The sequence below is a fragment of the Schistocerca piceifrons genome, chromosome 3, assembly GCF_021461385.2.
Source record: "Schistocerca piceifrons isolate TAMUIC-IGC-003096 chromosome 3, iqSchPice1.1, whole genome shotgun sequence".
Taxonomy (NCBI): Eukaryota; Metazoa; Arthropoda; class Insecta; order Orthoptera; family Acrididae; genus Schistocerca; species Schistocerca piceifrons.
Window position 1 is genome coordinate 846,783,085 of NC_060140.1, and position 144,179 is coordinate 846,927,263.

Genomic DNA, 144,179 nt, shown 5'->3' on the forward strand with positions numbered 1-144,179 from the left:
ATGGCTCAAATGGCTCTGAGCACTATGGGACTTAACATCTGATGTCATCAGTCCCTTAGAACTACTTAAACCTAACTAACCTAAGGACATCACACACATCCATGCCCGAGGCAGGACTCGAACCTGCGACCGTGGCAGCAGTGCGGTTCCGGACTGAAGCGCCTAGAGCCGCTCGACCACAGCGGCCGGCTCCTCAAGAAGCCCTTCACAACCTTTCACTGCGGTCCGTGATGGTCACGTATCCTATTAGAAATTATACAAACATGCCGTCATTTGCCCTTCGGACAGATTGCTATGGACGACATAGTAATAAGCATCCTGACGTAGAGAAACAACTGAAAGATTTGAAAGCAAATAAGTCACCAGGTCTGGATGGAATCCTAATTCGGTTTTACGAAGAGTACTCTACGGCACTGGCCTCTTACCTAGCTTACATTTATCGTGAATCTCCCTGCCAGCACAAAGTCCCAAGCGAGTGGAAGAAAGCGCACATGACTCCAGTATATAAGAAGGGTAAAAGAACGGACCCGCAAAATTGCAGGTCTATATCGCTAACTTCGGTTTGCCGCAGAAACCTTGAGCATATTCTCGGTTGGAATATATTAAATTTTCTTTTCCACGAATGAGCATGATTTTAAAATGCATCTCTCATGCGAAACTCAGCTTCCCATTTTCTCACATGATGTACTGCGAACTATGGATGAAGGGCAACAGATAGATTCCATATTTCTAGATTCCCGGAAATCATTTGACAGGGTGCCCGCTGCAGGCTGTTAACGAAGGTAATAGCATACAGAATAGGTTCGCAGATATGTGAGCGGCTCGAAAACTTCTTAAATAATAGAACCCAGTATGTTGTACTCGACTGCGAGTGTTCATAAGAGACAAGGGTTTCGTCAGGAGCGCCTCAGGGTAGTGTGATAGGACCGCTGTTGTTCTCTATGTACGTAAATGATTTGGCGGACAGGTGGGCAGCAATCTGCGGTTGTTTGCTGATGATGCCGTGGTGTACGGTAAAGTGTCGAAGTTGAGTGAATGAATCAAGATACAAGACGACTTAGACAAAATTTCCAGTTGGTCTGATGAACGAAAGTTGGCGCTAAATGTGGAAAAATCTAAAATAATGCCGATGAATAGGGAGAAGAAACCTGTAATTTTCGGTTACAGTATTACTAGTGCCCTGTCTGACACAGTCATGTCATTTAAATATCTGGGCGTAATGTTACAAAGAGATGTGAAATGGAACGAACACGTGAGAACTGTGGTAGGGAAGGTGAATGGTGGACTTCGGTGTATTGGGAGAATATTAGGAAAGAGTGGTTCATCTGTAAAGTAGACTGCATATAGGACGCTGGTGCGACCTGTTCTTGAGTACTGCTCGAGTGTCTGGGATCGGTACCAGGTCGAACTGAGGGAAGACATCAATGCAATTCGGCTGCTCAGGTAACCACACGTAACTGTGACGGAGCTGCTCCAGGAACTCAAATGGGAATCTCTGGACGGAAGGCGACGTTCTTTTCGAGAAACACTGTTGAGAAAATTTAGAGAACCGCCATTTGAAGCTGACTCCGAACGATTCTACTGCTGCCAACATACACTATGTGATCAAAAGTATGCAGACACCCCCAAAAACAAACGTTTTTCGCATAAGGTGCATTGTGCTGCCACCTACTGCCAGGTACTCCATATCAGCGACCTCAGTAGTCATTAGACTTCGTGAGAGAGCAGAATGGGACGCTCCGCAGAACTCACCGACTCCGAACATAGTCAGGTGATTGGATGTCACTTGTTTCATACGTCTGTACGCGAAATTTCCACTCCTAAACATTCCTAGGTCCACTGTTTCCGATGTGATAGTGAAGTGGAAACGTGAAGGAAAACGTACAGCACAAAAGCGTACAGGCCGACTTCTTCTGTTGACTGACAGAGACCGCCGACAGTTGAAGAGGGTCGTAATGTGTAATAAGCAGACATCTATTCAGACCATCAAACAGAAATTCCAGACTGCATGAGGATCCACTGCAAGTTATATGACAGTTAGACGGGAGGTGAGAAACCTTGCATTTCATGGTCGAGCAGCTGCTCATAAGCCACACATCACGCCGGTAAATGCCAAACGACGCCTCGCTTGGTGTAAGGAGCGTAAACATTGGACGATTTAACAATGGAAAAACGAATGACGGTACACAATGTGGCGATTCGATGGCAGGGTTTGGGTATGGCGAATGCCCGGTGGACGTCATCTGCCAGCGTGTGTAGTGCCAACAGTAAAATTCGGAGGCGATGGTGTTATGATGAGGTGTGTTTTTCATGGAGGGGGCTGGCATCCCTTGTTATTTTGCGTGGCACTATCACATCACAGGTCTACATTGATTTTTTAAGCACCTTATTGCTTCTCACTGTTGAAGAGCAATTCGGGGATGGCGATTGCATCTTTCAACACGATCGAGCACCTGTTCGTAATGTACGGCCTGTGGCGGAGTGGTTACACGACAGTAACATCCCTGCAATGGATTGGCCTGCACAGAGTTATGTTCTCAATCCTACACAACACCTTTTGGATCTTTTGGAACGCCGACTTCATGCCAGGCCTCATCGACCGACATCGATACCTCTCCTCAGGGCAGCACTCCGTGAAGAATGGGCTGCCATTCCTCAAGAAATCTTCCAGCACCTGACTGAACGTATGCTTGCGAGAGTGGAAGCTGACATCAAGGCTGAGGGTGGGCCAACACACTATTGAGTTCCAGCTTAACCGATGGAGGGCGCCACGAACTTGTAAGTTATTTTCAGCCGGGTGTCCGGATAGTTTTGATCACACAGTGTATATTGCCCGTAAGGACTGCGGATATAAGATTTGAGAAACTAGAGGCCATACGGAGGGGTATAGACAAACGTTTCTCCCTCGCTCTATTTGCCAATGAAACAGGAAAGGAAATGAGTAGTAGCGGTACAGGATACCCCCCGCCCCGCACCGTACGGTAGCTTGTGGAGTATCTATGTAGATAAACCTTGTCCCACCTTTTCCAATGACCAGAGGACCATGACAAATCGTGGTGAATTCAGCGTAATTATTGTCTTTGAATAAATGTCTCATTCGTGTTCGTTTCATTGCGTATTTCATTCAGTTATCTTCTGTACTATACGGTGGCAATTCTTTCTATTTATGGTCCAACTGCACAGCTACTGCCATTTCGTCGCTGTTATCGATACATTTAAATAAATTTCTCTTGGCTATTACCCAGCAACTTACAATATTTGTATTATAAATACAATCAGTTATATACATCCAGAAATAAATATACTATTATATCCACTACATATTAAATATAGTGTCTGTAATACAAGTAGAGTACAGATTATCAGCAAATATTAAATGGCGAAAAATTCTGGATAGTGCAGAAGGTATTTTATATACATTTTCGATGTTACAAGTTGTCTGCTTGAAATTCACCTCTGTTAGAGACGAAATTTTGAAGGCTACGTATAGTGCCATCACCTGTCGGAACGTCATGAAAGTGCAGGGGCTGAAGCAGGGATATTCCACGAAGCCCCACAAAGAATTCCACATTCTTTTCGACCGAAACTGGCCAAGAAATGGTATTGCATTACTTACTGAACGCCCCTCATATAAGGCTTCTGAGCCGGCCGGACTGGCCGAGCGGTTCTAGGCGCTACAGTCTGGAACCGCGCGACCGCTGCGGTCGCAGGGTCGAATCCTGCCTCGGGCATGGATGTGTGTGATGTCCTTAGGTTAGTTAGGTTTAAGTAGGGGACTGATGACCTCAGTAGTTAAGTCCCATAGTGCTCAGAGCCATTTTTTTTTAGGCTTCTGATCGTAATTATGTGGAGACACTCTGCAGACTGGCCCTGCCGCGTGTTTCCGTCTCTGCAGATAAATGTGTGCCGTGCCTAATGGCGACAAAAGTATTGGTAATTACGCCCAGCAAGAGTACTGGTAATTATAAGTAGATAAGACTTGATCCGTGCGTTGTTTCTATATCAGATGGAAAGCGCGATACAACCGATAGCTGGAGGTTGACCATCGAACAGGAATAGCTAGAAGTTACGTGGGACATGGGCGCTCTAAGCAACCGCTGGAATTGGCTATAACTGTGAGCGAGAGTGTGTGTTGCTTGTGGGTTAATTTCCATTCTTGAGAAACACGTCGCTCGGATTTGGTGGGAGACAGCCTTCGTACTGCGTTTGCTGTTTAGTAACTACAGAAACCACGGGCAAAATGGTATGACTGAGGAGTATGGACTTGTTTGGTGAGCACCTAACATGTAGACTGAACGATATGCTATTCGGAGCTATCCGCTGCGCCATGGAATTCTTCCTTATATGTGTTAAGGCTGAATTAACCTCGGCGTTATTGAAATAGAAGTTTACGGATCCCCTTAACTTCAGTTGGAATTTTATATGTCACTGTTATTCCTTTCTATTGACTTTGAACTCTGATGGTTTTTTATAAGTATTGTGTGAGTTGCTGCTGAAATCTATTGTGTACTCAGCGTAAATGCAGGTTCAGTTTTCCTGTCTTACGTGGAGACATATGAGCGTTATTGTTCGAATTTTTCAAAAAATGGCTATGAGCACTATGGGACTTAACTTCTGAGGTCATCAGTCCCCTAGAACTTAGAACTACTTAAACCTAACTAACCATGCCCGAGGTAGAACCTGCGACCGTTGCAGATTTTTCACTCAAGAACGAAAGAAACTGGTACACCTGCCTAATATCGTGTAGGGCCGCCGCGAGCACGCAGAAGTGCCACAGCGCGACGTGGCATGGACTCGACTAATGTCTGGAGTAGTGCTGGAAGGAACTGACACCATGAATCTTGCAGAGCTGTCCATAAATTCCTAAGAGTACGAGGGGGTGGAGATCTCTTCTGAACAGCAGACTGCAAGACATGCCAGATATGCTCAATAATGTTCATGTCTGGTGAGTTTGGTAGCCAGCAGAAGTGTTTAAACTCAGAAGAGTGTTCCTGGAGCCTCTCTGTAGCAGTTCTGGACGTGTGGGTGTCGCATTGTCCTGATGGAATTGCCAAAGTCCGTCGGAATGCCCAATGGACGTGAATGGGTGCAGGTGATCAGACAGGATGCTTACGTACGTGTCACCTGTCAGAGTCGTGTCTAGACGTATCAGGGGTCCCATATCACACCAACTGTACACGCCTCAGCCATTACGGAGCCTCCACCACCTTGAACAGTCCCCTGCTGACTTGCAGGTTCCATGGATTCATGAGCTTGTCTCCATACCCGTATATGTCCAACCGCTCGATACAATTTGAAACGAGACTCTTCCGACCAGCAACATGTTTCCAGTCAACAGTCCAACGTCGGTGTTGACAGGCCCAGGCGAGGCGCAAACCTTTGTCGTGTGCAGTGATCAAGGGTACACGAGTGGGCCTTCAGTTCCGAAAGCCCATATGGGTGATGTTCCGTTGAATGTTTCTCACGCTGACACTTGTTGATGGCCCAGCATTGAAATCTGGAGCAATTTGTGAACGGGTTGCACTTCTGCCACGTTGAACAATTCTCTTCAGCCGTCGTTGGTCCCGTTGTTGTAGGATGTTTTACCGGCCGCAATGATGGCAGAGATCTGATGTTTTATCGGATTTCTGATATTCACGATATACTCGTGAAATAGTTGTACAGGAAAATCGCCACTTCATCGCTTCCTCGGAGATGCTGGGTCCCATCGCTCGTGCGCCGACTATAACAGCACGTTCAAACTCACTTGAATCTTTATAACCTGCCATCTAGCAGCAGTAACCGATCTAACTGCGCCAGTTTCCGATCACAGCGCCGTATTCTCCCTATATACATATCTCTGTATTTGAATACGTATGCCTACACCAGTTTCTTTGGAGCTTCAGTGTATTTATACACTCTTATGTTATTGGTCTCAGTACTCTCAATTTAAAAACAAGCTATGGAGATTGATTGAGGTTTCTGTCTGTCCATGTTACAAATATTCCTGCCTATTGCGCGCGAGCTCGGTTTGTAACCTATCAGTATCATTTGTGCTAGCTTTGGTACTGAGGGTTAAGATTACTGCTTGCTGTTGAAACCAATTTGACATTGTTTTTATATTTTATTTACACATCTTTTATCGTTGCCCATTTCCTTCGCAATGTTCCTTTATAGTGCACCATTGCCTGTTCTGATAACAAAATGTTATTAATTTCAGATTTACTATTGTGGAACATTCGATAGTTGAAATGTTGTTCTCGCTGTTTTTGTTCACACTGTGCTTTGACTACGGTAATCTATGTAGAAACAAAACTACCGGAGTGGCATGAAAATCAACGGTTTAATGTTTCAAGTTAAACTGTTCAGTTTCTAGTTGTAAAATAGTATTGTTCATATGCTTCCATTGAAATTTCTCAGGCTTGGCGTGTTAAAGAAACACATAATATCTACTTGGTGTGTGTGCTTTTAAAAATAAAGTTGTCCATTCTGGTTTAGAAGTTATGTTTTTGTGATGTGACATACCACTCCAAATTTGTCGCTTGCTACAGTATATCACTTATCTGGTCAAAAAATGACTCACACTTTTGTAATAATATGAAGCACGGAAGGAGTTAATATGTTTAATTTAAAGGGAAGTGTAAATTATCACAGTCAGAGCGTTTGTTGGCGGGAGCAGTGTGACGGAAGAGGCGCTGCAAAAGGCGCCACAGACTGGGCAGAACGCTGTGTGCGTCTACCAAGGCGATGGCGCGGCGCCAGCCCGGCGTAGCCCCAGCAGAAGGCCTTATACAAGAACTAAGTGTGGCCACGCACAGACACTGACTCACTTGACTGCCTTCTCTCAGGCGTCAAGTCAAATTATGAGCTGTTCCAGTACTTGACACCTGGAGCTACAATAATTAGGGGGACATACCTATGTTAGTCTCGGCTATAAAGATGGCTGTCGTTTACTGCACTATATTTGTGAACGAGACCAGCAGAGACTTGAAAAATCTTGTAACTAAATACAAAGACTTTCTGGGAGATGTTCAAAGAATTTTAGGGATGGTTCATTTAAATATCTAGTGATGTTTATCAAATATTCCTCCTTGCAAAAAAAATGTGAATCTCCCAGAAGTCACGGCCAAATGTCAACGTAATTTTTACATTTGCACTGGCTGCTATGTAAATATTTAGAGCTGCAATTCTCTGTGACAGGTAAAATGGGCCCCAGAATGCATTAATGGTGTTCAAGTTTAGTGCAGTTACCACATCTGATAAGGTATGATGTGGTATCACATATTACCACCTCACAGGCGTCATAGCAATGGAATTGCAAGTTTCCGTGAGATGCCAACAGCAGTCGTGTGGGATCCAGTGGACCGATTGGAGTATGCTCACCGAGTTATGTTTCTAGTAGTTCAGTACTGCCAGCACCCCTCGACGCCACAATATACACTACTAGCCATTAAAATTGTTACACCACGAAGATGACGTGCTGCAGTCGCGAAATTTAACCGACAGGAAGAAGATGCTATGATATGCAAATGATTAGCTTTTCAGAGCATTCACACAAGGTTGGCGCCGGTGGCGACACCAACGTGCACACATGAGGAAAATTTCCAACCGATTTCTAATACACAAACAGCAGTTGACCGGCGTTGCCAGGTGAAACGTTGTTATGCCTCGTGTAAGGAGGAGAAATGCGTACCATCACGTTTCCGACTTTGATAAAGGTCGGATTGTAGCCTATCGCGATTGCGGTTTATCGTATCGCGACATTGCTGCTCGCGTTGGTCAAGATCCAATGACTGTTAGCAGAATACGGAATCGGTGGGTTCAGGAGGGTAATACAGAATGCCGTGCTGGATCCAAACGGCCTCGTATCACTAGCAGTCGAGATGACAGGCATCTTATCCGGATGGCTGTAACGGATCGTGCAGCCGCGTCTCGATCCCTGAGTCAACAGATGGTGACGTTTGCAAGACAACCATCTGCACGAACAGTTCGACGACGTTTCCAGCAGCATGGACTATCAGCTCTGAAGCCACGGCTGCGCTTACCCTTGACGCTGCATCACAGACAGGAGCGCCTGCAATGGTGTATTCAATGACGAACCTGGGTGCATGAATAGCAAAACGTCATTTTTTCGGATGAATCCACGTTCTGTTTACAGCATCATGATAGTCGCATCCGTGTTTGGCGACATCGCGGTGAATACACATTGGAAACGTCTATTCGTCATCGCCATACTGGCACATCACCCGGCGTGATGGTACGGAGTGTCATTCGTTACACGTCTCCGTCACCTCTTGTTCGCATTGACGGCACTTTGAACAGTGGACGTTACATTTCAGATGTGTTACGATCCGTGGCTCTACCCTTCATTCGATCCCAGCGAAACCATTTCAGCAGCATAATGCACGACCGCATGTTGCAGGTCCTGTACAGGCCTTTCTGGATACAGAAAATGTTCGACTGCTGCCCTGGCCAGCACATTCTCCAGATCTCTCACCAACTGAAAACGTCTGGTCAATGGTGTTCGAGCAACTGACTCGTCACAATACGCCAGTCAATACTCTTGATGAACTGTGGTATCAAGTTGAAGCTGCATGGGCAGCTATACCTGTCACGCCATCCAAGCTCTGTTTGTATGTCCAGGCGTATCAAAGCCGTTATGGCCAGAAGTGGTTGTTCTGGGTACTGATTTCTCAGGATCTATGAACCCAAATTGCGTGAATATGTAATCACATATCAGTTCCAGTATAATATATTTGTCCAATAAATACCCGTTTATCATCTGCATCTCTTCTTGGTGTAGCAATTTTAATGGCCCGTAGTGTAGGACAGCCGGCGGCAGCTGAGCAGCCCATTCACATTCGGACTCACATCGCTACGTGAAACTACACAGGCGCCACCTAGTCGCGGCTCTGTCACCCTCGTTGTTGCTGTTTTAATAGCTGAACTCTGTTTCTTGCCGCATCACTTATAATAAATCTTCATGTCCTTGGAGAAGTACAAGTAAACGTTAGTTTCGAGAACATACCTTCACCGAAGAGTCAGGCAGTATATTGCTCCCTCCTACGTATATCTCGCGAAGAGACCATGAGGACAAAATCAGAGCCATTAGAGCCCACACAGAAGCCTACCGGCAATCCTTTCCAGGAACAATACGAGACTGGAATAGAAGGGAGAACCGATAGAGGTACTCAGGGTACCCACCGCCACACACCGTCAGGTGGATTGCGGAGTATGGATGTAGATGTAGATTTATTGTCTTAACTTGTTCGCTAATCATTTACGCTCCTGTCCAGCTTTCCTGAGATGACGTTACCACACTACTGTGTAGCCCACCTACCCTTACTGTTGTGTAAGAAGTCGTACACATGTGTAAGGGGTGTGAACAGCGTCATATGTTATGTGGCCATTGCGAAGGATGCAGAGATGCCACGTAGTCGTGGGAGACAGCGTTGCCAGGTCCTAACAGAAAGGGGTCACATTGTGGGTCTCCACTTCACCAGTAGACTGAATTGTGCAATATCTAGATTTCCGGGGCATTTGGATGTGAAAGCAGCCGAGTGTTGCACTGCATGGAAACCTCAGGGCAGGTAAACTCATTGTCAAGATTCCATTCGACCAGATCTGACCACCCCAAGACAGAATTGCCGTATTGTGTACCAGTAGCCCCTGCACATCTGAGCCTGTCACTTGAAAGTAAGTAATGGACTCCATACAAAATTCTGTGTCATCCCACAGCATGTGTCAGGGACTAGCAGCAGCCAGATTAGGGAATTACCGTGGCACAGGTAGGCTGCCGTTATCACCACAGCATGTATGGCTGCGTCTGGAGAGATTCTATGGCAAGGAGCTGTGACTGCTGACCAGTGAATGGCGTCACATTCTATTCAGCGATGAATCGCGGTTCTGCAGTTCCCCTCACAGTCATTGTCGGGCAGTATGTCGGCGACCTGCTCAGAGAGGCCATTCTTCCAGCGTTATGGAAAGGCACAGTGGAGTTACAACTGGCGTCATGGTGTGGGGACGCATAGTGGATGACTTCAGGTCACGGCTGTTAGTGACTGACTGCACTCTGACGTGACAACTGTAAGTCACGGACGCCCTGTGACCTCACGTGTTTCCCCACATATGGTAGCGTCCTGGTCCCACTTCACAACAGGACAATGCTCGTCCACGCCATGTATGTGTCTGTATGAGCTGCTTGCGTGCTGATGTGCTACTCTCATTGCCAGTAAGACATTCAAATGAGTCTTCGACAGCAAATGTGTGGGAACAGCTCAGAGGTCAGTTCCATCCCAGTGCCAGTATCTGGCATATCAAGGATCAGTCGTGTGCAGTGCTCTCATAAAGTGAATGAAGAAGGGTCTGTCACAAGAAGAAATGAGTAATAAAAAATATGTTCGCAAAACAGTTTGTCGCACCAAAATCATGTGTTTAAAACACAAGGGAGGTGTTAACTCGCTGATAAAATTCATATTTACTTCGTTTAGTTTGTAGATGACAAGCTATCAATGCAGAACACCATAGAGACAGTCTTGCTAAACTGAATAATGCAAAATTAACGTAAGAACAGAAACTAAAGAAAACTATCTTTAGGCCCCATTTTGTTAGCTCAGTTACAACCTAAAATATGTTCACATTTTACAGTGTTTCAATACACAAAAATCCACTGCTGATGGCACAAAGGTGCCGAAACATGTTTCGGTTACAAGAAAAAACAGTCCAACTACAAATGCACTAAAAATACAACAGCTGCATATCCAAAAAATGAAATCGTTTAATGTATTTGAGATGATGACTAATTTAAAGTTAAATTAAATAAGAAAAAACACTTAGTATCATTTTTACGAGTGAATCAGCAAATTAGATGAGTTGCAACATCCATTCTGCAACGAGTCTTCTACAATGTTTATCAGTTTTCCAATATATTACCTGAAGGACCTGTAAGTTATTGTCACAGCTGAAGTCACACATGTGATAATTACATACTTCTTCACACACAAGACAGTCTGTGTCTATTAATTAATAAAAGATATAAATTTCCTGTATGAGTCTGATCACAGAGTTTTGTTTCCCACCTGGATGGCAGCACGTGGGTCTGCCCCTGAAGACTCGGGGTAGGCCGATTGTAGGAAGCTAGGAGGAGCAGGTGAGGTAGAACACTTGGTACTGCAAATAAAAGTGGTTTTACTATGTACTTAACTTCGGCTGAGATGAGCACGTAGGTGAGAAGCCGTACACCAAGTTACAAACGCTCGCCCACTATGAAATAGAAACAAATTGCTTGGTCGTCTACTCGGAATCAAATGGGCTGAATCTGGAGCGGAGTTCGTAGAGCTGTACAACGCCGGCTAGAGGGCGCTGTCGTCGGTGTCGTAGTGCCAACCTAGCAGAGCGCACCTACGTTGTGGTATCGTAGCTATCAATATCACACTGAGAATATTTTGTAAATAAAACAGTCTCTATCGTTATTAACATATTCCTTATTTAGTATGCCATTTTGACTACTTCTGTAATCAGATATCACCAATTAAGATTAGAAAAACATAAAGAGTGACACATGCTTGTTACACAAAAGGAGGTACAAAAGATGAAGAGTTAAAAAGTTAAAAAAATTCAAAAATATTTTTAAAAGTGCACTCACTAATAAACTTAGAACTTGCAGAACAAGGTGCAGTATCGATAAACCTATCCACAATCAAGGTGTCATCTAACAGTTGGCTCAAACTTTTGTACAAATATGTAAGTTCTAGCTGCCAGATAGCACTACGAAGGGGGCTGTTGCTTTCAAATTTTATTGTATTACTTATATTTCGCTCTCTCTTCATACTTACAGATAGATAGGTAGGTTTTAAAATATAAACAATCAGAGTCAGATTATAAAATACAATTAAAATAATATCAGGTTTTCAGACGGCATATGCACATCACTTCTACACAAACAAATCGTTGTGAATGGACAGGAGATTTGCGCAGATACGTAATCTGCGCAAACCTTGACGTTGGAATCTGAGTTTTGAGGAAAATGGCTCAAATCTGTGGGCACCAGTCACGTGTGCACACATAAATCGTAGTGTGTGGACAATAGGTCGCAGCAAATGCGGCGCGCAAAATGTTTTGAGTCGACTATTTGTTCAGTCTGTCGTTTCTTTTTTGTGTGTGCACAGTGAATTTTGAAGTGGCAAATGTACTTTAGTGCTCTGGACAGTTCATTGCAGAATTTATTTATAGGACTTAACGCATATCAGTAGAAAACTAGAAGCAGGAAATACGCTTCCAGGTAAGATGGCAGAATGTACTGAGTTTCAAACACGTCTAAAATATAAAAATATTATCTGTAACTTGTCACAACAAATATACATTACGGGATAGAGATATTTTATTTCATCAAGACACGGCAGAATATACTGAGTGTCAAACACGTCTAAAATATATTATCTGTAACTTCTCACAACAGATATATATTGCAGGATAGAGATATTTTACTTACCTTCAAGATTTCCTTCTTCAGGACAGTGTAAATACCTTCCCTTGTGTTACCTATGATTTCGCTGAATTCTTGTTTCGGAATTTCAGCCGAAAATTCCATGTCCTTATGTTTCTTTCTGATGCAAGAAATCGTAATGTCAATTTCAGCTGCTCACGTGGAGAAGTTGCTCTTCTCATACAAGTATTTTTTCCTTAGTCTATGCTCGGTTTACACTAGCAAGTTATTGCAGCAATTTACTTGCACGGAGAAACTTGCAGCGCGATTTGCGAGTGTAAACATATCGCCAAGTCGACTTGCGACTGTAGCAATTTATTGCGGAAGTGACTTGTTGCCACGTTTTCCGCTTCTAGTGTGAACACCACGCAAGAAGTATCTGCAAGTAACTTGCAGCTTTTAGGATTTATTTCTATTTCCTGCAAGTAGGAAGCGCAAGTACGCTGTCTGCATAACATTAAAATTTAACATTTTACTTAATGTGGTGACTTAATTTTATGCAACCATCTTACGTATTATATGCAAACAAATTTCAGAAATGGAGGAGAAACGGGAATGGATGAAGCAGGGTACAGAACATTTTATTGAAGCCGTGGAGAGCTACCCCGAAATACGGAACGTGCATAACCGAGACTTTAAGGATAGAGTGAAGAAGATGAGCGCTTTAAATGAAATCTCGTCGATATTCGACACATCTATAAAAGAAGTACATAGGAAGTAGCATAACTTGAAGACACAACCCCTTTGCCACCAGCATCCACTCGCTTGTTGTTTTAAGAGTCTAGAAAAAGACGATGTTCTATTTACTTAGCTTTTCACTTTTCATTTTATGAGCATTAGAAAAAAAAAACATTTTTATAAGCATATCAGTCTGTAAAATGCAGTTTATTTCAATAAAAATTTAATTCCATTGTTGTGTTTTCACATACCTTCAAATAATTTTCCCTTTTCAAGACGTTAAAAAGGCTCTACATACATCGGGTACGATCAGAGAAATCGTGCAGACGGGAATATGAAACAAGTACATTAGGGACTTGTATGAGTCTCCTACAAAGAAAAGATTTCAAAATTCAAACTTTTTTGGTTGTATGTTTCACATAAATAAATGAAATGCCTATTTTATTCGTAGCTCACCGGTAGCTATAAATCATAGAGTGACTAGCAAACGTTCCTTTGCTAAAATAGCAGTACCGAAGTTTGTGTCTCGTTTTGATATGACGGGCGCTATTAACATCAACAAATACTGAGGATCATTTGAAGACATTCTGCAAAAGTATCCATGCCCTCGATATTAAGTTCTTGCAAAAGGTTATTACAGGCACCATTTTGCGATCTTCTCATTATCTACTCTCTAACCAAAATACTTCTCTTTTTCTTTTTCACGTTTTTCATTACAATTACAAGAGCTGCAGCATATCCACCCGCCTATGTGTCATTTTACACTTCGGCTGACACTCGTAGTGGTACTGAAAGCATATGTAAACAGCATCAGCAAGTTTCTTGCCAAAGAATCTTGCTTAATTCTTGCGCTGCTGTGTAAACACCAACGAGTTAAAACTCGTTGGTAAACACAGCTGCAAGCGGCTAGCAATAACTTGCAGCAATAACTTCTGCAAGCGATTTGCTAGTGTAAACCCAGCTTAAGATGGGCTATATGTCTGTTTGTTGAATTTTGTGTGCTTTTTTTTTCTTTTTTTTTTTTTTGCAACACATTTGCGAAATAAACTTAGAGGTTGTGAGAGCGTAGTCGCTTGTCGCCAAAAATTCTTTCATAGACCGACAGATGGCGGACCAGCGGTAGATGGAAACTTGTGTGGCGTCGGCATACTACATTTTCAGTGATCGCATGCACAGACTTTTCTGCATATATTGTGGCAGACAGTTTAGGACGTTATGCCGTGTACATTTTAGTTCATTGTAGATTCTGAAATACTGTGTTTCTTTCTTTTTGTCGAACAGTAAATGAAATCAGATTTTATTCTACTTCAAATAATTGTTGTGTACCGTCTCATGGATACGGTTTCGCAAATACATCTAGACTAGTAATACCTTTGACTGTGGTATAGAGGTTTATTAATCGCTGACTGCGTATGATCAATGTTACGTGAAAATGGCTACCATACCAAGAACTCATGAAGGTAAAAAAATTAAAGTTTTATTATACCTGTGAAAGTACTTTATTGAAATATTTGCTATACTTTTATTGAATTTTAAAATTTTGTACAACTTAACACTCTCCAAACAATGTGAATTTCGAACAGATGACCTTTGTGTTTACTTTTGTGTAAATATTGCTACAGAATGATCTATTGTGCAACAGTTAATGAGATCCCCATAAATATATGTTGTCGTTTTTGTCACTTTGTCTCCCTGAGTTAGTTTGCGGTGTTTGGTATTTTCATTTCACGGTACAAAATTACCGTAGATGTAAGTTTTGATTAGACTTTGATATGGTCTTCAGTATACAAACAAAACAGTGCACAATTTCTGTTTGACCTAGGAAGTTTCAAAAATGTTTACCATATCTACGACTTATAACCGTCGTTCTTGTTATTTCTTATAGCCTTGACGATACTATGTTTTTAACGTCTTTTGTCGTTTGCAGATATTGAAGCTCAAATTCGCGACATACAAGCCCGAAAGAAGGACTTAAACGAGGAAGTCAATGAAAAGGATCGTGTTGGATTAGGAGAAAGCGGATACTATGATCGTGACATATACGATGGAGGCGGCAGTAAATTTGACGGATACGTCACATCAATTGCTGCAAATGATGAAGTTGAGGTATTTGAAATACAAACCTGGAATATTTATTTCTTACGTTCAGTGATAAATTTTGAGTTGACAACCGCATTGCTTGTAATAACGTTAAACTTTTGTGATGTAGATGTTTATTTTTTGTATCCATGTTTACAGGACGAGGACTATGACGTAGTATCCTTCAGCCAAAATAAAAGAGCAGGCTACACAGCCCCAGCTGCTCTTCTTAATGATGTTGCTCAGGTAAGTTTAGTCTGTGAATAGGACATATTTGAATGACCTTTATTGTGTAGTTTGCTAACAGAAGTGATGGTACAGTATTAAAAAAGAAGAAAATAAATGTGTGCAGTTGTAAGCTTAAGAAGTGACAGTTTAGGAAGCCGCATAAACACCTCAACTGGAAAGATGATTTTCTTACAAGCATGTCCTCCACTGTTCCCAACTTTGTTCCTTGCAAAGATTTCTGGCCATACTTGTGGCAAATCTCATAGAACCGATTCTATAAATGCTGCTCACTGGAGATCAGTTTTGACCTTAGTTCACAAATTTGCTATGTTGTGTAACGCTAATTTAAACAAGTTGCAGAGTAGTTCTAAATGAATGGAAAATGTGTTTGGCAACACTGCTGATTCATCTGTCCGTCAACATTATAATTGTACTTATAGGTTGGAGGTTTTGTGTTTTGAAGATGGTGGAAAATAAATGGAGAAACTTCTCATACTTCTGCAGAGCCAAGAAAAATCTAAATAGTCAAATATCCATAAAGTAAACAAATAGAAACAACGTAGTTCTCGGCACTTAAACTCTTGAGCACAATGCTGTGTGGACGAAAGTTTTGTTAGCTCCATGGTTTTAAAGCTGCTGTTATTCAGTGGCAAAGAATCTGTCAACAGAAAGTGGCAGAGCTATACATTTTCATGTGCACTTAGGGAGAGTTGTCATCAACACAAAGGTTTGTTTGGCCAGTGATGTATTTTTTTGGAGGTGATATACTCTTCTGTTCCTCAGATGTCCATCCTGATATATATGCACCAATAGTTTAACTTGGACTGCAAACCATAATGCAATTCAGCATTTTGCCAATTAATGTTGCCAGAGGAAAAATGTGGCTGGAGGGGGAGGACCATGTGGGATCTAACCCTAGGCATTTGGCACATAACCATTGAGCCACTGGTACACAATTTTATTTCATTAACAACAGATAAACATGACTTTGCTAATAGAGTACATATTGTGATGGCTGTGCTGATTTACCCACATGTCTGTCAGTCACAGTGCGTGCAGTTGTCATTGCTAATTAAGCACATGTAGGAGTTTAGTAGTTCGATTATTACCCTCCTGTAACCAGTGACATGCCTGGAATTTAATATGAATTGTGTAGGTTCTGCTGTTCAATCCTAAGGAGATTTTTTTTGTAAGCAATGTTGGTTGGAATATAATAGTCAGTCACCTCCCCCCCCCCTCGTCCTGTCCCCCACTCCCCCCCTTTCCAAAATCTTCTGAACAGTGATAGGCAGATCTGTTCACAACATGAAACTCGTTCTTCTTTTGTAATGACACTATTCTGGGCTAAGAATAGCGAAGCAGAGTGGAGCAAAGTAGGGGCAATGGTGTCAGTTCACTGGTGCCTTGAGATGCAACAGCTTTGCATTTCCATACTACCTTTTTGTACTCCCTGTTAACATGCAGTATTGAATTTGCATTACACAATCTGTGTTGCTTAAAGAACACACTCCTGTGTAGAAAAGATACTGTTTTCATATTATGTATGTGTCTCAACAAAAGTAACAGGACTTGCATTGTCTTTTACAACAATCAGTGTGAGTCATGTTTAATTGGCTTATTCAACGCAAACAGGGTGCTCAAATGGTCTAAACCCTTCTTGCAAATACAATAACATGAAAGTAATATAAGCATCAACTGCTCTAAGTATTTACTGATCACTTTAACGTGCATGCAGTTTTCCGTACTTGAGCAAAGCGGTATTCCTTAACAGTGGGATGATATTTATTACAGATGTTAGAGATCAGAAAGGTGTTCCGTATAACTGCTTTAAACTAGGCAGCATGGCCTATGATATCATCACCGTTTTCTCGGAAACCTGACTTGAGTCTCTGGCAGTGTCCAGTTATAACTATAATCCTGTCACTTGAGTTTTGTCACGTATATGATGAACTCCACCACCAAAGAAAGCACAAGTATCAAAGTTCATAGCTACAAGCCTGCTATTTGCCCATAAACACAAGTTGCCGTGACTTCTACATAAATAGTGCTCTTCTTGGTCAAATAGATATAACAGCAATGTTGCTGTGTACTTCTGCTTTCATTTGACTGAGCACATATGTTCTCTCATGGGGGGAGGTGGAATAAACAAGAATACAATCATTTTGTTTTCATAGGAGGAGCTTTGTATGTTTTTCATCTGGAGGGTGGACAACAGCATTGAACTTTTTCTCTAATGGAGCACATTTGCAATTGTATATACTACATCATTTAATTTTCGTCTTGCACTCTCCTCAGTATCACAAAACACAGCTTCATTAGAGGTCGTCGGAACCCGACCACTGGTCATTTCACCCTGCCAGTTCTATGTAAGTAGGAAGTGATTCAAGGGCCACAGTACTCAGACTTGTGGAACTATAATGGGAAGGAAGAAAGCCAATGTAGCACTGATGAAATTGCAGTGTCTTGGTTTCTAAGATATGCAGCGCTCAACATTAGACTCATATTCACTCTTTTTCTGATGTCTTCAGACATTTCACTCAAAATATTAAATACAAACCATGTCTACAAACAGCGAAGAAGACAAATTATGACGGAGGGTAAATTCTACTTAGTTCAGAATCACTTCCTTCCTCAACATCTGTGCTCCCTGGAAGAATCACTTGAAATACCCAAGAATATAATTATATTTGCAATACTACCTTCTATATTCGGAAATACGGAAGCGTCCGATCTAGTCCGTCTGCTTTGACCCATGATGTCACAAGTATGGCGGAAACGACCATAAACTAAGATTCCAATATGGCGCATATAAAGTCAGTACGTACACATTATGAGGACGAAAATACATTGAAAAACAAACACACACACTTTCCACAAAAAGCCTAATGACACTAATGGGACAAGCGCGGGAAATGGGGTGTTTTTGGGTGGGGACAAACTAAATATAAACAAATTTTGACACTCACCCCCATGTAAAACCACACAAGACGACGAGAAAAACAGACATCACAAAACTCCCCAAATACCACTAAAAACAATATCATCTGGAATCAGACACTTCCCTTGACCTATATAGCTCAACAGCAGCCCCCGATCCCATAAATTAGGATCAAACACTTCCCTTGGCCTATATAGCTCAAAAACATCTCCAGATACCAATATCAACATACACAGCCACACATTGGGGTCGAACACTTCCCTTGACCTGCGCAGTGTTAATTTTATCCGTCATATCCATTCCTGAATCAAAACAACAACCGATTAATTTTACTAAAATTACCACACAATGTACAGCGAACAACACTAAATTAACCTTAACACAAAATCGTTAACTCACTGAAACAAATTCCACTACAAACACAGCCGACACTCGAACAATTCTGGATAATTAGCAAAAGCAAACTGAGCCCATTACACCACACAAACGAAAACCCTCAACATACCACCAGAGAGCACAGCAAACCACAACACGACTACATCTACAAACATACCACACTCACAAACCAAACTCCGCACCGTCATGACGTCACATACGACAACACCCTTACGTCACGGGTCAAAGCAGACGCGTGGGACCGGACCCTTCTGTCGACCCCTATATTCAGTCCTCTTTTTTTTTTTTTTTTTTTTTTTTTTTTTTTTTTTTTTTTTTTTTTCCCCCCCAGGCTGCTTTAAAAGCTGCTTTTGTGTGGCGTATAGCTTTACTCCACATCTCTGGCTTTGTTTGTGTCAATGGTTCCTCTGAATTTCTGCTACTGTGAGTGGTAGTGGTATGGCGGGTGCCTAAGAATCTTGTGACTATGTACGTTGGACATCTCATTAACAACTTTCTGTTTAACTGTGGCATATTTAGTTTCAAGAGTTCAAGCCTTGCCTTAGACATCAGCTTGCACATAACGGTGTTATGTTTTAAGCATTCAAACAGTTCACTTTTTCTCATTTCCATTGTTGGAGCTTTCTATTTAATACATACATGAGTGGTATGTAGCATTATCCAGTACAGTGACAGCTGATTAGAGTTTTCTAATAGTTGCCCCATGAACCACTTCAGAAAACTATCATTATTCATCTCCTCATGATAGTCACTTGTTTTCCTTGATTTGTAAATCAGAAGAAAAGCAGAGATCAGTGCAGCAAAGCAATCACTCACTGTATTTGGAAACATATTCAAGACAAAAGTATCAACAAGTATATCAATCTCATAAATCAGTCTATACTCTATACTCTGATGTAGGGATAAAGGATAGCATGTCATTCTAAATTATTTCTGTTGTATTTTTTTTTACAGAGTGAAAAGGACTATGACCCATTTGCTGAGCGCCGCCGTCCAACGGTTGCAGAAAAGGAGGATGAGTATCGACAGCGGAGGCGTCACATGATAATTTCCCCTGAGCGGGCTGACCCCTTCGCAGAAGGTTTGTACTGTAGTATACTTTTCAGTTATTGCTACATTTAATTTCCATGCACAATCTGAATTATGTTTATGTTGGAATGTGGTGAGAGGCACTTAAGAAATCAAATGAGAAACATTCTGTAAAGTGGTTGACATGAAAGATTGTTGTTGCTTTGAAGTGTGTTTCATTTATACTTTATGGCATTGCAAGAGTTGGTAGCTTCAATTAAATATTAAATAAGTAGCTTGTGAAATAATTAATACTCTCGTAAGGTGTGGTATTGAACTGTAACGACGTCGTGAGTTTGCAATAGAAATCCGAAAATGCTGTCTTCATTTAGATGGTGCTGTAATATTGTAAAATTCCAAAATTAGTTGTTAACGTTAGAAGGTGGTGTTGAAAGAAGCATTAAAAAAATATGTAAATACCAATGCCCAAATGCATGATGACTCATTTTTAGCATGTGGCTTAGTGCGACCGGGGTCATGTAAGTCCAACATTAAAATATATTGGAGTCATAAAAGGGTGAACCAGACATTCTGCAGAAAGATAAAATGTAAAAACTACAGAATATTAAAGGTTGAATGGGAAGGGATTTTATGCTGGTCTGCAATTAATGTAAGAGAGAGATAATAGAAAGAGTGATTTCAATAAACCCATTCAGGAAGTCTGCAAATGAAGTAAATGTATGCAATAGAGATGAAACCCATAGGTGTGATGACATGGTCCAGTGAGGAAGCTGAAGATTTAAGTGTATAGAACGAAGTAGTGAGGGTTTGCTGAAGGAATCTCATAAAGATTCTAGATGTCTTATCAAGTAAGATGAATCACTATTAAATGAAGTGTTCTTACTAAACTGGGATGACAATGTGATGAAGTAGTGTTTCGAAATGCAGTATGTCTCCACATCAAACAGTGCCTTTTACCCAAGTGGAAAATTTTATCACTGCATATTTGAAGTAAATTTGAAATGTGCCTCTTATTCTGTCTATGAAATCATCTAATCAGTATGGAAATGACATGGCCAGAATTTGAGTCAGAAAGAGTACAGAATTAGAGTGGTTATTTATTTACATTTGTGAAATTTTGTTGTGAAGAGAACATATACTGCATCAGCATTAGTATTTAATGTGTTGTGAAAAGTTGAATAAAGTTATATTGGAAGTACTGATTTAAAAAAGAGAGAGAGAGAGAGCGCGACAGCTTGAAGCTCTAGAGATATGTATAATAGAACAGTTGTAAACATTTCTTGACAGCAGCATGTTATTGAGAAGAGGCACAAGTTAGGTCTCAGTAATGGGAAGTATGAGGATGAGAAGGTTCTGCAGTATATGGTCAAAGAAATGAGCAGGACTAAAATATCTGTGTATAATATAGATAAAGTAATTGGTACTGTTGTAAAATATAGTAGAAAATAAGTATTCAAATAATGGAAAAAGTCAATGAGCATAGCCTTAATTTAAGGCTCTGAATGGCCCAAAATGAGTTGGCAGATAAAGAAATGATCAGTGTTCTATTGGGGGGGGGGGGGGGGGCACAGATAAAAGATAGTTAATAAGTTTGTTATGGGAGTTGATTCCAACATACCTTGGATGTTGATGGGAGAATTGGATATAACATTTTGCATTAGAGTGTTGTTTACTTTTCGGCAGTCTTTTATAGAAAATTGACAGACCATTATGTAAATTTATGTTGGCAGTTTACAAGGGCTAACAAAATTTATTAGAGCTGTTGAGTAAGAAATATAAAAATTCTTGAGTAGCTCATTGATTAAAAAAGAGGAAAAACTTCTGAAATTAGTCATTTCTGTTCCCTCTGAATTACGTCAAATCTGTTGTTTTCATTAAACTAACCATCTTTGAGGCGTCGTTCACTGACATGATCTTCCATGGTGAAATTTAGAGTATATGTAGTTGGTTCAAATCTTAAGGATGACAGGAATTTCCATCACCTCTGCATGACAGACAAGGGGAGATAAGCTGACACTGAGCGGTTACTGGTTTTAAAGCTGTATAAAGTTGCAAAAGTTGCACAGAGTTAATTCTAATGTCTCCTTAGTCCTTTGTGAAATGAGGACAACAGTTGTTGCCAACAGTGATCTGATTGATACACATTGAACTTTGTCACAGGTATGATACACTTAGGTGAGAGTTTTGAGCCCCTGTTTTGTACACCAGCCTGTAGTTTTATGCTGTACTGTATTATCTTGTGGTCTGCATTGAATCTAGAAGGCAGTACACAAAACCGGGTGAAATACAGTATGGCCATGGCAGTTGTGCAGTATTTGGAGCATTTTGTGTCCATGTCGGCTTTTAATGTGACCTCAATTAATTCGTAACAGTCATCTACTGACTGAGTAGAAGTTCAGGTAAATAATTTTTTTTTCATAATTTCATTATGAAGCATTCACTGTTTTTGTTTGTGCAAGGATTAGTGGTCTTCCACGTAAGTATTTTTTCCTCCTGGACATAGCCCTTAGCCATTGTTACACTTCAAATTTTTCTTCTTTTGTACAGTTTGTCATTATCATCATCTACTTTTAATGTTAGGCTTTTCCACCTGTTTTGAACTCGACATTACATCCACTGTGAGTAATATACAAAGACAGGCCAGTACTTACCTTAGCTCAGTGCAGCTGACAGTCACACAAAAACTGACAAACATAAATGGGGAAAATCTAGCTTTCAAGATTTTGCCCCTTCATCAGAGGAGGAGGAGGAGGTGGTGGATGTAGGTCACTCACAATTTAGATTATGGGGTAACAAGGAGAAGGTAAGCAAAGATGGAGTAAATGATGTGAAAGGGAAGTCAAAGATCGTACATCATAAGTACTGTGTCGGCTTCAAAGGAAAGAGGATAGTTTGAGAAGTGAAGAGGTATATGTGAGTTGAATAAGAAAAATAATACTACAGAGAGAAAGATAACAAAGTAAAAATTTAAAAAAAAAACATGAAAAGTGAAAATATTTGAAATGAAAAATAAATGAGTAAAGAAACGAAGAGGAGACAGAAGTGGAGGTTCGCGTAAGTTGAGTCCAGGGTGATGGTGGGATGAAAGAATGTGTTGGAGTGCAGGTTCCCATCTCTGCAGTTCTGAGGATCTGATGTTGGGTGAGAGCAAACCAATGGTTTGTGTGGTGTAGCAGGCAAAGGGGTCTGTTGAGTTAATGCAGGAGGGCATGCTCCACCACAGGGTAGTGGGCATCCCCCACGCACGGTTCATCTGTGCACGTTCGTGCTTTCAGTCAGTTTAGTGCATGTCATACCAATGTAAAAGACTGTGGAGAGAATACGTCAGCTGATAGATTATGTATGTTGTTTCACATGTTGGCCCTGCCCTAAGCAGTATATGTTTTATCCAGTGGTGGTGTTGGAGTATGTGGTTGTGGGGAGTGCATGGAGCATGGTTTTCATCGGTGTCAGTTACAGATGTAAAACCTTAAGCACAGATGATCTGGGAATGTCATAGGGCTGGACAAGTATATAGTGGAGATTAGGACGCTGACGAAAGGCTGCTGTGGATGGCATGAGGATAATATAGTGGAGGGATGATCTCATTTCAGGGCTCGATTTGAGAAAGTCCTAATCCAGGCAGAATAATCTGTTAAGGCATTTAAGGTCAGGATGGGTGGTTGTCAAAGGGGGTGCTCCTTTGCGGCTTAGAGACAGAAAGGTTAGGATGAAGACTATGCAGTACTGTGTAACAACGAACTGCTTTCAATGAGCTGACATCACAACTGGTAGCATTTCGCGGGAAAATATTGCGGTTGGTGGTTTGAGAAGCACTACTTTCAAAGTAAATTTCCTTTTACACGAAATGAATTGTGTTAAGTGTGAGAATGAGTGATGAATTTCTTAAATCACGGAGCATTTGACCCTCATTCAAAACTTAAACTTTGAGAATTAATCACTTGGAAAAATTTCGGGTCCACAAGACCAGCCATTAATACCATTATTTAAAATTTTACCGGCACATTTGTGTTTGATATAGCTTAACGGTAAAGATAACACACGTCGGAAAATAACAAGTGTCAAGGTTAGTTTCTCATATTTATTTCAGTTCTTTTGTAGATTAAAACGTATGCAATAATGATGGTAAGAAGTGTAATTAAAAATTCTTTCAAAAAAAGAGTATGAAGTGAGTTCTTGAGCAGTTTCACACATAATTTGCTTTTTTATGGAAAAGTTGAAGTGCAAGTGTAATCAGCCAGGTAACCCATGAGATATTCAGCACACAGCAGCGAAATTTATAATTTTTCTTTTCAGAAATATTAAGCTGCTGCAATTTAAGCTGTCCTCTTACGATCCGGCCTAACCACACCTTCAGAAAAAAACAATAAAAAATATTCGGCGACCAATATTACATGTGAAAGCTTATCTTTTCTCATACCTGTACTGTATGTATATTAATTTAAGCCATTAATTTTTCCTATCATTGTGTTCCAATAACTAAACAGTGATGTTATTGACTGACTACATAACGTGTCCTATGCTCAGAATATTAGCTGCCGTTGGCTGGTGAGATCACGTGACAAGCTCTGATTGCCCGACAAAAGCGCATCACACAGCGTAATCTTTATTTCAGTGTTTTGGAAGCTACTATGCTGTATTTGATGGAAATTGAATTTATACTTTTGTGATATGAAAATATGCAGTTTACGTGTTGACATGCATCAAATATTTCTCCAAAACACGTTTGTTTTTTACTAGGTTTTGATTCCTAAAGTGCTGGGAAGTTCTATGCTGGTGCATAAAACCTTTACTATTCAAAGGATTGATAAGTTGTACAGCTCCGAGGGTATGTATATTATCACTTAACACGGAAAAAATGTACTCCTACCTTGGATATAGTGCATTTTCATCTGGTAAAAAGTGTGTTTTTAATGGGGAGATCTGGGAAATTTTTTTCTTGTCTTCCTATACATCCTGGTGTAGTTGTTGAAGGATTTGTCATTAGGGCAGAAAAGTTTGCCACAGATACCTAGGCTGCAGGGAATGGAGCATTTGATGTGGAAGCAATGGGAGCTCTGAGAGTGGAAGTACTTTTGTTTGTGGGTTTGTTATGGGAAAAGTTTGGATGTGGGCCTCAGCTGCCAGAAAGGCAACATAGGTTCTGGAGAAGGACCAGGTAAAATTCAGGTTATTAGAGTTGAGACTTTGAAGGAAGTTACAGAGTTTATTTTCACCGCAAGTCCAGACCCCTAAGATATTGTCAGTAAACCTACACAATGCCAGGGCATGTAGCTGGTGGATCTTCAGGGGCACTTCTTTCATGTGGCACTCGGAAAGGTTGCCACCTCCACTGTTCCTTCCCTACCCTGTAACTGACCCCACTACAAAACATTACCTATGCATCCCGCAACTACATACTCCAGCCACGTCCATTAGCAAAACTTGTATAGTTCAAGGTAGGGCACACGCAAAATAGCTTGTCATCTACACCTGACATTTGTTCACTGCACAGTCTTCTACGTTGGTATGACAACCACTAAACTTGCCGAGCTCGTGAATGGGCACAAATAAACTGTCCGCCTGGGGTTGCCCAAAACCCAGTGATGGGGGATACCTTCCAGCATAACTCTGGAACCTAGGCACCTGCTACACCACACAAGCTGTTTGGATCCTCCCACCCAACACCTCTGACTCAGAACTGTGCAGATAGGAACTTGCACTCCAGCACATTCTTTCATCCCGCACCATCACATAGGACTCGAGCTACGTGAACCTCTGTCTTCTCTTTGGTCCTTTACTCATCCTTTCAGTTTTCATCTTCTTTCATTTTTTATTTCATTATTTTCCTCTTTTTCATTATTGTTATTCATCTTTCTCATCTCGCATAGATCTGTTTACGTCTCACTCTCCCCTTTTAGCTTTGAAATTGACACAGTATTTACGATGCACAATCTTTGACACCCTTTACTCCAACCACTTTTAATTCTGTTCCTCCCTCTCCCCTCTCGATGATGGTTTTTTATTTTTTATTTTATTTATTTTCATCATTGTTTTGTGTGACTGTTCCCTGCACTGATGGTGAGTGTAGGTAATTACTGGCCAACTTCTCTGTCTCTTTGTATATTTTTATCATCTGTTTAAGAGTGTTCCCTTTTAATGAATTATAGATTACATCCACTGTTTCTTTGCATCTTGTTTTGGGCCTGCTGACTGTGGAAGCTATCTAGAGAGGTGATGCTGTGGTTAAGACACAAGACTCTCATTCAGGAGGACAGTGCTTCAGATTTACTTCATGCAATCCATCTTTAGGTTCTCCTTGGTTTCCATAAATCACTTACGGCATTATTGTAATGGTGTCTTTATCAGCCTTCCCTATCCAAGTTTGTGCTCTGTCTTTAATGACCTCATTGTCATTCCTGCCTCACTTCTCTCTTTCTCCCACAGAACATAGCTGTGTCACACAGGGCTTCATGGTGAAGTAACGCACAAGTAAGAATGGCACTTACATATTGAAACACTTAACCGATTTATCTATGCTGATCATGCAGTCACTGAAATGCATTTGTTTCTGTCTTGTGAGGGGTGTAGCCATCGTAGCATGTAAAAGATATAATATGGTATTTTGTACCTCATTGATTTCCTGACAATCTCCAAGAATGTAGACTTATTGCGTCTGCAGGTGTCTTTGGATGTAAGTTCACGAAGTGGTACCTACAGTGTTGAACATAACCTAGGTAGTGGTAGTTTAATAAAATGATTGTGATGACTCATGTGTTTAGTGAAGCGAGTGTTAATTCAGAATTTTAAACAAGTAACATCTTTGACTATAAGGAATTTTGATGTGGTACCCAGCAAACTTGTGCTAGTGTGACTGCAAAGCACGAATTAGTCATTGTCTCACAGCATTACTTTTTTTCTTTAGTTCCATTCCCAAGAGAGTGAATTCTCATTCATCAAAAATATTAGCTTAGGATTCTGCTGATTCAGATTATACAGAATTAAGGCTTCCAGGAATAGTTAAGATATGGATGCACTTTTTTCTACGTGCATCGTCTTGTCGCTAAAAAAACGTGATAAAATAATTGGCTGGAGAGGAAAATAGCTCTTTTGTGGAAACATTATCTTTGAAATGATTCAGATTCATCTCCTGATATTTTCTATTGTTTCACCAGGTACACAACATAATAAACTGAGATAAGGCCAACTAATTCACAACTACACCAAGTTTCACCATGTTCATGTGAAGCCTGTTACGACCAAGCCTAAAATGGAGTATCTTATTTTGAATGCAATAGATGGAAGGTTAATCTTCACATGGATAAATGCTTTGTCATGTACCATGGACAAATGACTTGTGTGTGATTATTTCTGCTCCTACAAGTAATTGGAATAACTGTACATTCTCATAATGTATATAAAGTTATGTATGAGAAGCATGAAAATTTACTGGAAAAACACATAAAAGAAAATTTATTTTGGAGTTATGTAATTTTGTTATAATAGCAAAGCTATTTGACATGACGTGAAGTACAAAAGGCGTTCAAAAAGTTTTGCACAGTCATCTCTAATTTTTTTTATTCTTTTCAGAAGAAGAATGAAATTTTTTGTCAACATACTTGAAACATTTAGCTATACATTGAGCCTACTCAATGTAGCCTCCATCTGCTGTGACACGTCTGGCCCAACATTCTTTCCATGATGTAAATGCACTTTGGTAAAATTCTGGGGATTGACTGTTTCACCATTGCTTGACGCAGGAAATAGGACTTTCTCACTATCAAATGTTTTACTGCGCAGGTGGGCCTTCAGGCGACCAAAGAGGTAAAAATGAGACGGAGCCAAATCCGTACTGTAGGGAGGGTGAGGGACAATTTTCCAACCCATTTTCCTGATTTTTCTCCTGCGTCATATAGACTGTATGGGGTTTGGCATTGTCATGGGGCAACTTCCTGTGAATCGATTTAGCAGAGTCATCGCTGGTCTTGAAGAGGAACTCCATCACCTACCATTGTCACAACATGATGTCTACTTCAAGGTCCATTATGGCTCACTTGTAAATAAAAGAAAATAATTTTAGATACCATCTTATAGCTAAATGTTCCAAGTATGTTCACAAAAAATTTCATTGTCCTCCTGCAAAACATAAAAAAAATTAGAGAAGACTGTTCAAAACTTTTTGAATGTCGTTTGTACATAGTGTGGTTCCAGTATTGTGACTTCAGTTTAAAGTTAACTAATGGCTCTAAAGATTGAACTGGTTGTACTAAAGCACTTAAACTTACTTAAAGTACATTTACACAGAAGCAAATGATGACATTGATATTGCCAAGATGAAATTGACTCTACAACAGTACTTGTAACATCCATGGTATTTTGTATCCAAAGATAATTTACAACTACAGAGAATGAAATTTACATTTTATCACCTCTTTTTATGGACGTGTGTATGGACATCTCATATCTGTACTTATGTGCTTATCATTCAAAAAATGAGTTCATCTGTAAAACTTAAAATAATTCAAAGCACATTATAAAAATACATATTTAACATATCCATACAAAAACGCTTTTTAAAAATATTTTTGCTAGGATAATGTGACAGATATTTTATTTTGATTGCTTATCTACAGCACTTCATCACATAACTGGTAGAACCCATGTGAATTAAATTCGTTTTTCTTCATTTAATAAATTCTTTAGGTTTTTCTTCTTTTTTACAAAAATTCCGAATTCTTCCGGAACATTTAACAGTGGGCCTTTATCTGCAGAATGGATAATTTTCATACTATCTTGTATCTCACGAACTGTACATTTATAATACTAAGGGGGGTGGGGGGAGCCATTAAGAAAAATTTATGGTAAAATGCTGGATAAACTATTACCCATTGCTAGACCATCTCCCATGCAATAAATTTTTCCATGAAAGTTAAATTACCTGACATCAAGGCTAACATGCAAAAGGTCTAACAGCTCTACAATCTCACCTACTGCTATAGTTTTATGCTGTAATAAATTATGATTAATTATTTCTAATGTTTCATCAATTGGTATGTTCATAAACATACTAATAACATACCAAGAGGTGAAAATCGCATGTTCTGGATTCCTATTTATTCTTATTTACTGCATTGTTAGCAGACTGGATGCGATTTTTAATGGTGAAAGTTTTGTCAGATTTTTACATACTTTTAAGCTTTGTATCGCATATGTAATTTAGTTCACTATAGGGAGCATAACAGATTGTACTACAAGATGTTGTCCAAGACAGAAAGTGAAAGTAGCATTTCTGATTAGCAGTGCCCTTAGACACGCAGTAAAAAAAATTACACGGAGAGAATGTACAAAAGAATAAATACAGTAAGTCAGGAGAGTACAAAATGAATTGCCAAAATTGTCAGAGCTCATACATTGGCCAAACTGGAAGTGTGTCTAGAACACATTATAAAGAACATTACAGTTTAAATTCAAATCATACAGCATACATACATTACGTGAGATTCAAGATAGTATAAAAATCATACACTCCGCAGATAAAGGCCCTCTGTTCAATGTTTTGAAAGAATTGAAAATGTTTGTAGAAAAGAAGAAAAACTGCAAAATTTACTAAACGAACAAAACAAATTTAATTTGCATGTGCTATACCAGTCATTTGACGAAGAGGTGTTGATAAGCAACCAAAATATAGTACCTGCCATATTATCCTAACAGAAATATTTTTAAAAACAGTAGTTTTGGTTGCATTTTTGTATAGATGTATCAAATATGAATTTTTATAATGTATTTTAAAAGATATTTACATTTTTAACGTACTCGTATTTTTTGAAAGATGAGCAGACATGTACGGATATGAGATGTCTATACACACGCCTTTAAAAAGAGATTATAAAATATAACTGTAACTTATCTTTATGTACACTATACCATGGAAGTTACAACTACAGTTGTACAGTCAATTTCATCTTTGGCACTGTGAGCATTATCATTTATTACTGTACTTTAAATGTAAATTTATATACTACAGCACAGTCAGCTTAATCTTTAGAGCTGTAAAGCCAACTTTAACTGTAAGTCACCATAGAGTATGTAGTTTAGTAACATCAATGTAAATTTTCTATATTATCTCAATTTGTGTCTTTTACAGTGTATATCCTTATGATGATCTTTTTCATTTGAAGGGCAAAACCATTAATAAAAATTACAAAGCATGACTTATGGCTGTTTTCGAAAACTTACAACTAAGCTCATGTTTGTATGAGCAGATCATCAGTGCAGAATGGCATAATGACGTAAGATGATGATGTCAGTTCACTGTGTGTTCCAAACGTTAAGGGATGCTCAAGGAGAAAGTCTAGGACAATTTCATCATATCACAAACTTATACAAACACACGGCAACTTTGTCTCACAGTATTGCACTAGATGTGTCTTACATTAAAGTATGTTGTCTGAATGAACCTTTGTGACAAATTAACTGTGTGCTGGATCAAAGTTTGAACGTCACCTTTTCTATTCATGAATGACTGGTTGTGTACACCTCAAGGATTGATCGAAATCGTCAACAGCAGCAGCAACAACAACACTTACTTTGTTTAAAAAGGTCCAGCGCACAGTTTCCTCACATTGGTTTGCTTGTAAAATATATTATGAAATGTTAATCATTAGTGTAGGATCCCTAACTTATGGAATTTATGGCTCATATTGAAGATATGTTGTGCAGGACAAGAACAGTGTGATCATACTGAAAGAGAGTAGTGTCATCAGAGATAGAAAACTTCTGATTTCTCAGATCAGGTTGAAATGCCAATTACTTCATAAACAAAGTTGTTTACAAAATTTCAGGGACAAGTTTCTTTCATATCAAAAATATTTGGATAGCTCATAATATCGCTCACCAAAAGATTGTTCAGAGAATATTTATTGTAGAGTTTGTTGAAATAGAAATAGTTCTCCTACATTTAACAGGTGAATGAAAAGTGTGGTAATGAGCACAATTGGTAACGTAAGTTATTTCCAGAGTGCAGCTCTTAAGCAGTCGCACTACATTTTCTTCTTTCATGTTACATGTATCTTTACTGTATTGCAGACTTCTCTGGCTACTGAACTACTCACTAATAGTTTTGAAGAAAGTTAATCTGATACATCCTATCTGGGATGTAGTTTTATTCTTTTTACACGAAGTTCGGCATAATACTGTCACAGGGTCATAAAGACCTGACCTCGTTGTCCACTTGGTTCTTGTTTGTGCGCACTTTTCCCATTTTTGTCCCTTGAGTTCACTGTTCTTTGGTTGTTATTTGTCTTTAAATAGTGTTGTTACCTACAGATTTATGCATAGTGCAGACCTTAAGAGCAATATTCACAATTTGTATAATGGGCCTTCTTGAGAGACACTAAGAATTTCTACTGTTATATCCTGTAAACTTGTTCCTTACAACTCAGTCATTGTTGCAGTATTATATTCATTGTTGTCTATACTTTGCAATTACTGTTATTCCTGACAGTTATTTTAAAGGGATATGTTAATTGCATGACATTCATAAATAATGCTAGTAGAAACGTGGCACATACTCATGAATTGTTTGTAACAAAATGCATGCTGTTTTCATCCCTTACTCAGAGCCCAAACTGAAGTCAGGCTGGAATTCAGAAATTGACATTAGTGTAGTAGTTGGAGATTTTGTAGGGAGACATTATGATGCTCTTCTTTCCAATTTTTAAACACTTACTTCCTTTATCTATTTTCTACTCAGTTCTAGTTTTGTGTCTGACATCATGTGTATAATTCTATCTTTTTCAGGAGATGCACGATTCTGTTGCATTTGTTCCTCTTTAATTACAGCGGCATCCCATTTGTTCATATACAAATAATTCTTTAATGTTTGATTTTCTATTATAGCCAACTAATAAAAAAGTCTCACCTCGTAGTTTCACCTCATACTTGTATGGATTTTGTTCAACTTTAGCAAACTTCCTTTCTCTGCTGCACCTGAATCTTTACTAGGAGACACCTAAGATTTAGAAACCAGAAGATTTTATTCTGTTACTCTCTTGTATCATAACTTACTTTTGAAGAAAATTCACACCACATTTGCTTTCTGAAGACCAGTGTAATATCTTACAGCACACCTCATTTGATTTCTGTGCCAAGATTGTAATGAATTAACCCTTTTTTTTTTTTTTTTTTTTTTTTTTCGTAGCACTCTGAACCGTATGATCAGTTGTATGAGCGTATTTGTCACAAAAGGAAAAAAAAAAATGCTCACCACATTCCAGTGTCAAAACTTGCACAAACACGATTTATTACGAGTGAATGGACGTATGTATGTGTGATTTAGGCATTTTGAGGTAGGCAGGCAGTAGTAGTCTTATTGGGTTTACATACATGTAGCATGTATGTGCGTATGTAGTGTGGTTGGTTTCCATTTAGCTTTCTTTATTAAATTGTAATTTAAAAGTTTAAAAGATAAGTAGGCTTTTGTTCTGTCATGGCTGGGGAGGGTTCATTTAGTATGTGGGGTGGGTTGGTTTGCAAGTTAGCCTTTACTAATGATCTTCAATTTTCTTTCCCTTTGAGGAAATCCTTCAGCGCAGTCAAGGAACATCATCGCCAAACTGGAAATTTCGAGGACTGGTCTATATTGTAACAAAACATTCACAAATCTTACATTTCACTATTTCTGACAACACTTTCAAAGATCTAATTAGTGCTTCTGCATGTAAGTGAAATATTTGTTTCCTTAAAAGGCTTTTTCATATTAGATGTGTACGGTACAGAAGATACAGGGATGGCATATTAATTGTGAGTGTATGTATCGATTGTATCACATTCAGTAAAGGAATCTGCTGGCAGTGTTTGGCATTGTCCAAATGCTTATCTAAGCATTCAGTCTTGTTTATTTACCTGTCTGTTACTCATCTATTCACCTGTATAGTAAGTGGCTACTTTCATTGCTTTCATTATTTGAGTTCCACCCAGCATTTTACAGTATCATATTAATGTTGTACTACAATTTTTGTCTTGCAAGTGTATATCATCTCCTTCACCTTAAAAAGCTGAAAATTGTGTAGTTGGATAAGTGTGGCTGCTGATTACAGCAAATCTTTTTGTCCCTTACAACATTTACTTCAGCTTCAATTTTAGTCTCACAATACTGATATTTTTGGTGATTCTGAGCATTTTTTCCATTTCACAGATACGTTATTCTGTGTTCTTCAGTTTGGTCATAAAAAGTTGTAGCTGACCTGTCATACAATAGAACAGATTTAGTACATGCAGCACAAAGATACAGTTTTAGTATTGCTTGTTAAGCTAAATGATTGAGTAAAATACGTAGAGTGAGAGCAGATATCGATTTGCTGTCCATTCAACCTGATATATATAGAGTACCTGAATCAGTGCAGACTACTCATGGCTGGATGCTTCTTTAAATAAACCGCAGCAGCTTCTTTACTTCATCTTTCTCTACACTAGTTAGTGCTCATCTCTTGTGGCCTTGTTGTCAGTGAGACATGAGACTAACTTAATGGCATGTTTTTATTTTGCATTTTAAGATAATATTTTCATGATTTTCAGTCTTGTTATTCAGGTCTTTTATACTTAATTGAAGCAAGGTGTCAATTCCTATTCTAGGCAGAGATATTCTGAATCTTGACCTGAGCTGTTTTCTGTTAATTCTACTTCAAGAACAGGTATCACATAACACTTTGTAAAGTACACTCCAAGACAAAAGAAAAAGACACGCCATGAAAGACTTATCCGAATGGGATTGAAATTGGTGTACGTGATGTTCATGTACAGACAGACAAATTATTACCAGTTCAGAATACTTCTATGATTTATTCAAGGGAAAGAGCTTCACAAATTGAGCAAGTGAATAATGTGTTTCTCTACATCTGGGCCTTGTGCAAGCAGTTAATTGGCTTGACACTGTTTGATAGACTTACGGATATACTCCTTAGGTATGTCATGCCAAATTGTGCCCAGTTGGCATGTTAGATCGTCACAGTCGTGAGATGGTTGGAAGGTTCTGCCCGTAATGCTTCAAACGTTCTTAATTGTGGAGAGAGATGGTGACCTCGCTGGCCAAGGTGGTGTTTGACAACCCTAGAAGACAAGCAGTAGAAACTCTTGTCATGTGCAGGTGAGGCATCGTTTTGCTGAAAAGGGCAGGATGGCTTTCTATGAAGGGCAACAAAATGGGGTGTAGAATATCATCAGCATAACACTGTGCTGTAAGGGTGCTGTGGATGGCAACCAAAGGCCCCTGCTATGAAAAGAATTGGCACCCCAGACCATCATTCTGTGTTGCCTGGTCATATGGCATGTGACTGTCAGTTTGGTATCACACCACTGTCTGGGGCATCTCCAAGCACGTCTGGCCTGTAATCTCATTGACTGGAATAGATTTGTCTTCAGTGATGAGTCCTGCTTCAGGTTGATCCCCAGTGACCAGTGAAGGTGTGTTTGGAAACACCCCAGACAGCAGTGGGATACCACCCTGCCTGTTGCCCACCATATGGCTTGACAACTAGAATTTATGGGCTGGGTGCCGTGGCTTTTCATAGCAGGACCCCTTTCGTTGTCATCTGCAGCACACTTACAGCACAGTGTCATTTCAATCATATTCTACACCCTGTTTTGATACCCTTCATGGCTCGCCATCTCGGGCTCATATTTCCTAAAGATAATGCCCCCCACATATGGCGAGAATTTCTACTGCTTGTCTTCGAGCTTGCCAAACCCTGCCTTGACAAGCAAGGTCATCAGATCTCTCCGCTATTCAGAATGTTTAGAGGATTGTGGGCAGGGCCCTCCAACCAGCTCCAGATTTTGACAATCTTAAGTTGCCAATTGGACAGAATTTGGCTGGATATCTCTCAAGAGGACATGCAACAACTCTGTTAATCAAGAACTGCTTGCATAAGGGCCAGATGTGGATCAACATGTTATTGACCTGCTCAGTTTGTGAAGCTGTTTCTCTTGAATAAATCATACAATTTTTCTGAAATTGTATTTGTTTGTCTGTAGATGTACATCACATTTACCAATTTGTCCCGTTCAGATAATACCTTTGTGGTGTATTGTTTTTTTCTGCCTTGGAATGTATTATCAGTAATGAAGAACAGTAGGAAAGCTATGCATGGGAAAGTAGATGTGTTATGTACAGCTATTTATGTAAATGTGGTCCACAACAATAAAAAACATAAAATTTGAGGTTGATGAAAGGGCACTCAACTGACTCTACTAATTATGTGGTACAACTTGACCATCAGGAAGGTTGCATTGATGGTCACATCCTTGTGGATTACAAACTTGTTTGTTAATGGAAAAAAGTGTGTGTGTGTGTGTGTGTGTGTGGGGGGGGGGGGGGGGTTAAATTGTAGAGGCAGGCCAAGGCTCAAATACATTAAGTAGATTCATATGTAGTTTGTTTCCTCCATAGCATGGCAGTAGCATTACCACCGACCACGCAGGGAGGCCTAGTTTCGATTCCTGGCAGGGGACTGGGTGTTGCGTGATTTTCATCATCACTGGCACTCGAGTCACCGAAGTGGCATCAACTAAGAAGACTTACAATACGGCGACTGAATCCTGAAGGGGATATCTCGGCCAGTAAATGCCATACGATCATTTCATTTCACTATCCAGAGATGAGGAGGCTTTCACAGAACAAACTAGTAAAGGAGGTTGCATCTAACTGGTCTTTGGACGTACTAGAACTACTAAACATAAGAACAAAAGGGTAGATAAAGCCATGAGAGTGACAGTATAATGCCACAGTATAGCTTCTTGATTTTCGTTGGAGACAAATATATGATTGTTTGATGCAGTGTCTTGCTCTCTTAGCAGGAGACTGCAATATAAAATGGGTATTTCTTATATCAGTTGGTAGTTGGATAAAATCTGCTAATTACACCCTACATTTCAGAATTAATATGCCTTCCAGTTATAAATGATTATTGTGCATAAATACGAGGGATATTTTTCTGATAGTGATACACAGTTTCCACTTATAACAATCTTCCTCTGTTGGAATGTTCTCCTTTGCCTAAAATCTGACCTTTTTTTTATAGCGTCTAAATTAGAATTTCATGCTTTACAGAATGTTTAGGGTAACAAAGCATGAATATGTTACAGTAGTGTCATGAGGTTGAGGTCTGGTGAGATTCTCTGATTTTGAGAGTTGTGGTTAGTGTGTCATGTATTGAAAGGACTAGCACAGTCATTGGATTAAGTGGAGGTACATTCCATTATCACATTTTTAAGGAACAAATATTAAAGGAAAGCAGTCCATGTTCTGTCACTTCCAAGAGACATTTTTGTACTGACTGGTTTTTTGTTTTATGCATTAACATTTAAATATTTTCACATTGCAAGTATGTTGTGGAAACAGTAGCAAGGCATAGCCATCCTAATGTAGGATGAGGGACAGATTCAAGTTTTAATGTTACATGTTGCAGCAAGTTTTGTTTCTGTAAACGGTTAGTTGTATTCCCAACAGTTCTTTTCCTGTATGTATCAGAATGATGGTTACAGAGAACTGATTTGGGAAATGGTCAGAAACAAATAGTAGATACATGTAACTCTCACTGATTGAGTTACAAAAGGAGAACATTCCAGACACCTGGTTGACATTATGATAAATTTGTAATATGAAAAAGCCTCAGAAGATAGGGAAAGTAAAAGTCATTCACAAATTGTAAGAAGTATTTTTACTGGACACAAAGGAAGAACCAACACGGATCAACTGCGGAGAAGCTGCAGGAGAAGTTTTCTTGGGTGTGTGATTGTTGTGTGAGAGTTATCAGAAATCTATTAATCACCCCAGCTTTTTTCTAGGTGGCTATTAAAATTCATCCATGGATCAAGATGTTTGCAAACAACCGTTTGCTGAAGTGTAGCAGCAGGATGGGCATGTACGTATCTTGGCAAGTTCAACATATGCCCAAGCTCAAGCAGTCTGAAATTGTTCAGTTTTCATTGTCTAGATATTTTTCTGTAATGGAACATCTTTTTTTTAATGTAGGAAACAAGTCTTTTATGTATGTTTGCTGAGAAGGAATTAATCTCATTTTTACCATTCATTTGTTAGCTAAGTTTCCGAATTCATATGCCATGTAAAACTTTGCAGCGCAATATTCAGTATGTTTTTAGTTTAGATTTTTTGTAACTACAGTGTAAAGATTTTGATTGCTGAACAGCTCCCTAATAACAACTGCAGAGGCTTATTTCTGCTTGTGTGTTCCTTGTTATGTTCTCACGTAATAATGAAGAGCATATCTGTTGCATTTTAGCTTCTGAAAGATCTTGCACTACTACCTCCTACATATTTAGGTACTTGGTAAAAAGTCAGTAATTTTACTTCAGTGTAGGTGTGATTCTCCTCCAGTCAAGATGTACACACAAAGTTAAAAAATACATAAGCTCTTATTGACATATCCAGATCACATGATAAACGCGAATTTGTAGAGAATTAGTGAGTTACAGACAAATAGTGGAATTGGAAACAGGTTGTACTTTTCATTAATGAGCTTATGGAATATTTTATGAATTTATTCTTCTGGGACAAAGGAAATAGGTGTATTGGTTAAGGAAGGGAAGGAGGATAGTAGTAAGATGCACAAGAATGTGTGTTAACATTTTGCTCTCTGATGGGAGGAAGGAAGAAGGAAAGGAAAGGAAAGAAATAAAAGGGAGGGCAAGAAAACATTAATTAAAAGATAATATGGAGATAAGAATAGGGTGAACAGAGCTGTAGGACAATAAGTGAATATAAATTGTACTGTGGAGGGATAAGTTTCCATTGTATTTTGAAAAAGTTGTTATTTTAAAGACTGTAATATTCAAATATTATAATAGTTCTTGCAGAACAGTTGTAAACATATGACACATGTTAAAACTGTCGTCATGACCTGGTTAGAGACTAATTTTATTGAATTAATATCTGTGGCATAGCCGTTTTCTATTGGATTATTGTCGCGTGGTACGTAACATGTATTATTAATTATTTCCAATGGTATTTGTTCTACTGCTCTCTCCTGAATCAGTTGTTGTGCGAAATGAAAGTCTAGTAGAATGGAAAATTCCATGACAATATATTTTCATATTGTAATACTACATGTGAGTAGCAACTCAGATTTTTTTGCCCCTCTTCTTTTTTGTACTATTCTTGTAACAGGCACTTGCAGCAATTATAATTGAAGCACCCTACTCTGGTATTAGAGTATGATACAGATATTTATCAGAGTGGACAGTTTTGTTTCAGTAGCATGTTGGATCTGCTCTTTGGTATGCAGGCTGTTGTGACTGAATTTTCACTGTGTCAGTCAGAAGTGCAGCACCTTTTTTGAAACTGTTTTTTGTTTCTTCTTCTTAAAGCTTTTTAACGGTTGTTGTGCTCACGAATTTTTTTTGCATCAGTCATATTGTTGTATCATAATGTCTTAATCAGAATTTTTCTACAAATTTTATTTTAAGCAAAAGTTTCAAAATATATGCTCTGTATGAGTGTCCATATGGATGCACAATAAGATTCACAAAGGAAAAATCTGTAACATAACATCATAAAAGTTCAAATAGACTTTTTACTGCATTTTGCTTTTTTGTGGTTTCTGAATCTGCAAGTGACATTATAAGGGAAGGGAGCTAAAGAAATTTAGCTTCCAGTTATGTTAAGGAATGTTTTGAACATGAAATGAAACTATTTAAGGATTTCTCTTCAAAATGACATATGTATAATATCTGTGCAGTGTTTGGTTCTTGTGCAATAAATAATTTAAAATGTTTCCGGATTTTATGTACACCCTGTATATAAATTCCATTTGCAGGTTTTCTTATGTCATATGCATTGCTTTCTTCTGCTTCAGCACATATATAGTCGTATTGTCAGGGTAACCTTTAATTTCAATATTGGGTTCTCCTAAGATACTGATTGCGAATTGTCAGAAGTGAGCCACTCGTAAGTGGCAGCAAACAATAGGTACCAGAAATGGTAAAAATGAGGCTTATTTTCTGCTACAAACTGTTCCATTCTGGAAAGGAATTGTACCTCATAAAATTTTCGATTACTCCTGTAAATTTAATTTGAATAGCTGTTCAAGCTGAAAGTCTTGTTAGAAAATATTAAGCATTTGTGGCTGTAATAATGACCAGCTTAAACATTGTGAAGAAAATATGGTATATGTAAATTGATAATTTAGCTGTGTTTAAAGTAATTTTGAACAATTTGAAAATCGAACTGGATATTTCGGACTGGGGAGGGGAGGGGGTTTGCAGAAGAGCAGCGAGTGTATATGTTCTTTTTGTTTCTTTGGATGACAAGATTATACAATGGACTAATACAAACACAGGTTATGGAGAATGTTCTTCTGGGGAAGGGGGTAGAAAGTTTGAAATGAGATAAGAAAGAATAGTAGATGCAATTGGGGCAGAGTTACGTTGGAAAGAGAGTTCAGTCCATGCCATCCACTAATTTTAAGAATGCAGGTTGCAGAATATGTAGGTATTGTCCCATATGCTTAATTGTAATAGCTTAAATAAGCTCTGCCCTTATATGCATTTCTAAGTAACAGAAGATGGCAGTTTTGTTTGATTATCCGTATCCCACATTAACATTGCATTGAAATAAAGATGGAATGCAACTGTGGCTTTTTCATAATTCTGTTGTGGAGCTTTTCATATATTTAGCAAACCACTTATAATTTTCATTGCATGCACTTCTCTCATGTCTCACATGTTGATATTATTCATGAATGATATTGTTGCTGGTTAATTGCATATTAAAATTCGTTTCAGATTCAACGACCATTTGACATGTTGAAATCCTCATTTGTTTTGTAGGTCTGGGATAGAACGCTCAGTCTTCCATTATCATACGTATTTCAGTAACACTCTGAACACAGTTGCTTTCATATTTGGATTTATTGTATCAGCGTCTTTTGAAAATGAACATTTCGCAATACAAATTTAGTTGTAACACTGCTGAAATAATATCAGGCATTGACTTGGCTTGGGCAAATGTTCCAGTGGTGGCTTTCACAAATGATTTTGTTTGTGAGTTAGTTCTAACATTCTTGTTGTGTGTCTATTCCCGTCATGGTGAAATGTTCAGAGTCTTGTAGATATTCTGTTTATATCCATCTATATTTGTTGTGCTAGCTGCCACTGTTTTTCAAAACATATTCAGCAGTTAAGTCACTAAGTAGTTTCATTATAATACATTCAAAGTAATAGCAAATTATAAAAAAATAGATTTAATCTAGTTTAGGTCTAAGGTGGTGTAAGCTGTGCCTGTGCTAATACTGTTCTGTTGTGGTTCCAGGTGGGAAGACACCTGATCTTGGCTCTCGAACATATACGGAGATCATGAAAGAACAGTTACTGCGTGGTGAGGAGACTGAGGTTTGTAAAATCTTACTCATTTCTAATGGCTTGTGGTCTGATAGTCACCCGTTGTCATTTCTCAATGGTTCCATGAAATAACTTCAGAATTGAAATAAGTTTGTCAATGTTAAACCACATTGATGCAGCTTTGATTAAATTTCCTCAGTAAGTCATGGTGGCAACTGTGATTATTATGTGTATCAGGTATTGTTAAATGGTTTTGCTTGAAAGTAAATCCTAGCCAGAAGCTTCACTTTCAGGAAGAATATCCAAAACGTATGCGATACTAATCAAAATACAGATAATCAAAATAGTAAAGATAACCACTGATCATATAGTTGAATGCTGGACAAGCACATAAACAAGACTAAACATATTGCATTCACATCAGCATGCATGGCTCCATTGTCCTGGGAAAGAGTATTGTCACTCTGCGTTAGCCTGTGTAAGATTGTGGTAGTTTTGAGTGCCGTACCACTTATTCATCAGTTAAAAATCATTAAATATTAGGTTGATGCGTAAGTTCATACCATTTTTGTTTTTCATGTTGATATTATGGTTGATATGGGTTAATTTATTGATTGGTGCTATTTGAGTTTACATAATGTGATTTTGTCATTTGGAGATACTGAGTGGAATTGTGAACCCTATAAAATGGATTGCCAATTGGAGAAATTGGAACATTTCCTCTGTTTGAGTTCGATAGAGGAGTGACAGCAGCTGAAGCAGCCAGAAACATTTGCACCATCTATGCAGATAGTGTCTCTGGACAGAGCATGGCAAGAAAATGGTTGTCTCATTTTGAGGAGAATCGTTTTGACATTAGTGATTCTCCATGTTCAGTAAGACCTTTGGGTTTGATGGAGATAATTAACATCCACGCATTAATCCACATCAGTGTGTACTTGAGACCTGGCAGATGTGATGAACTGTTCAACCATCGTGCAACATTTGCATGCAGTGGAGGAGGTACAAAAAGTGAATGTACGGGCACCGCATGCTTTAAGCCAGTACCACAATACCTCTACAGGCTCGTGAACAACACTGATCATTTCTACATTAATGGTAACAGGAAATGGTGTCTTCATACTAACATAAGGAAAAGAAAGGAGTGGTTGAGCCCAGACAAAGCAGAAACTCCCTGCACAAAGACATGCGCGCATCCACAAAAGGTAATGTTATGCACCTGGTGGAACAGCTGTCCTGTCATGTAATCATCACTGCTGACATTTATTGGCAACAACTGAGATGTCTTGTAGACCAAGTCCAAGAAAAATGACCAGGAAGACAGCGTAAAGTGATGCTACTCCATGATAACACCCACCAGCATTCTGCTAGGCTCACAACAAACACTACGGGATTTGGATTAGGAAGTCATTTTGCCCCCACCTTATCTGATTGTGTGCCCTCAGATTTTACCCTTTAAGGGCTCTATCAAATAACTTCAAGGAACTTCCTTTCTGGATGAAAATGCACTCTGCACATGGCTCGATGAGTTTTTCGACCTCAAAACCTCATGATTTCTACAGTCGCAGAATCAAAAAGTTACCCCAGCGTAGGCAGACTTGCAAATAGTGAGGGAGAATATATTATTGATGATGAAAGTCTGTTACGTGTGTCAGTTGTGTTTATTAAATTTATAGAATAATGCTATGAACTTGTGCACCAAATTAATAGCTTCATAATAATACATTCGAAAAAACAGTAAATTATAAACAATAGATTTAATCTGGTGGTTTCCTCAATGGGCATGCTGACATTCGTTAGTATCATGGTATCAGCTGTTCGTTAAATGGTTGTGCTTGAGATTTCATCGTAGCTCAGAAACTTAACTTTTTGGAAGAACTAGTGCTGAGCAACGGTTGGCAACTGGCAGATTCCTGTCCAGATATGGGCTGAAGAAAATTGAAAACTGGACCACCAAAAAAATATTTTCTAACTTTAATTTCTCCTCAGATTTTAATTCAAGAGACAATTCTCTTACTTTGTGCATGCCATCAAATCCCTTCGCACTGTTAAAATCACAACTGAACTGCAAGTGCAAGAACCTTTTATAATGGACTCTTGAATCTGTCCTCTGCTAACATTATGTCTTATGTTCTGCAACATTGCAGACAGTCTGACAGTTAGTCATATTTTGGCTAAGGATTGGTGCAGGGACCCCGACATTAAAATAAGGTAAAAAAACAACCTAACTTAATTCTAGTGTGTGTCTGTGCACACATATTTGAGTGTCTTGATTTGATGCTCTCAGAGACTAGGGTTATGTTTGTTTATGTTTTACTTTATTTTAACATCAGCAGTGCTGAAATTTTACAGAGAAAACTGCTCTGCTCTCCACCAGTTGTTTGCTTATTTTTGTTGTTTATTGCCATGTGGTAATATTGTTTTGTGCATCAATCAGTGTGTGTCTTAAATTGTGTAAAACTGTCAGTGAAAATATAAATTGCACTAACATCAGTTTTTGTGTTATTTTTTGACATTGATGAGGGTGAAGTATTTAAAGATGAATTAATAGTACTATTGCCGTTGAAAGGCAAGACTCGTGGAGAAGATTTTGATGAACTCGTGGCAAAATCAGACAGTAGTTATGATGGAATGGTTTCCCTTTTAACTTGCAGGGCTCTTATGATGATGGGCAAAGAAAAAGGCTCGGTAAAGAGTATCAAGGATAAGACTGCTGGGTTCAGGCAGTTCAAGGAGTTTGTCAGACTGTGTGTGTCAACATATTCTGACTGACTGCAGCACAACAGTGTTAGCTAGCTAAGTGAAGACAAAGTAATAGCACGATCCTGGCAAATAAAACAAGTAATATCATTCTTGGAGAACTTGGGTACACAGGAAGGAAGGGAATACATGGAAATACTAACAGATGCCTGCAGTATACTAGCTGTGGCTTTGTTGAAAGACATTCTGAAAATTTAAACTTACTTGACACTGAATTATAAGAAAATTTGAAGTGAATATGTGGTTCAATGCAAAGAGTGTCTGCTTTCCATCACAGGCTGGATATCTATTGAAAAGATATTTGAAATTAAGAATTTGTTTTTCGACAGTACTTGAATATAAAAAAAGAGTTTGAAAATAGACACTGCAGTGTCTTTCTTTTATGGCAAATCTTGGCAAGGAATTTTCAGAAAGATTCCAAGACTTTACATAAACAGGGAAGTTCACAGTTCTTCAAATTCCTGTATGGAGTTTCTCCAGTGGCAGAATGGACTAATGTGGCTGCAAGTTGCCCGGTCTTCCAAAGTCTTCATTTCAAATGAAGATAATTGAATTCCAAGAATATATTTCCTCGTAAATGTACGAAACTAGATCCACTGAAGTATTTTGGGGTAAAAATCTTTCACGAAATTACTCATATGCAAAAATTGTCTGTTTACATGCCTATTTTGTTAGCTCCGTGTACATGTGTGATTCAACTTTTTTAAACATAAATTGCTTGAGAAATAAAAATTGTGCAAGGTTAACAGACACTCACCTTGAAGACACTCTTCGCATAAGTTGTTCCTTGCAAGAACTGGACTGTAAAAATTGGCTCAAGACCGCAAATGTAATTTCCACTATTAATTTCTAACCTGTCTAGCTCATATTATTTTTAAAAGTAAAAATTAAAAGCTTATTTGTACCTATAATATGATTTTATATAAATAAACTACACCTTTTTGAAAAATGAAAATTTACCTACATTTGAATTTTTATTTTTTCTCTGGACCACGATAAAATTTTACAAAAGCATCCACAACTCACTAAACTTCACTTGTGTTGTTAGAGGTGATGGCTGAGGGCCTGGGAGGGAGTCAGTGGGGGAAAGGCAAGGGTCCAGGCAATAAGGATAGTATGTGGTGACCATTCATTCAGAGGGAGAGCTGAGTGGTCATAACCACATAATCTGCTTCACATCAAAGTCTTATCCTATCACAGCATGTGTGTCCTAAAAATTTTTCTTAGTCACAAGATGATCCACAGATTTGTAGTGAGAATAAATTTTATGTTTTCAGCTGCGTAAGAAGCTTGTCGAGAAGTCAAAAGAGGGCACACTTAAAGCAGTGACAAATGGAGAGGTAGCAAAAGCAGCAGTGAAACGAAGAGGACGCTGGGACCAGACTGGAGGTGAGGAGGCTGTCCCTGTCAAGAAGAAGCCAACAGCTCCGGTCGTCGCCGCTAGTGCGCAGCAGCCGAGCTCAACCTGGGACAAGGAGGATGTAAGCCATTCACATTTTTATACTTGTTCTTGCTGGTAAATTTGTCTCCAGTGATCTTGTCATTAACAAGATGATATATCCTAGTCTTCCTCCCTGCAGCTGAAAATCACTAGTGCTCTTCTCTCACACAGTGTGAATCTTTGTTGAAACATTATACTAGTTGAATATTTTTACCTCCTGCTATCTATTGACATTTCAACTTAAAAATGAGGAGTGAATGTCTTCATACGTTGTTCCATATTGTAATTTATAATTAGTTCATAGTTCGGCACTTAATAATGCCATATATATTACACTGCAGCACAGTCTGCTGATAACATTAACTGTCAAAAGTGGTGTTACAGAAATAAATGCCCATGTTATGCATATGGATCGAGCAGAATCATCCCTCTAATTTATATTTTCCAGCCTTGGGAAAACTGCCCTCTCTATCACTGCCGTATTCCACTCTTCAATTGATAGTTAACAGATATCTTTTCAGAAACAACTTGGTTACTTCAACGTGACTTGCATGCTGTGTATGAAGCAAAATAGCTGAGCTGCTGTATTATCCTGCAGTGGCTATCCCCCTTGTCAAGGGTATCAAGAGCAAGCAAGAAATTCATACCATTCTAGCACAACATATTATTACAATTTTAAATTATTTTGCAAATGTTGCTTTCTTGGGTACTAGAGTGTTTGAAGAGGCTTCAAAATTTTGCACTAATTTTTATATTGTTGAAATCAAACCTCTTGTCTCTGTGAAGTATTCGGAGTTAAAATGTAATCTGAGAGGCTGTTGAAGGTGACCTGAGCTAATGTAACTGTTGTTTAGATTTTATTGGTTAGGTATAAGTGTTGGGGGTGCTTCCACTATCCCAAGAACATTTGAAATAGCAACATGTCAGTGCTTGGTTTCCAGATCTCCATGCCAGTGTTTGGGTTCCAGATCTAATCTGTTTGGTGCAGACTTGTATAGTAAAGACTTTTGATTATAGTTGTCATCCCTTCTAAGACAGAGGAGAGGCATTTCTAGAATGAAAGGGTGGTCATAGCTAAATACTGTAGTTTCTGAAAACAAGTACAGGTTGGAGAAGGAAGAGGAAAAAGGATAGATGTGAATGCTGGTACTAGTATGTCTTGGGAGAGAAAGTTCTTGGGACAATATTTTGATATAAAAACATATACTACACATGCATGATTTTCTTTCCTCCAGAAGAATGATAAAGACACAGTATCACTGAAATATGTAAAAGCTGTCTGTTACAGAAAATCACTTCACCAACTCTTTCTGGCCTGTTTCTTCATGGTGAAACACAGCCACGAACAGCAGTGTTTACTGTCTATGAACAGCTTGACATTCTCTGGGTTGCTCTTCACTCACATCCTTACAGACATAATTCATTCCCATGTCACATAACCCTTATTGGGTTAGCTGAAGGTGGTGGTAGTAGGGCAGGATTTCCGTTACGGCACAGAAGATTTTATCATTCAACTCGAAGAGCTTAGTTGTTGGATTGGCTGTGTCTAGTGCAGTCTAGTCTTGTATATGTGTTAACCAATAAAAGTTTGTCATCTGAATTTGCTTTTGTCTCCAGCATTTTTGATATGTCTTTCAGTATCAGATGAATTGTGGCTGTTGCAGTCATTCTGGAAAATAAAAAAAAATTAAAATTCTTTTACACAGTCATCCTAGAGTTCTAATTGTTGCATACCACCACAAAAAGTTTGTTTTGTTTTCAGTACTCTTAATGTGATCCTTTATAACACTGCATTAAGATTTTTAAACTGTTTTACTTCTTGTAATGTAACATTTTATTGATGTTATATCTTTTCCATAAGTGGGCAAATGAGTCTTGGAGTCCCCCTCAGTGTTCTTTTTTGTCTTCACCTTTTCCTCAAGGAGAACATAAAAAACTGTCTAATTGGAGTAGAGAGTATTCCTTTCTATTGAGGGAAATTACGGTAAGTTAAAGTTGTTCCAGCTGTGCCCCAAGTGATTTGAGCAGTCTCAACTTGCCCTCTGAGCAAGCTCAGGCGCACGTTCACACCTCATTCTGTCACATGCGCACAGCCTTTGTCACTGATATTGCGATACATTTAAGTAACTTAAATATGACATTTCAGGGAAGGGATCTAGTTATTATTGACTTTTGTGACAAAGTTATGTGTAAATGGACAAATTGCATGTATTTGAAAGGCAGACTGTTACAGTATATGTACTTCCTACCTGACCCCCCCCCCCCCCCCCCCCCCCCCCCCCCCCCCCCCCGTCCACCACCACCACCACGGATTATCTTCCAGTTTTGAAATCCTACAAACAGCTTTCTGGGGAGGCCAACCACAGGGTAGAAACACTAAACATTAAAATTATCGTAAAAATTATAAACAATTAAAGAAGTCAAGAATGGTGAGCTGTTTCCAAAATCCTCATAGCTCTATGAAGGTGCTTTGTTAACAACTACTGGTTTCATGGCAGCAGAGACACATCTTCAGGCTTATCTGCCAAGAATACAAACACTGTGTGGAAGTTTTTGAAACAGTAGAAATTCAGACTGTAGATAGTGTTGCATTCAACAAAAAAACAGTAACAGGTACTCACAATGGCTATATGTTCATAATGTAAATGGACAGTTATGGAGTCCCAGCATTCGGGAAGTTATCCACATTAAGAGTCGAACCACATTGGTGGACTGTCATAATAAAATTGAGTACACCAGAAAGATGCTTGTCAAAATGTACAAAGCATAACTGCTGAATGAGAGAGGCAGAGAAGAAAAAGTGAAGAAAAACAAACAGTGAGTGAGACACTAACGTGCACAGGGATAAAACATGTAAGAAGTAACTAACATCTAGGGAAATTACTATAAGTAAACAGAAAGTGTAATCCAAAAAATAGTACTCTAGAATGGGACTGAAATATTGAGAATGGAAATAAACGGGAAATAGCTTACAAGAGAACATACCGTAGGGTATATTACAGGATTTGATAAGACACCAGCTGTATAGAACTGAAGTAAGTAAAACATAAAATCATGTGTGATTCTCGTACTTCCACCGTATTGCTATTAGGCCTATGGGGTGTAAGCAGCTTGTGGAAGCTAACAATACCACAGTGCCAAAGAGGATGTTATGATTTTCTCATTGTAGCTGTTCATGTGTTTATTTTTTCCTCTTTGGAACAGTGGTCTTCCACCTCCCAGGATATTGCGAGCATTAATGGGCTGCTTACACATCAGCCTGTTAGCTGTGCAGCAGAATTACGTACATCACACATGATTTTTTAAGTTTTGGTTACATCTTGTTATGTAGCTGGCATCTACTGAATCCTGTAAAATATTGTACATGATGTTTTCAGGTTTTTTCCATTCACAGTGTTTCAGTTCCCTATTATAGTCTTATTTTTAATGACGTTTCCCATGTATTATAGTAATCTTCCTAGATGCTAGTTTTTATCCCAGTGACATTAGCGTCGCATTCATTATTTGCTTCTCCCCAGTTTTTGCTAGGCTTGGCACATTCAGCAGTCGTGCATTGTACATTTTGGCAAGCATCTTTCTGGTGTACTCAATTTTATTATGACAACCCACCAATGTCATTTGACTCTTTTAACTTGGATAACTTTCTGATTCATGGGACTCCATAATTGCCCATCTCCGTTATTAAAATGTAGCCATTGTGAGTAATTGGTATTGTTTGGACTTGAATGCCAACACTATCTCTTGTTCTGCATTTCTACAGTTTCAAATAACTTTCACAAAGTGATTTTTATTCTTGACAGATAAACCTGTAGAAGCATCTATACAGGCGTGAAACTGGTAGCTGCAAATAAAGTGCCTTTGTACAGCTACGCTGATTTTGGAGACTCCTAGTTACTCTTGACTTCTTTGTTATAACGTTTATGATAATTTGAATGATTGTTGAATGTTGAGTGTTTCTTATTATTATTTACAATCTCCAAAATTACTTTCAGGCACACATTTCATGAGTCATAAACATAACATTGTGAAACTTCTTCGGAGTTTTTGACACATATGTGTAGCCTAGTAAGTAATTTAAAATTGTTTAGTACTCTTGTTTCCTGTTGTGTCAGATATTGTATCTTTGGAAATGCAATTAGAAGTGACTGATTTACAAAATTACTCTCTATGAAGACAAGTATTACAACAGCACAGAATTGTTATAATGGTACGATGATGTACATGTCAGAGTTTTTCAAGCTACCCCACTTTCTGCAGTGCAGCCCAACGAGGCACTCTGCATCTTGTGGAAGTATTTCATCACTCATGATAAAAAATAAATGTCATAGTCTGCAAATTTAATCAGATGTTAATATTTTTACCTGGGTTGAATTTTTCTTGTATAATTGTCCTCTTAACTGCATTTGTTTAATCAATGTTAACTGACTAGCCAGTATTGTGTGCAAAGCATTGACTGCCAATGCACAAGCTGTTTTCAGCCTCTGCTCACAGGCATCCAGTTGCCCATGCATAGGCACTTGAACTGGAACTCAAGGTGTTTTCTGATGCAGATCTATTTTTTAACCTTCAAGCTTAGAAGTAGCACGATTTCTTTTGGCCTCAATGTTGTTAAGTATGATACAAATGTCATGTTCTGTATTTCCATGGAAAGTGTATAGTTTATGCTTCTGTGTGTCTTCATATTGTAAGAGTATCATGTAGACTTATGTTTACAAAGTAGAAATATTATGTACAGTTAACTTTAGTAATGTTTCATTTTTCCTGGAAAGGCCACCCCAGCTTCAACAAGGTGGGACGAGACTCCTGGTCATGCAAAGGGTAGTGAAACCCCAGGAGCAACGCCTGGGCAGAGTACACGGATGTGGGACGCAACACCGGGACATGCGACACCCGGCCGGGAAACGCCACAGCATGACAAGGGAATCTCGAGCTCACGGCGCAACCGGTGGGATGAGACTCCAAAGACAGAAAGAGGTACATCGTACATTTCTTTTTATTCCAAAGTAGTTTTTGTCATGTGTCTTCTCTGCCTTAAATGTTTAAAAGTTCATATAAACATTTACTCATTTGGTAAAGTGGTCATTGAAATATATACAAATTTTCTGTTTTCACACTTCTCGTATTTATGAACTAGCAAAATTCTTTTTGCTGTAGCTAAAACATAACATTGTATAACTATCTATTGCAGAAACACCTGGACATGGTAGTGGGTGGGCAGAAACACCTCGCACTGATCGGACTGCCGGCGACCCCATCCAGGAGACCCCGACACCGTCTGCTAGCAAGAGGCGCAGTCGTTGGGATGAGACACCATCCAGCCAGATGACACCTGGTGCAATGACCCCACAGACTCCCGGCACGCCACACACACCACATGGTACTCCACACGGCACACCAGGGGCCACGCCATCACTGATGACTCCATCCGGTGTTACACCAACTGGTCAGAAGGCCATGGCGATGGCCACCCCTACTCCAGGTTTGTGATGTTCAGATAGAAGTAATCTGTCATTCGAGGAATGATTTCTGTAAGAAACTTACAGGAGGTTTTATAGTTGTTACTGTTTGATGGTACAGTTTAATTAATGATTCTGCCTCACAATGTTGAATATTTGAACTTCTGTCCCAAAACATAGAAGTTGGCTGTTGGTTACAGCTTCTTACACATTCTACTTTATCACAGCACTTCAAGGAGTTATACCAGTTTAGTTCATTCTATAGCTTTGCTCCAGTCTTATTTCATGTTTTCTTCAGTTTTCTGTTCTTCATGTAGTGCTGATCTCTGTGTTCTCCAAAGTTATGTCAGTTTATTTATTGACTCTTCAACATTACTGACTAAAATTTTAATGGGTGGGTTTTTTTTTTTTTTTTTTTTTTTTTTTTTTTTCCCTATTGTATTCAGTGTGATGCATTGATTACCTTTTAATGAACATCTGTTATATTTTGAATTGGATTATTTCTTCTAGATGTTCTTTCATTTTTACAGGGCACTTGGCGACGATGACTCCTGAACAGTTACAGGCATACCGCTGGGAACGTGAGATTGATGAAAGAAACAGACCGCTCTCTGATGATGAATTGGATGCAATGTTCCCACCAGGCTACAAAGTGTTGCAGCCTCCAGCAGGTCAGTGCACAAATATTTACAGTGAAATATTTCTGGGGTTGGGAGTTACACATAATCTTAAGACTATGAAGTACACAGATACATTAAACAATGGAAAATCCAGGGTGGAACATAACAATATTTACAGATAATACACAGATATAGGTGTACCAATAATGTTCTGTTTCCTTCCTTATTCTGGTGCCAAAAATGAGGCTCCTCAATGATCTGTTAGTATTTCAGACTGACTAAACAATAATCATATCTATGTAGCAGGTGAAAATCCAGTATGAACTGTGTGTATCAGGATAGGTGCCCCCTCACTGACAGGCTGGCAGATAACAAAGAGAGATAGCAGTTTGCATGCACATGTAATCACATTTACGCAATTATAAGAGGAGCATTTTTCACAAAATTGTCAGTCGGAAAATATGGGATTGTCTTATATTCACAGATTAAACTAGTGCTGCTGATGTCAGCATTTTACATTGTTAAAAAGATTGATATAGGGGTTGTTTACATTTACAGATGAGGCTTTGACTATTGAGGTCAAGTGCAGATTTAATATGAAGAATTCAGAAGATTAGGTCAGGTAAACGATACTTGCTCTCGAACATGCTCAAGATTTCTCAATACACTCAAGTGCTCAATGCAGAGTCGAGATTGCTCAAACTATTGCATGTCATTTGATTCGTGCAGTGCTAGTGCAATGGATACTAAAGAAGCTATGAACTAGCTACAACTACAATGTATTACATCTATTATTTCGCTTAAAATTTGACAATTTTATGATACACAACCACATAGCACTAAATTCTATCATGCTATAAACTTGTATTTGAATAGGTTTGCAATAAAAGTTCTCATCCGTGTATGGAGACCATAACAAACATTTATGGTGCGTTTAAGTGAAGGTAATACTGAAAGGTGAAAATGTTCTTCAGTAAACATTACTTGATTCTGAACACACGCCAATATTTTATTTGGTTATGAAAGACTGTAATTATTTACCAAATGGGTTGCAAATGAGAAATTCGGTCGTTGTTCATGTATTAGAATACCAGGTAAAAACATTACCACTTTTAATCAGCTTCAGGACAAGCTGGTGACATTAATACAAAGCAAGAAAGAAAATTAACCCAGAGTTAAATGTCTAAGAAATAAAATAAATCATATTAAGTTGACCTTGATGATTATCACGAGAATGAGTTACAGTGCAAGACCCCATGTGGGTAGTACTAACAATGTCACTAGATCCGGGATGAATGAAAGCTTGAGAATCGGACTGAATCATGATTGTTGTCTTTTATTCATGTATTAATGGTGTTTTTTACATGTGACATCACACTGCGGAATATTTAATTCTGTGTTTCACAGTTGCTCAAGCATAGCACTACAGAAGGGCTGGATGGGGGACAGTGATAGCAGCCATGAGGGGCTGGAGTGATGAGTGGGTGGCAGCAAATTTTGTCGTGCTGCCAACCAAGAGAATCTACACCATGTTCTTTGGATTTTTATGAGTGTTCCCATGTTTTAACTACAGTTTGATTGAATCCATTTGAACTGACTTTAAAACCAGTCAAATACAGTTCTGCAGGAGACAGTAAGAGTCTAGACAGGGGCCAGTTGCATACGTAATGTGTTTCCGTGAGCAGTGTATTTGATTCTCCTCATTAGATATGACTGGAATGAAAGAGGGTGTGTTGACTGATGTTTCTCTGCAGCCAGTGAGAGAGCGGCAGGCAGGCAATATGTTTGAAGCAAGAAATATTGTAACATTCTCATGTCAGTATGAAAGTGAAATCCAATATGTATTCGGCAAAAAACAGCTGTGTTCTCAGGTGCTACTGTAACCTCCTCAGAAATTGCCACATATTGGAGGGAACAGCCAAATATTGCTGACAACAAAGATATAAGTTTAACAGTTGTGCTATTAGGATGACTGTGATGATTAAAAATGGTGATACCCCAGACATCAGGCTTGTAGTTAGTAAGCAAAAAAAGGTAGTGAAGATAGAAATTAATGTAAATCATTTCTTTGTGATTATTTCCCCTTGTATTATCAAAGTGTAGGCAGTTAATAAATGGCCCAAGTTTAGAACAGGTATAATGCTAATGTTTTGTGCAGATATTTTATGTCAATAAAACAATTTGTAATTTTAATAAGTCAGAATTGAGTTACAATTTTTTTCAAGGATCCTCTTAAAAATTGGGGTTGTCTTACATTCAGGATTGTATTATTCTCGGATAAATTTGATGATTGTTTTTATTGCATCCTGAACTTTCCATTGTCTGAGATGTTCTGTTTGGTGGTCAATCCTCATATACATACTCCCGTTAGTAAACATTAAATTGCAGGTCAAAGTAGTTCAGAGTTCCCACAGTTAATGAAGGCACCATTGATGTGTTTTAGCTGGTTTGTTCATTTAGAAAGTCCTTGGATGAAATACTGGCATATCAGACATTGTGTATGTTCTTTGTAGAATGTAGAAATTGATCCAACACTCATAACAGTAATTAAAATGGTAATTAATGCTGGTTTAGGTTGATGGGCAGCCTTAATTTTATTTTCAACATTTTTTACTTTATATTTTGATATTGTAAGTATGTTAAATTAATTTCCTTTATATTTTAAACCAGTCTCACATGTCAGTTTCAGATAATACTGTCTCTTTGTATCGCAGGGTATATTCCAATACGCACCCCGGCCCGTAAGTTGACAGCAACACCAACACCTATAGCTGGCACACCGGCTGGTTTCTTTATCCAGACAGAGGATAAGACTGCAAAATATATGGACAACCAGCCTAAAGGAAATCTGCCCTTCATGAAACCAGAAGATGCACAATATTTTGACAAGCTGCTGGTAATTTGGAATTTCTTAAAAATATATTGCAAATATTGGTTTCATTTGTTACATGTCTTGATTCCTCTAGCAAATTAGTCTATTCTTTGGTTTTAAAACCTTCCATTCATGCGATTTCTTCCATTTGGCTACTAATTGAGAAGTAGATAATTTTACTTTATTTAATTGTAGTTTTATGTGACTGGCAATTTTCTTATAGATCTAACGTAGTACCCTTGTTAAGAATGTGAAAAGTTTTAAAAATAATTTATAATTTGAATTCAGCTACCATTAACTAATGTTATCAAATGAAAAGCAATTAATACTAATGATCATTCCAAAATAAAATACTTCCTCTAGAGAAATAGGTGCTAGTGTGTTAGTAATAGCCATTTTCAGTAATCTAGGTAACAGTATTCCTCCTTGCTAGTGGTCCAACTAGTAAAACAACTGAACTTTCACTTATTGCATTTTACATTCATTAGGTCTGGAATTTATTACATTCAAGCATAGTTTGTCTTTTTCATGATTGACAACCCCTTTCTCACCTCACAAATAACTGATAGTTAACCCTCCAGCCATGGGTGATGCAGATGTGTATTAAAAGGCCGTGATTATCACAGCAGACTTAATTTCCACTATGTTAGCACATTGGAAGTCACAGTTTTCCCTTCAAATATTTTTCTGCTGCTCTGGAACATTGAATGTTTGTAGTTTTCTGTCTGAAACTGCAGTAAGTTTATCTTGCTTCATAGCATTGAATGCAGTTTTTCGCATTTCCTTCATTATTTACATTGTCTTTTACAATTCAAGTCTAAAGTAAATTTTTGGTTTTCTTGTTACATTACAATATTTCTGTCCTTACAACCATTTAAATTAACAAATAAAAATGCACCATGGTTTTGTACAGAAAAATCAGAAAATTGCCTACAGTTAAAGGGTTAATTTGTGGTAAAGCAGTGTGCTTTCATCATGTCTTTTCAAACATTGATTTGGGGCTTTCCACCTTGTATGCTTATAATTTGTAGTCATTTTACTGTCTTTGACACTCCCTCGTATTTGTAACAATTACATTGTCTTCAGAATTAAATTGATCACAAAAGATATTTGCAATAGACCTTATTTCCTCCTTCAGTTGCTCATCTAATTTATTATGGTGTCCCATCTCCTCCCATAGCATATGAAGAGTGGGCCTGCTTCTACGTCCTGGTTCTAGTCATATTTGTTTGTTCACAATGTAACGTCTCAGACTGACTGCTGTCTGGCCAGAGCTGGAGTCGACCACGTCTCTACATATAACATACATATTACACGCGTTAGAAAAGACTGAACCAGGGTGTATATGACCCGAGAGATCCGGGAAAAACTCGGGAATTTTTTCGGCAAGTAGAAAACCGGGAAAAACTCGGGAATTTTTTAGAATTCCGGGAATTTTTCATTGTTTTAGTTACCAGTTAAATTTTTGTGATTTTTGACTGGTGAGACCCAAAACTCTCACAAAGGATATTACTGTATCCCGCTTGTGCAGAATAATACTGCAGCACCAAAACATGAACGAGAGAAAAATAAAACTCCAGTCGCAAAGGAAATGCACGATATACAACAACAAAACACAGTGCTCTTACAAGCGTCTGCCAACCAAAGTGTGTCAAAGGCTTTAGGAAGAATATACAGTGCGTACTAACAACAAATTGCCTCCGATGAGCGTGACGTGACAACTGTTTACATTAGATTCGTTTGAGCAGTTGCGGGAGGGCTCATGCGCATGCGCAGTTGAGTCGCGTATGAGTAGTACCTTCTCCCGCTTCTGGCTACAGATGTGTGGCTGGGCGCCACTATCTAACATTGCCCCGGTTCGGAAATATAGTAAATCCGAGGCTGATGCATACAGCATACAGCAGTCGATGTGACCTGTGTGTACGTTCAGTGATTTTATTGTTTCCTCTTCGTTAATGGCTCTCACGTTAAATGAAAACGGATTTTTGTGACCGGGAGCTATCAAATGAATTAAAATAGCTTCGCATAATTACGGAAGGCTAAAATATGTTGTTAGTTTCAGGTTTTATTTCCACCTTTCTGACAGTCGAGCGTTAATCGCCTTGCAGAAGAATGAAGTTATTTTTGTCGCTTTGCTAAAGAGATTTGGCTTTTATTAATCTTTTGCATTGAGGCAGTCAATTTATTTGAAACTAATTGTTTGATTTCACACTGTTGGCCAGTTTCAACTGTTCGCTGTATCTGAAGTGCACGTTTCCATCTTCTAGCTCGTATGGCATTATGCCGTAATAAAGAACCAAACATGAGATAATACGGTACTGGTACTCAAGAAAATTTACATCCGAATCTGGACATACTATTGCGCACTTTAAGGCGAATTATGCATTTTAGTATGGTTCATGAGTGTTATGACATAATGCAAGATTTTTTAATGTTTTACACTTACGAACATGCGGGCTTCCTGTGTCATCATAGCTGAACAAGCGCGGTGACGCCTGTTATCTGGCGCTCTCTGGCGACTGCTGAAACGAACCAATTTCTAACAGGTCATGGGAAAATATTGCGAATGGTGGTTTGAAAAGTGTTAACTTTGAAAGCAAATTTCCTTTTACGCAAGATGAACTATGTGCGAGAATGTACAATGAATTTCTTAAATCACAGAGCGTTTGACTCTCATTTAAAAATCAACTCTTTGAGGACGACCATCTTCAAGGATTTCTAGCCTAGATCACACATTTACGTCGTTATTAAAAATTTTACTGGCACATATGTGTGATGTATCTTTAAGTGTAACATTCGTGAAAAGATCAGCATTTTATATGTGGAAGGTTAGCTTCTCTTGCAGCGTATTAATCTTAGAGACCAATATTACTTGTGAAAGCTTTGTTTTTCTTGTAGCAAAACTATGTATATTAATTTAAACCATTAACATCTCTTTTTTGTGTGTTCGCGTTATTTAAGAGTGATCTTGCTATTGGTTGACTACATCACGTGTCCTATGCTGTCATGAGGGGGCGAGATCACGTGACATGAGCTATGACTGGGATACAAAAGCATATCGCAATCTCAATTTCATTGCTTCGGAAAATAACATGCAGTGTTTGGTGGAATTTGAATTTATACCTCCGTAAAAAATGCAGCGTACATGTTGCTGCACATCCTGGGTTTCGTTTTCTAAAGTGCCGGCAGATTCTACGTCTGTGTAGAAAACCATAAACATTCAAGACTGATAAGTTTTACAGTGCCGAGGAAAAGTATACTGTCACTGAACACGGATAAAGTGTATTTTCACCCGGGAGAAAGTGTATTTTCAAACGGGAAATCCGGGAATTTTTTTTCCTTGTCCACGTATACACCCTGTGAACATTCATCTGTTCTGTACTCATTTTCCCCATCTAAATTTTATCATACCAAACTAAACATTAATTACCCAATCTTGAATACTTCATTTTTTCGCGATGTGTTTTAATTGTAACTTGTAAGATTTATTTATAGAGATGTCATCACTATTGGTTAGGAATGTTGGCTTCATACATTTGCTCATATGATTCACAGGTGGAAGTTGATGAGGAGACTCTGAGCCCTGAGGAGCAGAAGGAGAGAAAGATAATGAAGTTACTTCTGAAAATCAAAAATGGGACACCCCCTATGCGTAAAGCGGCTCTTCGCCAGATAACGGACAAAGCAAGAGAATTTGGTGCTGGTCCATTGTTTAACCAAATACTTCCTCTGTTGATGTCGCCTACACTTGAAGACCAGGAAAGACATTTGCTTGTGAAAGTTATTGACAGAATTCTTTACAAGTTAGATGATCTTGTGAGACCGTATGTGCACAAGGTATGTAACACATTTTATTGAGTGCGCAGTTTTACAATTCGTCATCAGATCTGCTAAATGTCTCTCTCTAATACATTATTGCTGAGTGAAATGACCAATAAAAAAAATTGAAATAATACAACAAAGAAAGCTGGTGACTCAGTAGCTCAAGAGTCAGATTACAGATACAAGATTTAGGGATTAAGTCCTCTGTCTGTTCAAGGAATTTGTTTTCTGTCACTTATTTCTTTCACTTTTCTGGAAACAAATAGTTACAAGCAGTAACAGACATATCTGACTAATTTCATGCCTTAAGTGTTTTTTAACAACCTGTAGTTTTTATTGATCTTCCTCACTCACAAAATGGTTTAGTGAAATACAAACAGTGGAAAGTCCAGATTGGAATATCAACAATATTATGAAAAGTATGGGCTGCTACTCACTGTAAAGATGAAATCTTGAGTTGCAGACAGGCACAAGAAAAGACTGTTACACATTACCTTTTGGCCAAAGCCTTTTTTATAATGTTGTTGTTAGTGAATAACAATTAAAGTAAATTGGATCATTGCAAATAATGAAAAGGTGTGCATTTGTCATTTAACAATGTATGAACAAAACAAAAGAAGTCACACTTGATCAGTTGACAAATAAGAGTAATTTCTGTAATTTTTATTCACTGTTACAATAACTAAATAAAAAAAGTAAAAATATAACAGCAGGAGTTAATGAGAATTTATTTTTGTATAATTTTTTGTTGGAATGGAATAGCCTTTCTGTTTTCAGTGACCTTGTTTCATTCTGAATTTATACTTTGCTGTATCAAAGAAAAATTCAGTTAAGAAAAATAAATTTCTGGTCATCGTTTACCTTCAGGAGGTGAAATTTGTAGCACTGCTGATAAGATGCACAAGAGAGAAAAAAGTCACACTACCTACGTTTTGGACTAACAGGTCCTTCATCAGGAAGGAGGTATATGTTAGGCATGGTTAAAAAGGGAGGTCAGTTCCCTCATACCTCCAAGATGAGAGGAACCCACCTGTTTATTTATAATCTTAAAGATAAGCAAACATGCATCACAGGTTACTCACTAAAAATGCACACAGTATCATTGGGTATTGTTTCCATGCACACTGATGTTGCATAACTACAGTTGATCTAAAGCTCAACTAAGCCCTAATGTTCAGTGCAGTATAAATATGCAAAGGTGATTGATTTATTTCCTCCCCAAACCACAGGTAGTAAGAAAGAGGCTCTGTGGAAGGCAGTTGGTTGTTTTCTGCATGGCGTATTGTATCTGTAGGAAGCTGAAAACAGTTGTCTAATTTTTGTATTTATATCTGGAGTGGAAAGAGTGCATTTTGTTGATAAAAAATGTATATGCCATTTTCAGCATATTCACTTATTGTAGAGATGTAAATGATCCTCCATTCTTCTAATCATTTACACAAGTTTGTCAATTATTTTATTGTGTGTTGTTATGTGCTATACATTTAATTCTATGGCCTCTTGACAGATTCTGGTGGTTATTGAACCACTTCTCATTGATGAAGACTACTACGCCCGTGTAGAGGGTCGTGAAATTATTTCAAATCTGGCTAAAGCTGCTGGTCTGGCAACAATGATTTCAACCATGCGTCCCGATATCGACAACATTGATGAATACGTGCGTAACACGACAGCCAGGGCATTTGCAGTGGTTGCATCTGCACTTGGAATTCCATCTCTCTTGCCATTCTTGAAAGCCGTGTGTCGTAGCAAGAAATCGTGGCAAGCTCGTCACACTGGTATCAAGATTGTGCAACAAATTGCCATCCTAATGGGGTGTGCTATCTTGCCTCATTTGAAGAGCCTTGTAGAGATTATTGAACATGGTAAGTGAGCAGCAATAAAACAATTCTTGGGCTGATTTCTCAAAACAAATTAATACTTTGACAAACGTTTTTCCAAAACATTACACTGTTGAAATAAATCTTGCCACTTATTTTGTGTGTCTGCATTTTGATACTTAGAGTTCTCCAGTAGTGGGACTGACTTTCTGAAACCGTGGTTTCTGTGATGTAGGTTAATATCCCAGCTATCGCAACCTGCAGTCATTCACCTTGGTGGGCCCTCATTTGCAAGTTATTGATGGAAAAAAATTGGAAATTTTACACAACCCTCAATACCGTTACTATAGTAGCTTCACATTGACTGTTTGCATCGTGCTATGGATAGGTAAGGCTCTGAAATGGAGCAGGTCATGGGTTCGAATCTCACCAAGTAGTTTTATATTTTTATTTTTTAAATTCGTATTTGATCATTGTTTTTATTCAATTAATTGGTTTGTGTGTGGTTTCATATTTCTATTCCTTGGCCACATCATTTTAATCATAATATCAGCTCCTTCATTTTCCCTCATATTATTATTTCCACTTAAAATCTTCAATCATGTTATTTTAATTAATTTTGTATATTTATTTTAATTTTATTTCTTTTGTTTTATTGTCCTATTTTTCTTCAAAGTTATTGCTGTCATTGTTTCTATTCCTCATTTTTGTTGAACTTAGTGTTACTTACACTCCTTTTCTTTGTTTAAATTTTCATCTCCATTATTTATGAAATAAATAATAGGAATAGGAATTTAGGCTGTGTTTTAAATGTTTGTACGACGATTATCCTCCAAAAGAGAAATGTACGTCTTGTAATGAAAAATACAGTTTTGACACTATTGTACAGCTAATATAAATAGATTTCATCATTTGTTTTTTAACCAATAAATCAGCATTTTCAGATAATTAAATATTAAAATAGATAAATATAATTAAATTCACATTCATAAAAATTCAAAGTGGAAATGGAAAGTTATAATGAGAAGATAAGAACAAATGAAAAAATAAACATACAATGATTAAAATGCAGCAAAGGAATAGAAATAAAAAAATTACATTAAAACAATTAATTGAATAAAAATTGAATAAAAATAGTGATCGTCACCAGAATGAGATTTTCACTCTGCAGCGGAAGGCAAAGGTCCCGAGTTCGAGTCTCAGTCCGGCACACAGTTTTAATCTGCTAGGAAGTTTCATGATCAAAGTCATTTTGATAAAGGTTTAAAAACAAACAAAAATTAAGCCACCTGATGAGATTCAAACCCACAACCTTTAGCATGTGAAGGATGGCCTTACCGTAGCCACTTGACCACACAACTACTCTACAAAAACCTTATCTTTTGGAGCTATTGAGCATCACATAAAAATCCAACTTTTTCCGTCAGTCACTCGAAACGAGGGCCCACCACGGTGAGTGGCTGCAGGATGTGATGCCTGATATCTTATCTACATCACCATATAGATGGTTTCAAAAAATCAGTTCAGTCTCTGGGGAGCTCTGCTTGTTAGTAAATAATGTCTTAGCTCTCAACAAAATGTTAAGCTAAATAATAAAGATAGAATATTTGGTTTGTTCAGAGCGTATTTGTGTATCCAGTGTATTACATGAAATATAATGGTGGTCACTGTTAAAATTCATGAAGCTGATTCAGTACTGGGATATTTGCACAATAAAATCAGACTTATATTTGCAAATCCCTTCTGTTTTCCAGAATCAGATGGGTTTTGATATTTGTAGGCTACTTCAAAACACCTATGGTTATTTGCAAAATTGCAGCACTATTAAAATGATCACTATTATTTCAAAGGTCTCGTGGATGAGCAGCAGAAAGTACGCACCATTACTGCCCTTGCCATTGCAGCTCTTGCTGAGGCTGCCACACCATATGGTATTGAGAGTTTTGACTCTGTGCTGAAACCTCTGTGGAAAGGTATCAGGACGCACCGTGGTAAGGTAAGACACTGTTTTCAATTCATCATCTCTAGCTCAACTTGATAAATTCTCTGGTGCAACATTCTATTCAGCCAGGCAATATGTTGCACATATTCATCATTCTGTATTATCTTACCATTACAAAAGGTGACAGATTTCTTTGCGCAGCTGCATTGTTCCTTATTCCCATTTTAGTCTCCTCCTCTTTGCCTTTCTCCATCCCACTGCAGTCCCTCCCATTGATGTTCTCAATCACTTCCTTAATAGTCAGGCTCTGTTTTTCCCTGATATATACACATTCGAATATGGTAAATGATTAGTTAAATAAATGAATGGTAGTCCTCATCATAAGTAAATTATCCGTGATTTTCTTTATCTTACACTAATTTTTCCTCCAACAACGAGGACTCCAGGATGGAACAACAGTAGTATGGGAAGAATAGATTGCTACTCAACACATATAGGTGCCATTGAGTCACAGACAGGCACATTTGCATTGTGCCTGTCTGGGGGCTTAGCACCACCTCTGTGTGATGAGTAGCAATATACCTTTTCCATATTGTTACTAATTTTATCATCCCCTATTCATAATCCTATAAAGGTTTAAACATGATTCCTACAAAAGGGAATGTCCAACTTCATTTCTCATCCTCAAAACATTTGGGGCTTGTACTCTGGCTTAATGACTTCTATGTCGACAGATTGTTAAATCCTAATCTTCCTTCCTTATTACCTTGGTATCCAGATTTAAATAAATAGTTGCCGTATTCATTTGGTGTAGAGAATGTCGGTGCATAGTCATAGGAGTCATGATGAAGGCTATTTTTTATGAATTTGCTGCTCTTATTGTTTAATTTTATTGTTAGTATGCCATCTCATACTTGTACATTATTTGTTGTTGACAGGGTTTGGCAGCCTTCCTGAAAGCCATTGGTTACCTAATACCTTTGATGGATGCTGAATATGCCAACTACTATACCCGTGAAGTGATGTTAATTTTGATTAGAGAGTTTCAGTCTCCTGATGAAGAAATGAAAAAAATTGTGCTGAAAGTAGTGAAACAGTGTTGTGGCACTGATGGTGTGGAATCGCAATACATTAAAGATGAAATTTTGCCACATTTCTTTAAACATTTCTGGAACCATCGAATGGCTCTTGATAGGCGTAATTATAGACAGGTATGTAATCATAAAGCGTGCATTTCCATGATATATACCATAAGTTATGCACATTTTTGTTTAATTAGGTGTTCATCCTCTGCATTTTTAATTACTTTTACATGCTTTAATGTTGTTTCTTATTGCTTCTCACAGATACTTCTTTTGTATTTACAGTCTCATTACTGATATGGAAAAATATTTTCTATATTAAATTCTATGTGAATGAATGGTAGCTTATCTTGTTCATACATAGAGCATAGCTAGAAGGAAACTGTCATTTGAATAATTTTTCATCATATACTCTCGCTATGCTTCTTTTCTTAGCATTTAAAACATGAAGGGTAGGGTGAATGAAACACATTTCTCTGACAGTGTTCAAAGTTACTAGTTGCAGAACAGACATTATTGCCATTTTAGGAGCTATGATACTGTGGACAATGTTCCATAGTTCGTTTATAGGAAGTATGTATGTTGCGTCTGTAATGTAAATTTACTTAGAAATAGTTTCCTTTGCATTACCTAGTAAATTAGTGACTTTGCTGGTGACATGTGAACTTTATCAGGCCCTGTTCTAATTTTCTTGTTAGCAAGTTTCATGATGAGAGATGACTAAAAATTACTTGTATTTGAAAGGGTAATTAACTGTAATTTTCAGTAGTATTTGCTGTTCAGGTGTTATTTGCTTGCTTTTCTTTTTCATTATGATAATTATCTGTTTCAGTTGGTGGACACCACAGTGGAAATAGCAAACAAAGTAGGTGCCTCTGAAATTGTGAATCGGGTTGTGGATGATTTGAAGGATGAGAACGAACAGTATCGTAAGATGGTGATGGAGACAATAGAGAAGATAATGGGTAATCTAGGTGCTGCAGACATTGACAGCAGATTAGAGGAGCAACTTATTGATGGTATACTATATGCATTCCAGGAGCAGACCACAGAGGTATGAGACATGATTGCATTTTTAATTAGCTTCTTATTTACCTGGCTCCTTTGCTTTGTTTTCTGCAGTAACTTTTAAAATAATAAAATTTCAATTTGTGTTGTCATGTAGGCTCCTCATAAATCTCTACATCTGTGCATTAGTTAATCAGTATCTGTTAAAGTTTTTCATAATCAGCTTTGTAGTTAAGATGCCACTATAAAAATTTGCCTGTTGATTTTCTACACCTGTTTTAAACTTTAATTTTTGCTGTTGTGTTAAACTGATACTATTATCTATGTTACTGGCTCAAGGCATATTTCCCCATTTTAGGATGTTGTGATGCTGAATGGCTTTGGAACCATAGTGAACCAGCTTGGGAAACGTGTGAAGCCTTACCTTCCACAGATTTGTGGTACCATCCTGTGGCGATTAAACAACAAGTCGGCTAAAGTTAGACAACAGGCTGCCGATCTTATATCCCGTATTGCAGTTGTCATGAAGACTTGTCAGGAGGTGAGTCACGGTTGTGGTCTCCATACACATTACGTTTATCTGTGAAACAATCTTTTGAGGATAGAAGATTTAAAGTTATTTGTGAATTGTATAAACACGCAATGAATTTCTTTGTGTGCAGGAAAAGCTCATGGGGCATCTTGGTGTTGTGCTGTATGAGTACTTAGGAGAAGAGTACCCTGAGGTATTAGGTTCCATATTGGGTGCTCTGAAGGCTATTGTTAATGTAATTGGTATGACTAAAATGACGCCACCCATCAAGGATCTACTCCCTAGGCTCACACCAATCTTGAAGAACAGGCATGAAAAGGTTTGTAGATGTTGTATTTAGTGTATATTGTTTTGTGTTGACTATTTCATATTTATTTGATGGGTATAGAGATACAATGTCATCTTAAATGTTTGTTCATAACTTAGAAATTGAGTGGCTACAAGCTCAGAACAGTACACTTTGCTTTTAAGTGATTTCCAGGTTAGTTTGACTGAAATGGAAATGAGTTAACACTTTCAACAAGGGAATCTTCACACCAAGAACTTTTCTGTGAACCAGGATAAATCTGGTTTGCTTTTTAATGCCATTTACAAAATAAATGAATGTGATAGGTGTGTGATTCTTGCATCATGTAAATAGGAAAAGGAAGAGTATTGTAGAAATATAAGTGTGTATGGCAATATATATTTCAAATAGACATTGTAACGAGAACAAGACACACATGAAAGCTGAGAAAAAAGGTTCTCATGTACTCCATCTCTTGAGTGGTACAATTATTATTCTGTCTGCACAAAGATAGTACTGGAATATTTAAAACTGGATACATGTAACTGAGACTATTTTATATGTTCGCAATGTAATTAATTTTAGTATGATAATCCTGTAAGCACTGTGGGACACACCTAATGTGCTTACCAGTCTCCCCCTTCCCTCCACAGGAAAAACATAGTTGGAAGCTGTATTCACTATGTTTGCAGTCAGTGTGTGAGGACAAAGTGGGTAGATACTGAAAAAAAACTTTTCAGCCAGTTTCTTCCCACTGTAGTCATATAATTTGCCAGTGAATTATTTCTCATAGAATTCTCTGTGCATAGATGGAAAAATACAGGGTGATTCAAAAAGAATACCTCAACTTTAGGAATTTAAAACTCTGCAACGACAAAAGGCAGAGCTAAGCACTATCTGTCGGCGAATTAAGGGAGCTATAAAGTTTCATTTAGTTGTACATTTGTTCGCCATTTCAGCCAATAAAGTTTTTGGTCCCTTTTTCTTCGAAGGTGCTACTGTAACTGGACTACAGTATCTGGAGATGTTAGAGAATTGGCTGTTCCCTCAGCTCGAACAAGAAGCACAACAATTCATATATCAGCAGGATGGAGCGCCACCACATTGGCACGTATCTGTCCATAACTACCTGAACGTCAACTACCCGAGGCGATGGATCGGCCGCCAGGCAGCCCGTGACAGAGCACTTCATCACTGGCCTCCAAGAAGCCCTGATCTTACCCCCTGCGATTTTTTTCTTATGGGGGTATGTTAAGGATATGGTGTTTCGGCCACCTCTCCCAGCCACCATTGATGATTTGAAACGAGAAATAACAGCAGCTATCCAAACTGCTACGCCTGATATGCTACAGAGAGTGTGGAACGAGTTGGAGTATCGGGTTGATATTGCTCGTGTGTCTGGAGGGTGCCATATTGAACATCTCTGAACTTGTTTTTGAGTGAAAAAAAAACCTTTTTAAATACTCTTTGTAATGATGTATAACAGAAGGTTATATTATGTTTCTTTCATTAAATACACATTTTTAAAGTTGTGGTATTCTTTTTGAATCACCCTGTAGTTTGTTCCACCAAATCCATCTTCTGGAAGATGGATAACATCTGCAGAGCCAATATGCTGTGTCAACACAAGTTTTATTCTTATTGTCATCAGTGATGTCTGGCTTTGTTTTTGGCTGTACCTCTCTTGACCCTCACAGGAATATAGAGGGTGGTTTTCTTTGTTTAGTGGGAAGATTGTAAGTATATTATTTTGACTTCCACTTTACTGCCAGGAGATGTGCTGTACTTTGAAAAAAAAACACCTAATACCCAACATCCCCTGAGAAGGACACGTTTCATATGTTGCAGGATTCAGGTCAGGGTGATTACTATTTCATTTACTCAGAAAGAAAGGCCTCACTTCATGAAGAGACTCGTGCTTTTCTTCGCCTCTGCCAACATATTTAGCATTGTCTTTAAGATATAATGTGGAAAATGTAATACAAAATCGAGCAAAAATTGTTTCAGCAATTTGAGGATGCACATATGCAAAATAATAAAAAGAAAACAGTAAATTTCATTTACTTTCACTGCAGACCATTTATGCCATATAGAGTTTATTTGTAAACAAAACCAATAAGGATTCCAAAAAGGAATATCAACAGTATAAGGAAAAGATAGATTGCCACTCACTGTAAAGATGACACGTTAAGTTGTAGACTGACACAACGAAAAGACAGTTAGACATTAGCTTTCAGCCAAAGCTTTCTTTAGAAAAGGAAACACACATTCGTTCACATAACCAAGCACACTTCATGCACACATGACCCACATGACCACAATATCCAGCAGCTCAGAACTAGAATGCCATACGTAGAATTCTCTCTCTCTCTCTCTCTCTCTCTGTGTGTGTGTGTGTGTGTGTGTGTGTGTGTGTGTGTGTGTGTGTGTGTGTGTGTGTGTGTGTGTGTTTTCTTTTTTTTTTCTTTTCTGACAATGGCTTTAGCTGAAAGCGAATGTGTAATTGTCTTTCCATTGTGCCTGTTTGCATAACGTGTGATCTTTTCCTTATATTGTAGAGTTTATTTTTAGGTTGTCATTGTCTCATTGTTACAATAATGTCATCAGCGTCCTGATTTGTTTCACTTTTGATGTGTCAAATCATGCAGTCATTACAGGAATGCCAAAAATATTCAAACTTCTCAGTGATATTTGCAAAAAGAGAAACTGCACCCACTTCTTCAGGGAAAACTGACACTTGTTGATTGTCTAGTTCTGACATATTTTACTCACTCTCCTTAAACATTTACACATGATGTGCTACTACAGACGGTGACTTATGGTCTGTATCATTGTCTGGATAGAGAAAAAAGGTTAAGGAATGTCCACACAAAGCCTCTTTTCTCATTTGAAAACACACACGGGAACAAAATCACATGCAGAAAAATAAGTAGAAAGAACTTGTCTATGCAGGTGTATTCTTTCCCACAACTTGCCTGGTTTTGCAAGCAGTGTGGTATACGTCCGTAGCTTTGCTTAGCAATTTGTGTGTGTGTATTGTGATGAAAAGCAACACAAAAAGAAAGCCCTAAGCCAACTATGGGTAAAACATTATCTAAATAAGCACAAGAAATACAAAGTGATGGTGATATTTGTTTGCAGATTTCACGAGGAAGTCACCATGAGATTTTAGATTTTGTGTGGGGAAGCCGATTGACTTTCATACATCGTTATATTTTATTTTATAAAATATTGATTAAACAAAAGATTATGTATAGATTAATATCCTCGGACTCAATAAATTCAGGAATGCCATAGATCCTAGAATCCACTTGAACAGGGGTTGTGTTTTCTAGTTTTGTATTGTTTCCCCCTCACCAATGTCCTCCCATTTCAGTTTGTAGTAGCTACACCTGTGTCACCTTTTCCATTGTTCAGCTGTCACTATCCTCAGTTGTGCCATTAAATTGCAGTAGTGCGAATGTTTCTCCAGTCTCCATACACATATCGGTGGTATCTAACTAAGGTAAACACAAATAAGAACTTACAACTTAAGATGTCAAAACACTCATTAACACACACCAAAACACCATACGGCAGAGCAACCTGCTCCTACACACACGTTCCATAAATTTGTAGGTTTCATCTCTGTTTTCCTACTTAAAGACTTGTCTTACTCTTTACATTACGATAATGCCCTCCAATATGAAGAAATTACGCTTGTCTCTTTGGGCTGCTGGAAATGTAAAGAGCCATTCACATCTACAGTATTTATTGTACAATAATATTGACTATCTCAGAGCAGTATCGATAGTTTGCACAATATATTGAAGGTGACTGCGGAGTTTTAAAAATACTGACACTTGCTCAGTATCTTATGCAATATATTGTACCATGTAAGGGTGATATTTTGCAATACATCGCAGTTCCTGCCGAGACTTCGTGATATGTGGAAATGCAAACAACTGATTGGGCAACCCCCTTATGAATAAGAATAAATCAGGAAAGACAGATGAAAGCAACCATCTCTGCAAGTGCATTTAGGGAAGTAGTTTGATTATGTATTTAATACTTACTCTGTAATTAGCTGTAGGAATATTCAGCAAAAGTGGCAGGGAAATAACACTCAACAGCTAGTTCGTTCATTTCAGAAACTTCAGTGGGTTATTTATTGCATAAATACACAGGATTAAGCTACTGATCTTGTACAGTAATGTATCTCACTCTTTTCGGGTTTATAGACGAATTCCAGGACTGTGTAAGGGAAATCCAACGAGTATATAGGCAGTGTCTGTCCTGGGTACATAAGGCATAATGATCACCAATGCATTGAAAGATTCCTCATTTACTTTAAAAAGAAAACTCAGAATATTAGTATGGCTGTATGTAGAATGCCTACCAAGCCACTTTTTCACCCATCACTGCTCCCTCTTGCCCCCCCCCCCCCCCCCCCCTCAGCAGTTAGTGGCAATCACAGTACATGCGCATCCCGCATCATCAAGCACTAAGATCTTTTCTACAGAGGCAGAGTGAACATTGCACAACAATATCGTGCCATTCTTGGCCTTGCACTTTCACTCAGTACATTGGCACAATTTTGTCACACAGCAGACATTGAGCGTGTGAGGGCCCCGTGACCGTATGCGTAAAATTGGCAATAGGCAGCACTGCGTGACAGTCATGTTGTATGGGAACAGTATCAGTCTGCCATATATACCTGCTTTGCAGTGCAGCCTACATGTCACGTGCAAAAAATGGTTTTCTGGCCCCCTATATGTAGGCAATCCTTTTCACAGATGTTTTGTGTTAAGAGTAGTATCGGCCTGCTTTATTGAGTTGTATTGCAGGGGCTACATGGGTTGATGAGCATGGCTCAGGACAAATTGAGATGGATTAAGAAGGGGATTGATAGTGAGGGAGATGAGGAAATAGACAGAGAGAGGGGAGGAGGGGGAGATTTAGAGGGGTAGTAGGAAGTTGGAAACGGAAGAGATGGAAGGAGGAAATGGGGGGGAAGGAAATGGTGAGAGGGAGGGGAAGGAGGAAATGGGGGGAGGATATGATCAGAGGGAGTGGGATAAAGATGTGGACATTGTGCATTGGTGGAGGGGGGGGGGGGGAATAGTTACAGGTGGGGAAATGAGATGGACAGGTAGGGGGAGCAAGAGGCGACCACAGAGTAGAGGGGGGGAGGGGCTAGGTGTGCTCAGTATAGGTGTCAAATGCATACGCAGCCAGAGCCACAGGGAAAAGGCTAGTATCATATAAAAATAAAGATTTTTTTGTGTTACCTACTTCACAACTTTGTTGATATACAATTTTGTGTAATTAATTGTACACAGTCAAATAATTGCTTTACTTCATTATTGTTAACAGGTGCAAGAAAATTGTATAGACTTGGTTGGAAGAATTGCTGACCGCGGACCTGAATATGTATCTGCTCGAGAATGGATGCGCATTTGTTTTGAACTGCTTGAGCTGCTAAAAGCACATAAGAAGGCTATTCGAAGAGCCACTGTAAACACATTTGGTTACATAGCCAAAGCTATTGGGTAAGTCATCATGAAGTCATCTCACTATTTTTAAAGTTGAAATGTAGTCACTGCATGAGGTACACAGGGTTATAGAATATGGCTGGAAAACTAACTTTTGGTTGTTTTTTATCTGGATAGACATTGCTTAGGTATTTGTTTATTTTTGTAATGTGTTTAAATAGACATCATGGAAGGACAGGCTGTCACTTGTTTGTTGACAGAACTTTGAATTCATAGTCATAGCCACAGCCAGTTTTCTAATTTCAGTTTAGTATAAATATAAAACTTGTTTAACGGAGCAGTTGTTGGCATTGACTAAATGCACCACAAAATTTGGTCGACCTGTTCAAGTATATTCCCGTAAGTGCTTTGCAGTGCATTGTCTTCACAGTAAGGTTTTAATAGTTCCAGTTACAAATTCTCATAAGCCCAGAAGGTAAATTTTTGTGTTGTAAGTTTTCTGAATTATTGTGTATGTGTCTAGAAGGTAGGTAGATTTTTAGTGAAGTTATGTGGTGTTTGTTAAATATATACTCAGCTTTTAAGATCTCAAGAAGCAGAAATCAGAATGGTTGTAATTACATATTGATTTTTTTTTCTTTTCACAGCCCCCATGATGTGTTGGCAACACTTCTGAACAACTTAAAAGTCCAAGAGCGGCAGAACCGTGTGTGCACCACTGTTGCTATTGCCATTGTAGCTGAAACATGTTCTCCATTCACTGTACTTCCTGCACTCATGAATGAGTATCGTGTTCCTGAACTTAATGTTCAGAATGGTGTTCTCAAGTCTTTGTCCTTTTTGTTTGAATATATTGGCGAAATGGGAAAAGACTATATCTATGCAGTCACACCTCTGCTGGAAGATGCCCTAATGGATCGGTGAGTGGCATTAATATCAACATTTTAGAGTTATCACGCCAAGAGTTTGTTAATAGGTATTAAGATAATATTATTTTCAGTTAAAATTAATTTTTTTTTCTCTATGTGTACTAATGTTAAGATGTCTAAAGATGCTTGATGTTGCAGCTTTTGTTTGCTCCCATTCCTGGGTAAGGTAACTGTGATCAACAATGTTAAAGTGGTATTCATTGCTGTTTGAATGTGTAATGCTGAACTGAGCAGCCAGCTATGTTGCACAGTGTCAGGCATTGCAATTTTTAACCATTCACTTTGTTACAGAGACCTGGTTCACCGACAGACGGCATGCGCAGTTATCAAACACATGGCCCTTGGTGTGTATGGGTTTGGATGTGAAGATGCATTGATACATCTTTTGAATCATGTGTGGCCCAACATATTTGAGACCTCCCCTCACCTCGTTCAAGCATTTATGGACTCCATTGAAGGGTTACGGGTAGCACTTGGTCCTAACAAGATACTACAGTATGTACTACAGGTGAGTTTTTATTCTAAAATTAAAATAGAATGGAAAAATTTTCGTTGATATAGTGCTGAATTGGAAAATGGGATTTTGTTTGTTTGTAGAACTGTAACTGTCCAGAAAAAAAATTGCCTTTTGGGAAAATAAATGAGCAGGAGTGACAATAAAATTGAGTCGCATAAATCTTATTTGAGTAGAAATCAGAACTCAGACTGTAATGAAGGAGAAATCTATCCACTTCCCCCAGCACTGCACAAGTTTTTGGCTACTTGTGTTAAAAAGAGGACAAATTATTGTTTCTAAGTGCTCAACTTCTTGGATCTTTAACACTTTATAATAGATTATGAGACAGAATTGCTGGCCAGTACTCAGCTTCAGGTAAAATGCATAGTACTGCCGATAGGCACACACAAAAGTAAAAATGTAGCACTACCTAGCTCTCAGAACTAATAGTTCCTTTGTCTTGGAGGTGAGGGGGATCTGTCTGGGGAATGTTAACAGAATAGCAGTGGTAACTCGCCCCAAATGAGGTAAGTATTAGTTAAGTTGCCTTAGACTGCAGACGTGTGTGTGTGTGTGTGTGTGTGTGTGTGTGTGTGTGTGTGTGTGTGTGTGTGTGTGTGAACTATTTTTGATGAAGGCTTTATGGGCCAAAACCTTTATTTGGCTGCAACTTTGCATCTTCGCTATAAGATGAGTAGCAACTTTACTTTTCATAATATTGTTACTATACATTTCATCATTTGAAGGTAAGTACTGGCCATCAGTTCTCTCTCATAATTTGTTAGTTTAGTCCTGTACCATAGGTGATCTTGTAGATCTTATAATTAAATTAAACCGTGAGATATTGAAGTCTCTTCTTTATCTACGATAATAATCAAATCAGAAGAAATGAATTATCTTAGATAAAGAAGAGACTTGAATGTCTCAGTGTTTCATGTAATTATAAGATCACCTATAGTACTGGACTTTGCCATTGCATCTAACACTGGGGTGCTATTCCAATGACAGCGAGCCCTGGCAGTGGTGACAGTGTTAAGGGAAAACAAGCTGAAGATGTGAATTGAAGTTTGTGTTGGGGAGCGCACTCCACTTGGGTAGTTCGTGCTGCAATGTTGACCGTTGTGCTGTGGTGATGTAATGGTTAGCATTTCTGCCTAGCTAGTAAGACAACCCGGGTTCAAGTCCCAGCTGCAGCCCAAATTTTAATTCATTTCTTCTGCTTTGACTACCTGAGTGTTGTTGAGATTTGCCCTTACATTACTGACTTCATAGTAAATACCTTTAAGACGTCAGCTCCAGACATTTCACCTATGCTCATAATACAGCAGTGGCTGCTTGAGGGAAGATGTTTGAAGAGTAAGAAGAAACACTCACTTAAAAGTGTAAATAATCTGTCATTTTTAATCTCTCTTCTTACTTAATTAATAATCTTGCAGACACACAGGAACAACGCAGCGTACGACAAGAAATGCTTGCTTACATGAGATATTCAAAATGCCGTCTCTTAGCATTCATACATGCGTCAAAATGCTGCTGTAGCAATTCCCAGAGTTCCTTAGGTCTCCCTGAGAATTGCATATGGGCTTGCAAAACAAAACAGGAAGAGAGACTGCGTCTAGTACAGAAGCTCAATACATGAAAGCTATCAATGCTCCAACAAATAAGTTTTGGGGGATTAGGTCTGGAGAACATCAGAGCCGGGGAATCGTTTAAACTTCTCTTATTCATCTGTCACAGAATTTGTTACATACAAGCTGACTGACATGAACACTGAAATGAAGAGCTCCATTGTGCAGGAAACACAGGTTTTGCCACATTGATAAAGGCCTGTTATCTATAGGGTCAGGTGGATTATTCTCTTGAAAGCATTAGTTCATCCATTGAGCCTGTGTGGAAGTATGTGAGGCCCTAGCCATCAGTAATCACTGCTAAAACCAAACATTGACAAAAATATTTGTTGATGACATGCTTAATCTCTTATTATAGGATTTACTGATTGTGAAAACATGGTAGCTGATGGTGATGTAATGTAGAAAATGAATACTAATATCGAATCTATGTCCACATGACATAGAGTAGTTTCTTTGTGTGTGGAAAACGTATCCTTAAAGTCTGGCCATACTTTTTCCTTAAATCTTTTATTGTGGTAATGTTACGTGGTATCCATATTACTTGTCAATTAGATTGAGATAGTTGCTATGCGTGCGACTGTGTTTTTTTTTAATTTGAGGATTTACATATTATGGCAGTTTAATGCTGTTTTCTTTAAAACCCTTGGAATGTTGGTGGCATCAAATAAAAGTACCAGTCCTAGTTAAATTAATTAGGAACAAAGTGCTAATTAATGTCTGGCATGCCAATTAGGAATGCAACGCAATAGTATGTCTTGGCACTAGAGAAACTTCAGCTGAATGATTGATTAGTGGCATCTGTTCAGGTGCACTTAAATTTTCTCATGTTAAACATGACCAACCATTTGCAGATTGCAAAGAACTTTTCAGATTAATGAAACTATGCACCTTGTGTGACAGTTTAATTAAGAATAGTTTCTGGAATTACCACATTATACAAGGTGTTTCCAAAATTCTTTTACAAACTTTGGGGACAGGTACCTTACACCAAACCAAGGAAGAAAAAAAAAGTTCATGTAAACACGTGTCTGAAAATCACGTATTTTTGAGTTATTAATGAAGTTCAATTTTCAGCTGCTATCCAGGTACAACCAACTACTTCACTTACCTGTTTGACTCATTGTATCCTGGATGGTGTCATGTCACCAGGGAGACTTGTTTACATTTGTCATTCATCTGTCTTCAGCTTGTCAATTTTGTACATTTACTACAGGTAATGAGTTAACTGAAAGTACTCAATTCATACATCCCAGGATATTCATTTTGTAAGCAGGCAGGCATGATTTTTATGTATGGCTGGGCAAGTGGTAATGGACACGAGGCTGCATGGGTGTATTACATGGTCCTTCCAGACAAAAGCCAGCAGAGTCATCCAATCTTTAGTGCTCTATAATGTCACGTTGGTGAGACAGGATCCGTAGCATCACAGACTATTGGCTGAGGAAGGCCATGTGTTGCTCGTAGCCCTGACCAGGAAGAGCACATTCTATGGGTTGTCGACGAAAGACTAATGTCGCTGGCATGTATTATATCTCCAAGTTCACCATGGAGGATCCTTAATAAGCAACTTGTATATCCATATCATCTTCAGCCAATCACCCATCACGGGAGAACTTTCCCAATGTTCTGTTGCACAAACTACCAATCTGTTGTTCGTCTCTTCAGTTTTGTGTACAGGCGAATCAATGTTTGAAAGGGATGGAATAACAAATTTACCCAACCAATGCATACGGACTGATCACAATATTCATGCTGCGGTACAGGCTAGACATCACTATCTCTATAATGTGTGAGCCGGAATTATGGGTGACTGTCTGGTTGGTCCATACAGTCTCCCAGCACATTGTGCAGGTGCTGTCTACAGGAACTTAATTCAGAACACCCTCCAAGAGGTGTCCTTGCAGATCTACCATGATGGGTGGATAGGTAGAGGAGGGGCAGTTCCATGACCTGCACATTCCTTACCACAGTCCTTTGGCTTTTGAACTTTGAGGTCACTTTTAAACAGCTGGCCTATGCAGGAGCCCATCTGGATGCAGAAATCTATTGTGTCATAGAAGCTTCTTTCTTCTTCTGGGTTGGCCACACAGCCCCAATAAATTTGTAAAGTGACATGAATCGATAAGGATGTGTTTTAAATTACTTTGTTTGCACAACTGGTTTCAGGTACTTCCAAGTGCATCTGTAGTAATGGATGTGGACACATCGTTGCAGTGTATTACAAAATCATGTGGATTTTCTTGTATTCTTATACTACGATACCCCATACGATGATTGCATAGTATTTTAAGTCTCGTCTGTGCCCTACACCAACAGCATAGTTATAACTAATTTGTATAACCTCAGTAATGTGTTTGACTGTTTTATGCTACCCTGCTGTGTTGTTTTCTTACCCATGTCATACTCTATATTCCCTGTGAGCATTTTAGCTGTTAATGTGTTGCTTCATATTGTTATTGTGCCCTCTGTTTTCTTTTTATCATTCCACATTTATACCAGCATTTGCACTAAACGAAATAAAGTTTCATTTTCATATTAATGTATTTTCCATTGTTCTTGTTCAATATATAAGTTTGTTATTGCAAGTAACACATCTCAGCTGGTGAAAAACTTAAAATAGTTGTTACATTGTATGAGATGGCTTGTTCTATACTGTGCAGTATACAGATCATTTACAGCACTATATACATTTTGACCTCTTAATACTATTTGCTTTACCTTTAATGCAGTGTTACAACTTTACCTTAACTATGTCCTATACAGACATAGGATATCCATTAGACTTTGCAGGTTTATTTGGCATGCAATTGATTTCTAATGCCTGTTCATTTAGTGATGTGCTGTAATTGTGAACACTTCTTTTTCAATAAAGACACGGGTATAACTTCATGCATTCTGCAACGTTTTGTACTAAAATGTAAAGTTCAAAATTCGACACTATATGTGCCACTTATCAATAGTGTACTAAACATACAAGGTAAATATTTAAGTTCTGTCGATGAAATATGATGTCTTGGTGGTTATACTGAAACCCTCTGTGTTGGTGCTTGTGTGTGACACCAATTAGAATTTGAGTATCCATGACTCCCAACAAAACTGTATAAGACAGATATGTACTCTGAAATCATATCAATAGTACAGCTCCTTTCATTTTTATTCTCTGACTGACAGTTAAAATTTTCACATGCATTCATGCCCATGTAACAATCATTTGAACTGGTGCATATAGTGTGATTTCTAGTAAATGTTAACATTTTATTAGAGCAGTAGTGTTATTGTATTCAAAAGCGCTCAGCATGTCATGTGCTTTATATTTTAGATGATGACTGGTGACAACCATGCTGTGCACAGATATGCGTGGCTCAGGATTTTTTAATGACTTGACAATGATGTGTCCACTTATGTTACTATAGATGCAATTGAAAATGGGCAGTTTCTGAAACAAGTAATGCAAATAAATTAATTTAAAACACAGCTTCGTGGAATTGTGTCATTTTTCAAGTGTCACAGGAGCCTGCAAAACCATTCAAAACAGTCAAGGAATGCAAATACACGTCTCGGGTTTGCCACCGGATTATATTGTGTAACTCGCAGAATATTTCATCCGTGCAACTGCTCGACATCATCAGGCGGTGGTAGCTGCTGCTGCTGCTGCTGCTGCTGCTGCTGCTGCCGCTGCTGCAAGGTTCAACAGCTACCACCACCTGATGATGTCGAGCAGTTGCACTCGTGAAATATTGTGTTACACAGTACGATACGGCGGCAAACCCGAGAAGTGTATTTGCAACATATCCATTGGGAAAGCATGAAAAGTCATATCCGTCAAGGAATATGTGAAAGTGTTGATTCGACAAGTGCACGCTTGTTTAGAAACAAGAGGACGACATTTCAAGCATTTATTATCAGTTTGTGTTGATGAATTCCAATCCTCTGATTGTAAACTTCCATTAATAATTCTGAAACAAAGGATTTTCAGACATGTTTATATGAACTTTTTTCTTGTTTGGGTGAAAGGAACCTGTCTCCAAAGTTTGTAAAAGTATTTTTGAAGCACCCTGCATATTGCAGACACACACAACACGAGCTTTACAGTAATTACTTAATAACCAGTTCTAAAGAACAGTGGAATTGAATAGTCAATATAGAAATCATACGTTTAAATGGTTTTTAACTGTAATGTGCAAAACTTACTAATTCTGATTTTGGAAAACAAATCGGAACTAAATATTGATCCATTTTTTTGCCCAATGGTTTTGGTTGCCTTTCTGGGTAACACGAAAATTCCTCATTGTTTTTGTATTTCCGCAGGGTCTCTTCCATCCAGCTCGTAAGGTCCGTGATGTCTATTGGAAGATCTACAACTCACTTTATATTGGTGGACAAGATGCACTTGTAGCTGGATATCCTCGAATCCAAAATGATCCAAAGAACCAGTACATCCGCTATGAACTTGACTATGTTCTTTAGCCACATCTTTCATTCCTTATTTTCTCTTGTACAAAAGCCATTACTCAGTATCTTATATTTCTTGAATGCCGCATGAACGTATGTATGTCTGCGTGTGAATATGTGAGCTGTGTTGTGTTTTTTGGAGTTTTTTAAAAATAACTTGTGTTCTCTCTCTCTCTCTCTCTCTCTCTCTCTCTCTCTCTCTCTGTGTGTGTGTGTGTGTGTGTGTGTGTGTGTGTGTGTGTGTGTGTTAGGGCATTGTGACGTACCAAAAATTCCTGGTATAGTTTACAGTGACTCATATATATTTATGTAAATTTTGCCATACTATAGAATTCTATTTACTTTTGTAAAAATGCTGTTGTGCAGCAGTTTCGCACACTATTAATTATTTTATGTGAATGTAAAATAGGAATTATTTTGATTTTTGTTGAATAAAGTCTTGATAAAAGTTCTATTTTTTTCTCAGTAACTTTAATTAATATTTTAATGTGTGCATTTAACAGACCTATTTATCACGTGCTCTTTTCAAAATCCTGTTTACGTACTTCCTCCAACTTCACATATTCTGCTGACTGAAGTCTTACTTGGTGTATGGTTTTAGTCTTTCCCAGTATATGATTATTTTAAAATGTTATTGGGTATTCATTTGGATCACGCCACCCAGCCAATATGCAAGAACATACAAAGTTGTCGCCTCACTTGCCTCCCACAGTGCTGTTCTTCATATTATGAATTATGGCGTATAACATGGCGTGTACATCAATGTCTGTGTGAAAATGTGGATGGGAGATAATAAAAAACCTATTATCTGTACAAATTCAAAATGTTGGTCCTGCAGCAGTTGCCACATCGTGATGTTACTTTCCTGTAACACCTTCACATGTCTTTATTCTTCTTACCTACTCTCTCTTTAGTATATGCTTATAAATATTACTTCTCGCATAGCAGTTGCAAAGAATGTTACTAATTTATTACAAAATTGGTGCTTGTTTTAACCCTTTTGCTGCTGTAGATGTGTATACACGCCCTACTCTGCCATTTCCCAGGTGCTGTGAACATGTATAAGTGAGATGCTTGGGTTTTCCTACAGTGCTATTGATGTCTGTATGGGTCCTGAGTAACCAACCTCTCTCTGCAGTTACTTCCGTATGTCTACGAATAAAGTATTCATTGTTTTATCATACAACATATGTGCCTTTTCTGTACTGTCATTTGCAGACAACCCCATTTTGATATCTTGAACAGTTTGTGAAATATGATGATTGTTACGACAGTCTCCAAAGTGCTCATGCTATGATGCACCCTAGGCAATAGGAATGTCTTCTTTTCTCCCATCCCCACAACCAGCTCCCACGTGTTGATGTGAAGTTGTCATTTTAATTTCTGGTGTGCTAGTGATGTGCGGTGGGAATGAGAAGAACCATACAGTGTTTCTGGACACAAGTTCTACGATATGATTCCTGATTGCTGCACTGATGATCTTGAGTGAACTTTCTGGTGAGTAGCTCCATAGGCACTCAGCTCTCCTCCACAGAACCAGATGGCTTTTCCTTCATCTAATAGTACTTGTGCTGCAGTCAGTTCTTTCATGTTTTAGTCTCTTTGGAGAGTCTGCCTTTCAGTCTCATGATAGACCATTAAAAATAAAACTTGCAGTACCATGTCACAGTGCTTTAATTCGTCATGTTCAAACCCTCATCATTTCCCAATCATACCAGATCAGATCACCTTGCACTGTGCATTTCTGTAGGCAGTTTTTCGTAGGCCTTTGGCCTACATGGCCACTGAATCCATCAACCACCTTGCTAGAGGAGCACAACACTTGCTGAGTGCACATGCATGTTAACATTACTGAGAACCCACACAGAACAACCGGTTGAGTGAAAAACACTTTTTGAATCTGTTTTTGTGCAAGCCGTGAGCTGTTTTGTGTACCCATGTGAGGTTTATTATGTGTTCAAATCATGGCAACCAGTACATTTGATTTTTTGCAAGAACTTATGTGTGTCCATGTGGGCCACAGTGGGGTCCAAAAGTTGTGCTTAAACTGTTTATATACATGACAAGCACCGAATTCTTCCAGCTCTTGGTAATTTCTGTAAGCTCCACGACGACTAGAGAACTGCATTTCTATTTCACTTAATCGCCATCTTTGTATTTTTTTTGCACTGGACTTCTTGTTTTTTTAAGAAGTGCAAAATTAATAGTTAAGTGAACTCAATAAAAAATTGATTGTGCTTCTTTGCAAACCTAAGGAGAAACCCTGATTATTCTGTAGTGTAACATGCATTCCCACCTCCCTTCCCATCGTTACCTTGTCTAAAATTCATATTTTGTGCTTGCATGAGTTCTGTCTCGGCCACCAGGATTTTTATCTTCTTTTCTGGAGACCTGTTGTCTCACCTCTACCAGTCTATAGCTCCATGATCATGTTTCAACACAAGTGGCAATGAGTTTAGTCAGTAGTCAGGATAACACTCAGCTTAGTTTAGTCAAGGGTGGGATCACTTTAAGTAACATTTGACTCAATCCTGAAACTTGGCAGGGAGGTATTTACTGCACTTATAGGCTAGACCAGCAGTAGGCAATAGTTTTGGCCACTTGTAGGTTGGGGCCTCGTAATGTAATGGAGGGCTGAGAACACAGGAGTGACTGAGACAGTTGGGGGTGATGTTACTGACATAGAGTATGTGGTGTACATCAGATGAAAATTGCACAAAGTATTCCCACTGGCAGAACTATCAGGGCAACATTTGGGTGCCTTTTTTCTGACAAAACCACTTTGTGGAAGCAGAGGTTAGCAGAACACCGTACCTTCTGAAATGATTCCAAGCAATAGCGAACTTTGAATTTCAGAAAAGGTGTAAATTGTTACATAAAAATTCTGACAATCTTGGTGGGCCTCACAAAAGCCATTAGCAGGCCATATGTGGCCTGCAGAGCACCTTTTGCCCACGCCTGGGCTAGATAATATTGTACCCAGTTTCCACACCAAAATGTAAGCATTAGCATGAGGTAAATTCAAAATCTTGTTTGCTCCATTACAAGTGAATTTGAACTTGCTAATCTTTTGATTAATTTCACTTGATTTTTCATGATTCATCATGAGAACTAAATCACCTACTTTGAACTTTGGAAATTTCAGATTCTCGCCATGCTGATGAATCCTACCTTCAGCTTATTTTAGCATCTTGTCTCTACATAGTTGTTTTTCTTCTTGTCTATCATAATTTGTTTGCAAGGAAGTAAATCTAGCAGATGTTCCACTAGTCATTTTAATTTCTCTATTTTTAATATTCCTTCAAGTAAAACTTATATTTTTATTGTTTAACATGTTCATGCTTTGTTCAAACTCTGTAACATACTCAAAGATATGTGGTTTTGCTGGCAGTAAGTCTCTTAGCTGGAACACTTGATAGGTGGTAAGTGAATATATTCACAACCTGTACTTGGTTGTCTGCCATACTATCTTCCCATTGCTCTGAGCAAAATTGAGTATGTTTTATCAGATAACACACTCTTTGGTTTACCTATGTTCACATAATAGGCCATGTTCATTTTATTATATACAGGGTGTATACGATCCAGGAAAAACCTGGGAATTTTTCCATCCGGGAGAAAACCGGGAAAAACCCGGGAATTGTTGAGAATTCCGGGAATTTTTCATTGTTTTAGTTTTCAGGTAAATTTTTGTGATTTTGACTGGTAAGACCAATACTCTAACAAAGGATATTATTGTATCCCACTACTGCAGAATGATACTGCAGCAACAAAACTTGAACGGGAGAAAAAAAAAACTAAAATAAAACTTATGTTGCAAAGGAAATGCGCCGTATACAACAACAAAACAGTGCTCATACAAGCGTCTGCCAACAGTAAAGCGTGTCAAAGGCTTTAGGAACACTAAGCAATGCTTTATAACAACAAATTGCCTCCGATGAGCGTGACGTGACAACTGTTTAAATTAGATTCGTTTGAGCAGTTGCGGGCGGGTTCTTGCGCATGTGCAATTGAGTCCCGTATGATTAGTACCTTCTTTCGCTTCTGGTTACGGAAGTGTGGCTAGGCACCACTACTTAATATTGGCCCGGTTCGGAAATATTGTAGATCCGGCGCTGATGCACAGAGCAGTCAGAGTTGTGGGGAGGTGGGTCCTCTCCACGTGAGCTGTGTTTACGTTCAGTGATTTTGTTGTTCCCTCTTAGTATCAGATTTTATTTCCACCTTTGACAGTCAAGCATTAATCGCTTTACAGAACAATGAAGTTATTTTTGCTGGTTTGCTAAAGAGATTTGGCTTCTATTTATCCTTTCTACTGAGGCAGTCAATTTATTTGAAACGAAGTGTTCAGTTTCACACTATTGGCTAGTATCAACTGTTCGCTGCATTTCAAGTGCACGTATGGCATTATGCTATAATAAAGAACTAAACATGAGTACTGGTACTCCAAGAAAATTTACATACGGATGTGCATTTTAAGCCGAATTATGCACTTTAGTATGGTTCGCGAAATCCCGACGCTATTGAAGTATCCTTCGATGTCTTTGTTTCTTTTATGACATAATGTAAGATCTTTTAATGTTTCATACGTACGAACATATGGGCTTCCTGCCTCATCATAGCTGCGCAAATGCGGTGACGCCAGTTATCTGGTGCTTTCTTGCAACTGCTGAAATGAACCTATTTATAACAGGTCGCGGGAAAATATTGTGAATGGTGGTTTGAAAAGCGTTACATACAAAGCAGATTTCCTTTTACGCGAGATGAATTATGTGCGAGAATGTACTATGAATTTCTTAAATCACAAAGCGTTTGACTCTCATTTTAAAATCAACTCTTTGAGGACGACCATTTAGAACTATTTCGAGCCCAGAAGACGAGACATTTGCGTCGTTAGTAAAAATTTTACGGGCACATTTGTGTGTGTATCTTAAAGTGCAACACAAGCAAAAAAGATCAACATTATATGTGGAAGCTTAGCTTCTCTTCCAACTTATTAATCTTCGATACCAGTGTTATATGTGAATGCTATGTATATTAATTTAAGCCATTAACTTTTCTTGTTTGTGTATTCGCGCTACTTAAGAGTGATCTTGCTATTGGCTGACTACATCACATGTCCTATTGCTGTCATCAGCTGGCGAGATCACGTGAATGAGCTATGACGCTTACAAAAACACATCGAAATCTCAATTTCAATGCTTTGGAAAGTGACGTGTTATTTGGTGGAATTCAAATTTATACCTTCGTAATACGAAAATATGCAGCGTACATGTTGCTGTACATCAAAGGTCTGTCAAAACGTGTTTTTCCCCCTGAGTTTCGTTTACTAAAGTGCCGGGAAGTTCAACGTCGGTATATAAAACCGTAAACATTCAAAGGACTGATGACTTTTACAGTGCCGAGGAAGAGTATACTGTCACTTAACACGGAAAAAAGTGTATTTTCATCAGGGAGAAAGTGGGTTTTTAACCGGGAGATCCGGGACAAATCCGGGAATTTTTTTTTCCTTGTCCACGTATACACCCTGATATACTGCCCTGCCTGTCACTTTCCTCGATGGGTACAGCTTTACAAATTTAGAAAAAAGTTCCACAACTACTAAAAAGTACGAAAAGTTACTCGATATCATTGGTAATTATCCGAAAATACCTAAGGTGATTATATCTGACATGTTGTCTGGTTTAATTGTTTGTATAGAATCTCTGTTTGTGGCGTTCATAACTTTGGAATTTTGACAAGTGTTGCAGAATTTAATCCTCCGCATTAATCTCCTTATTAGAGTATTAAAGGCTATACACTCCAACTTATAGTAATTTTTTTTTCTTTTTTTGGATCCACAATGGCCATATGACAAATGAAAATAATCCATCGCCTCAGTCAAATTGTGATGCCCAACTGGTGCTCCATATTCCTGCGTTAACTTCTTTCTACGGATACAACACCCCTTTGTATATTTTATAATAAGTTCTAACATTGATGGCATCAGCATCGTCAAATTTGACCTTCACCAATTTCAAATCATCTGCACATTGTTGCAAATATTTCTTATTACATCCTTACCTTCTACAGCTTTAAAATAACTAAGCCAGAATTTTCCTGAATTCTATTCAGAATCTCATCGTTCCTGGTTAATCTTGACAATGCATCAGGAACATAGTTTCCTGTATCCTCAACATATCTAACATCCATGTCATACTGTTAAAAGCACAGCACCCATCTCATGAGGCTTATGTAACAGTCAACAACCCTTTAGAAAAGTCAGTGTTTGGGTGTGTATTATGATTTTATTTCCCCAAAAGTAAATCTTGAACTTCCTGAACCCACAGACAATGGCTATTGCCTCGTCCTCAGACAGGGTGTAATTTTTCTGAAACTTACTCCAGGTAAAACTGGCAAAAGCAACAGGTTCCTGTACTACCTTGCCATCTATTTCTTTCTTCTGAAATACAGACACTTCTAACTCAAAATCCAAACTGTCACTATGTGGAATGGCTCACTTAAATTTGTGTGACATAACTGAATTTCTCTAGCCAAATTCTCTTTTAAATTATTGAAGGTTACATTGCACTCCTTTTTCCAAATGAAAGAGCTGTTCTTTTTAAACAAATGGTTCACATAAGGCTATTAAACACTTGGTTGTTTACATATTTGTGGTAAAAGGAACACAGGCATAGAAAGGCCTTTAATTGCTTACTTGACTTTGGTCTAGAACAGTTTCTTATAGCCTTCTCAGAATCTTTTTCACTGCATTTACCATTATAATGTGTCCCAGGAACTTCATTATTTTGTTCATGAAATCACATTTCTTCAAGCTCAGCATCAAAACACCTTGTCCAAAACTATTAAATGCCTCTGCCAGGTTTTAGTGGCTATCATTACATTGTCAATGTACACAGATGTTTGAAAATTTAATTCATTACCCAGTATTTGATCTAGTACTCTAATAAATACCGAAACAGAAATGTTCAATCCGAAGTGTTCAACTTCATAATGATAGCACTTGCCATCAAGAAGAAATGCAGTATACTTCCATGATTCTGGATCCAGGACTACCTGTCAGTACCCAGAGTTCAAATCTACACAGGTCATACAATGTGTATTAAATTTTTTTGAGTAACTTGTCAGGATCTTCAGGATGATCAGCCTTTCATTTTGCTGTTTTGTTTAGTACTCTCACATCAACAAACATCCACATAATCTCTCTTTTACTCACAAGCATTAGGACCGTTATATTTTCTAATGCTGCATTCAGTATCTCCTCACTCAGTCATTTGCTCTATTTCCTCAGTATTCTTGGATATAAAAATGGTATAAAGTGGTCTGAAAAATGGTTCATGTGCTGTCACATTCAAGGTATTTTCGTAACAAACTACCCTTCCCAGTGTATTTGAAAAACCTTTTTTATCCTCTATTAGCATTTTAAATAACCCTTCTTTTCAGCTCCTATTTCATCATTTAGGTCGCCTACCCTCAAAGTTCTTTTTGTTGTTGTCATCCTCATTAGAATCAACTTGTAATCTTCCTCTTTATTCTGCATTGATATTGAATATTTAAGATTTTCTATCATAGCAAAAATACTGTCAGTCTCACGTGATTTTACTTCATCATGTACACACCTTATGATACTACTACTACCACCACCTTCTGAATCTCTTGCATCATGAACAGGCCAAAATACTGTAGAAGCTTCTCTTTGAACTCCAAGAACATTATACTTTTTATGTCAAAGTTCGAATGCTATCTCTTTGCACTGCTAGTCATGCATCAATTCCTAAATTAATTTTCTTTTCGTTCTCTCATCTTAGTTGGTAGCTCTCTTTCGCAATTCCTTATGGAATCCGCCGGATTCAGCTTCTTTGCTTCTTTTGAGGCTCGATTTCTTCTCTTTGCTCAAAAGGTCTGATTTTTGAAAAACTAGAGGAGTACAACTCGTTCATTTTGCCATTCCATGTGTAATGAATTTATTTCATTACGAATTTACATATGTAGTCAGTCATATCACCTACTCTTTCTTTTACTTTTGTGAAACTGGTTTGTACTTTTGTGACAAAGAGCTATAAAGTTAGTTTCCACTTTGTCCACAATTCAACTTTCTTAATTAAACGATTTCCTGCAGTGTATTCCCTAGCATCAGTTCTACTCTTCCTTCTATCATTTGTATTTCAGTATGAGATCTATCGCTGATACCTGTCACTTAGTTCTTGATTTTGTTAGTTCATCTTTTACTGAAGAATTGGAAGTACTTTGTTCATTAACCTTTTGGCTCTGCAGATTCAGTATAGCCAAATTCACATCTATCCTGGTTGTTAAGTTCTCATCTAGATCAGAGATTTTATTTTCCAGTTCTCAATTTTAGTATCACTTTGAATGGGTGTCATAATATATTAGTCATAACATATTGGTTTGTGGAACCCTGATATTGCGATTCATTGTGATCATGTTAATGGCCATGTTCTTAAACATTTCTGTGGTTTCAGACCCAGAAGGTTGATGTTCCACCTGCATTGTTCGATTTTGTTGAGCGTTTTGCCGATCGAAAATTGTAGTCTGTCTCTAATTTGATCACTACTGATGTGGATTCGCAAAATGAGCACGTAATCTCAAGCACACTGTCACTGCTTACCGGTGGCGCTACCTGATGGCTATTGTTTTCACTCTCTCTCTGCTAGTACATTTGGGTTGGGTTGTTTGGGGAAAGAGACCAAACAGTGAGGTAATCGGTCTCATCGGATTAGGGAAGGATGGGGAAGGAAGTCGGCCGTGCCCTTTCAAAGGAAACATCCCGGCATTTACCTGGAGCCATTTAGGGAAATCGTGTAAAACCTAAATCAGGGTGGCAGGACGCGGGATTGAACCGTCGTATAAGCCGGTCCGAGTGGCCGTGCGGTTCGAGGCGCTCCTGTCCGGAGCCGAGCGACCGCTACGGTCGCAGGTTCGAATCCTGCCTCGGGCATGGATGTGTGTGATGTCCTTAGGTTAGTTAGGTTTAATTAGTTCTAGTTCTAAGTTCTAGGCGACTGATGACCTCAGAGGTTAAGTCGCATAGTGCTCAGAGCCATTTTTTTGAACCGTCGTCCTACCGAATGCGAGTCCAGTGTGCTAACCACTCTATCTGCTAGTATGTCCACCATCTGCAAGTACTTTGTCATTGCTAACACTGTCCAGTTCTATCTTTATTTTTACCAGTTCCTGGTTAATGTTAGGACTGACCATACTACTAAATTCTTTTTGTTTCCTCAGTAGTACCCTAATTCAATCTAATACAAACTATCATACGGTACTGAAATGTTGTCAGTCCACTACTTTGGAAGTTGTTACATACACTTTACCAGATTCTGGTATTTTGTGCTTATGTGAACAGAACTTAAGTCTATTTTCCCAAAAAAAAATTGTCAGTGCTGTCACCGTCGCCACACGTAAGCAAATCCGTCAGTTCCACATGTAACTGATTCGTTTTAATTTTGAAGTATATGAATCACGCATAATCCAACTTTTTTAATGTTTTCATAGCAGGGAAAAATTTATTTTTACCTAAGAAAATAACCATTATTAGCTAATATAGTAACTGTGTTTACTTTCAGCGGGATTTAGTTTCATACAGAAGGCGACTTTTAGTTACTGGAAATCCAATTTCGATGGGTAGATGCTATGTGAAACCAGCCTGATGTATCGTACTTATTCACAGAAGAATGGCACGCGACCTGGCTGCTGTCTTTCGTAAACACAAAAAGTCATCTAACAAGACACGCAATCTCTTCCTAAAAAAACCGACATTCATTATGGGCCATAAACTGGACACTATTAAACCTGTCTTACCACACAAAGATGAAATTATTTTTTATTTGTTGCATCTTTATAGATTTCTGGCTTTTTCACCAGAGAAGCATCTTCCATATACACATTTCCAGATAATACACAGTGAGAATAACAAGATTAATTAAGACAATGAAAAAATGTCTTAACAATATCTATTTAGGTTCAAGTTCTACAGTAGAAAACGACTAATTATTAGTAACTATCACATCATAAACACTATGTTCCTATTTTTTAACCATTGATTTTACATTTTTTTATTTGTATTCAGAGGTGCTGTTCTTGTCATCAACATGCACTAAATATACAAATACTTTCGTTGAGATATTTTATTACTCATTTTAATGCAAGTTAACTCAGAAACGGCGCAACCCATCGAATATTTTCTTAACAATTGTTTCACAGTGCAACTTACGCTGCAACAGCCTTACAAGCTTTTCAGACTGTTTCTGACGACCCTATATGTTTCCTTCACGAGTCAGTTGTTCTACTAACTCGTCGAGGCAGTTTTTGAATGAGGCATTTGGAACAATATCCCATGAAGCACTCTCCATGTCACCCACCTTAATCACGCAAGTATCTCAGTCTAAGTTTAAACCCCCTCTAATACAACAACAGATCAGGAAATTTATGTGTGATCTCCTGTAAGTTTTAAATGAAATGTTGTCCAACTAAGTCTCCAGCGGCATATGTTTCTTAAAACAACTCTGTCTGGTCCATTTTTAATATTCATCATCAACTGAATTAACTCACATTTGGAATATATACTAACTTCACTAGATATTACCGCATTATTTATGACTATACACACACAACCACCATTAGTGACCAGCCTGTCTTTCCAATATACATCTAACTGGAAGTGTCTGCATCCTTAGCTGAGTGGTAATGTGTTTGCCTACCGTGCAGCAAGCAGACTTCGGTTCGATTCCGGTCGGGTTGGAGATTTACTCCACTAGTGGACTGGGTGTTGTGTTGTCCTCATCATCCTTTCATCCTCACCGACACTTTAGTCGCCCTATGTGGCATCACCTGAAATAAGACTTGCAACTTGGCAGCCGAACTTCCCAGACGGGGCTTCCCAGCCAACAATACCACTCTGCAGCGAAGTGTGCGCTGATATGAAACTTCCTGGCAGATTAAAACTGTGTGCCCGAACGAGACTCGAACTCGGGACCTTTGCCTTTCGCGGGCAAGTGCTCTACCATCTGAGCTACCAAAGCACGACTCACGCCCGGTCCTCACAGGAGAGCTTCTGTAAAGTTTGGAAGGTAGGAGACGAGGTAATGGCAGAAGTAAAGCTGTGAGTACCGGGTGTGAGTCGTGCTTCAGTAGCTCAGATAGTAGAGCACTTGCCCGCGAAAGGCAAAGGCCTCTAGTTCGAGTCTCGGTCGAGCGCACAGTTTTAATCTGCCAGGAAGTTTTAATACCACATTGTCATTTCATTTCTAATTGCAAGTTAAAATTCTGGTGCTACTCACTTTCGGTTTCGTCCAGTTTTCTGTGTACGTGGGCATTATACCATTTACGAGTAAGACAAATTCTGGGATGCTCCTGCAGTTAATTGTTGCCGAAGAAATGATTTCTTTCTCTGATCTGCAACGACTGTTGGTATCTTACATTAATTAGTGGGACTGATATTCTCTTGCTCTCCGAAATTAGTACGTATCTCACCGGGCTTGTGGTGGGGGTGTGGGTTCTCTATCGTAAAAAATCCACATAGAGCTGCAGTAAGCTGTTTGACATAAAACCTGGCCGGCAGACACCTGCCAAAGAGTCTGTCTGCGCCGAGCATGACATGGGACAAATAACCTGGCCACGCTGCTAATTCTATGAGGCTGGCTGTCTGCACAGTCTGACAACTCCGTGGGATGCGGCAGATCCTGAAGGAAATCTTGGCTTCTGTTCGAATTGTTACATCTGTGCTCGTGGTGTAGCGGTGCTGGAATGGTAGCTCAGCATGTCCGGTCAGAGGGCTAGGTGTCCTCTGTAGTAAAAAACTGAGTGAGTACTCACAAGGGAACCTCCCCATCGCACCCCCCTCAGATTTAGCTATAAGTTGGCACAGTGGATAGGCCTTGAAAAACTGAACACAGATCAATCGAGAAAACAGGAAGAAGTTGTGTGGAACTGTGAAAAAAACAAGCAAAATTTCCAAACTGAGTAGTCCATGCGCAAGATAGGTGACACAAAGGATAGTGTGAGCTCAGGAGTGCCATGGTCCCGTGGTTAGCGTGAGCAGTTGCGGAAGAAGAGGTCCTTGGTTCAAGTCTTCCCTCGAGTGAGTATTTTAATTTTTTGTTTCCAGACAATTATCGAAGTTCAGGCACTCACACATAATCAGCTTCGCTCTCCAAAATTCCAGGACATGTTCAAGTTTGCTTGGACATATGCAGGATTTGACGGTCTACACACGGAAAAATTTGAAAATGTTAAAAACATATGTTTTGACAGAGCACAGGGAAAACTGTGCGACTGTGAAACTGTTGCATTCATTTGTTGCAGTTTATGTGACAAACTCTTATGTTTTCATCACTTTTTTGGGAGTGATTATCACATCCACAAGAAAACCTAAATCGGGCAAGGTAGAAGAATCTTTTTACCCATTCGCCGAGTGTACAAGTTAGGTGGGTCGACAACATATTCCTGTCATGTTACGCACATGCCGTCACTAGCGTCATATAGAATATATCAAACGTGTTTTCCTGTGGAGGAATCGGTTGACCTATGACCTTGCTATCAAATGTTTTCGGTTCCCATTGGAGAGGCACGTCCTTTCGTCTACTAATCGCACGGTTTTGCGGTGCGGTCGCAAAACACTGACACTAAACTTAATACAGTGAACAGAGACGTCAATGAACGAACGGACAGATCATAACTTTGCGAAAATAAAGAAAATAAACTTCTCACTCGAGGGAAGACTTGAACCACTAACCACGGGACCACGGCGCTCCTGAGCTCACATTCTCTTTGGTATTGCATATCTTGCGCATGGACTACCCAGTTTGTATATTTTGCTTATTTTTTTCATAGTTCCACACAACTTCTTCCTGTTTTCTCGATTGATCTGTGTTCAGTTTTTCAAGGCCTATCCACTGTGCCAACTTGTAACTAAATCTGAGGGGGTGCGATGGAGAGGTTCCCTTGTCAGCAATGAACTTGAGGGGACGTCGTGTGACGTCCGCCCACAACGAATGATGAGAACAGTAACGAACAAAATTAGAAACAGTAGCGGTAAACAGCTTGTCGTTTGAAAGTAATGTGTCTCGATCGAAACCGCTTGGTGCCGAAATTTTTATAGCGTCTTTCGTCTGAATGCTGAAATCCTGAGCACAGGTACAATGTACGAGGACAGTTCAACAACTAATGCAACAATTTTTTTTCTGAAGGCAGGTTGATTCGAGACCACCATACTATTCCCCACTCTTTTGGCTGCAAAACTTTATTTTCCCAGATAATTTCCATTCAATGTGACGGCCTTAGACCATCTTACTGGGCGGGGGGAAGGGGGGTGGGTCATCTGTGCCCGCATGGTACCACTCGACTGGTTGAAGTCAGAGCCAACGTCTTGCTGCATCAGGAACCCCCCCCCCCCCCCCCCCCCCCCCCATCATTCGTGTACAGTTTCCTGCGGAATGTATCCTTCATTGAGCCAAACACATGGAAGTCGGAAGGTGCAAGGTCGAGGTTGTGGGGCGGATGAAGAAGAATAGTCCAATAAAATTTAGTGACTTCTTCTCGACCTTGTATTATCATGGAGCAGAAGTAGTTCATTTGCATTTTTGTGGCAACAAACATGCTGAAGTCGTTTCTTTAATCTACTGAGGGCAGCACAATAGACTTCAGAGTTGATCGTCGCACCATGAGGGAAAACATCAAACACAATAATCTCTTCAGAGTTCCAGGAGGCCGCTACCATGACCGGCTGAAGATAGAGGTTTGAACTTTTTCTGCAAGGATAGGTGGTGTGGCCCCACTGCACGGATTGCCGTTTTGTTTCTGGTTCGAAGTGATGTACACATGTTTCATCGCCTGTGACGATGTTCGACAAAAAACTGTCACGATCGGCGTCGCAACGCACAAGCAGCTCCGCACGGATGCCCCTCAGTTGCTGTTTACTGTCAGACAGCGACGAACCCAGCGGGGACACACCTTTCAGTACCCCTGCTGGTGGACGAGTGTGTCAGCACTGCTGACAGAGACGTTCATTGAGCAGTGAGGTGTCTGATTGTGATCCATCGATCACCTCGAATGAGAGTGTCCGCACGTTCCAATATTGCGCGAATCACAGCTGTGTGCGGCCGGCTGGCACGCGACAGACGGGACAGGTTTGCGCGATCTTGTTGCGATGATAACAGACGTCTTGCCCAAATCACCGTGCTTTTGTTCATTTCCAGGTCTCCACAGACATTCTTCAAGCGCCTATGAACATCTATAATGCTGTGGTTTTCCGCCGAAAGAAATTCAGTAGTTTTCTGCTTGGAACGCATTTCAGTTAACAAAGCTATTTTGAAGACTACTATAGTGTCGCTACCTTAAAGAACGTCATGAAACTATAGGGGTATTTTTTCAAGTGAGATTGGCCGAGAGAAAAAAAAAAAAATGTTGCGTTACTTATCGAACACCCCTTGTATTTCACTTCCTGACACACCGCTAATAATAGTTCCGCCGAATAACACTTCTGCAAAATATTTCTCGACAGACTGTCTGCCTCTGGACGCTGCATACACCAAACTTCTCCAGGACCCACTTGGCTGGTGATTGGCAGTGGCTGCCGTCACGGCGCTGTATTCCCTCACCCCTCTGTCGAAAGCGTCAGCTAGCGCTCATCGCTTCGGAGAGTATAAAATGCTTTACTGTTGATGCTTCACAAAAAGACTACGATTTGCATTTCACGCTCGACAAAAATGGAGGCGCCTTCAAATGTTTGTTGGCGACTATGGTGGCGCCCTGAGCAGATGTCATATTCTTCCAATGTTTTGGAGAGGAACAGTGGTGCAGCTACTAGTATGGTGTGGGAACCATTGTGTATGACTTCAGCTCATGGCTGGTGGTGATCAACAGGACTCGGACAGACAGCACAACAGTATGTCATGGACATCCTGCATCCTCACGTGTTAATTCTTGTGCAACAGTACCGTGGTACAATTATTCAGTTGGACAATGTTAGTCTGCATACAACACGTGTGTCTGTAAACTGCCTGCGTGACGTTGAGGCATCCCTGTGCCCAGCTATATCTCCAGTTCAGTCCCCAACAGACGATGTGTGGGACCCGCTTGGATGTTAGCACTGCCCCAGTGCCAGTACACAGGACATGAAGAACCAACTGAAGCAGTTGTCGGTTAGCTTGCCTCAGGAGAGAATACAACGGCTTTATGACGCTCTTCCCAACCGAATCTCAGGGCATGCATCCAAGCCAGAGGGGAGGGAGGGGGGGCAACTAGAGATGGGCAAAGTCGTTCATCCTTGGGAACTAGTTCACTGGTGATAGCTCTTTTTTTAGGAACCGCTCGTTTTTACTCATTCACCGTTCATTATGCTTGGTATATGGTTCTTATGAAAAATTGAAGATTAATAGCATATGTGACTGAAGATGGAAGGTGCCAAGAGGGGGCACTTGCCTCCCCCCTGGAGTACAGAATTTTTATTCATAACAGATTTCTCACATACTTGTAATTTTCGTGATTCTGCAAAACATCTCGTTTAGCCAACTGTAGCGTTATGTGGCTGATCGCAGTGAAATAATATAAGGTGGCGCACGAAAAACCGGCCCCAAATACAGACTACTCGCCAATTACGCACGATTCGTTGACCGCTTCGAGCAGAATAGATAAACATGTAATAATTAGGCAGTGAAGAAATAAAAAATAAGCTAATGCAAACAACTTCTAAACAATAGATGTCCACTGGTAAGCGACAATAAGCACTCTAGTACTCGGGGCCGATTTTTCGTGCGCCACCCAGTACCACTGAAATAATATCGTAGGAGTTACCATATTCTCTTTACAGAATGTGACACCATGCACTCGATTACGAAGCACGGGCTTCATACGGTTGTAAGTCGGTCTGCCTTCCATGACAATGAACATGCTCTTTTACCTCGGATCAAAAAAAGACGAAAAATGGCCACTCCTGTGTACCGTGCCGACGCCCTTTGCATGTGTAATAACAAAAAATCTTGCCTTTTTACAAGAATTTGTTCTAATGTTTATCGAAATAGTGGAGTAAGCTGATACGCCGTTTTGTTACCTGAAAAGATGATGTATTACAAACCACTTAATTCTTATGTAATTTACGTAATCATGAAATACATTTCAATTACCGGTCGTGGACGCTGAATAGAATACGAATAGAAACAGAAGTTCAGAGTTCAGAAAAGATTTGAAACGGCTCTAGAATGGGCGTGCGAAGCGAACGAAACGAACAACAATTCGATACTGAACTAACTATGAGCAGTCGGCAGTGGAACTGCGATTAGTGGCCACGTGAAGGAGGACGAGTCCGGCCGAGCGAGACCGAGACACATGGGAACGGGGCCGCGGCTGGAACGAGACCGGCCGACGAGCCGTTCGGGAACGAGACCGACCGTTTCCCGTTCCCGGGAACTATATGTAGAAAGCCGCGACCGGCACCAAGACAGACGGGAATGGGACCGAGGCTGGAATGAGACTGACCATTTTCCGTTCCCGAGAACAATAAGTAGAAAGCTGCGACCGAGACAGACGAGAACGGGGCCAGAGCTGGAATGAGACCGGCCGATGTGCCGTTCGGGAGAGAGACCGACCGTTTCCTGTTCCCAGGAACTATATGTAGAAAGCCGTGACTGGGACCAAGACAGACAGGAACGGGACCGAGGCTGGAATGAGACCAACCGTTTCCCGTTCCCAGGAACGATAAGTAGAAAGCCGCTACCAAGACCGAGACAGGGCCGATCCTGGAACGAGACCAGCCGATGTGCCGTTGTGGGAACGAGACTGACCATTTCCCATCCCCGGGAACTATAAGTAGAAAGCCACGACCGAAGTGAACTATGAAAGACCGTTCCTTACAATTCGATCCTCGCTCGTTTCGTTCATCTTCATGAACCGTTCCTTTGAAACCGGTAGTTCGCGAACGACCCATCTCTAGGTGTGTGTAACGCCACACTGATGAGTGGCCTTATCCTACCAAATCTGTTGTAAATATGTCTTGATTTTGTAATCACTGAAATAACACGACTTGCCACACCCTGAACCCACAAAGTTTGTTTCATTTCCTTCTCCCCTCCTGGGTGCTTCACTCCCTTTGTCAGGCAGTGCAGTCCATTTAAGTAACATTTTTTAATACTGCTTCATTTTTCTTAAAGTTGATTTAAAAATTTTGCTAAATCTGCATAGAAAATATTGCAGAAAAGTAGTTTAAGAGGCGGGGGAGGGAGGGGGTTGGAACTGGTTCGGCAGTTGTGCCAGGGGGACAAAATCGCTTTGGAGTAATTCTACATTTATAGGTTCATGGAATGAAGTGGAAGAGCGACACAGCAGTGCTATGTTGTGTTGTAGCCACACTGACGGCAACCACATCACACTAAAAAAAAAAAGTCATAGTCTGTCGCTACTAGCTGCTAATGAACATTTCTTTGTAACAACCAACTTAGTCCTCAGACTATGGTCAGGTACCTTTTTTTGAGTCATCAGTCTTCTGACTGGTTTGATTCGGCCCGCCACTAATTCCTCTCCTGTGCTAACCTCTTCATCTCAGAGTAGCATTTGCAACCTATGTCCTCAATTATTTGCTGGATGTATTCTAATCTCTGCCTTCCTCTGCAGTTTTTTCCCCCTCTACAGCTCCTTCTAGTACGATGGAAGTAATTCCCTGACGTCTCAACAGATGTCCTATCATCCTGTTCCTTCTCCTTATCAGTGTTTTCCACATATTCCTTTCCTCTCCGATTCTGCACAGAACCTCCTCATTCCGTACCTTATCAGTCCACCCAATTTTCAACATTGTCTGTAGCACCACATCTCAAATGCTTCGATTCTCTTCTGTTCCGGTTTTTCCACAGTCCATGTTTCACTACCATACAATGCTTTACTCCAGAATTTTCTTCCTCGAATTAAGGCCTATGTTTGATACTAATAGACTTCTCTTGATAGGGAATGCCTTTTTGCCAGTACTAATCTGCTTTTGATGTCCTCCTTGCTCTGTCCATTGGTTATTTTGCTGCTTAGGTAGCAGAATTTCTTAACTTCATCTATCTCTCATTACTTTCTTCGATTTACTCTCAGTCCATATTCTGCACTCATTAGACTGTCCGTTCCATTCAGCAGATCATGTAATTCTTCTTCATTTTCATTCAAGATAGCAATGTCATTAGCAAATCGTATAACTGATACCCTTTAACCTTGAATTTTAATTCCACTCCTGAACGTTTCTTTTATTTCCATAATTGCTTCTTCGGTGTACAGATTGAAATGTAGCGGCGAAAGACTACATCCCTGTCTTACACCCTTTTTAATCCGAGCATTCGTTCTTGGTCGTCCACTCTTATTATTCCTTCTTGGTTCTTGTATGTATTATATATTACCCGTGTCTTTCTATAGCTTACCCTTATTTTTCTCAGAATTACGAACATCTTGCACCATTTTACATTGTCGAACGCTTTTTCTAGATCGACAAATTCACTGAACGTATCTTGATGTTTCTTTACTCTGGCTTCCACCGTCAACCGCAACATCAGAATTGCCTCTCTGGTGCCTTTACCTACCTGATCGTCATCTAACACGTCCTCAATTTTCGATTCTTCTGAGTATTATTCCTGCCAGCAACTTGGATGCATGAGGTGTTATGCTCATTATGCGATAATTCTCGCACCTGTCAGCTCTTGCAGTATTCGAAATTGTGTGGATGATATTTTTCCGAAAGTCAAGCGGTATATTGGCAGACTCATAAATTCTACAGATCAACGTGAATAGTCGTTTTGTTGCCACTTCCTCTACTTATTTTAGAAATTCTGAAGGAGTGTTGTTGATCCCTTCTGCCTTATTTGACCGTAAGTCCTCCAAAGCTCTCTGAAATTCTGATTCTAATACTGGATCCTCTATCTCTTCTAAATCAACTCGTGTTTCTTCTTCTATCACATCAGACAAATCTTCCCCCTCATAGAGGCCTTTAATGTACTCTTTCCACCTATCCGCTCTCTCCTCTGTATTTAACAGTGGAATTCCCGTTGCACTCTTAATGTTATCAACCTTGCTTTTAATTTCACCGAAGGTTGTTTTGACTTTCCTATATGCTGAGTCCTTCCGACTATCATTTCTTTTTCGATTTCTTCACGTTTTTCATGCAGCTCTTTTCTTTTCCTTGCACTGCCTGTTTATTACATTCCTCAGTGACTTGTATTTCTTTATTCCTGACTTTCTCTGAACACTGTTGTTCTTCCCTCTTTCATCGATCAGCTGAAGTATTTCTTTTTGTTACTCATTGTTTCTTTGCAGTCATCTTCTTTGTACCTACATTTATCTTTCCAGCTTCTGTGATTGCCCTTTTTAGAGATGTCCATTCCTCTTCAACCGTACTGCCTACTGGACTACTCTTTACTGCTGTGTGTACAGCCTTAGAGAACTTCAAGCGTATCCCACTTCTTTGCGTATTGATTCTTCCTGACTATCTCTTAAACTTCAGTCTACTCTTCATCATTACTGCATTGTGATCTGAGTCTATATCTGCTCCTGCTTGCGCCTTACAATTCAGAATCTGATTTCAGAATCTCTGTCTGACCTTGATGTAAACTAACTGAAAGCTTCCCGTATCACCTGGCCTTTTTCAAGTATGCCTCCTCCTCTTGTGATTCTTGAACAGAATATTCACTATTACTAGCTGAAATTTACTACAAAACTCAATTAGTCTTTCTCCTCTCTCATTCTTTGTCCCAACCCTATATGCTCCTGTAACTCTTTCTTCTACTCCTTCCCTTACAACTTCATTGCACTCCCCTTAACTATTAGATTTTCATATCTCTTTCAATAACCTTAAATACTTTCTTTATCTCTTCATCTTCAGCTTGCCACGTCGGCATGTATACCTGAACTATTGTTGTCGGTGTTGGTTTGCTGTCGATTCTAATAAGAAAAATCCTATCACTGTAACTTTTCACAGTAACACCCTCTCTGCCCTGTCTTCCTATTCATAACAAATCCTACTCCCGTTATACCATTTTCTGCTGCTGTCGATATTAACCTACCTCATCTCACCAGAAATCCTTATCTTCTTTCCATTTCACTTCACTGACCCATAATATATCTAGGTTGAGCCTTTGCAATTCCCTTTTCAGATTTTCTAGCTTCCCTACCACATTCAGGCTTCTGACATTCCACGTTCCGACTCGTAGAACGTTATCCTTTCGTTGATTGTTGTCACTTTCTCATAGTCACCACCTCCTTGGCAGTCCCCTCCTGGAGATCCGAATTGGGGACTATTCCAGAATCTTTTTGTCAACGAAGAAATCACCATGACACTTTTTCAATTACAGGCTACATGTCCTGTGGATACACGTTGTGTGTCTTTAATGCAGTGGTTTCCATTGTCTTCTGCATCCTCATGCTGTTGATCATTGCTGATTCTTCCGCCTTTAGGGGCAGTTTCCCAACCATAGGACAAGAGTGCCCTGAAACTCTGTCCGCTTCTCCGCCTTCTTTGACAAGGCCGTTGGCAGAACGAGGGTAACTTATTAGGTCGGGAAGTCTTCGCCGCCAATGCTGATTATTAACCAGAATTTAAGCGATGGTGGGTTTCGAACCCGGGACCGAGGACTTTTGATTATGAATCAAAGGTGCTACCATAGAGCAGGTACCGTAAAATATTTACAGTAAGTCACATGGCGAAATAAAATAAAGATCAAATAGCATAAATTCGATCAAATGTCACCGTTTTCAAATGGTATAACGTATTACACCGTTAACAATAAAATGTAGCTAACACCAGACTGTATGTACAGAACGAAGACAAACAGTGCTTGGTATATTTTATCATCGATAATATAATATATTTTACTACTTGACAACAGTGACGTATGACGAATTTTATGTTATCTGACGCCAAAAGTTACATAACACCATGTAACCTGTTTTAAACACCTGACACACCTGATGGTAGTCTGAGTATTGAAACAGTTAGTAATAAATAAGTACAGGGTTATTACAAATGATTGAAGCGATTTCACAGCTCTACAATAACTTTATTATTTGAGATATTTTCACAATGCTTTGCACACACATACAAAAACTCAAAAAGTTTTTTAGGCATTCACAAATGTTCGATATGTGCCCCTTTAGTGATTCGGCAAACATCAAGCCGATAATCAAGTTCCTCCCACACTCGGCGCAGCATGTCCCCATCAATGAGTTCGAAAGCATTGTTGATACGAGCTCGCAGTTCTGGCATGTTTCTTGGTAGAGGAGGTTTAAACACTGAATCTTTCACATCACTATGCGTGAAACTTGCCCGCACGCGTTCAACTGTTTCTTCGCTCACTGCAGGCCGACCTGTTGATTTCCCCTTACAGAGGCATCCAGAAGCTTTAAACTGCGCATACCATCGCCGAATGGAGTTAGCAGTTGGTGGATCTTTGTTGAACTTCGTCCTGAAGTGTCGTTGCACTGTTATGACTGACTGACGTGAGTGCATTTCAAGCACGACATACGCTTTCTCGCCTCCTGTCGCCATTTTGTCTCACTGCGCTCTCGAGCGCTCTGGCGGCAGAAACCTGAAGTGCGGCTTCAGCCGAACAAAACTTTATGAGTTTTTCTACGTATCTGTAGTGTGTCGTGACCATATGTCAATGAATGGAGCTACAGTGAATTTATGAAATCGCCTCAATCATTTGTAATAGCCCTGTATTTATTGTCAGCTCTTGGCGGCGAACCACGTCTTCTTTTTTTTTTTTTAATTACTTACGAGCTTTGCGACATCAGCTTCACAAAGTACCAAACCACACTAGTTGTACAACTGTGCTTAGGCATCTACGAGAAACCATATATTTTCCGTGTTAGAATTATTGCAAAGTATGAACTTTTTCATTTTGTGAAGGCATTTTCACAGAACCAAGGGTAAATGGAGTGACAAACTGTTGCGCTGATGCCTTTCAACCTGGCGGGTGTAACCCATGACCACACAAACAAAAAGTTACCACCGCGTTCTGACGCAAGAAACTGTAGAGAGGCCGCAGTGGCACGATGGAAATATCCATCCCGGCCGTAGAGCGAGACCAATTATCACATTTGCAACCCCCATTGCTGATGGTGACGCTGGGACTGTGACGACACAGTATAATACTGGGGGACAGATGCAGCAGTGGTGTCCCGTATTACACAACGTCTGAGGGTAGCAATGCACTGCTTCTGGGACCTAAGTGGCCAAAAATGATGTCCTGTCACAACAGGATTGGGTTGGGCGACCATAAATACGACCTGTGCAGCTAGGCAGGATCTGTCATCATCTGCAGCCATGTCCCGGAGGTGCTCCTCGATGGCTGTCGACCTGATGTGGGTCGTGTGGGCTCACAATCATTAGACGCCGCCTCCGCTAGCTGTGAGACCACAGGCTGTACCTGATACTGACGGTGCCAGTTGCTGGACTGGGGTCTTCCATCTGGGGACCATCTACTGGTTGACTTCAAACGACTTCAGGACACCTACCCAGCAGTTTGTGGTTCGCACCTACGCATGCCTTGCTGCCGAGTTGTCACCTCTCCTGTGTGCACGCTTTGCACTTAGGATTGTGGGACGTTGATGGTGTGACATACACTGGGGTCCTCGGTTTGCCACCACGCTCGAGTGCTCCCTGGACTGGGCCCACCGCAGGCTCTTAGCTGGTCACGCATCAGCTCCGTACAGCGTCACTGACTTACTACGGAGCCTGCTGTCGCTGCGTGCCTGCCTCCAGCAGCCTGTCGAGCCGTGACGCAGCCCTGCACTCACCAAGGTGCCGACAATGCTTCGTCACCACAGCTACCTGCTCGACTTGGCGAATCTGTGACCCGGCCACCTCCTGAGTCTGTGTGCCCAGGTAAGCACAGACCAGCGTCCAGGGAGAGCCTGCACTGCTGACCACAACAAGATAATATTTCGACTGCTGTATTGGTTATAACGAATAAATTGGCTATGGTTTTCTCGCTGCTTCTGTGACTTTGCGATGGATGTCTACCTAGCTCTACACACCTGCTACACTGCCAGCCATCTTGTGTTATCATTGCGACCTGCAACGAGGTCAATAAACTCCCAAGCCCTACTGACCGCATTGGAAGGCCGAACAGACTATGGAGATCAAAGGTATTTAAAATCCGCCTTTGCAACTACTAAAATTTCAGTAGTTGAAAAAATGGATTTTAAATACTCTTAAAATTGTAAAGGAATCATGGACGTTAAGGCCACATAAATGAATTTACACGATAAATATTCTGTAAGACAAAAAAACTACAAACCACAAAGGAACTATCTCAATGGGAAGCCGACCGGTGTGGCCAAGCGGTTCTAGGAGCTTCAGTCCGGAACCGTGCTGCTGCTACGGTCGCAGGTTCTAATCCCGCCTCGGGCATTGATGTGTGTGATGTCGTTAGGTTAGTTAGGTTTAAGTAGTTCCAAGTCTAGGCGACTGATGACCTCAGATGATGAGTCCCATAGTGCTCAGAGCCATTTGAACCATCTCAATGGACGGAAATCAGTAGATATAATGTACATGTACAGACAAAGAAATGATTATAGTTTCAGAAAAGTTGGATGATTTATTGAAGAGAAAGAGCTTCACAAATTGAGCAAGTGAATAGCTCGCTGGTCCACCTCTGTCCATTATGAGAGCAACTGGTCGGGGCTTGCTGTTGATTAATAGAGTGGTGGTCGTTCTCCAGAGAGATATCGTGCACAAATTCTGTGCCATTTTCACGTTATATTGTCAAAATCTCAAGCTGATTGCTTCAAAGGTTCTCAACTGGGGAGAAAACGGGCGATCTTGCTGGCCAAGGTAGGGTTTGGCAAGCACGAAGAAAAGCAATAGAAACAATCGCTGTGCCAGGACGGGAATGACCTTGCTGAAAAGAAATGTAAGCCCAGGACAGCTTGCCACGAAGGGCAACAAAATGGGGTGTATAATATCGTCGACGTATCGCTGTGCTGTAAGGGGCGGTGAATGACAACCAAAGGGGTCTTACTATGAAAAGAAATGGCACCCCAGGCCATTAGTCTTGGTCTTCAGGCTGTATGGAAGGCGACAGTCAAGTTGGTATCCCAGGGCTGTTCAGGGCGTCTTCAAACACGTCTTCAGCTGGGAATCTCATTGACAGGAGTAGCTGAGTCCCGCTTCGAACTGAGCCCTGTTGACCAGGTAAGATGTCTGGCAGACAAGCAGTCTGTCCAAAAATGAGCAGATGAAAAATTTCGTCCTCCATGCAATCGGTACTTTTCTTCGAAACCTTAGGCGTCGAATGACCCACACACCTATAGCTCTGCCTCAATGGGACACAGGTTCCTCTGCCGTCAAGACGTGTGTCCGCGAGTGGTACAGTCACGTCCAGAGATCACGTGATCCCAACGCCTAGGCGCCGCGTCGTGACATTTTAACCGAGTAGTACAACCACCAGAAGGGTCGATAAGATATCGCGGATTAGCTGGAAGAACAGTCAAGGATCTTGTTGCTCGCTGGTTACGACAATCAGATCAGCTGGGATTACGATGCAACTCAGATTACGATTTCGTCAGATGCCTCCATGCTGCTTCTGAGATAATCTGTCATATTCTACTGCCACTTGCCCTATAAGACAGTATATCTCCCGCTCGACTTAGATTATATGATTTATACCTTCTTTTTGCGTCCTCTGATTACATGTGTGTGTGATTTTTCTGACTGACCGAGTGTTGTCTACTGGTCCAGTAACAACTTTCTAGCGTCTGCACAATTTTGTCACCTGTTTAGGGCCTTTTTACCCTTTTCAATCTGTGTGCTTAACTATTAATACGCTTGTACGCCTTTATGAAAATATACACATTTAACAGAGTGTGTGGTCGACTCTTAGAGCAGACCACTGCTGTCCTCTTTCGTCCTTCATTTTTCCACTGTGATTGCGAAGGGAAGGAAGACCTGTAACGGGAGATGAACTCGATGCCTTAGGCACAGTCATGCCAATGAGTATGGTTGTGTGTTTTCCTTTCCAAGCCACACACCCGGGGACGTGGATTCACCTTTGCGCAATAGGGCGGAATATTGTGTTTGTATTTGTGTTCTCGTCGCCGAAGGCAACGGCTTTCACTAACCTTACTGCAGCCATGGCAGTTGTCGATGTCCGATTTTTGGAAGAACTAAGACCTCTGCAAACATTAACTAATACACAAAATCTAAGTCTACGCATCCTACCACTTACAGTGGGAAAACAATTTACGGAAGCTATTGATCTACCTCGTCCACAAAATTAAACTAGGGAAAAACAATAAAAACGCAGAAGTTCCTTGCAGAACAGGACAGAGCCGGGCAGCATTCCTGAAACTAAGATTTATGCTGAACAACAAGGATGCCCCAAATAAAATGAAGGCTAAGGTGTATACTATGTGCTTACTACCAGTTACAACCTATGGTCTGTAAAGTATCATTCTCACTAAGACAAGTCTTCGTAAATTAAAGTGCACATAACGAGTTGTGAAGCAAAGGATACTGAAAGTCGGGCTCAGGAATAGAATTCCATCAGATGACAAAGGTAACAGACTATATACACTACTGGTCATTAAAATTGCTACACCAAGAAGAAATGTGGATGATAAACGGATATTCATTGGACAAATATATTATACTAGAACTGACATTTGATTACATTTTCACGCAATTTGGGTGCATAGATCCTGAGAAATCGGTACCCAGAACAACCACCTCTGGCCGTAATAACGGCCTTGATACGCCTGGGCATTGAGTCAGAGCTTGGATGGCGTGCACAGGTACAGCTGCCCATGCAGCTTCAACACGATACCACAGTTCATCAAGAGTAGTGACTGGCGTATCGTGACGAGCCGGTTGCTCGGCAACCATCGACCAGACGTTTTCAATTGGTGAGAGGTCTGGAGAATGTGCTAGCCAGAGCAGCAGTCGAACATTTTCTGTATCCAGAAAGGCCCGTACAGGACCTGCAACATGCGGTCGTGCATTATCCTGCTGAAACGTAGGGTTTCGCACGGATCAAATGAAGGGTAGAGCCACGGGTCATAACACATCTGAAATGTTACGTCCACTGTTCAAAGTAACGTCAAAGCGAACAAGAGGTGACCGAGACGTGTAACCAATGGCACCCCATAACATCAAGCCGGGTGATACGCCAGTATGGTGATGACGAATACACGCTTCCAACGTGCGTTCACCGCGATGTCACCGAACACGGATGCGACCATCATGATGCTGTAAACAGAACCTGGATTCATCCGAAAAAATATTTTACCATTTGTGCACCCAGGTTCGTCGTTGAGTACACCATCGCAGGCGCTGCTGTCTGTGATGCAGCGTCAAGGGTAACCGCAGCCACGGTCTCCGAGCTGATAGTCCATGCTGCTGCAAATGTCGTCGAACTGTTCGTACAGATGGTTGTTGTCTTGCAAACGTCCCCATCTGTTGACTCAGGGATCGAGACGTGGCTGCACGATCCGTTACAGCTATGCGGATAAGATGCCCTTCATCTCGACTGCTAATGATACGAGGCCGTTTGGATCCAGCACGGCGTTCCGTATTACCCTCCTGAACCCACCGATTCCATATTCTGCTAACAGTCATTGGATCTCGATCAACGCGAGCAGCAATCTCGCGATATGATAGACTGCAATCGCGATAGGCTACAATCCGACCTTTATCAAAGTCGGAAACGTGATGTTACGCATTTCTCCTCAGGCAGCGCCGGTCACCTGCTGTTTGTGTATGAGAAATCGGTTGGAAACTTTCCTCGTGTCAGCACGTTGTTGGTGTCGCCACCGGCGCCAACCTTGTGTGAATGCTCTGAAAAGCTAATCATTTGCATATCACAGCATATTTTTCCTGTTGGTTAAATTTCGCGTCTGTAGCACGTCATCTTCATGGTGTAGCAATTTTAATGGCTAGCAGTGTACTTCAACAGAACAAATAGTCGTGCCAATGGAAAAGCCACGTATAACGCCATCGGCTGCTGTTATATTAGTAGTATTCCGATAATAATATTACATACGCGAAAGGATTTTTACTGTGTAAGAAGCTAACGATTGTCCTCCTAATGTAAAAGGCGCGTGTAACACTATTATACGGGGAATTGTGCATATAGTAATACGATATTACACCTTTTACGGGATTGTACCCTGATTTCTGACTAATGGATGTGGGGATCAGTTCCTTTTCCTAAAATTTTTCTAGTTCTTAGAAAGAAACACGGTAAAAATGGAATAATACTGAATCTAGGATCTTTCTGTACCAAGTTATTTGTAATGTCCTGTGGTCGGCAGGAAAGAACTAACAGTCAATTTGAACACACTTTATTACAAATAAAGAAAAACGTCTTTTTGGCGTACACTAAGTTTTAAACGCAGAACAAAAAAAAAAAAAAATACCGTACAACTCTGTGGTAGCAAAACAGATAAGAAAACAAGACAATGGTAGAAAATACTGACCAAAACTACTCTACAAAATACAACGTGCTATTAAAAGATTACCGCGAGTGAATACGAGGCTAGGGTCGGGGTAAATACTGGCCGAGCTGTTCCTAGCGGTTGGTAAACACTGCCGGTCTGACATTTTTTTCCTTTATTGAATTTCGATTCCCCCCAAGGGGGGCGGGCTGGCAGCAGCTTAGTACGCCGCTATTCAGCCTACAGAATTTTCAAACCAGAAGAAAGAGACAATAAACAATAAAAGCAGGCGATAAAAACGATGACTTAAATTGTAAAATGGCGGAAGCCGGTCTGACGGTCTAGGCGTGCTTATAAGGCCAGGTTGGCGTAGTGATACATCAGTCATATGAGTTCCGATTGGTGTAACACTGTCACATGTCTGGCGAAGTAGTTCCGAGTTTATTTGAAAAGTCTGTTACTGTTTCTGTACGCTGGCGATGTTTCTCTCCGCGCTGCTGAAACGGGTTAGCAACCTATCTTACGTGTCGGTTCTGCGGGCCCTCTAACTATAAGGTACCGCGACGACATTCAAAAATGGTTCAAATGGCTCCGACCACTATGGGACTTAACAGCTGAGGTCATCAGTCCCCTAGAACTTAGAACTACTTAAACCTAACTAACCTAAGGACATCACACACACCCATGCCCGAGGCAGGATTCGAACCTGCGACCGTAGCGGTCGCGCAGTTCCAGGCTGAAGCGCCTAGAACCACTCGGCCACAACGGCCGGCGCTACGAATTATTAAGTGTTTAATAGATTTACGGTCGCCAGCCTATGTAGGCAAAGAAATGGTTTTTCAGAAAAGCACAAGATGAAAATTTGGTCTACTTTCCTGCTGTTCCCTAATATAACTACACAAATAAGTATAGCTCTGAGGACATAATTCTGAGAAAGACACAGGAATTTCTTAGCTACTACACCTATATGTATATATATATAGTTTTTATCTTTAAAGACCACAAATTTTAATCATTACTATATGCAAGAAAAAAATTTGACCAGGGGGGACTTCTATGTTTGCATTCTGTATAACCAACAAATTAAATACTTAAATATTCTAATCGCATAAGAAATTTTCTGTTCATCACTCTTTGTACTTTGTCGTTCAGTATTTACATGCAACCATAATTCAGTGTTACTGAGCCACATTACTGAATTTCATTTATAACTTAAAGAATTTTATCAGTATTTTACTCAGAACTTATATACTTTCACTTTAAAAACTTTGTTCACAACATTTATTTTCACACAAGATTGAAAATTAGTGCTTGTAGATACTGAATAAAGCACTTCAGTTGTTTTTAAAATAGGTTTCCTTGTAATAATCGAACACCAGGAAAGGACACTATATAGGTGAATGATTAACAATAAATAACAGGGTCAATCAAACTTTATGTTTTAACACAACAATTATTCAAAAAAGTTAATTTTGAATTAATGGCCCACACTTCTACACAATTCTAATTACACAGTTCGTAACCCGTTGGCTGTAGGCGTTGTGTGTGGTGGACAGTAATGGCAGCTACACTGCCCATGGTACAGCGTACAAGTTTATTGACATGCGGATTAATTAATTCTTCTTGGGCGTCATTTTAACGTCCTTTACCTAGTCCAACAACTTGCACCGAAGCCGTAATTATTCAGCAGTCGTCATCCGAGGCTATGGTGCAGCAATTTCCAGGCAAGGCATCGTCTGCTCCATCCGACTGTTGCCTCTTTCACTGCCGCCTACAGACTGCGTCCTCTCGTTCCCGCTCGCTCTACAGGTAAATCGCCAAAAGTCCAAGCCACCTTTTACACTTCCCACAGTAATTTCCGTGCGGTAGAAAAAACTTCATCTTTTACATAACACATATCCTACACGTTGTCCCTAAGCATGTACCATTTTATACGAATGACAACTTGCATAAACATATTAAATTACACACACAAACATTTTAATTTCATTAATCCATGACAAAATACGAGGCCTGTCCAGAAAGTAAGTTCCGATTGATTGCGAAATGGAAACCACAGTGAATATCAGAAATGTTTTATTTGTAACAGTTAGCTACACCGCCCAGCTACTTCTCTACGTAGTCGCCGTTCTGACTTAGGCATTTGTCGTAGCGTTGTACCAGCTTTTCAATACCCTCATCATAGAATTCTCCACACTGGCCTACAGCTCGTTGTCTGTGCCAAAATGTTATCTTCATAGACAGCGGTTCGTGTGACCAGAGATGAAACTCAGAGGCAGACAATTACGGGCTGTATTGTGGGTAATGAAACATTTCCAATTGAAAACCATGCAGGAGCATCTTCATTGCCCCTGCAGAATGCGGCTGAGAATTGTCTTGAAGAAGAAACAGCACGACAGTTATGTAATGTTGGCTGCATAGCTTCAGGAGAAATTTCTCACCAGGCTCTCGCACTTGGCGGTAGACACTATTTTTTAGACATATTTCCGCGCTCACTGTGGGCTCATAAATGAGAAGAGCGACGTGATGCTATACTAGAGACACTGCTCAACACATCTGTGCAAAGCTTTATCGGATTTTCATAATCGTTTCCATTTCGCGAACGATTGGAGCTTACTTTCTGGACGCCCCTCGTATTATTTAGTAAATTATAGATTTCACATATTTCTTTAATAAGTTACAAATATGACTGATTCAAGAATACTGTTATAAGACGTCCTAAAGAGAATTGCAAGCCTGAAGTGCACGACGAGCCACTGAACGATAGATGCTAGGAGCCACACTCAGGAACAGAATTCGATCAGAGGACAAAGGTAACAGGCGTCCTAGAGAGAATTGCAAGTGTCTGACATCACATATATCACATTTTACAAATAGTCTTTGCATATCACAGTTATGTTGTGATAAAATTTAAAGGCAAAAAAAAAATTATAAATTTAGATGACTGATTCAAGAATACTGTTATAAGACGTCCTAAAGAAAATTGCAAGCCTGAAGTGCACGACGAGCCACTGAACGATAGATGCTAGGAGCCACACTCAGGAACAGAATTCGATCAGAGGACAAAGGTAACAGGCGTCCTAGAGAGAATTGCAAGACTGAGGTTGCAATGGGTCAGACACATGGCTCGTCAAGATCGCAGCAGGTGGATCCGTAGAATCATTCACTGGAGACCATGAGACAAGAAGAGAGTCTTTGGAAGTCCTCAAAAGAGGTGGTTTAATGACGTGAAACCGGTATGTGGAACAGGACGGTACTATGTGGCTCAAAATCTAAGACAGTAGAAACACATGAAAGAGGCCTGTATCCTGCAATGGATTGAGATACGCTGAAGAATAAGAGATACCCGGTGTCTTCAACAAACTATGTCACATTGAGTCCAGAATTAAGTAGCAGTTTCAACAGCAGGGTCGTCAAGAAGAATGAACCGAAAGCAAAAAGTAAAATTCTTTCTTAGTTTTGGTTTTTACATTAAGTCAGTAAGCGGAAGAAAGTTCTGTTTAGTCGCTCAGTGACCTTAAAGGCAACAGAACGGAGGATGACAGAGAGAAGGCCGTAATACTAAATTACATTTACCAAGATTGTTTGAGGAAAATCACTACAATTGCCTCCTTCAATCGCCACAACACCACTGAAATGACAGATTATGAGTGTCCTTTTGGGACTTCTAATTGTTTAACATTTCAATGTAATACTGCATAAATGTTTCAGCGTAATGTTCTGGATGTAAAATGGAAGGTTCCTGTTATTACTGGCGTGTGATCTTCAAGCCGCGTAGCCTGTGTAGTAGTGACCTGAGCGCAATGTGACAGCGCAGCTTTCTGAATACGAAACGCAACACTGTGAATGTGCAGTGGTACAGAGTTTTCTGAGGCAATATCCTAAATATAATAGGAAGTTTGACCTAGCAGTTGTGAGTGATAACCATTCAACTATCGAAAATGTGATATTGACGTGGGGTGTAGAACAACCATGTGCAGTTAATGACACTAACGTGAATTTATATAGAAATAGACAGATCTTCATTGTTCCCAAAACTCACCGCACAGTGCTTCGACATGGTTCTGATTCTAATTCTTGCCTGAGCAACCAAGCTGATGAGGCCTAGGTCTGCTCTACCACCTTACACTTCGCAGCAAGTCCCCCTGAAAAAAAAATCCGCTGCTTCACTGTAAAGAAAATCACTATACATAAATCACGCAAGAGTAATGCGCGTGAGAATAATCGAATTTCAGTTTCAAGGTAAAGAGAATCAATTCTTTTTCGGTTTAAAGTTATATTATACTCGTAGATGAGAAAATGAGACAATGAAAGTATTTCAGTTACATTTCGAATGAGTTCTACGAGTTTCTTTTGGGCACTGTCAGCAACAATCACATGGGCATGAATATGATACATTAAATCCTTTTAGAAAAACTTTTTCCGGCGATAGGTATATCGGAAAGAGTAAAGTGTGATTTAGTGAATTCCTGAGTACATGTGCAATAATCGCGAAATGGCGTCTCATACAATGTTATATTTACCAAGAACAGAATGTAGTATTTTATCCATCTTTAGCAACTGTAGTCGTATATAATCAAATAATAAGCAACCTCTTCAATACAATTTCACCCCCACTCTGAGACCAACTTCAAGATATGCATGTCATTGGCTGATTGGCTCCTGTTCTGGTGTGATGTCTGCACTTGTTGGTTCGCTTCTTTGTACTAGTTTTATGCAGACACTGTGATCTACTGTAGCCATTTAAGAGTTCTTATGACATTAATGTATTGTAATGCTTATTGCTCCTGCATATTTTTAGGGACCATGGCATTTTGCTGCATGCACTTTATTATTGACACTTGCAAATAATGCGATAGGCATAAGTATGAACAATTTTTTATCTTTAAATTTAAAAAAAGTAGTTTTCGTCCCTAATTCTAATATCCTTATCTGACTTCTAATTATTTGTGGGATATTTCCTGTACAGCCTTCTGAAGAAGGACACTAGGTGCCCGAAACCGGTAAAGAAATTAAATTTCTTATATGCAACTGGATGCTTATTTCATTACAAGAAAACAATTTTTACATTTGACTTGCGAAATGAAAAATATTCTAGTGGACATTACCTTACCCGGCGTACACCGAGATGGAGGAAACACTTTTTCTGGATGTCGCCACACTATCATTGCCAATAGTACAAGCCGAGGACCCTTGTGCCCAGAAAGAAGCAAGTCAGAGAGTGACGTCATCGACCTCTAACAACATTGACTCTGGCAGCCCTGAGAGATCTCTTCCATCCACGTACTCAGCAACAAAGCTTCCTGTGGCAAAGATTTCAAAAACTTCCGCCACTTCTCCTCGTACAGACACCTTTCGAGATATCGAAATTAGTGACCGCAGAACAGAAAATCAACTAAACTGACTCAGCAGACGAATGCGACTGGTCCTTCTGGGATACCTATAAGATTATGCATAGAGTATGTGAAAGAACCTGCTCCTCTTCTGGCAGCAGTCTCGTAGGACGCGAGAAGACTGTAGCTTCCTAGTTATCGGTAAAATGACCAGGTCATTCCCGTTTTCAAGAAACTTCATCCGACAGACGTACGCACCTACAAGACTGCATCGGTGTCAGTATGTCGTAGAATTTTCGGAACATGTTTTGCGCTCGCATTTGTGGAGCAAACACGAAAGCAGAGACGGAGATTAATTGCCTGCTGCAGAAGAAAGTGTCTGTATTTACACACACGTAGAATATTTTAGTAAATTACAATGTTCCATAAGCTGGTAAGACTTAGAACGTTCCAGAAATCACAAATGTTAAATAACTGCATATGGCGGGAATCAAACCGCTGACCCGTATGTTGCCATTCTGCAATGATAATGGAATTACACGAAAGCAGATAACACACAGCAGGGACCAGTATATAGATTGGACCCAAAATTTGTGGTCACATCTTCGGATGTTGTTCCGGGACATTTTCTGAGAATTTCGGTATAAGAGACCCGTGGTCTCCATTGGCTGTTACGGAGTAATAACATGAAACTTCCTGGCGGATTAAAATTGTGTGCCGGTCCCCGGTCGTTTACCTTTCGTGGGCCGGGGTTCAACGAACTGAGCTACCCAAGCACGACTCACGACCTGTACTCATTGCTTTACTTGCGCCAGTACGTCGTCTCCTACCCTCCAAACTTCATAGAAGTTCTCACTCGTACCTTGCAGGACTAACAGTCTTGGAAGAAAGGGTACTGCGGAGATATGGCTTAGCTACATCCTGGGGGATGTTTCCAGAATGAAAGGCAACACTCCGCTGCACAGTAAAAAATTCGTTCTGGAGAGTAATTATATACACTCTAAGACAAAAAAAAGACGCATCACGATGAAATTATCCGAATGGGACGGAAATCGGTCGGTGTGAAGTACTTGTACAGACAAACAAATGATTACAGTTTCGGAAAAATTGGATGATTTATTTGAGACAAAGATCTTCACAAACTGAGCAGGTGAATAAAGTGTTGGTCAACCTTTGACACTTATGCAAGCAGGTATTCGGCTTGGCATTGATTGATAGAGTTGTTGATGTCCTCTTGACAGGCACTGCCTTCTAATGGCCAGAACCGTTTCTGTGGCGTCTCTCTGACGTATCTACGCGCGAAGGACCGTTGAAAGTTCACGAAGGCCTCCCGTACGACGGGAAAATTGCCAACTTTTGAGTTAGTTGCATTTACGACCAGCAAAAATTAAGAGCAGTGCGTTTATGGCGGGGTATCATTACCGCCTATTCAGTATCTCTCGTTAGCCCTCGTATCACACACCTAACCAGTAATCAAATCACAGTCAAAATAGTTTAATATCATTGCTAGCCTCCTTGTTAATCTCTAATTAATACACTACTGGCCATTAAAATTGCCACACCAAGAAGAAATGGAGATGATAAACGGGTATTCATTGGACAGATATATTATACTAGAACTGACAAGTGATTACATTTTCACGCAATTTGGGTGCGTAGATCCTGAGAAATCAGTACCCAGAACAACCACCTCTGGCCGTAATAACGGCCTTCATACGCCTGTGCGTTGCGTCAAACAGAGCTTGGATGGCGTGTATAGCTTCAACACGGTACCACAGTTCATCAAGAGTAGTGACTGGCGTATTGTGACGAGCCAGTTGCTCGGCCACCATTGACCAGACGTTTTCAATTGGTGAGAGATCTGGAGAATGTGCTGGCCAGGGCAGTAGTCGAACATTTTCTGTATCCAGAAAGGCCCGTACAGGACGTGCAACATGCGGTCATGCGTTATCCTACTGAAATGTAAGGTTTCGCAGGGATCGAATGAAGGGTGGAGCCTCGGTTCGTAACACATCTGAAATGTAACGTCCACTGTTGAAAGTGCCGTCAATGCGAACAAGAGGTGACCGAGACGTGTAACCAATGGCACCCCATAACATCAAGACGGGTGATACGCCAGTATGGTGATGACGAATACACACTTCCAACGTCCGTTCACCGCGATGTCACCGAACACGGATGCGACCATCATGATGCTGTAAACAGAACCTGGATTCATCCGAAAAAATATTTTACCATTTGTGCACCCAGGTTCGTCGTTGAGTACACCATCGCAGGCGCTGCTGTCTGTGATGCAGCGTCAAGGGTAACCGCAGTCACGGTCTCCGAGCTGATAGTCCATGCTGCTGCAAATGTCGTCGAACTGCACGTACAGATGGTTGTTGCCTTGCAAACGTCCCCATCTGTTGACTCAGGGATCGAGACGTAGCTGCACGATCCGTTACAGCTATGCGGATAAGATGCCCTTCATCTCGACTGCTAATGATACGAGGCCGTTTGGATCCAGCACGGCGTTCCGTATTACCCTTCTGAACCCACCGATTCCATATTCTGCTGACAGTCATTGGACCTCGATCAACGCGAGCAGCAATGTCGCGATCTGATAGACCGCAATCGCGATAGGCTACAATCCGACCTTTATCAAAGTCGGAAACGTGATGTTACGCATTTCTCCTTCTTACATGAGGCATCACAACAACGTTTCCTCAGGCAGCGCCGGTCACCTGCTGTTTGTGTACGAGAAATCGGTTGGAAACTTTTCCTCGTGTCAGCACGTTGTTGGTGTCGCCACCGGCGCCAACCTTGTGTGAATGCTCTGAAAAGCTAATCATTTGCATATCACAGCATATTTTTCCTGTTGGTTAAATTTCGCGTCTGTAGCACGTCATCTTCATGGTGTAGCAATTTTAATGGCTAGCAGTGTACTTCAACAGAACAAATAGTCGTGCCAATGGAAAAGCCACGTATAACGCCATCGGCTGCTATTATATTAGTAGTATTCCGATAATAATATTACATATGCGAAAGAATTTTTACTGTGTAAGAAGCTAACGATTGTCCTCCTAATGTAAAAGGCGCGTGTAACACTATTATACGGGGAATTGTGCATATAGTAATACGATATTACACCTTTTACGGGATTGTACCCTGATTTCTGACTAATGGATGTGGGGATCAGTTCCTTTTCCTAAAATTTTTCTTGTTCTTAGAAAGAAACACGGTAAAAATGGAATAATACTGAATCTAGGATCTTTCTGTACCAAGTTATTTGTAATGTCCTGTGGTCGGCAGGAAAGAACTAACAGTCAATTTGAACACACTTTATTACAAATAAAGAAAAACGTCTTTTTGGCGTACACTAAGTTTTAAACGCAGAACAAAAAAAAAAAATACCGTACAACTCTGTGGCAGCAAAACAGATAAGAAAACAAGACGATGGTAGAAAGTACTGACCAAAACTACTCTACAAAATACAACGTGCTATTAAAAGATTACCGCGAGTGAATACGAGGCTACGGTCGGGGTAAATACTGGCCGAGCTGTTCCTAGCGGTTGGTAAACACTGCCGGTCTGACATTTTTTTCCTTTATTGAATTTCGATTCCCCCCAAGGGGGGCGGGCTGGCAGCAGCTTAGTACGCCGCTATTCAGCCTACAGAATTTTCAAACCAGAAGAAAGAGACAATAAACAATAAAAGCAGGCGATAAAAACAATGACTTAAATTGTAAAATGGCGGAAGCCGGTCTGACGGTCTAGGCGTGCTTATAAAGCCAGGTTGGCGTAGTGATACATCAGTCATATGAGTTCCGATTGGTGTAACACTGTCACATGTCTGGCGAAGTAGTTCCGAGTTTATTTGAAAAGTCTGTTACTGTTTCTGTACGCTGGCGATGTTTCTCTCCGCGCTGCTGAAACGGGTTAGCAACCTATCTTACGTGTCGGTTCTGCGGGCCCTCTAACTATAAGGTTCCGCGACGACATTCAAAAATGGTTCAAATGGCTTCGACCACTATGGGACTTAACAGCTGAGGTCATCAGTCCCCTAGAACTTAGAACTACTTAAACCTAACTAACCTAAGAACATCACACACACCCATGCCCGAGGCAGGATTCGAACTTGCGACCGTAGCGGTCGCGCAGTTCCAGGCTGAAGCGCCTAGAACCGCTCAGCCACAACGGCCGGCGCTACGAATTATTAAGTGTTTAATAGATTTACGGTCGCCAGCCTATGTAGGCAAAGAAATGGTTTTTCAGAAAAGCACAAGATGAAAATTTGGTCTACTTTCCTGCTGTTCCCTAATATAACTACACAAATAAGTATAGCTCTGAGGACATAATTCTGAGAAAGACACAGGAATTTCTTAGCTACTACACCTATATGTATATATATAGTTTTTATCTTTAAAGACCACAAATTTTAATCATTACTATGTGCAAGAAAAAAAGTTGACCAGGGGGGACTTCTATGTTTGCATTCTGTATAACCAACAAATTAAATACTTAAATATTCTAATCGCATAAGAAATTTTCTGTTCATCACTCTTTGTACTTTGTCGTTCAGTATTTACATGCAACCATAATTCAGTGTTACTGACCCACATTACTGAATTTCATTTATAACTTAAAGAATTTTATCAGTATTTTACTCAGAACTTATATACTTTCACTTTAAAAACTTTGTTCACAACATTTATTTTCACACAAGATTGAAAATTAGTGCTTGTAGATACTGAATAAAGCACTTCAGTTGTTTTTAAAATAGGTTTCCTTGTAATAATCGAACACTAGGAAAGGACACTATATAGGTGAATGATTAACAATAAATAACAGGGTCAATCAAACTTTATGTTTTAACACAACAATTATTCAAAAAAGTTAATTTTGAATTAATGGCCCACACTTCTACACAATTCTAATTACACAGTTCGTAACCCGTTGGCTGTAGGCGTTGTGTGTGGTGGACAGTAATGGCAGCTACACTGCCCATGGTACAGCGTACAAGTTTGTTGACATGCGGATTAATTAATTCTTCTTGGGCGTCATTTTAACGTCCTTTACCTAGTCCAACAACTTGCACCGAAGCCGTAATTATTCAGCAGTCGTCATCCGAGGCTATGGTGCAGCAATTTCCAGGCAAGGCATCGTCTGCTCCATCCGACTGTTGCCTCTTTCACTGCCGCCTACAGACTGCGTCCTCTCGTTCCCGCTCGCTCTACAGGTAAATCGCCAAAAGTCCAAGCCACCTTTTACACTTCCCACAGTAATTTCCGTGCGGAAGAAAAAACTTCATCTTTTACATAACACATATCCTACACGTTGTCCCTAAGCATGTACCATTTTATACGAATGACAACTTGCATAAACATATTAAATTACACACACAAACATTTTAATTTCATTAATCCATGACAAAATACGAGGCCTGTCCAGAAAGTAAGTTCCGATTGATTGCGAAATGGAAACCACAGTGAATATCAGAAATGTTTTATTTGTAACAGTTAGCTACACCGCCCAGCTACTTCTCTACGTAGTCGCCGTTCTGACTTAGGCATTTGTCGTAGCGTTGTACCAGCTTTTCAATACCCTCATCATAGAATTCTCCACACTGGCCTACAGCTCGTTGTCTGTGCCAAAATGTTATCTTCATAGACAGCGGTTCGTGTGACCAGAGATGAAACTCAGAGGCAGACAATTACGGGCTGTATTGTGGGTAATGAAACATTTCCAATTGAAAACCATGCAGGAGCATCTTCATTGCCCCTGCAGAATGCGGCTGAGAATTGTCTTGAAGAAGAAACAGCACGACAGTTATGTAATGTTGGCTGCATAGCTTCAGGAGAAATTTCTCACCAGGCTCTCGCACTTGGCGGTAGACACTATTTTTTAGACATATTTCCGCGCTCACTGTGGGCTCATAAATGAGAAGAGCGACGTGATGCTATACTAGAGACACTGCTCAACACATCTGTGCAAAGCTTTATCGGATTTTCATAATCGTTTCCATTTCGCGAACGATTGGAGCTTACTTTCTGGACGCCCCTCGTATTATTTAGTAAATTATAGATTTCACATATTTCTTTAATAAGTTACAAATATACATTAGCAAAGCACTCTGACATCACATATATCACATTTTACAAATAGTCTTTGCATATCACAGTTATGTTGTGATAAAATTTAAAGGCAAAAAAAAAATTATAAATTTAGATGACTGATTCAAGAATACTGTTATAAGACGTCCTAAAGAGAATTGCAAGCCTGAAGTGCACGACGAGCCACTGAACGATAGATGCTAGGAGCCACACTCAGGAACAGAATTCGATCAGAGGACAAAGGTAACAGGCGTCCTAGAGAGAATTGCAAGACTGAGGTTGCAATGGGTCAGACACATGGCTCGTCAAGATCGCAGCAGGTGGATCCGTAGAATCATTCACTGGAGACCATGAGACAAGAAGAGAGTCTTTGGAAGTCCTCAAAAGAGGTGGTTTAATGACGTGAAACCGGTATGTGGAACAGGACGGTACTATGTGGCTCAAAATCTAAGACAGTAGAAACACATGAAAGAGGCCTGTATCCTGCAATGGATTGAGATACGCTGAAGAATAAGAGATACCCGGTGTCTTCAACAAACTATGTCACATTGAGTCCAGAATTAAGTAGCAGTTTCAACAGCAGGGTCGTCAAGAAGAATGAACCGAAAGCAAAAAGTAAAATTCTTTCTTAGTTTTGGTTTTTACATTAAGTCAGTAAGCGGAAGAAAGTTCTGTTTAGTCGCTCAGTGACCTTATAGGCAACAAAACGGAGGATGACAGAGAGAAGGCCGTAATACTAAATTACATTTACCAAGATTGTTTGAGGAAAATCACACTACAATTGCCTCCTTCAATCGCCACAACATCACTGAAATGACAGATTATGAGTGTCCTTTTGGGACTTCTAATTGTTTAACATTTCAATGTAATACTGCATAAATGTTTCAGCGTAATGTTCTGGATGTAAAATGGAAGTTCCTGTTATTACTGGCGTGTGATCTTCAAGCCGCGTAGCCTGTGTAGTAGTGACCTGAGCGCAATGTGACAGCGCAGCTTTCTGAATACGAAACGCAACACTGTGAATGTGCAGTGGTACAGAGTTTTCTGAGGCAATATCCTAAATATAATAGGAAGTTTGACCTAGCAGTTGTGAGTGATAACCATTCAACTATCGAAAATGTGATATTGACGTGGGGTGTAGAACAACCATGTGCAGTTAATGACACTAACTTGAATTGTCCGCCCCGATAGCTGACAGTCTGGCGTTAGCTGCCGCAGCGGTCGCACGCTCCTCAAGTTTGCTCCGTGAACGTTCAGTGTTTACGTCAGTGTTTTCGTGTTTTGTGCTCGTTTATTGACGTTTTGCACGTGAATTAAGCGTTATCAATTGAGCATTTGGTCTTCTTTCGTGTCATCTTTCTACGAAGTGCCGTTGGGATTTCGGCGTTGTCCGAGATTTCTTCGCTGCAGAACACCATGGCAAACTCCGTGAGAAAAAACACCGTGATTTTCACCTTCGACAAGTACACCCGTCGAGTACAGCCCTCTGCACTTGAAATACACGACTGGATTACCGAGGTAATTGGCCTTCATTCTGAATCTGTTCATACCATGCAGCTGGACTCTGATGAATACTGCATTTTTGTAAAGTTTAACGATTCCGCGAGTGTAGACCGCTTTCTGGCAAAATTAGGTTATGAAACGGAATTTATACACCGTGATGGTACTAAAAGTACTGTCAAACTCCGGAATTCCGAGTCTGTAATTAGGAATGTTAGGGTTTTGAATATTCCCATAGAAGTAGACAATTCGAAAATTAAAGATGTCCTTTCAAAGTATGGGGTTGTCAGGCAAATAGTCAACGAAAGGTGGGCTTCGCATTTCAAGCTGCAGTGCTTTAACGGCATTCGCTCCGTGGAGATGGAAGTGAAAGCAAACATTCCCTCCCACATCTTTGTTGACGGGCACAAGGCGCATGTTATGTACTCAGGACAAACCCCTACATGTCATGTATGTAACGAGTCTGGTCACCTCCGTCAGGACTGCCCTCGCCGTGTATTTGTGCTAACAAATAACCTTACGCAACGCCGGAAATTGACACTCAACGATTTGTTGCCAGCCAGTAATACAACAGAGCCAGCGGCGGTCGTGGATCCTGTTACTACCTCTGAAAATGTTGCACTTAATGTTAATGACTTTCCGTCTTTAAAACCTGCATTAACTGCTGAAATTCCGTCCCGTGACAGCGAGATTCCCACAAAAAAGCGTCCTCTAGAGGACACTGAAAGAAATGTTGATGAGGACTCTTCCTGTGAAACACCCGTTGCCAGGAGGCAGAAGCCCAGTCCTGAAGATCTGTTGGAAGTGGAAAAAGGAGATGGAATGAAGGTCGATGTGGCTCCCACTTCCGCACAAGGACTTACACCGCCACGAACAGATAGTGACGCAGCGGGTAGTGATTTTTCACGGAAATGTGACCCTGAGCCTGAGGTCACGGCTGAAATAACCGCATCAAGTGCACAATCCATACAGTGCGAACCGTACGAGGAAGTACCAGGTAAAGAACCTGCTGACTCCGAAGCGCAACGCCGCGTCGAAGGAGGAAATACACAAGCATCACCGCCTCGCCAGCAAAACAACACAACAGACACCACGCCGGAACCAAACATTGACGACTCGCAAGCCACGGCCGTTGCCCCATTTAGCCACCGCCGGCGGCTGCGACAGACACCGGGCCTTGCTGTCACGCGTCATCAAGCGAAAGTCACACCAGAGAAGAAAGACATCAAGAAAAAGAATATCAAATATGAAGTCATCAGGTCCAACACTGACGAGGAGAAAGAGAATGGCCACAGTGACTTATAGCAATGCATTGTCAGGATTTCAGGATACTTTTCTTCTCAAGCTATTTGTTTAAAAGCAGTGCAAATTTTCTAGCCAGTTAGTACATGTAATGGGCACACAGCTTGTAAAGATCGTGCCTTGTAGGGAAGCACGTTTGCTGCTATAATCATACCGAACCTCATCCCAAATAGCTTCTTCCGGTATGTCTGTGCTGCAAGCTTATAGCATTACTACTATTAACATTAATAAAATACAGTCACCCTTGAAATTGGCAGCACTAAAGGAATTCTTGTACCAGTCCGGAACAGATATCGCGTTGCTACAAGAAGTTGCGATAACGGAATTTCGGATCCCAGGCTTTTTTGAAATTGTTAATGTTTCTACGGAAGCCAATATCGGTACAGCCATTCTTATAAGGGAAGGCATTCCGGTGACTGAAATCGAACGACTAGAATCAGGAAGAGCCATAGGCATAAAACTTTTCGATGTGACAGTGATTAACCTTTACGCCCCATCAGGAACTTCCCACAAATTGGATCGTGCGAAGTTTTTTCAAGATGAACTGATTTATTTATTGAGGAAAAATCCGTGTTCTCTTATATTAGGTGGAGATTTTAACTGTGTTTTAAACCAGAAAGATCAACAACCCAACTTCAACTACTCGCCACAGTTAAAAAAATTAGTAAGTGATCTACACCTTAAGGATGTGTGGGAACTTCAGCACCCGACGTCAGTCGGGTTCACGTATATAACCAGCCACTCCCGCAGCAGACTAGATAGAATTTACGTGTCACCAAATTTGCAAAATTATTTATTAAACGTTGAGACATTTCCAGTGTATTTTAGCGATCACAGTACACTTTTAACTTGCTTTAATCTAAGTGTACAACCAACCCGTCGATTCAGAGGTCAATGGAACTTAAATATCTCTGTTTTAACTGACGAAGAACTGGAACAGGAAATAAGGTTTGCGTGGACTATGTGCCTCCGCACAGTAGACAAGCACCCAACAGTCATAGACTGGTGGACAAGGAGGGCTAAACCAAGGCTGCGGAAAGTTGTCATGCAGTATAGTGCAGCCAGGCACAGGGAGTTGAGGAATACAATGGAGTTTTATTATAAAGTTTTAAGAGACTTATATCAACAGGCCCATGATGACGAAATTCGTCTAAATGATATCAAAAAAATAAAAGCCAAGTTATTAAGCATTAAACGGCAACAGATGGAGGGACTCAAAATTAAATCGAAAGCCACATCAGTCGTAGCAGATGAAACAGCTTCTCTGTATCACTTGGTGCGGCATGCTAAAAACAGACGTCAAACTTTAATTGATGAAGTCCAGACGCATACTGGTACGAGGCTCACATGCCAGAAACAAATACTGGACGAAGTCCACAGGTACTATGAAACCTTATATGCCCCTACCACAGTGGAAGATGCAGCTCTCGAGGACTTTCTCACTATTTTAGGTCCACAATTGTCGGGAACAGACAACGCTGACATCCTGTCACCTATTACTAAAGATGAAGCGCATGAAGCAGTGCGTAACTCACCTCTCAACAAATCTCCGGGACTTGATGGCCTCCCTGTGGAGTTTTATGCCCGCTACTGGTCTATAATTGGGGACAAGATCACTTCCATGGCAAATGAGGTCCTGAACGGAAAACCGGTCCCTGCAGAGTTTAAGGAAAGTAAAATAGTACTGATTCCTAAGAGTAAAGGCAAAACCAACTTAAACAATTTTCGGCCTCTTTCGCTACTAAATTCTGATTACAAAATAATTTCGCGTATTATCAACAAAAGACTCTCTGCCTTTTCCAACAAAATATTGAGTCATCACCAATCTTGCTCTCCGACCAGAACGATATTCGAAAGTCTATCTGCATACAGAGACGTCATTGCAATTACCTCAGTGACAAGTATAAAATGTGCTTTAATCTTCATAGATTTCAACAAAGCTTTTGACCGCGTTAGTCATAGATACCTCTTTGCGACGCTGTCAAGAATGGCTTTCCACCCCCAGATTGTGAACATGCTAAGGAATATTGCAACAGGTGTAAATGCGAAAATAGCAATCAATGGCCAAACATCTAAACCCATACAGATAAGGCGAGGGGTTCCACAGGGCAGTCCCTTATCAATGTTTTTATTTTCAGTATCTTTAGAGCCCTTCCTCCGCACTGTCCACGAAAGTTTAACAGGCGTAACATTGAGTGGTGAGAAAACTGTCATACTAGCTTATGCTGATGACGTGGGCGTTGTAATAAGGAATAGGGAGGAGACAGTTACACTGGAAAGAGAAATCCAAAGATATTGTCTAGCGTCGGGAGCGACAGTAAATGAAAACAAAAGTCAAATATTGAATCTACGGGGCCTAGATCACCTTCGACTGGCATGGGCAAAACAAGACAACAAACATAAAACTTTGGGAATCACCTTAATGGCATGTCCGATGCGGATGGCTGCTTTTAACTGGACGGAAACTAGGAGGAAAGTTCATGGTGCTGTAATGGAGAACATCCATCGAACTATGGACCTGGTGCAAAAAGTCAGATTCATCAACTCCTGCGTTTTGTCTAAAGCGTATTTCACTGCGCAGGTATTTCCAATCCCTAAACTAGTAGCGAAAGGGATCATGTCCACTGTTACCAATTATTTATGGAGAGGAGACATATTCAGGGTTGGTGCGACTACGGTTATACTGGATGTCAGAAACGGGGGCCTCGGTTTGGTGCATATTGGCAATAAAGCGTCTGCTCTGTTCCTCAAACGGACTTTCCATATACTCAGAGAACTTCCACAATGTATAACCGCAAAGCTCTTTGAGGCTGTGACACCCCATAGCCTGCAAGCACCGATTGATGTGCGAAGGATTAATGCCCGTCTGCAGTATGTGAGGAACTTTTTCCTCGAAGCAAGTTATCTTAGTGACCAAATCAGAAGCAACACACGTATCACAGCGCGCGACATCATACTTGAAAGGAAGTTAAATGAGGGTAGAAACAAAATTGAAACGAAATTCCCAAATTGTGACTGGAAAGCTGTATGGCGGAACATCAACTATGCCGGGCTATCTACAGACGCTATTTCCGCATGGTACAAAACAGTTAATAATGTCATCAGCACCAACGAGAGACTATATGGGATCGGTTTAAACCAGACACACCTTTGTGGAAAATGCAATCTGGTGGATACACTCAGCCACAGATTCACCTGTGGTGGCAATGTGCATAACTGGAATTGGATCAGGCAACAAATCGCCTTTCTCACCAGATCCTCTACGCAATATATAACGCCGTCGCTCCTCCTGAGACCGGACATGACATACTTTCCGAAATTAAAAACCAACGCCATTAGCTGGTTACTGGGAAAATATGTTAGTTACGTCATCCACACACTTGGGTCGGACAACGAGATAGAATTCCGAGTTTACATGAAGTGTGAATATGCAAAAATCAGCACGTATCGCAACCACAAGAAGCACTATGGCAACATGCTGAAGATCATTTTTGAAAGAATGGGTGTTGGTTAAATATGTGAAACCACTACAACACCTTGAACGAGAACGAACAGAAGAAAAATAAGAGTCACTTGGTTCCATATTATTATTTACTTTAACCTTGCTTCCGGAACTTTTTTTTTTCCTTTTTTTTTTTTTTTTTGTATGTGTTTAATTGGATTGTATTTAAACTGGTTCATAGTCAAGAAAACTGGTATTAAATATGCTATTATTTTTTATTCAATGGACAGTTTACAAATTACTGATTGGGTGACAATAATTTGCACCTAGAATAATCTCAGTTATCTTGAGCAAAGTTTATACTGTAACCACTTTTAAAGTTTGTTTTAGCATATAAATAGTTTAAAACTGGTTCTTTTTTTTAATGTTGCAAATGGTTTAATCATTAATTGTACTGTTGAGTACTTGAAATGTATGTTTTAGTAAAATACAATAAAAAAAAAAAAAAAAAAAGTGGTCAGCGTGACAGACTGTCAATCCTAAGGGCCCGGGTTCGATTCCCGGCTGGGTCGGAAATTTTCTCCGCTCAGGGACTGGGTGTTGTGTTGTCCTAATCATCATCATTTCATCCCCATCGACGCGCAGGTCGCCGAAGTGGCGTCAAATCGAAAGACCTGCACCAGGCGAACGGTCTACCCGACGGGAGGCCCTAGCCACACGACATTTCCATTTTTTTTTACTTGAATTTATATAGAAATAGACAGATCTTCATTGTTCCCAAAACTCACCGCACAGTGCTTCGACATGGTTCTGATTCTAATTCTTGCCTGAGCAACCAAGCTGATGAGGCCTAGGTCTGCTCTACCACCTTACACTTCGCTGCACGTCGCCCTGAAAAAAATCACGCTGCTTCACTGTAAAGAAAATCACTATACATAAATCACGCAAGAGTAATGCGCGTGAGAATAATCGAATTTCAGTTTCAAGGTAAAGAGAATCAATTCTTTTTCGGTTTAAAGTTATATTATACTCGTAGATGAGAAAAAGAGACAATGAAAGTATTTCAGTTACATTTCGAATGAGCTCTACGAGTTTCTTTTGGGCACTGTCAGCAACAATCACATGGGCATGAATATGATACATTAAATCCTTTTAGAAAAACTTTTTCCGGCGATAGGTATATCGGAAAGAGTAAAGTGTGATTTAGTGAATTCCTGAGTACATGTGCAATAATCGCGAAATGGCGTCTCATACAATGTTCTATTTACCAAGAACAGAATGTAGTATTTTATCCATCTTCAGCAACTGTAGTCGTATATAATCAAATAATAAGCAACCTCTTCAATACAATTTCACCCCCACTCTGAGGCCAACTTCAAGATATGTATGTCATTGGCTGATTGGCTCCTGTTCTGGTGTGATGTCTGCACTTGTTGGTTCGCTTCTTTGTACTAGTTTTATGCAGACACTGTGATCTACTGTAGCCATTTAAGAGTTCTTATTACATTAATGTATTGTAATGCTTATTGCTCCTGCATATTTTTTGGGACCATGGCATTTTGCTGCATACACTTTATTATTGACACTTGCAAATAATGCGATAGGCATAAGTATGAACAATTTTTTATCTTTAAATTAAAAAAAAGTAGTTTTCGTCCCTAATTCTAATATCCTTATCTGACTTCTAATTATTTGTGGGATATTTCCTGTACAGCCTTCTGAAGAAGGACACTAGGTGCCCGAAACCGGTAAAGAAATTAAATTTCTTATATGCAACTGGATGCTTATTTCATTACAAGAACACAATTTTTACATTTGACTTGCGAAATGAAAAATGTTCTAGTGGACATTACCTTACCCGACGTACACCGAGATGGAGGAAACACTCTTTCTGGATGTCGCCACACTATCATTGCCAATAGTACAAGCCGAGGACCCTTGTGTCCAGAAAGAAGCAAGTCAGAGAGTGACGTCATCGACCTCTAACAACATTGACTCTGTCAGCCCTGAGAGATCTCTTCCATCCACGTACTCAGCAACAAAGCTTCCTGTGGCAAAGATTTCAAAAACTTCCGCCACTTCTCCTCGTATAGACACCTTTCGAGATATCGAAATTAGTGACCGCAGGACAGAAAATCAACTAAACGGACTCAGCAGACGAATGCGACTGGACCTTCTGGGATACCTATACGATTATGCATAGAGTATGCGAAAGAACCTGCTCCTCTTCTAGCAGCAGTCTCGTAGGACGCGAGAAGAATGTAGCTTCCTAGTTATCGGTCAAATGCGCAGGTCATTCCCGTTTCCAAGAAACTTTATCGGACAGACGTACGCAGCTATAAGACTGCATCGCTGTCAGTATGTCGTAGAATTTTCGGAACATGTTTTGCGCTCGCATTTGTGGAGCAAACACGAAAGTATAGACGGAGATTAATTGCCTGCTGCAGAAGAGAGTGTCTGTATTTACACACACGTAGAATATTTTAGTAAATTACAATATTCCATAAACTGGTAAGACTTAGAACGTTCCAGAAATCAAAAATGTTAAATAACTGCATATGGCGGGAATCAAACCGCTGACCCGTATGTTGCCATTCTGCAATGATAATTGAATTACACAAAAGCAGATAACACACAGCAGATCCCAGTATATAGATTGGATCCAAAATTTGTGGTCACATCTTCGGATGTTGTTCGGGACATTTTCTGAGAATTTCGGTATAAGAGACCCGTGGTCTTCCTTGGCTGTTACGGATTAATAATATGAAACTTCATGGCGGATTAAAATTGTGTGCCGGTCCCCGGTCGTTTACCTTTCGTGGGCCGGGGTTCAACGAACTGAGCTACCCAAGCACGACTCACGACCTGTTTTCATTGCTTTACTTGCACCAGTACTTCGTCTCCTACCCTCCAAACTTCATAGAAGTTCTCTCGCGTACCTTGCAGGACTAACAGTCTTGGAAGAAAGGGTACTGCGGAGATATGGCTTAGCTACATCCTGGGGGATGTTTCCAGATTGAAAGGCAACACTCCGCTGCACAGTAAAAAATTCGTTCTGGAGAATAATTATATACACTCTAAGACAAAAAAAAGACGCACCACGATGAAATTATCCGAATGGGACGGAAATCGGTCGGTGTGAAGTACTTGTACAGACAAACAAATGATTACAGTTTCGGAAAAATTGGATGATTTATTTGAGACAAAGATCTTCACAAACTGAGCAGGTGAAATAAAGCGTCGGTCAACCTTTGACACTTATGCAAGCAGGTATTCGGCTTGGCATTGATTGATAGAGTTGTTGATGTCCTCTTGACAGGCACTGCCTTCTAATGGCCAGAACCGCTTCTGTGGCGTCTCTCTGACGTATCTACGCGCGAAGGACCGTTGAAAGTTCACGAAGGCCTCCTGTACGACGGGAAAATTGCCAACTTTTGAGTTAGTTGCATTTATGACCAGCAAAAATTAAGAGCAGTGCGTTTATGGCGGGGTATCATTACCGCCTATTCAGTATCTCTCGTTAGCCCTCGTATCACACATCTAATCAGTAATCAAATCACAGTCAAAATTGTTTAATATCATTGCTAGCCTCCTTGTTAATCTCTAATTAATACACTACTGGCCATTAAAATTGCCACACCAAGAAGAAATGGAGATGATAAACGGGTATTCATTGGACAAATATATTATACTAGAACTGACATGTGATTACATTTTCACGCAATTTGGGTGCATAGATCCTGAGAAATCAGTACCCAGAACAACCAACTCTGGTTGTAATAACGGCCTTCATACGCCTGTGCGTTGCGTCAAACGGAGCTTGGATGGCGTGTATAGCTTCAACATGGTACCACAGTTCATCAAGAGTAGTGACTGGCGTATTGTGACGAGCCAGTTGCTCGGCCACCATTGACCAGACGTTTTCAATTGGTGAGAGATCTGGAGAATGTGCTGGCCAGGGCAGTAGTCGAACATTTTCTGTATCCAGAAAGGCCCGTACAGGACGTGCAACATGCGGTCATGCGTTATCCTGCTGAAATGTAAGGTTTCGCAGGGATCGAATGAGGGGTGGAGCCTCGGGTCGTAACACATCTGAAATGTAACGTCCACTGTTCAAAGTGCCGTCAATGCGAACAAGAGGTGACCGAGACGTGTAACCAATTGCACCCCATACCATCACGCCGGGTGATACTCCAGTATGGCGATGACGAATACACGCTTCCAGCGTGCGTTCACCGCGATGTCGCCAAACACGGATGCGACCATCATGATGCTGTAAACAGAACCTGGATTCATCAGAAAAAATGACGTTTTGCCATTCGTGCACCCAGGTCGTCGTTGAGTACACCATCGCAAGCGCTCGTGTCTGTGATGCAGCGTCAAGGGTAACCGCAGCTTTGGTCTCTGAGCTGATAGTCCATGCTGCTGCAAACGTCGTTGAACTGTTCGTGCAGATGGTTGTTGTCTTGCAAACGTCCCCATCTGCTGACTCAGGTATCGAGACGTGGCTGCACGATCCGTTACAGCCATGTGGATAAGATGCATGTCATCTCGACTGCGATACGAAGCCGTTGGGATCCAGCACGGCGTTCCGTATTACCTTTCTGAACCCACCGATTCCATATTCTGCTAACAGTCATTGGATCTCGACCAACGCGAGCAGCAATGTCGCGATACGATAAACCGCAATCGTAATAGGCTACAATCCGACCTTTATCAAACTCGGGAACGTGGTGGTACGCATTTCTCCTCCTTACACGAGGCATCACAACAACGTTTCACCAGGCAACGCCGGTCAACTGCTGTTTGTGTATGAGAAATCGGTTGGAAACTTTCCTCATGTCAGCACGTTGTAGGTGTCGCCACCGGCGCCAACCTTGTGTGAATGCTCTGAAAAGCTAATCATTTGCATATCACAGCATCTTCTTCCTGTCGGTTAAATTTCGTGTCTGTAGCACGTCATCTTCGTGGTGTGGCAATTTTAATGGCCAGTAGTGTAGAAGAGTGTGGCGCCACACATTGTCAACATCTACACCTACGTACACACTATGCAAAGCACCGAATGGTGCGGGGCGGTGAGTACTCTGCATCACTCATAGTCATTCCCTTTCCTGTTTCACTCGCAAACAGAGCAAGGGAAAAACGACTGCCTATAGGCCTCCATACGAGCCCTAATCTCTCTGAACTTGTCTTCGCGGTCCTTAACCAAAATGAATGTCGATGGCAGCAGAATCGTTCTGCAGTCTGCCTCAAATGCCGGTTCTCTAAAATTTTCTCAACAGTGCCCCTCGTAAAGAATGTGGCCTTCCCTCCAGTGATGGAAATCACATTTGAGTTCCCGAAAGATCTCTGTAATACTTGCGTGTTGTTCGAACGTGCCGGCAACAAATCCAGCAACTCGCATTGTCCAGGTACCAGTGGATACAAAAACCTCGATGTACACCGAGAATCCAGCAGTGTTTTCGCGAGACACTGGGCAGGATTTGACAGATTTGCTAAACGGATTCGACCGTGTCACTAAATACAACAGGTGGGGTGGCACGATGTGTCTTGCCAACATATTTTTTTACTTGACACGGGTGAAGAGATAATACCACCAATACAAATAAATCAAGGAGTAAAACAAGGCTGAAGCTGTCAACGACGTTATCCATTATCTATATAGATGAGGTGATGAATGGAAAAAGAGGTAGAACACCATCAGGCATAAATACTCGGAGGAATAAATATATTAACGCGATGTTATTCATGAGTGATCAAGTTGTCATACAAGACACCGAAGATAAATTACAAATGGGTTTACATAAGCTAAATGAGGTAAGTGCAAGCAATAATTTGATCATATCTGTAAATAAGACTAAAATCGTGATCTTTTTAAGTATTCACCCAGTGTTAACAGAAAAATTTCTCGATAATAAACCGGTAGAACATCTAGTCCATTTCAAGTATTTAGGACGCGACATATCAAACGATCTGCTTATGGATACACAGAAAAAAATCTAATACTTACCAGCGTATCTGTGGCACAATATGGAGAACAGTTAGGGGTAATCCAAAGGAAGAAAGACAGCTGAAAATCATGGCAATTCCTACTTTCTCAAATGGAGCGGAAAGCTGGACGCTGAGAAACAAAGATTTAAGGCAACGAGAAGCATTAGAAATGAATTTTCTAAGATCCGTGAAAGGCTGCACTAGGGAAGGCATAATTAAATATGAAGTAATAAGAGAGGAAATAGGGATCCAACCAATAACCCAGAAGGCAATCCTGTGCAAAGAAAAATGGAGAGAACGTTTACTTCGTACGTTGCCACAAAAGCTTCCTAAAAGAGCAATGGAAGCAAGAGATGTATGGGAAGACCGAAGATGAGTTGGCGGGACCACAACAGGCCCTAGGCGTAAGCCAAGTGACGGCTTCGACAACCGGAGATAATTCGACAGGTGTACACACTGTCATTTTCAAGCCACAATGGCAATGGCAGAGTGCTGAGCTTGGAAATTTAAAATGTCGGTTTGTGGGGTGTATATCGAAAGAAAACACACGAACACACACACACACACACATACAGCGTTAACATTAGTGTCGCCACACAACTACAGATGACCAATTTCAGCAGTTATCGATACTGAATATTAATTACGAGTATGGATATGGAGTCTGTTTTTTCGGACATGTCCGAAAGTACAGACACCATTGATGACCTGCAGCCGTCTAGAACGAAATTAGATTTATATATTAATACCTTCATCTTGTAATCCCTTCGACACTGTACTCGTTAAAGCCTGTGCTATGGTAAGTGAGCGGGATTCATCTTATGAGAAAGGATTTTCGCGTAGATATCGACCATGTGTACCTGAATGGTGGCAAATCAGACTTACATCCACTCTGTAATAACAATGATCCGTCAAGTAAGTTGGAAATTCAATTACACGTCAGGATGGATCAAAAACAACCCAGAATATGCTACTAATGTGATAATAATACGGTCGCCAGCCTAATTAGGCATTAACTGAGTTTCTTCCCTATACAAATTGGTATATATTCATGTAAAACAACAAGTTGTAACACTGCATAATATAGTAGAATTTTAGAACCATAAAATCTATTGAACTGGTAGTTTCACGTTCTGTACTGATATGGAAAATCATGAGTACATAACACTACACTATAATGTTTACTACAAAACTTTATACTGTCTATTAATCTGATTAAAATCGGGCATAGGTTACCCTAGAAATTGTACTTTCATGTCACACACACAAAATGTCAATTTTGACAAAGATAAAACACTGATAAATTTTGACTTTTATATTGACTTTAACTTTTGCTGGTCAAACCAATTTAGAACACTTCAGAATTCAAATGAATGAGAGGGAGGACCCTGAAATTGTTATGATCGCTGTATTTTAAAAAAAATTGATTACTGAATTTATTATTCATTCAAGATTTCCCGTATATAAGTTACTACTCTTTTCATCTTATTTACTGCTCATTTAAATGCCTTTAAATCTGTCTCGAAATAATAAACTTCATTACTATGTCAATACTAAAGTTATCTTTCGACTTCGTTAGACCTTCGCTATTCATTTACTGGTTCATTAACAAAACATTTCTTTAAACACCATTCTAATATAGCTAGTTCTGCAAATAATTATTATTAACACAATTTTTAATTTTCATTTCAGGACACTCGGATTGCACAACGTTTGGAAAGGAGCCTGTCTAGGGTCAGTTGTGAGGATAATTAAATGATGGAAAAGTTCTGGTAAAATTTAGGTTATTATTGCACCAAACAAACACAGTTCACTCCCTGATCCATACGAATACAGTACTAAAAGTTTCAACATGCCAGTATCGATGCGGCGGTTGGTGGTTGGCGAGCGGCAAGACGGCGAGGCACAGAGCACATACAACCACAGCTATGGCTCTTGACATATCGGCACTATAATTCTTCTTACCGTCGCAATACTTTTCCATTTAGTGCCTATGGAATTTTGCCATGCTGTGTGGGCGTTGGAACGGCATACCCGAGGCTCAGTGAAGCTATGTTTTCCAGGAGAGCCTCCTCGCTCCAGAAGGTGTTGCTCAAACCTGTGCCAAACTCCAACTACTACTGTATCCGTTGTGCCGTGCAGTGCCCGTACGCATTTTCCCGCGCTTGCCTGTCATCCACCTTTTACCGCTCCCTGACAGACCAGGTATTCACCCGAGGTTTTGCATTCTACATATCCTAACACATTGCCTACGTATGGACCAGACGCACAGTTACAATCTTAAACATCTTACAACAGTTTCAACATTTGTTACATTTCAATTCTATCACAATATTACTTGACATTTGACATAAACATTAATATTCACATTGAAACTTATTTACAGTTTTCTTAACATAATGGCATGAAACAAAAAGAAGTGAAATCCAAACATCAATTACACAAGTTTATCGTAAATCAGAAGAAAGGAAGTACTTCTATGTACAATAGTACAGAGCCGTTGCTACAAGCTGCTGACAGGCGTTGATATATATCAACGGGGGCAGATGAAAACGTATGCCCCGACCGGGACTCGAACCTGGCATCTCCTGCTTATATGGCAGACGCTCTATCCATCTGAGCCACGGAGGGCACAGAGGATAGTGCGACTGCAGGGACTATTTCGCATATGCCTCCCGCGAGACCCATGTCCGAAAGAATAGACACCATATCCATATAAGTATATAGTTCTGGCAATACCGGCCATGACCCTCTTCTTCTGTGTGGATGCACACATATTCCCCGAACTCTTACGGGACTTGGTAAGAATGTCTTCCACGAGTAATGAGTGTGTTGGGTAGGGACACTACGAAAGTAGTGTGTGGACATACAAGGTGAGAATATGGGTCTCGCAGGAGGCGTGCGCGAGATAGTCCCTGCAGACGCACTATTCTCTGTGCCTTCGGTGGCTGAGATGGATAGAGCGTCTGCCATGTAAGCAGAAGATCCCGGATTCAAGTCCCGGTCGGCGCACCCATTTTCACCTCTCCTCATTGATATACGAGGTGCATTCAAGTTCTAAGGCCTCCGATTTTTTTTCTCCGGACTGTAAAGAGAGAGAAACATGCGCATTGTTTTAAAATGAGGCCGCGTTCATTGTCAATACGTCCCAGAGATGGCAGCACCGTACGGCAGATGGAATTTTACCGCCAGCGGCGAGAATGAGAACTGTTTTAAATACTTAAAATGGCGACGTTTTCCTTACTTGAACAGCGTGCAATCATTCGTTTTCTGAATTTACGTGGTGTGAAACCAATTGAAATTCATCGACAGTTGAAGGAGACATGTGGTGATGGAGTTATGGATGTGTCGAAAGTGCGTTCATGGGTGCGACAGTTTAATGAAGGCAGAACATCGTGTGACAACAAACCGAAACAACCTCGGGCTCGCACAAGCCGGTCTGACGATATGATCGAGAAAGTGGAGAGAATTGTTTTGGGGGATCGCCGAATGACTGTTGAACAGATCTCCTCCAGAGTTGGCATTTCTGTGGGTTCTGTGCACACAATCCTGCATGACGACCTGAAAATGCGAAAAGTGTCATCCAGGTGGGTGTCGCGAATGCTGACGGACGACCACATGGCTGCCCGTGTGGCATGTTGCCAAGCAATGTTGACGCGCAACAACAGCATGAAAGGGAATTTCTTTTCGTCGGTTGTGACAATGGATGAGACGTGGATGCCATTTTTCAATCCAGAAACAAAGCGCCAGACAGCTCAAGGGAAGCTCACAGATTCACCGCCACTAAAAAACTTTCGGGTAACCGCCAGTGCTGAAAAAATGATGGTGTCCATGTTCTGGGACAGCGAGGGCGTAATCCTTACCCATTGCGTTCCAAAGGGCACTACGGTAACAGGTGCATCCTACGAAAATGTTTTGAAGAACAAATTCCTTCCTGCACTGCAGCAAAAACGTCCGCGAAGGGCTGTGCGTGTGCTGTTTCACCAAGACAACGCACCCGCACATCGAGCTAACGTTACGCAACAGTTTCTTCGTGATAACAACTTTGAAGTGATTCCTCATGCTCCCTACTCACCAGACCTGGCTCCTAGTGACTTTTGGCTTTTTCCAACAATGAAAGACACTCTCCGTGGCCGCACATTCACCAGCTGTGCTGCTATTGCCTCAGCGATTTTCCAGTGGTCAAAACAGACTCCTAAAGATGCCTTCGCCGCTGCCATGGAATCATGGCGTCAGCGTTGTGAAAAATGTGTACGTCTGCAGGGCGATTACGTCGAGAAGTAACGCCAGTTTCATCGATTTCGGGTGAGTAGTTAATTAGAAAAAAAAAATCGGAGGCCTTAGAACTTGAATGCACTTCGTATATCAACGCCCACCAGCAGCTGAAGTTATTAATATATAATTCTAATTAATTACGAGGATGGCCCAGAAAGTAATGCACCGCATTCTTTTCTTCAACAATTCCTAATTGAACATAGTGAGAATTACACACTCGAAAAAATGGTGCTTTATCTACACACCCTATTTTCCAACGTAATGTTCATCTCGTGCCAAGGCCTTCTTCCAGCGCAAAACAAGGGCGCGTGTGCCCTGTCGGTACCAATCCTTGTCATGGTGGCGGAGCCAGTGCTTCACTGTGTGAATCACCTCTCATCGTCCTCAAAATGTCTTCCACGAATGGCTCCTGTCCTCGCGAATGACATCATCAGCTCGCTGCAACATGTCAGGTGTGACAGCCGTGGATGGCCTCCCCGACCGCTGCAAATCGTGGAGCTCCGCCGAACCGCCTTCCGACGATCTCACCCTCCGTGCCCAGCGACCAACTGTACTTCTGTCCACAGCAGATGCTCCATAGACTTAAGACAAGCGTTTGTGAATATTCCCCACAGTTTCTTTCTCAGCGAGAAATTCAGTGATGGCACATTCTTGTAATGTACATCACCTACAGACGCCATTTTGAAACTGTCCTGTAGCTACGCTATCTGTCGGAAGCGACGGAAAATTAGCGTGCTCACTCAGGAGACTTCAAATAATACATACGTATAAGTTTCGCATTCGTAGCATTTTTTTCGGCTGAGAGAAAAAATGTGGTGCATTACTTTCTGGGCAACCCTCGTACGGGCGAACACGTAGCATTAATTCTCTCGCTCCGTTGTTTGGCCAGAGAGAGAGCAAGACTACAAGTAAAATTTAAGCAAAAACCTCCACCTCCACTCGTAAGGCCACTTGCCAATTTAATCTCGTCGGCTTCCTTAGAACACCATCCCAACAGCTGGAAGTGAATACCAGAATCTCTGTGTTTCTATATACCATGGAATGACTGGCGCGAAGGGGATGTTCTGCAGTGGCAAATTTGTTCTGCTGTTGTAAGCGAGGGTATCCCTTACGCTCAGTACACCAGTCCTGATAGTCCGACCAATATGTGACATGACTCAACCGCAAGGAATACGGTAGACGCCCGCCATAAGCAGATCAAGACCATCCTTTACAGACCCTAAAAAGGACCTAATCTTAGGTGGTGGTCGAAAAACACATTTCATTTCATACTTCCGCAGAATACGACCAATTTGTATGGATACGCTACATGGATATCGCGAAAAGTCCGTAGACCTTGCGCCAACTTGTTATTTACGTCACTCGCCCAATTCACAATTTGTCGATAGAGTGATGCACGGTTGATTTGTCTTCCACTAAACGGAGATTCTGGAATTATTTTCCAGCTACTGGGGTGGTATTATTAAGGAATCAGTTGAGATTATGTTAGCGAGTGACCTTACAAATAAAGATGGAGCTTTTTGCTTAAATTCTGTTGAAATCCTGCTCCCTTCCTGGCCAAACCACAGATAGACGGTATTAATGCTACATGGTCGGACGTTGGTAATTGTCACTATTGATAACTGCTGACGTGTCTTATCCTTGGTTGTGTGGTGTAGCTAGTGTTTATGTGCTGTGCGTGCGTGTGTGTGTGTGTGTGTGTGTGGTGGTGGTGGTGGGGGGAGGGGGGGGGTTGTCTTCCGGTACATATTCCCATACCGAGATTTTAAATTTCCTTGAACAGCGCGCTTTTACTGCATTTATGTCTTGAAAAGGACAGGCAGTGCACCTGTCGAAATATGGGTTAGTTTTCGAAGACGTCATCCGGCTGCATTCCTGAAAGTTGTTTGAACATTTTATATGGCAGGAAAAACTCAGGTTTCTCTAAGAATTTATTATTATTATATTAAAACATTTATACATGGTGAACACGTGATAATGTTACAAACTGTCAGGGATGGTGGAAAAGGGCGTTTGCTGGTCTTCGCTACTGTGGTCTTGTACTGAAACTGAATAAGTGCCCACAGCTCTTAAGGTGTCTGTTTTAGAGCCGATGTTTACTGGACATTTTTTTCTTGTTGTGTCCACGCTATCACCTCTGAAAGTTGCCAAGCGTAGCAGTAACAGTACCGATACATGTATGCCACTGTCAGGGACATCAGAACGATTTTCACCTATAACACTCGTCTCAGTCGTTTCCGCATCAGGGTCCCTTAACCCCAAACTGATACATTTACCCTTTTCCATCGTCCATGGAAATTTGCAGCATTATCACAGAATCGCCCCGTATATTTCAATGTAATTATTACTAAAATCGTAGGTGTCTATAGCACCCTGAAAGCGGCGAGGAGACAGTAGCATACTACGCCGAATAAAATGAAGACATTTAGAATGTCATTATTCTTACATAGCGACGAAACTAAGAGAATATTTTGAGCGCCTTTTGGAGTCACAAAATAAATTAGTTCATGCGTTAGTATAATTCCGATCCGAGCAACTCAGTGCATGCTTAATGGAAAGTCCTATGCAGTACACCAAATATAGAAAAAAGTAACGAAGCCAAAACACTAACTAGAATTCTTTACAGAAGTATCGAAAAACTGGTCGAAGCCGACCTCTGGGAAGATCAGTTTCGATTCTGGAGAAATGTAGGAACACGCAAGGCACTACTGACCCTACGACTTGTCTTAGAAGAGACGTCAAGGAGAGACAAACATACGTTTGAAGCATTTGTATACTTAGAGAAAGCTTTTGACAATGTTGACTGGAATACTCTCTTTGAAATTCTGGAGGTAGCAGGGGTAAAATACAGGGGGCGGCAGGCTATTTACAACTTGCACAGAAAACAAACGGAAGTTATACGAGTCGATGGGCATAAAGGGAAGCAGTGGTTGGGAAGGGAGTGAGACGGGGTTGTAGCCTCTCCCCGATGTTATTCAATCTGTATATTGAGCAAGCAGTGAAGGAGACAAAAGAAAAATTCGGAGTAGGTATTAAAATCCATGGAGAAGAAATAAAAACTTTGAGGTTCGCCGATGACATTGTAATTCTGTCAGAGACAGCAAAGGACTTGGAAGAGCAGTTGAACGGAATGGACAGTGTCTTGAAAGGAGGGTAAAAGATGAACATCAACAAAATCAAAACCAGGATAATGGAATGTAGTCGAATTAAGTCGAGTGATGCTGAGGGAATTAGATTAGGAAATGAGACACTTAAAGTTTTGCTATTTGGGGAGCAAAATAACTGATGATGGTCGAAGTAGAGAGGATATAAAATGTAGACTGGCAATGGCAAGGAAAGCGTTTCTGAAGAAGAGAAATTTGTTAACATCGAGTATAGATTTAAGTGCCAGGAAGTCGTTTCTGAAAGTATTTGTATGGAGCGTAGCCATGTATGGAAGTGAAACGTGGATGATAAATAGTTTGGACAAGAAGCGAATAGAAGCTTTCGAAATGTGGTGCTACAGAAGAAAATTCAAGATTAGATGGGTAGATCACATAACTAATGAGGAGGTATTGAATACAATTGGGGAGAAGAGAAATTTTTGGCACAACCTGACCAGAAGAAGGGATCATTAATTTACTACCGGAGGGAAGCGTGCAGGGTAAAAACCGTGGAGCGAGGCCAAGAGATGAATACAGTAAGCAGATTCAGAAGGATGTAGGTTGCAGCAGTAACTCGGAGATGAAGAAGCTTGCACAGGATAGAGTAGCATGGAGAGCTGCATCAAACCAGTCTCTGGGCTGAAGACCACAACAACATAATGTTACACCATGCATTCAAATATTTTTCTTTCATGTTGTGCCATGGGCTGAAGACATGATTGTGTACTTCTACACATCACTGAGTGGAGAAGGGTAGGCCAGTTCCACCATGTGGCCTCTGGTAACCGCATGTCTAAGGGATTGAGGACTAGGGAACAAAGAGACCAAGATCTTAGTCCTCAGTTACCAGTCCAGTGGTCCTGCAAAGTCAGAATCACATGTTTAGCAGTACTGCTGCGACTGTGTGCTGGTCCGTCATTGCCCATGAACCACAGCTCCATTCAGCGAGGTAGGAAATACACAGGTGAGAAAGTTCTGATAAATAATTGAGGCAGGCTGGCCAATATCTGCCGGCTTTGTTCCTCGGCCAAGGCTGATCGTCGCTGCCTATAAATAACTTTTGTGAAGCTGCGTATCTTTTACACTCTACTAGAGCTTCACAGTCTATCTGACTGGCTAGGTAGTTGACTGTAACCCTTCTCATCAACTGGTAAAGGCTGCCAGTCTTGCTTGCGAGATGAAAACAAAGTTCAACATTTGCTGCCTAGTCGACAGGACCGATTGCGGACCTCTGGTACAGAGCCGAGTGGAAGGTCTGAATCAGAGGCTCAAGCGGTTCTGCGACCGTGTAGACTACAGATTCCTCGACTTGCTCCATACGGTGGTTGGGTTTCAGGTTCCGCTGAATAGATGAGGAGTCCACTACAGGCAGAAGGCGGCTACGCGGGTAGTAGGGGCTGTGTGGCGTGGACTGGGCGGTTTTTTAGGTTAGAGGGTCTCGGAAAAACATAAAAAGGGCTTCAGTCACATACGGTGCAGGTCGAATACAGGAAAACGTAGATACAGGAACCATCGGTATAACAGTTGTAAACTGTCGTAGCTGTGGTGGGAAATGGCTCTGAGCACTATGGGACCTAACATCTGAGGTCAACAGTCCCCTAGAACTTAGAACTACTTAAACCTAACTAATCTAAGGACATCATACTCATCCATGCCCGAGGCAGGATTCGAACCTGCGACCGCAGCAGTCGCGCGGTTCCGGACCGGCCACCGCGGCCGGCGTGGTGGGAAAGTACCAGCGCTAATAGAAAGTATTGATGCAGAAATCGTTGTAGGCACTGAAAGCTGGCTAAAGCCGGAGACGAGTTCAGCCGAAATTTTTGGGAAGAACCTAACGGTGTTACGAAAGGATAGGCTAAACACAGTTGGTGGTGGCGTGATTGTTGCTGTTGGAAGCAGTTTATCTTTTCGCGAAGCTGAAGTAATAGTTCCTGTAAGTTAGTATGGGCAGAGGTCATTCTTGGCAACCGGAATAAAATAATAGTTAGGCCCTTTTACCGAACTCCCAACTTAGATGATACAATTGTTGAAAGCTTCAAAGAAAACTTGAGTTTGATTTCAAACACGTACCCAAGTCATACGATTATAGTTGGTGGTGACTTTAATTTATCCTCGATATGTTGGCGAAAATACATGTTTAATTCCGGAGATAAGCACAAAACATCATCCGTAATTGTCCTAAACGCATTCTCTGAAAATTATTTCGAGCGTATAGTTCATGAGCCCACGCGAATAGTAAACAATTGTGAAAACATACTTGACGTTTTAGCAACAAATAATCCTGAATTAATAACGAGCATCGAAACGAATACAGGGATAAGTGAACACAAGGTTGTCGTAGCAAGACTCAGTACCCTAACTCCAAAATCCACCAAAAATAAACGAAAAAAGAAGATAAAAATTCACTTGACGTCTTCCTGAGAGACAATCTCCACGCCTTCCACATTAACAATTTGAGTGTGGACTAGATGTGGCTTGAATTCAAAGAAATAGTATCGGCAGCAGTTGAGAGATTTATACCAAATACATTAAAAAACGACGGAGATCCTCCTTGATACACAAAACATGTCAGAACACTGTTGCAGAAACAACGAAAAAAACATACCAAATTTAAACAGACGCAAAATCTCCAAGATCGGCGATCTTTTACAGAAGCTCAAAATTTAGCGCTGACTTCAATGCGAGATGCTTATAATAGTTTCCACAACTAAACTTTGCCTCGAAACCTGGCAGAAAATCCAAAGAGATTCTGGTCTTATATGAAGTACGCTAGCGGCAAGACACAGTCAATGTCTTCTCTGCGCGATAGCAGTGGAGATACTATCGACGACAGTGCTGCTAAAGCAGAGTTACTAAGCACAGTCTTCCGAAATGCCTTCACTAAAGAAGACGAAGTAAATATACCAGAATTCGAATCGAGAACAGCTGCCAACGTGAGTAACATAGAAGTAGATATCTTCGGAATAATGATGCAACTTAAATTACTTACAAAAAGCAAGGCTTCAGGTCTAGATTGTATACCAGTTAGGCTACTTTCAGAGTTTGCTGATACAATAGCTGCATACTTAACAAAAGATCCGTACCCAAAGACTGGGAAGTTGCACAGGTCACACCAATATTCAAGAAAGGTAGTAGGAGTAATCCACTAAATTACAGGCCCATATCATTATCGTCGATATGCAGCAGGATCTTGGAACACATATTGTGTTCGAACATTATGAATTACCTCGAAGAAAGTGGTCCTTTGACACACAGTCAATACGGATTTAGAAAAATCGTTCTTGTGAAACACTCGCACGAAGTGTTGAGTGCTGTCGATAAGTGATTTCAAATTTATTTCGTATTTCTAGACTTCCAGAAGGCTTTTGACACCGTACCTCACATGCGGCTTGTAATCAAATTGCATGCATATGGAATATTGTTTCAGTTACGCGACTGGATCGTGATTTGCTGTCAGAGAGGTCACAGTTCATAATAATTAACGGAAAGTCATTGAGTGAAATAGAAGTGAGTTTGAGAGAGGACAAGTTACTCTCTCACCTGTTTTTCGCATACGGAAAATTGTATGCAGAACCACGCGTAATAAAAATTCACAAGTTTTCGTGTTTGCTGATAGTGCAAATAGGCCTGTGAACCACATCCCCCAGCCGCCTCAGTTGTATAAGAAAAATCTGGCGTCTGAGAAACGTTTGGAGCTAGAATCTTTATTACTCCTCATAGCTAGGACTAACAAGCTCCAAGGCACAGACGATTTAGATAAATATCTTTGACATTGTATCTGTTCGCTTGTTGCCGTGGGAAGAGACACGACTTCGGAAAAAAATCATCCCTTCTCCCTTGGCAAAAACTTAAAACAGGCAGTGACTGGCGATTTTTTTTTCAGCGACGCAGGTTTCTTAACTCTTGTCCTGGTTCAACATGAGTTTGTGCTGTTGTGTGGGAGGGGAGATTTAGCACCTCTAGAGCTCTGCGATTGGCTCAAGATGGTGTGAAGGTGGTGTCGTTCGTGCACCTTCCTTGCGGGAAAACGATTTTTTTTAATTTTTTTTTTTTTTATCTGACATGTGCGAAGCAACGGGTGCAGGACTTTGGTCTGGTAAGCACTTCTGGTCGATGCTCTGGCATGTGTGGTTGGTACTTGGGGCCTGTCCTGAGACTGACTTCACTTGCGAGTTGTTTGGACTGGGGAGCGTGTGGTGAAGTTCTTACTGTACCGACAGTGTTACTTCAGACATCTCGGACTACTCGTTTGCTGAGGACAGGCTTATTCGTTTTTGGTTTACAAGTCTTGACGTTTGGTATCCTTGTGTGCTCTGTCGTATAAGTGAGTCAAATTGTTCCTTGGTACGACCAGCGAATGGGTGTGCTACACACTGAAATCTACCGTGATTTCAGGGCTCCGATAGAATGTAAGCCCTCCGGAATTGGTATTTATATTGTACCCATAAAAAGCAATTAATTTATGTAATGGAAATTACAGTTGTCTTAAAGTGTCTAGACAATTGTCTCCGATGATTCGTCGTCCAGCGAATCAGACTTCAACAGCTTCTGATGGATTCCGTCAGTTTCAGTAAAGTATTGAACAACTAAAGGAAACATCTTTTCAGCCTTGTGGTTCTACGAGTCGGTGTCTATACCGTAAAATGAAACTTCTTACAACTGACAATTGTTTTATGCATTCTTACATGGAGTGTGGTGCGAGAATATTTTTAATAAACACTGTAGCTTTGGTCCTGGCTGTAGACTGCTTTGCGGCGTCTTTGGAGTCAGAATATATTGCGGCATTCGGTTCTACGGCACAGTCAAGAGAACTAAAGGATTGATGACATTCGACAACTTTATAAGCTGTTGTTAGTTCTGTGGCATCAACGAGAAATTCTTCCTGGGTATCTTTGTTAACCATGAATGTAGAAACAGGCTTTGATGTCGATGCCACCAAGAATCTGTTTCTATGATTCTTCGTAGAAACATGATGCCTCACATCGGCCTTACCTCCGTGAGTTACTGAGATGAAACAGCTACACACCTCACACAATGCTTCCTGGTCTTTTCTTGACAAAAGGTCACTCTTTTGTCTAATCATCCGAAAAGTGACACTTTTTTCTCTTTCCATCCTTAGGCATTTTCGTCAGCTGTGATAAATTTATTAGGCAGTAAACAGTCGACAATAACACTTTAGTCATCGAAGTACACGTCGCTATACGCTTTATGCCCTATACACCCGCAGTAAACACTTCAAACATTACTAACTTGCATTCGTTGTTCGTATTACGTTTAGAAAGAATCGTTTTATCAGAGTGTTATTCAAATGAAAGAACTGTCTTATCAGATTGTTATTCAAATGGAAACATCCCGTTTCTTCCGCGGAGCGCTGCTTAAACAGTTTCAGTCTCGTACTACCGGAGAAGTCTGGTATTTTCTCGAATGATGGCGCTAGATCTAGAAAGTTGCTGTATCATCGACACAGGATACGCAACGTGTAATGCCATCTGTGAGACGACCTTCTCAACATAAACTTGTTGATACATGTAAAACTAACTGAGGCTGCATTTTCATATTGCGCTAACAGATGGCGTTACTTCAGCACTTGAGCCAAGCAATAGGTGTAGTGATTATCAGCAAAAGAACACCCGGAAGCCAATTAACTAGAATCTAACATACTCTTCTTTTGATGTCTGTCTCTGCAAAAGAAATGGAAAAATCTGACAGACAGTTTTGTTAAGGAATATTGGAAAGTCACCAATTTGAAAAGTGTCTGGTGCTACACGGGAATCCACGTACGTCTACTTCTACCAGTTCATGTTTTTTGTAGACGTTGCAAGAAACAGTACTGATGACAGTTTGAATTCAACTGAACTTGGACATCAGGGCATAGAAGTTGACGCTACTGAAGAACACAGAAGCTTGATGAGGTATTGAAATAAAATCTGGTAATAAATGACGATGACCATAATCCTCACTTTCTGTTGTCATTTCTGAACGATTTTAGACGAAGGCCTGAGGTACTAATGGCAGTATCTAAAATTAATATTATAAAAGTGATCATGAATGGTTCTTGTCAACTGAACCCCCCATCGGAGACCAATCCACGGAACACCGAATTGATTAGTACCGTCCAGCCGTCAACTGGCCACACAAATGTGTATGAAAATGTAGAAAACGTGACGTCTCCAGAAACTCCACCTCTGATATCAGATCATTTGTAGGGAATTACAACGCAAAAGTAACTGTAACTGTTACTGTACCTGATGATGACAGCATTCCGCTGAAAAGCGTCGTGCTAATGAAATATTAGTAATAAGGCCCTGTTGCAATAGATATTATTTCATAAAAATTACGAATTATTTAAAATGTGTAATAATAGAAACAATTAATATTAAGATACAAATGAATTACAGACATGGACTATGAGTGAACATTGATGTAAATTAATGGCAAAATATGAAAATTTGTGCCGAGCAGGGATTCGAACCCGGGTTTTCTGCTTGCTAGGCCGTTGCTCCGACCACTTTCTCGTAGGAAGCTTCCCGGCGCCCAAAGGGAAGTGTGGGGGCCAAAGTGGGCAGGGATCGCATCCCGAGGCATGGACACCACGTCCCGTTCCACCCTCCAGGGGCCAAGAAAAGCGTAGGGAACGTGGAGTAGAGGTACAATGAATATCGACTGATTATTTATTTATTTTCATTTTTCTTATTTAACATTAATACTACTGAGTATAGCAGGAAACCGGCGTCGCGAGGTGGAGGGCTCAGCAAGACGTCAGGCTCACTGAGACTATCGACGTATAGTTTTTCCCAGAAGAACATTCCGATGACCAGAGAATACATCGGTTGTAAGTGTGGAAGAGGCGGGGATTAACTTCTCTTGACAAGAACACCCCAGCTCTGGGGTGGGTTAAGGAAGACACTGCAAAGGAAACTGGAGGAAAATTGTCTGTATTTTGGATTGCGGACAACTGCACAATGGCGTCCATTAAGGAACTACCAAAAATGAAGGATGCTTTTCTCTCTATCAGCGAACAAGGAATGAGCTCCGTGTCGACAAACCCACTTCAAGGAGGTCGTTTCTGTTGGAAGGAAGTATCCCCCGTACGGGAAGAGGAGCAGTTGAGTAGATCGTACGGGTAAATAGGGACTACATCTGTCGCACCAAGAACCAGACATCTCTTGCCGATCTGCACATCAGGAGATGCTCGTCTGAGTGTGCAAAACATCACAGGCGACACACAACGGCGTGTCTACGCGGAGAGCCCCGTGAAGATGTGACCGGCATACTTGATTCCCATTGATCATAAGGTACCATGCAGACTGGACGTCAGTGTCAAGATAAGAAGTGCACACCGATCGCCAAACGGCAGCCGGTCGACGTAGGGAAGCTTCCCCTCAACCAAATTCGGTGACCTGTACTGCTGAGGAAAGCCATACATTGCCTTTGTGGATGTCAAGTTGTTGTTGTTGTTGTTGTGGTCTTCAGTCCTGAGACTGGTTTGATGCAGCTCTCCACGCTACTCTATCCTGTGCAAGCTGCTTCATCTCCCAGTACTTACTGCAACCTACATCCTTCTGAATCTGCTTATGTTGAACAGCTAGCAGTAGCAAACAAACGAACCCATTGCCGCTAGCATAGGCGGGCCGTGGATGGCGGAATAGGAAGTGTCCGTGCCACGTGGGGGATACATGACGCCATATTTACCTACTGTATCCGTTGCAGAAGATCGAGTGCTTCTAAACTGCGATCTAAAAGCCCAGCTCGTAGTTGGGAAAGTTGGCGCCGGCTGTTGAGGGCAATCGTAAGCTGCAGATCACTTGCAAAATCGAGTCCTGAGCAAAGGAGCAGCGCTGTCTGCGGGAAGCCCCGCACTTATAGCCATGGCGCACGATTTGCAGACGTTATGACAGCCACCAGAAGCTTCCTATAGGTGGTAACCCGTGCCAATAACTCCCTGACCTCAGCACCGCTACGAAGAAAAATGACGAGATCGTCTGCATAAGCAGTGCGGCTGAATACATGGCCACCGAGAGATATCGCGGAGAGGCGTTGACGGAGGCTCCAGAGCAATGGTTCCATGGCGAAAGCAAACAACAGTGCAGAGAGTGGGTGGCCTTGACCCACTGATCGAAGGATCGAGATGGAAGGAGCAAGTCGGCCACTGTAGAGTACACGAGATGTAGTCCACGAAGGAGACGCATTACGACGTGGAGGGTGGTATCAGGGTAGCCCATATTGCGGAGCACCTCTTCCAGGTAGTCGTGTTCGACCTGATCAAACGCCTGGCTGAGGTCATGAAATGCCAAAAGTCCAGGGATACGTTGAGATGAGAAACAGTGATTATATCCTGATATCGACAGAGGGCAGTGGGGATTTCAGTGGCGCCTCCCAAAGAAGTGTGATCAGGGGAAACCATGTAGCGAGCCGTCTGTTAGAACTGCACAGCCAACAACTGGTTAAAGATCTTTGTGTCACTGTTGAGTAACCTCGAGAGGCGATAATCGCATGTCTGTGAGGTGCCCCGAGGCTGGTAGATGTGAATGAGGAAACCATCGAGGGAACGGTCTCGAATCCACGCGAAAGGTTGTAACCTCCCCACAAAAATTATTAAAATTGAAATTAAATGTGATTCTAATGTAGTGTAATCTCCCCACACGTAAAATTTTTCACCACAACCTCTCAACAGAAAATGTGAACATAAATAATATTCACGCCAAGTGTAACCTCCCCACAAAATTTTAAAAATTGAAATTGAAAATAATTATTATGGATAGCGATTCTAATTTTTGCGCGACCTCAGAACAAAACTGGTTCCCATTTAATGTACCCAAAAAATTCTTTTCTCATTTAATGTAAGCACGAAACAGGAAAATTCCTAAGCCTCATAATAAAAAAATAAATTCAGTAACCTGGTAAAATTTGGACGACAGCAGTGCTGCG

The 144,179-nt window shown here is 40.3% G+C and overlaps 1 protein-coding gene across 2 annotated transcripts; it reads left to right on the forward strand.

Moving 5' to 3' along the window:
- The first annotated feature begins 14,476 nt into the window (after positions 1–14,476).
- On the forward strand, positions 14,477–77,213 carry LOC124787728 (splicing factor 3B subunit 1). Of its 2 annotated transcripts, XM_047254575.1 has the most exons (21): positions 14,477–14,601; positions 15,069–15,247; positions 15,380–15,466; positions 19,737–19,863; positions 40,114–40,193; positions 44,180–44,383; positions 49,113–49,317; positions 49,532–49,822; positions 50,330–50,470; positions 53,134–53,315; positions 56,847–57,128; positions 58,621–58,978; positions 60,784–60,929; positions 61,814–62,086; positions 62,790–63,011; positions 63,324–63,506; positions 63,628–63,816; positions 69,139–69,314; positions 69,905–70,177; positions 70,478–70,694; positions 76,622–77,213. In XM_047254575.1, exons 1-21 carry the CDS (start codon positions 14,574–14,576, stop codon positions 76,778–76,780), a joined length of 4,002 nt encoding a protein of 1,333 aa, XP_047110531.1. In that variant the 5' UTR covers positions 14,477–14,573; the 3' UTR covers positions 76,781–77,213. The 2 variants fall into 2 exon arrangements, with proteins under 2 accessions (XP_047110531.1, XP_047110532.1); XM_047254576.1 differs by lacking the exons at positions 14,477–14,601; positions 15,069–15,247; positions 15,380–15,466; positions 19,737–19,863 and adding an exon at positions 36,687–36,709.
- Positions 77,214–144,179: the final 66,966 nt, after the last annotated feature.

Bases quoted from the DNA above. Each gene is read 5' to 3' on its own strand.
- LOC124787728 (XM_047254575.1), top strand. From the start codon at position 14,574: ATGGCTACCATACCAAGAACTCATGAAG. The intron at 57,129-58,620 runs GTATGTAACACA...GCCTCTTGACAG, and splicing joins TGAGACCGTATGTGCACAAG to ATTCTGGTGGTTATTGAACC. The intron at 69,315-69,904 runs GTAAGTCATCAT...TTCTTTTCACAG, and splicing joins TACATAGCCAAAGCTATTGG to CCCCCATGATGTGTTGGCAA.